The 112,640-nt window shown below is 44.8% G+C and overlaps 8 protein-coding genes, 2 non-coding genes and 1 pseudogene across 18 annotated transcripts in view; 5 read left to right on the top strand and 6 right to left on the bottom strand.

Annotated features, from left to right (window-relative positions):
• The first annotated feature begins 8,464 nt into the window (after positions 1-8,464).
• Positions 8,465-38,557, top strand: LOC109890545 (28S ribosomal protein S9, mitochondrial-like). Of its 4 annotated transcripts, none has more exons than XM_031824202.1 (7): positions 8,465-8,591; positions 9,185-9,326; positions 20,993-21,078; positions 22,699-22,860; positions 23,092-23,200; positions 24,344-24,456; positions 38,119-38,557. In XM_031824202.1, exons 3-7 carry the CDS (start codon positions 21,066-21,068, stop codon positions 38,208-38,210), a joined length of 489 nt encoding a protein of 162 aa, XP_031680062.1. In that variant the 5' UTR covers positions 8,465-8,591; positions 9,185-9,326; positions 20,993-21,065; the 3' UTR covers positions 38,211-38,557. The 4 variants fall into 4 exon arrangements, with proteins under 4 accessions (XP_031680062.1, XP_031680059.1, XP_031680061.1 ...); XM_031824199.1 differs by having other exon boundaries at positions 8,475-8,591; positions 20,993-21,216; XM_031824201.1 differs by lacking the exons at positions 8,465-8,591; positions 9,185-9,326 and adding an exon at positions 13,963-14,052.
• A 772-nt stretch (positions 38,558-39,329) lies between these two features.
• LOC109890538 (SLAIN motif-containing protein 1) lies at positions 39,330-47,964 on the top strand. 3 transcript variants are annotated; one of them, XM_020482463.2, is made up of 9 exons: positions 39,330-39,953; positions 40,805-40,938; positions 43,094-43,225; positions 43,634-43,741; positions 44,508-44,657; positions 45,105-45,467; positions 46,321-46,473; positions 46,684-46,972; positions 47,084-47,964. In XM_020482463.2, exons 1-9 carry the CDS (start codon positions 39,538-39,540, stop codon positions 47,157-47,159), a joined length of 1,821 nt encoding a protein of 606 aa, XP_020338052.1. In that variant the 5' UTR covers positions 39,330-39,537; the 3' UTR covers positions 47,160-47,964. The 3 variants fall into 3 exon arrangements, with proteins under 3 accessions (XP_020338052.1, XP_031680063.1, XP_031680064.1); XM_031824203.1 differs by lacking the exon at positions 43,634-43,741 and having other exon boundaries at positions 39,339-39,953; XM_031824204.1 differs by lacking the exons at positions 43,094-43,225; positions 43,634-43,741 and having other exon boundaries at positions 39,339-39,953.
• Positions 47,965-48,652: 688 nt separating this feature from the next.
• On the bottom strand, positions 48,653-48,724 carry trnae-uuc (transfer RNA glutamic acid (anticodon UUC)). Its single transcript has one exon. It is a non-coding gene; the product is annotated as a tRNA-Glu (tRNA).
• Positions 48,725-50,525: 1,801 nt separating this feature from the next.
• On the bottom strand, positions 50,526-50,597 carry trnae-uuc (transfer RNA glutamic acid (anticodon UUC)). The gene has a single exon. It is a non-coding gene; the product is annotated as a tRNA-Glu (tRNA).
• Positions 50,598-50,796: 199 nt separating this feature from the next.
• On the top strand, positions 50,797-57,170 carry LOC109890370 (WW domain-binding protein 4-like). Its single transcript, XM_031824207.1, has 10 exons — positions 50,797-50,948; positions 52,417-52,489; positions 52,766-52,828; positions 53,204-53,330; positions 53,653-53,832; positions 55,029-55,099; positions 55,250-55,325; positions 55,413-55,606; positions 55,756-55,946; positions 56,150-57,170. Coding segments are annotated over exons 1-10 (1,194 nt in total). The 5' UTR covers positions 50,797-50,946; the 3' UTR covers positions 56,367-57,170.
• Positions 57,096-60,277, bottom strand: mtrf1 (mitochondrial translational release factor 1). 2 transcript variants are annotated; one of them, XM_020482464.2, is made up of 9 exons: positions 59,780-60,277; positions 59,477-59,574; positions 59,304-59,385; positions 59,075-59,182; positions 58,798-58,970; positions 58,611-58,728; positions 58,313-58,449; positions 57,944-58,042; positions 57,096-57,829 (listed from the first exon to the last, which is right to left on the bottom strand). In XM_020482464.2, exons 1-9 carry the CDS (start codon positions 60,117-60,119, stop codon positions 57,719-57,721), a joined length of 1,266 nt encoding a protein of 421 aa, XP_020338053.1. In that variant the 5' UTR covers positions 60,120-60,277; the 3' UTR covers positions 57,096-57,718. The 2 variants fall into 2 exon arrangements, with proteins under 2 accessions (XP_020338053.1, XP_031680066.1); XM_031824206.1 differs by lacking the exons at positions 57,096-57,829; positions 57,944-58,042 and adding an exon at positions 58,071-58,215 and having other exon boundaries at positions 59,780-60,233.
• Positions 59,848-63,085, top strand: LOC109890540 (tumor necrosis factor ligand superfamily member 11). Its single transcript, XM_020482466.2, has 2 exons — positions 59,848-60,663; positions 61,788-63,085. The coding sequence occupies exons 1-2, from the start codon at positions 60,514-60,516 to the stop codon at positions 62,415-62,417; spliced, it is 780 nt and encodes a 259-aa protein (XP_020338055.1). The 5' UTR covers positions 59,848-60,513; the 3' UTR covers positions 62,418-63,085.
• A 2,500-nt stretch (positions 63,086-65,585) lies between these two features.
• Positions 65,586-67,404, top strand: LOC116374154 (coiled-coil domain-containing protein 122-like). The gene is made up of 4 exons (XM_031824209.1): positions 65,586-65,941; positions 66,108-66,506; positions 66,671-66,787; positions 67,051-67,404. The coding sequence occupies exons 2-4, from the start codon at positions 66,198-66,200 to the stop codon at positions 67,195-67,197; spliced, it is 573 nt and encodes a 190-aa protein (XP_031680069.1). The 5' UTR covers positions 65,586-65,941; positions 66,108-66,197; the 3' UTR covers positions 67,198-67,404.
• A 168-nt stretch (positions 67,405-67,572) lies between these two features.
• On the bottom strand, positions 67,573-92,570 carry LOC116374153 (ephrin-A2-like). The gene is made up of 4 exons (XM_031824208.1): positions 90,961-92,570; positions 72,628-72,920; positions 71,654-71,719; positions 67,573-68,749 (listed from the first exon to the last, which is right to left on the bottom strand). The coding sequence occupies exons 1-4, from the start codon at positions 91,149-91,151 to the stop codon at positions 68,616-68,618; spliced, it is 684 nt and encodes a 227-aa protein (XP_031680068.1). The 5' UTR covers positions 91,152-92,570; the 3' UTR covers positions 67,573-68,615.
• A 4,998-nt stretch (positions 92,571-97,568) lies between these two features.
• On the bottom strand, positions 97,569-108,911 carry LOC109890368 (polypyrimidine tract-binding protein 1-like). Of its 2 annotated transcripts, none has more exons than XM_031824210.1 (17): positions 108,809-108,911; positions 108,096-108,152; positions 107,928-107,946; positions 107,382-107,424; positions 104,368-104,540; positions 103,697-103,843; positions 103,323-103,532; positions 103,101-103,211; positions 102,767-102,956; positions 102,560-102,634; positions 101,615-101,751; positions 100,966-100,999; positions 100,398-100,490; positions 100,213-100,302; positions 99,694-99,820; positions 99,538-99,615; positions 97,569-99,055 (listed from the first exon to the last, which is right to left on the bottom strand). In XM_031824210.1, the coding sequence occupies exons 1-17, from the start codon at positions 108,814-108,816 to the stop codon at positions 98,923-98,925; spliced, it is 1,725 nt and encodes a 574-aa protein (XP_031680070.1). In that variant the 5' UTR covers positions 108,817-108,911; the 3' UTR covers positions 97,569-98,922. The 2 variants fall into 2 exon arrangements, with proteins under 2 accessions (XP_031680070.1, XP_031680071.1); XM_031824211.1 differs by lacking the exon at positions 108,809-108,911 and adding an exon at positions 108,358-108,467.
• A 1,006-nt stretch (positions 108,912-109,917) lies between these two features.
• Positions 109,918-112,640, bottom strand: part of LOC116374072 (paralemmin-1-like) — an 11,660-nt pseudogene continuing 8,937 nt past the window's right edge. Inside the window, exon 4 of the transcript XR_004209899.1 lies at positions 109,918-112,451. The product of XR_004209899.1 is annotated as a paralemmin-1-like (transcript). The remainder of the gene's footprint in view (positions 112,452-112,640) is intronic.

Genomic DNA, 112,640 nt, shown 5'->3' on the forward strand with positions numbered 1-112,640 from the left:
CCCCCCACTGTGAATTAGAGACCATGGGTCGAACACTATTTTTCTTTGTGAGCAGGGGCATGCTCGCGGCTAAAACCAGGGCAAACACCGTTCATCATTAGCTTAATGACAGCATTCCTTAGGCGAATTAACCACGCCACCATATCGACTGGCACGGGCCGGGAGTCTGCGCCCCTTCACTTTGATTCATCTCCCAGAATTCCCATTCCAACTCTATCAAAGTAATCTCAGTGAAGACACAGCATTGATCTCTAAACACCACACACACACACACACACACGCACACACACACACACACACACACACACACACACACACACACACACACACACACACACACACACACACACACACACACACACACACACACCAGGTCTGCAGTGTACTTCTTACCTCCTCTTCTAGATGCAGAAATGATCTGAACGTGCATACTAACAGGCCTATGAAGTGATGTTTACCCTTGCCCATTCATGTACTGTAATGCTTGCACCTTACAGTCCGTTCACAAACCTATTGCTGCTCACTGCCTTGTGCCTCAGTCTCTCAATAATATCAAATAAGTCTATGTACCAGAGGAGGCTGTTGAGGGGAGGACGGCTGATAATAATGTCTGGAATGGAGTAAACGGAATGGCATTAAGTTATTTGATACCATTCTACTGATTCCTCTCCAGTCATTACCACAAGCCCGTCCTCCCCAGTTTAGGTGCACCAGCCTCCTGTGGTATGTACTATGTATCCTACTTTAGTAAAATATTGAAAGACGCCAACAGCACCTATGCTTACTGTATCTAAAAGTAGAACGTAATAAAAAATAACATTCTAGAAACATTTTATTACAAACAATATGGAAAAGCAGTAACAACTAGAGATTTTAAATGGGAGGTTTTTACAGCAGTGATTCTAGTTACAAGGTCAGTCAACTTTAGAGATGTACGGTATATTCATGTTTACTTACTCAGTCAGGTCATGATTAGAGTGAAACATATCCCATCAGGTCACCCAGATGTGATTGAACAGGAGTATGACTTCTCTGAAGACTCAGGTGTTCCTCCAGGACACAGGAGGTTATTCTACCTGACACAGGGTCACAGTCCCTGTGTCACCCCTTACATAAAACCCTGGGTAGACGGGCTCAGTGAATGTAGAGTGGAATGTGTGCAGGTGGGTCAGTGTGTCAGAGGAGACGCTGTAGAAGGACAGCGTGCCGGCCGGCCAGTCCAGATACACTCCCACTCTGTTGGAGCGGGGGGAGGGGACAGGTATGTCAGTTCTCGTATAATTGTGCCTAGCAGAGTAACTGTCATAAAAGCTGTTCAGATTCCAGGACTTGTCATTGGCTCCAAGCCGACTGTCAGGACCCTTTCCTCTCCTGCTGATTCCTTTATATGTTACCGCGATACAAGCCCTCCCACTCAACTCTACCTCCCAGTAGCAGCACCCAGTCAGACCCTCTCTACACAGCACCTGTTCATAGTCCTCAAAACTCTCTGTGTGATCAGAATACGGCTGCACCTTCCAGATCCATTCCACCTTCCTGTTCTCCTCAGACAGAGAGAGGGTTCTGTGTGCTGTGTTTGGCTCCAGTGTCAGATCACAGGCATCTAAATGGGGGAGACCAGGATTGAAATATACTGTATTTGGGGGGGGAAAAACACTTGGAAAGCATGTATTTGAACATACACAGTATTTACACAAACATTTAAATACACCCATGCATTTGACCCAGGTCTGTTTGATATTTGAAATAATGTATTGTGGAATATTTAAAAAATACTTCAAAGTACTTCCAAAAGAAGTAGTTGATTAGGGCCACATTATTTGTGAAAATACACAGAAAATAACCATTTAAATAACACATAATTGAACTCATGTATTAAACCCAGGTCCAACACACACAGCCTATGTCCATGCATTAAACCCAGGTCCACCACACACAGCCTATGTCCATGCATTAAACCCAGGTCCAACACACACAGCCTATGTCCATGCATTAAACCCATGTCCACCACACACAGCCTATGTCCATGCATTAAACCCAGGTCCAACACACACAGCCTATGTCCATGCATTAAACCCAGGTCCAACACACGCAGCCTATGTCCATGCATTAAACCCAGGTCCACCACACACAGCCTATGTCCATGCATTAAACCCAGGTCCAACACACACAGCCTATGTCCATGCATTAAACCCAGGTCCACCACACACAGCCTATATCCATGCATTAAACCCAGGTCCACCACACACAGCCTATGTCCATGCATTAAACCCAGGTCCAACACACACAGCCTATGTCCATGCATTAAACCCAGGTCCAACACACACAGCCTATATCCATGCATTAAACCCAGGTCCACCACACACAGCCTATATCCATGCATTAAACCCAGGTCCACCACAAACAGCCTATGTCCATGCATTAAACCCAGGTCCAACACACACAGCCTATGTCCATGCATTAAACCCAGGTCCACCACAAACAGCCTATGTCCATGCATTAAATCCAGGTCCACCACACACAGCCTATGTCCATGCATTAAACCCAGGTCCAAAAGGGATCTGGTTCTCTCACCAGATAACAACCAAAATATGACGTATTTCACATGATGTCTCGATATCGTCATGAAAGAAGACGTCTTTACCTGGTTATCTAAGGCACTGCATCTCAGTGCTAGAGGCGTCACTACAGACAACTTGGTTTGAATCCAGGCTGTATCACAACCGGCCGTGATTGGGAGGCCCATAGGGCGGCACAAAATTGGCCCAGCGTCGTCCGAGTTTGGCCGGTGCAGGTCGTCATAGTAAATAAGAATTTGTTCTTAACTCACTTGCCTAGTTAAATAAAGGTTCCATTTAAAGAATAATCTGGAACAGTATACACTGCATTCAGAAAGTATTCAGACCCCTTCCCTTTTTCCACATGTTGTTACCTTACAGCCTTATTTTAAAATGTATTAAATTAAACAATTTCCTCAATCTACACACAATAGCTCATACTGACAAAGCGAAAACAGTTTAGAAATGTTTGCAAATGTATTCAAAATTAAAAACAAAAACCTTACTTAGATAAGTATTCAGCCCCTTTGCTATGAGACTGGAAATGGGGCACATGTTCATCCTGTTTCCATTGATCATCCTTGATATGTTTCTACAACTTAATTGGAGTCCACATGTGGTCAATTCAATTGATTGGACATGATTTGGAAAGGCACACACATGTCTATATAAGGTCCCACAGTTAACAGTGCATGTCAGAGAAAAAACCAAGCCATGAGGTCGAAGGAATTGTCTGTAGAGATCCGAGACAGGATTGTGTAGAGGCACAGATCTGTAGAAGGGCACTGAAACATCTGCAGCATTGAAGGTCCCCAAGAACACAGCGGCCTACATCATTCTTAAATGGAAGAAGTTTGGAACCACCAATAATCTTCCTAGAGCTGGCCGCCCAGCCAAATTGAGCAATCGGGGGAGAAGAGCCTTGGTCAGGGAGGTGAACAAGAACCCGATGGTCACTCTGACAGAGTTCCAGAGTTCCTCTGTAGAGATGGGAGAACCTTCCAGCAGGACAACCATCTCTGCAGCACTCTACCAATCAGGCCTCTATGGTAGAGTGGCCAGATGGAAGCCACTCTTCAGTAAAAGGCACATGACAGCCCGCTTGCAGTTTGACAAAAGGCACCAATAGGACTCTGACGATGAGAAACAAGATTTTCTGGTCTGATGAAACCAAGATTGAACTCTTTGACCTGAATGCAAAGTGTCACGTCTGGAGGAAACCTGGCACCATCCCTATGGTGAAGCATAGCGGTGGCAGAATCATGCTGTGGGAATGTTTTTCAGAAGCAGGGACTGGGACAATAGTCAGGATTGAGGGAAAGATGAAAGGAGAGACGTACAGAGATGAAAACCTGCTCCAGAGCACTCAGGACCTCAGACTGGTGCAAAGGTTTACCTTCCAACAGGACAACAAACCTAAGCACACCGCCAAAACAAAGCAGAAGTGGCATCGGGACAAGTATCTGAATATCCTTGAGTGGCCCATCCAGAGCACAGACTTGAACCCGATCAAACATCTCTGGAGATAGCTGATAATAGCTGTGCAGCGACGCTCCCCACCTAACCTGGCAGAGCTTGAGAGGATCTGCAGAGAACTGCCCAAATACAGGTGTGCCAAGCTTGTAGCGTCATACCCAAGAAGACTCAAGGCTGTAATCGCTGCCAAAGGTGCTTCAACAAAGTACTGAGTAAAGGGTTTAAATACTGACTTTATTTATTTGTATACATTTGCTAAAATTTCTAAAAACCTGTTTTTTCATTGTTATTATGGGGTATTGTGTGTAGATTGATGAGGGGAAAACACAATTGAATCAATTTTAGGATAAGGCTGTAACCTAACAAAATGTTGAAAAAGTCAAGGGGTCTGAATACTTTCCAAATGCACTATCACTAGCATATTACACACAACCCAACAACTTACAGTAGTGATAATTAATTTATGTCTCCCCTTTGTGTGAAGCTCTGCTCTTCATTCTGCTGTCTGGTGAACTGAAGGGAGAGTCAAGGTACAAAGCGTTTCACTGATCCACCTCCTCCCTGTAGGAACCAGTTGGTCCCCAACATTGTCTCACCACTGTAAGCCTAAATATGTTGTAACAGAGAGAAGAATGTTGGTGAATATGTTTGTACCTCAAACAAATAAAATAAAATGAAATGTATTTATATAGCCCTTCTTACATCAGCTGATATCTCAAAGTGCTGTACAGAAACCCAGCCTAAAACCCCAAACAGCAAGCAATGCAGGTGTAGAAGCACAGTGGCTAGGAAAAACTCCCTAGAAAGGCCAAAACCTAGGAAGAAACCTAGAGAGGAACCAGGCTATGTGGGGTGGCCAGTCCTCTTCTGGGTGTGCCGGGAGGAGATTATAACAGAACATGGCCAAGATGTTCAAATGTTCATAAATGACCAGCATGGTCAAATAATAATAATCGCAGTGGTTGTAGAGGGTGCAACAGGTCAGCACCTCAGGAGTAAATGTCAGTGGGCTTTTCATAGCCGATCATTGAGAGTATCTCTACCGCTCCTGCTGTCTCTAGAGAGTTGAAAACAGCAGCAGAATTCAAGTGTACACACCCAAAAATACTCACAGTCAGTGGTGGAAAGTACTTAAGTAAAAATACTTTAAAGTACTACTTAAGTCGTTTTGGGGGGAATCTGTACTTTACTACTTATATTGTTGACAACTTTTACTTCACTTAATTCCTAAAGAAAAGAATGTACTTTTTACTCCATACATTTTCCCTGACACCCAAAAGTACTAGTTACATTTTGAATGCTTAGCAGGACAGGAAACTGGTCCAATTCACACACTTATCAAGAGAACATCCCTGGTCATCCCTAATGCCTCCAATTTAGCAGACTCACTAAACACAAATGCTTAGTTTAAATTATGTCTGAGTGTTGAAGTGTGCCCCTAGCTATCCGTAAAACAAGAAAGTCATGCTGTATGTTTTGATTAATATAAGGAATTTTTAATTATTTATACTTGTACTTTTAATTGTGATACTTAAGTATATGTGGATTCATTTCTGAAATACTTTCTTTATGTCATCTCCGTTTTGAAGATGATATTCTACTCGGTCGTCATATAATAGATCCTGTGCAACAAATATTTTTTAAGAGTTTCTTAAAAGAAAAGTTCAGTATTTTAACATTTGAAAACTAGCAATGGTGGAAACTCCCTCCGGCCAATGCCTACAACAACCCTATATGGTTTTAAATCCATAAAGGGGGAGTGCAAGTATCCAACACTTATGTTACAGCTGAAGCATAGTGAATAGTTTGTATGGCTGTTTGTTATTTACCCCCCCACCCCCACCCACACGAAACATTGACCAAAATTAGGAATTCTACCCTCATATCGTATAATAATGAATAATAATAAAATCACATTTGTTATAACATTTGTTATAAGCTTTTCAGGGAAGCTAGAAACCATTATACACAGGCAGTTAGAAAAGCCAAGGCTAGCTTTTTCAAGCAGAAATTTGCTTCCTGCAACACTAACTCAAAAAAGTTCTGGGACACTGTAAAGTCCATGGAGAATAAGAACAAATCCTCCCAGCTGCCCACTGCACTGAAGATAGGAAACACTGTCACCACTGATAAATCCACTATAATTGAGAATTTCAATAAGCATTTTTCTACGGCTGGCCATGCTTTCCACCTGGCTACCCCTACCCCAGTCAACAGCACTGCACCCCCCACAGCAACTCGCCCAAGCCTTCCCCATTTCTCCTTCTCCCAAATCCAGTCAGCTGATGTTCTGAAGAGCTGCAAAATCTGGACCCCTACAAATCAGCTAGGCTAGACAATCTGGGCCCTTTCTTTCTAAAATTATCTGCCGAAATTGTTGCCACCCCTATTACTAGCCTGTTCAACCTCTCTTACGTGTCGTCTGAGATTCCCAAAGATTGGAAAGCAGCTGCGATCCCCCTCTTCAAAGGGGGGACACTCTTGACCCAAACTGCTACAGATCTATATCTATCCTACCCTGCCTTTCTAAGGTCTTCGAAAGCCAAGTCAACAAACAGATTACCGACCATTTTGAATCTCACCATACCCTCTCTGCTATGCAATCTGGTTTCAGAGCTGGTCATGGGTGCACCTCAGCCACGCTCAAGGTCCTAAACGATATCTTAACCGCCATCGATAAGAAACATTACTGTGCAGCCGTATTCATTGATCTGGCCAAGGCTTTCGACTCTGTCAATCACCACATCGTCATCAGCAGACTCGATAGCCTTGGTTTCTCAAATGATTGCCTCGCCTGGTTCACCAACTACTTATCTGACAGAGTTCAGTGTGTCAAATCGGAGGGTCTGCTGTCCGGACCTCTGGCAGTCTCTATGGGGGTGCCACAGGGTTAAATTCTTGGACCGACTCTCTTCTCTGTATACATCAATGATATCGCTCTTGCTGCTGGTGAGTCTCTGATCCACCTCTACACAGACGACACCATTCTGTATACTTCTGGCCCTTCTTTGGACACTGTGTTAACAACCCTCCAGGCAAGCTTCAATGCCATACAACTCTCCTTCCATGGCCTCCAATTGCTCTGAAATACAAGTAAAACCAAATGCATGCTCTTCAACCGATCGCTGCCTGCACCTGCCCGCCTGTCCAACATCACTACTCTGGAAGGCTCTGACTTAGAATACGTGGACAACTACAAATACCTAGGTGTCTGGTTAGACTGTAAACTCTCCTTCCAGAACCACATCAAACATCTCCAATCCAAAGTTAAATCTAGAATTGGCTTCCTATTTCGCAACAAAGCATCCTTCACTCATGCTGCCAAACATACCCTTGTAAAAGTGACCATCCTACCAATACTCGACTTCGGCGATGTCATTTACAAAATAGCCTTCAATATCCTATTCAACAAATTGGATGCAGTCTATCACAGTGCCATCCGTTTTGTCACTAAAGCCCCATATACTACCCACCATTGCGACCTGTACGCTCTCGTTGGCTGGCCCTCGCTTCATACTCATCGCCAAACCCACTGGCTCCATGTCATCTACAAGACCCTGCTAGGTAAAGTCCCCCCTTATCTCAGCTCGCTGGTCACCATAGTATCGCCCACCTGTAGCATGCGCTCCAGCAGGTATATCTCTCTGGTCACCCCCAAAACCAATTCTTTCTTTGGCCGCCTCTCCTTCCAGTTCTCTGCTGCCAATGACTGGAACGAACTACAAAAATCTCTGAAACTGGAAATACTTATCTCCCTCACTAGCTTTAAGCACCAGCTGTCAGAGCAGCTCACAGATTACTGCACCTGTACATAGCCCACCTATAATTTAGCCCAAACAACTACCTCTTTCCCTACTGTATTTATTTATTTATTTATTTAGCTCCTTTGCACCCCATTATTTTTATTTCTACTTTGCACATTCTTCCACTGCAAATCTACCATCCCATTGTATTTACTTTGCCACCATGGCCTTTTTTTCGCCTTTACCTCCCTTATCTCACCTCATTTGCTCACATCTTATATAGAGTTGTTTCTACTGTATTATTGACTGTATGTTTGTTTTACTCCATGTGTAACTCTGTGTCTGTCGTTGTATGTGTCGAACTGCTTTGCTTTATCTTGGCCAGGTAGCAATTGTAAATGAGAACTTGTTCTCAACTTGCCTACCTGGTTAAATAAAGGTGAAATAGATCAAATTAATTAATTAATAATTCCTATCTGTTCAACTAATTGTAGGATGCAACAAAGGGACTGAACAACCTATACATTTATTCTAGTTATTCTATGGATTTATCAAATACGGTTATTGTTTTGTTGAATCAAATACGTTGTATCCGAATTTTGCCAGATTTACTGTGAGAAATGTAATGGAGTAACATTGTAACAGTTACATTGTAACACAAATGCATTTGCTATCGACGTACTTCCTGTTTTCACGAGAGCGTCGTACAGCAAACATGGCGGCCTCCTGTGGAAAAACCGTTGGATATTTTCTTTGGAAATTCGGAAATTGCTGCTTCAATTTTAACACAGTCTCGTCAAATTGAACTGGCCAGGTAATGCCAAGAGTTTAATTCGCCATGTTTTCACGGTAATGTCAACGGGGTTGAGCTGCAGAGAAGGGCTGAGTCGTCCCTGAAATAGCTCAGCGCTAGTGGCAACGCGCTGCCTTGTCAACTAGCTCACATGTAAACTGTCATTGAAGTAAGACAGACAGCTAGCTAAGTAGCTAGTTGACTCTCTAGATATTGTTCTTCTTGTCTCAACATGCATGCCATAGTGAACATAGCTAGCTACATGAACATAATGGACATACAATTCGCAATACTTTGGTTAAATAGAACCGAAGTTAGCTAAGCCTCACAGAGCTTGTTTACATAGCTAGCTAACGTTTTACTACGTTCAATGTTAGTCCCATTTACTAGTGGTTACCTTGCTGTCAAATGCACATCAGTTGGTCTATTTGTCAATGCCAAATCTCACCGTTTCAGACTAATTTAATGCACCTAAAAGACCAGAGACTGTCTATTAGCCCAGATAACTGACATTCATTCATCCCTGTGATACCAAGGCCCTGGGTTATTAAAGCACCAGTTCTATACTAAAGTATGTATCCTAACATAAGAACCTCCTCTCTCCCACACCTCAGGTGCTGTCCAGACAGCTATGTGTGAGTGCTGTTCTCCACAGGAAGAACCTGGCTGCAGCGGGCCCAGAGAAGTTCTCAGAGGAGTTCGGGAAGAGACATCTAGCCAACATGATGGGAGACCTTCACTCAGGGGGACATTAATGTAAGAAAGACTGCAGTTATGTCTAACGAGGGGTGTACAACTCCTGTCTTTCATAGAGGGATGCAGTGTAAACCCTAGATGGATGTAGTGTAATGCAGTTTTTTGTCCTTACCCTACAATCAGAGACGGATTCATACCTCAATAAGTCTATGTGTCCACCATCAACTCAATTCAGATATGCATTTGGCTAGGCAATGTTTAGAAAGGTGGCACCTTATTTGGAGTAGATACATTATGCTTTCTTTCTCAGAGGAGATGTCACATGTCTTTAAGGTGGTTTTCCAGCCATATTAGTTTAATTCCCCAACAGTAGTTGAGAATCGTCTCTGGTCTGTCTCGTGTCTGTCTCCGCATGCCATCAGCAGCATCTGGTGGAGCCGATCACACAGACACACTCTAACAGTCACCAGCAGGGGCCAGCACTGTGTAATGTGCTGTGTCCACTGTATTAGCAACGCCTGATACACACACATCCCATGTTTTATTCATTACGAAGGAAGAATGCATTAGCTTCGTTTGCCCCACTCATTTAGTTTGATTTCCCATGATTCTTCACTTCCCGGCGGTCTCTAACCATCGTTCTATTTAATGAACAGAACTGTTAGCACTTACCAGTGGGCTGTGTAAAACAGTTTGTGGTCATACGCATGTCCTTAAAACACCGAGGTGATGGGGTAAGGAAGTTTAATTGAAAATAACAGAAAGGCCCGCACACTGAATTTGCCCCCAATTACCACCTTTAATGACAACATTTCGATCCAACACGGATCTTCATCAGGTCAAGCAGACCGCGTTATCCCATCTCCTAATATATCCACATTTTACCTCACATAGCCATTACACATACGACGCATAGTGGGTGTAGATGCTATACAAAATATGGCCATTCAAAAAACAACACTTTATGCATATTCAAATATTCAGAGAGGTACATGTTGGCATCAATAATTAAATTCATATGTACAATCAGGCCGGGTTGGAAGCTAGACAGCAGTAAGGGAATATTATGTTCAAAAGTGTAAAACACCCACCTACATTACCATGACATGTGGGATGCACGGTGGTCGTGCAAATCATTGCAGAGTGACCTACTTCAAAACAACTTGTGTTCCTCTACTATTCTGGTGTCCAGAAGATGTGCACACATATAGTCATTATGAAAATAAACAATAAGACCTGGATCTGATCACACAGACAGACTCAGCAGGGGCCAGCACTGTGTAATGTGCTGTGTCCACTGTATTAGCAACGCCTGATACACACACATCCCATGTTTTATTCATTATGAAGGAAGAATGCATTAGCTTCGTTTGCCCCACTCATTTAGTTTGATTTCCCATGATTCTTCACTTCCTGGCAGTCTCTAACCTTCATCCTATCTAATGAATAGAGCTGTTAGCAGTGGGCTGTGTAACAGGAAGTGACATGGAGCGTCCCGTCCTCAGATGAGTGGAGGAGGGAGAGATGTGGAAAATGGGGGAATAGGGAGACTGGACAGAGGTTGAGGGAAATTAGGGAGACGGGTGAGGGAAATTAGGGAGACGGGTGAGGGAAATGAGGGAGACTGGACAGCGAATGGGGTACCACTGGAGGGGGAATTAGGGGAAAAGGAGGGGTAATGGGGACCACTACAGGGGTAATTAGGGGAGACTTGCGCATGTGTGTTATTGTTGACTCTGGTTCAGTTGATGTGACATTCCTAGTAGCGCAAGTGTTAGCAGGTGAGATCATTAAAATGAAACTTAGTTTCTAAATTAGGCACTGGGCAGAAACTATTGTGTAGCAGTACTCTCTTTAAGTTGTTTTATTGACATCGATGGAGTTCAGACCGAGTGGAGGAATCTAGAGTGCTGTGAACAACACAGTGAAATCTGTGGCAGGGAGAAGGTCTCTCCCTTTCCCCTCTCTCTGTCTCTCCCTAGGGGACTCTGCCATATTGCAGCCTAGGGTATGAAATGAACAGGTGCTGCCTTCATCTGGCACAGTGTTCCACTCTCCTCCTCCCATCTTCTTCTTTTTACCTCCCCCTCACCTGCCTCTCTCTCTTCTACCTCTCCTTCCCTCTCTCTCTCTCTCTCTCTCTCTCTCTCTCTCTCTCTCTCTCTCTCTCTTTGATTCCCCTCGTCTTGACAGCCCAAAAGGCTGCAGCATGCTCTCTCCTTCTAGCACCTGTTCCCTCTCTTAATTGAGCAGACAGAGTGAAGGAGGAAAATAAGTTAAAGATGAGGGAGAGGAGGGATGAGCAGACTGGTTGGAGAAGAGTGGCAGGGTGGACACTACCTGTCTGTCCCCCTCTCCTCCCACACACACAAATGCACACCTTCAGAGACGCACACACACACACACCTTCAGACTCTCCCCCACACACACAAACCTTCAGACCCCCCCCAACACACACACACCTTCAGCCTACCCCCCCCCCCCCCCCCCACACACCCTGTCAAGAGTAGTGCCATCTGTAGCAGCACTAATGACCTGGCTCCACTCTGCTGCCTTCACAAGGAGACTGGCTGTGTGTGTGTGAACTTAGGGTGAACTGGTGACTCTAGTCTGTCCTCTGGTTCCTGTCACCTAGCTGTTTGTTTGTTCTCTCTCCCCTCTAACTTTCACTGCTGTTCTCTAGGAACTTCCCTCTAGACTTTATCTGAACTCTTAAAAGACTTGAGTGTCTCCTCTCTAACCTGTTAACTAGCCTGGCTGCTACTATCATTTATCCCTGTTCAGAGCTGGCTGTTTAAACTAAATGTTTCTCCCTGTTCAGAGCTGGCTGTTTAAAAAAGGCTTTAGACTCTGTCAATCACCACATCGTCATCGGCAGACTCGATAGCCTTGGTTTCTCAAATGATTGCCTCACCTGGTTCACCAACTACTTCTCTGATAGAGTTCAGTGTGTCAAATCGGAGGGCCTTTTGTCCGGGCCTCTGGCAGTCTCTATGGGGGTGCCTGAGGGTTCAATTCTTGGACCGACTCTCTTCTCTGTATACATCAATGATGTCGCTCTTGCTGCTGGTGAGTCTCTGATCCACCTCTACGCAGACTGTGTTAACAACCATCTAGACGAGCTTCGATGCCATACAACCCTCCTTCCGTGGCCTCCAATTGCTCTTAAATACAAGTAAAACTAAATGCATGCTCTTCAACCGATCGCTGCCTGCACCTGCCCGCCCGTCCAACATCACTACTCTGGACGGCTCTGACTTAGAATATGTGGACAACTACAAATACTTAGGGCTCTGGTTAGACTGTAAACTCTCCTTCCAGAACCACATCAAACATCTCCAATCCAAAGTTAAATCTAGAATTGGCTTCCTATTTCGCAACAAAGCATCCTTCACTCATGCTGCCAAACATACCCTTGTAAAAGTGACCATCCTACCAATCCTCAACTTCGGCGATGTCATTTACAAAATAGCCTCCAATACCCTACTCAATAAATTGGATGCAGTCTATCACAGTGCCATCCGTTTTGTCACCAAAGCCTACCCACCATTGCGACCTGTACGCTCTCGTTGGCTGGCCCTCGCTTCATACTCGTCGCCAAACCCACTGGCTCCATGTCATCTACAAGACTCTGCTAGGTAAAGTCCCCCCGTATCTCACCTCGCTGGTCACCATAGCAGCACCCACCTGTAGCACGCAGGTATATCTCTCTGGTTACCCCCAAAACCAATTCTTCCTTTGGCCGCCTCTCCTTCCAGTTCTCTACTGCCAATGACTGGAAAGAACTACAAAAATCGCTGAAACTAGAAATACTTATCTACCTCACTAGCTTTAAGCACCAGCTGTCAGCAGCTCACAGATTACTGCACCTGTACATAGCCCACCTATAATTTAGCCCAAACAACTACCTCTTTCCCTACTGTATTTATTTATTTATTTTGCTCCTTTGCACCCCATTATTTCTATTTCTACTTTGCACATTCTTACACTGCAAATCTACCATTCCAGTGTTTTAATTGCTATATTGTATTTACTTCCCCACCATGGCCTTTTTTTGCCTTTACCTCCCTTATCTCACCTCATTTGCTCACATTGTATATAGACTTATTTTTCTACAATTTATTATTGACTGTATGTTTGTTTTACTCCATGTGTAACTCTGTGTCTGTCGTTGTATGTGTCGAACTGCTTTGCTTTATCTTGGCCAGGTCGCAATTGTAAATGAGAACTTGTTCTCAACTTGCCTACCTGGTTAAATAAAGGTTAAATAAATACGATTAAAATTAAAAACTAAAGGTTTCTCCCTGTCCAGAGCTGGCTGTTTAAACTAAAGGTTTCTCCTTGTTTAGAGCTGGCTGTTTAAACTAAAGGTTTCTCCTTGTTTAGAGCTGGCTGTTTAAACTAAAGGTTTCTCCTTGTTTAGAGCTGGCTGTTTAAACTAAACGTTTCTCCCTCCATCTTTATGATATGTTAATGATTTTTGAGATTGTTCTACTCCTATGATAATTTTCACTGTGTGAGAGCTGCACTTTCACAACATCACCAGCAGGGGGAGCTCTTGGGTTTTTTGCTCAATCTCTAACTAATTGGGCTAGACAAAGTAGTGGTTTACACCAATGGCCTAACTCTCTCTCTCTCTCTCATATATATATATATGAGAGAGAGTTAGGCCATTGGTGTAAACCAATATATATATATATATATAGCTGTCCAATGGGGCGCAGATAGACGGCCATTCCACTTTCTGTTCTACACAGGAAAGCAGTCCTACTACTCTCTAATGCACGTGAGTACTGGGTGTATGAGTGAGAGAGTCCGGGAGGAGAAAGACTGATGGGGGATGTTTTTCTGGAGGTAGAAAGCCCCCAGTCTTCGCCTCCAGGGCCCTATTTATGGGAGAGAGAGGCTTCTGATCCCCAGGGAAAGGTGCTCCTGTCACATCCCATTTCACACACACAGCCAGAGCTACAGCTGAATACAGCAGGAAGGCCGGGTGAGGAGGGAGGGAGGGGTGGTATGGAGAGCGATGTGGATGGAGGTGGGATGGTGAGAGTAGGAGCAGTGTGAGAGGAATGGGGGGGGGGGTGTTTGGGAGAGGTGGGTTGTGGAAGGTAGGGAGGGGTGAGGACAGGCAGGGGGCGTGACTGTGTCTGTGACGGGCCCCTCTGTCCCCGTCCTAAATCGTGTTTCAGGCCTGGCTTGGTGACTACCATGGCTGATAGTCAGGCTTTGTGCCTGGATGAGAGCTGCTCTGCCCTGGGGATTTCACCAGAGAGGTAGAGGGTCCCTGGAGTCCGGTGCTGTAGATTAGCTACCCACCTCTACCCACTCAGCTTTCCCTCCATCGTCTGTATTTTTCCATCACACCCGCTCGTTCTCCCTCTTTACCTCCCTCTTGTTTATATGGTTGATTTGACCTAGGACAGAGGTGTGTTTCTCTGGCAGATAAGAAGTGTGTGTAACCTGGCAATATTTTTGTCTTCTTGTCATCCCCCCACCCCTTCCCATGCCCTGCAGCAACTCCTGGCTCCCTGCTGTTACTTTAAATAGGGATGTCAGACCAGACGTGTCTGAGGGGGAGGGAGGGCTGTCTGTCTCTCTGAGGGAAAAGGACTCTCTTTCTCTCAATTCGATAATAAACAAAAGTCAAATAACCAATAAAAAATACCAGTAAACAGTAACTCTACTGCTCTCTCTCTTCCCTTCTCTGTGACGGGGAACTCACCCCCTCCACTCTTTGGGCTTTTCTCTCTTCCCCCCCCTCCCCTTCCCCCTCTCAGCCCGGACCCCTGTAGTGCAACTCGACCATGTACAACAAACACCCCAGTGTGCCTTGCAGGGGAGAACTGAGTCTGAGATTAAAAGGGGGACGGGTCACTACACCCTCTGTTTCCCCCTCTTTCTATGCGTCTCTCTCACTACACAACATATTGATTGATACCTCTGGAAGAATCACAATCCCAACATTTGAGTGTTAATTAACTCTACTTACATGTGCACAGTACTGTATTTACAGCCACAACACCTCCCCCCGCCCCCATAATACATCACACACACAGCTATGCCAAGTCATTGGGGTGTACAGCTGGCTGTGTGTATGAGGAAGAGGCTTCCAGGTTGAGTGCTCTGTGGTTCTGTTGGGTTTATCCCACTCACTGACTAACCCTACCCTCTGCTGAGGGGAACCAGTGGTACCTGACTGCCCCCTACCCTACCCTCTGCTGAGGGGAACCAGGGGTACCTGACTACCCCCCACCCTCTGCTGAGTGGAACCAGGGGTACCTGACTACCCCCACCCTCTGCTGAGTGGAACCAGGGGTACCTGACTACCCCCTACCCTACCCACTGCTGAGGGGAACCAGGGATACCTGACTCCCCCCTACCCACTGCTGAGGGGAACCAGGGGTACCTGACTACCCCCTACCCACTGCTGAGGGGAACCAGGGGTACCTGACTACCCCCTACCTACTGCTGAGGGGAACCAGGGGTACCTGACTACCCCATACCTCTGCTGAGGGGAACCAGGGGTACCTGAATACCCCCTACCCTACCCACTGCTGAGGGGAACCAGGGGTACCTGACTACCCCCTACCCTACCCACTGCTGATGGGAACCAGAGGTACCTGAATAACCCCTACCCTACCCACTGCTGAGGGGAACCAGGGGTACCTGACTACCCCCTACCCACTGCTGAGGGGAACCAGGGGTACCTGACTACCCCCTACCCACTGCCAAGGGGAACCAGGGGTACCTGACTACCCCCTACCCTACCCACTGCTGAGGGGAACCAGGGGTACCTGACTACCCCCTACCTACTGCTGAGGGGAACCAGGGGTACCTGAATACCCCCTACCCTACCCACTGCTGAGGGGAACCAGGGGTACCTGACTACCCCCTACCCTACCCACTGCTGATTGGAACCAGAGGTACCTGAATACCCACTACCCTACCCACTGCTGAGGGGAACCAGGGGTACCTGACTACCCCCTACCCTACCCACTGCTGAGGGGAACCAGGGGTACCTGACTACCCCCTACCCACTGCCAAGGGGAACCAGGGGTACTTGACTACCCCCTTCCCTACCCACTGCTGATGGGAACCAGAGGTACCTGAATACCCCCTACCCTACCCACTGCCGAGGGGAACCAGGGGTACCTGACTACCCCCTACCCACTGCCAAGGGGAACCAGGGGTACTTGACTACCCCCTTCCCTACCCACTGCTGATGGGAACCAGAGGTACCTGAATACCCCCTACCCTACCCACTGCTGAGGGGAACCAGGGGTACCTGACTACCCCCTACCCACTGCTGAGGGGAACCAGGGGTACCTGACTACCCCCTACCCTAGCCACTGCTGATGGGAACCAGAGGTACCTGAATAACCCCTACCCTACCCACTGCTGAGGGGAACCAGGGGTACCTGACTACCCCCTACCCACTGCTGAGGGGAACCAGGGGTACCTGACTACCCCCTACCCTACCCACTGCTGATGGGAACCAGAGGTACCTGAATACCCCCTACCCTACCCACTGCTGAGGGGAACCAGGGGTACCTGACTACCCCCTACCCTACCCACTGCTGATGGGAACCAGAGGTACCTGAATAACCCCTACCCTACCCACTGCTGAGGGGAACCAGGGGTACCTGACTACCCCCTACCCACTGCTGAGGGGAACCAGGGGTACCTGACTACCCCCTACCCACTGCTGAGGGGAACCAGGGGTACCTGACTACCCCCTACCCTACCTACTGCTGAGGGGAACCAGGGGTACCTGACTACCCCATACCTCTGCTGAGGGGAACCAGGGGTACCTGACTACCCCCTACCTTACCCACTGCCGATGGGAACCAGAGGTACCTGACTACCCCCTATCCTACCCATTGCTGAGGAGAACCAGGGGTACCTGACTCCCCCCTACCCTACCCACTGTTGAAGGTAACTAGGGGTACCTGACTACCCCCTACCCTACCCACTGCTGGGGGGAACCAGGGGTACCTGACTACCCCCTACCCTACCCACTGCTGGGGGGAACCAGGGGTACCTGACTACCCCCTACCCACTGCTGAGGGGAACCAGGGGTACCTGACTACCCCCTACCCTACCCACTGCTGAGGGGAACCAGGGGTACCTGACTACCCCCTACCCACTGCTGAGGGGAACCAGTGGTTTCTGACTACCCCCTACCCTACCCACTGCTGAGGGGAACCAGGGGTACCTGACTACCCCCTACCATACCCACTGCTGAGGGGAACCAGTGGTTTCTGACTACCCCCTACCCTACCCACTGCTGAGGGGAACCAGGGGTACCTGACTACCCTACCCACCACTGAGGGGAACCAGGGGTACCTGACTACCCTACCCACTGCCAAGGGGAACCAGGGGTACCTGACTACCCCCTACCCTACCTACTGCTGAGGGGAACCAGGGGTACCTGACTACCCCCTACCCACTGCTGATGGGAACCAGGGGTAACTGAATACCCCCTACCCTACCCACTGCTGAGGGGAACCAGGGGTACCTGACTACCCCCTACCCTACCCACTGCTGATGGGAACCAGAGGTACCTGAATACCCCCTACCCTACCCACTGCCGAGGGGAACCAGGGGTACCTGACTACCCCCTACCCACTGCCAAGGGGAACCAGGGGTACCTGACTACCCCCTACCCTACCCACTGCTGATGGGAACCAGGGGTACCTGACTACCCCCTACCCACTGCTGAGGGGAACCAGGGGTACCTGACTACCCACTGCTGAGGGGAACCAGGGGTACCTGACTACCCCCTACCTACTGCTGAGGGGAACCAGGGGTACCTGACTACCCCATACCTCTGCTGAGGGGAACCAGGGGTACCTGAATACCCCCTACCCTACCCACTGCTGAGGGGAACCAGGGGTACCTGACTACCCCCTACCCTACCCACTGCTGATGGGAACCAGAGGTACCTGAATACCCCCTACCCTACCCACTGCTGAGGGGAACCAGGGGTACCTGACTACCCCCTACCCATAGCTGAGGGGAACCAGGGGTACCTGACCACCCCCTACCCTACCCACTGCTGAGGGGAACCAGGGGTACCTGACTACCCCCTACCCACTGCTAAGGGGAACCAGGGGTAGCTGACTACCCCCTACCCTCCCCACTGCTGAGGGGAACCAGGGGTATCTGACTACCCCTTACCCACTGCTGAGGGGAACCAGGGGTATCTGACTACCCCTTACCCACTGCTGAGGGGAACCAGGGGTATCTGACTACCCCTTACCCACTGCTGAGGGGAACCAGGGGTACCTGACCCTCCCCTACCCTACCCTCTGCTGAGGGTAACCAGGTTTACCTGACTACCCCCTATCCTACCCACTGCTGAGGGAAACCAGTGGTTTCTGACTACCCCCTACGCTGCCCACTGCTGAGGAGAACCAGTGGTTTCTGACTACCCCCTACCCACTGCTGAGGGGAACCAGGGGTTTCTGACTACCCCCTACGCTACCCACTGCTGAGGGGAACCAGTGGTTTCTGACTACCCCCTACCCTACCCACTGCTGAGGGGAACCAGGGGGTATCTGACTACCCCTTACCCACTGCTGAGGGGAACCAGGGATATCTGACTACCCCTTACCCACTGCTGAGGGGAACCAGGGGTTTCTGACTACCCCCTACGCTACCCACTGCTGAGGGGAACCAGTGGTTTCTGACTACCCCCTACCCTACCCACTGCTGAGGGGAACCAGGGGTACCTGACTACCCCCTACCCTACCCACTGCTGATGGGAACCAGAGGTACCTGAATACCCCCTACCCTACCCACTGCCAAGGGGAACCAGGGGTACCTGACTACCCCCTACCCTACCCACTGCTGATGGGAACCAGGGGTACCGGACTACCCCCTACCCACTGCTGAGGGGAACCAGGGGTACCTGACTACCCCCTACCCACTGCTGAGGGGAACCAGGGGTACCTGACTACCCCCTACCTACTGCTGAGGGGAACCAGGGGTACCTGACTACCCCATACCTCTGCTGAGGGGAACCAGGGGTACCTGAATACCCCCTACCCTACCCACTGCTGAGGGGAACCAGGGGTACCTGACTACCCCCTACCCGACCCACTGCTGATGGGAACCAGAGGTACCTGAATACCCACTACCCTACCCACTGCTGAGGGGAACCAGGGGTACCTGACTACCCCCTACCCTACCCACTGCTGATGGGAACCAGGGGTACCGGACTACCCCCTACCCACTGCTGAGGGGAACCAGGGGTACCTGACTACCCCCTACCCACTGCTGAGGGGAACCAGGGGTACCTGACTACCCCCTACCTACTGCTGAGGGGAACCAGGGGTACCTGACTACCCCATACCTCTGCTGAGGGGAACCAGGGGTACCTGAATACCCCCTACCCTACCCACTGCTGAGGGGAACCAGGGGTACCTGACTACCCCCTACCCGACCCACTGCTGATGGGAACCAGAGGTACCTGAATACCCACTACCCTACCCACTGCTGAGGGGAACCAGGGGTACCTGACTACCCCCTACCCTACCCACTGCTGATGGGAACCAGAGGTACCTGAATACCCCCTACCCTACCCACTGCTGAGGGGAACCAGGGGTACCTGACTACCCCCTACCCATAGCTGAGGGGAACCAGGGGTACCTGACCACCCCCTACCCTACCCACTGCTGAGGGGAACCAGGGGTACCTGACTACCCCCTACCCACTGCTAAGGGGAACCAGGGGTACCTGACTACCCCCTACCCTCCCCACTGCTGAGGGGAACCAGGGGTACCTGACTACCCCCTACCCTCCACACTGCTGAGGGGAACCAGGGGTACCTGACTACTCCCTACCCTACCCACTGCTGAGGGGAACCAGGGGTATCTGACTACCCCTTACCCACTGCTGAGGGGAACCAGGGGTATCTGACTACCCCTTACCCACTGCTGAGGGGAACCAGGGGTACCTGACCCTCCCCTACCCACTGCTGAGGGTAACCAGGTGTACCTGACTACCCCCTACCCTACCCACTGCTGAGGGGAACCAGGGGTCCGTGACTACCCTACCCACTACTGAGGGGAACCAGGGTTAACTGACTACCCACTGCTGAGGGGATCCAGGGGTACCAGACTACCCCCTAACCTACCCACTACTGAGGGGAGGGGGGGGGGGGGGGGAGGAGTTGAGGCTGCTTTGGGACGTGACCAGAATGCTAGGCTGCTGGCCCGGGTCAGGTCTGGGCCCTCTACCACCAGCCTTAACGTACTGTACCACGCTTGATGGGCTAATGCCAAGCTCGTGGGCTCCATGCCTATTTAGATAAGCGTGCCCGCAGACAGCGGGTAGCTAGCCCTCTCGCTCATCATGTCGGCTTCTTGGGGAGAAAGGTGGAGTAAGCTTTAGCCCAAGTGCTCCCCAATTCAATTTTCCCACCCAATTAAATCCAGCCAAGGATGGGGACAGATATGGGATCTGCTTTCATAATGGAGAATCCTCTGTCTTTCTTTATCTCTAGTGTGTGTGTGTGTGTGTGTGTGTGTGTGTGTGTGTGTGTGTGTGTGTGTGTGCACACGCACACGCACATGCTCCAGAATATACAGTGCATTCCATACTGGTCTTTTCTTGATACAACACAAATACACATTGTTAATACTGAGTGAAAGGTTCATAGACCATAGGGTGTTCCATGTTGTTTAATCTGGTCGTCTGTGTCCTCCTGTCCCATTCAGGACACCTTCACTAAAGCCCTGGCAGTAGAGAAGCACCAGGACCGTCTGAGAGGAAAGGATCTCTTCACTCAGGATGCCAAGCAGATGTGAGGATAGTTGTTTTCACAGAGCAGTGAAATAAGTTCACCAGTGAATGTTGATACGCATGTGTGTGTGTGTGTGTGTTCAGTTCTCTGAAAGAATAGCTGGAGGAGTTGTTGGTGGAGACCATCTCAGAACACGATGTAAGAAGGAACTCTTTTAATACAGTCCAGATATCTGGTCCCTCTCCCTGGTCCCTCTCCCTGGTCCTTCTCCCTGGTCCTTCTCCCTGGTCCTTCTCCCTGGTCCCTCTCCCTGGTCCCTCTCCCTGGTCCCTCTCCCTGGTCCCTCTCCCTGGTCCCTCTCCCTGGTCCTTCTCCCTGGTCCTTCTCCCTGGTCCCTCTCCCTGGTCTCTCTCCCTGGTCTCTCTCCCTGGTCTCTCTCCCTGGTCCCTCTCCCTGGTCCCTCTCCCTGGTCCCTCTCCCTGGTCCCTCTCCCTGGTCCCTCTCCCTGGTCCCTCTCCCTGGTCCCTCTCCCTGGTCCCTCTCCCTGGTCTCTCTCCCTGGTCCCTCTCTCTGGTCCCTCTCTCTGGTCCCTCTTTCTGGTCTCTCCTTCACACTTCAACAGTTCTGCTGTGATAATATTTACAGAGGAAAAAGACCTTAGATATCACTAGCTAGGTTTCCATCCAATTGACACCAGATTTTCATGTGAATATTCAAAAATCTGCATAAATGAAATATGTGCATTTTCCCACCAGAGAATAATCAATTTCATCAACTTGAATTGTTGCGGATTAAAGTGTGTGATTAGGTAGTCCACATAAAAAATAAAGTTTGCGGTTAAATTCCCATATACTAAATTTAAAAATATAAAAAAATTAACTGGATTTCTCACATTTTCAACAATACTGATGGTTTTATCACAAATGCTGCATTATATAGCGACTGTGCACCCTGGTGTTGGCACGTGCGCTCTAGCTAACAGGTAGCAGATACATTGCGGGTACAGCCTACATGATGAGATTATTATGGACTAAAAAGCGAGATTAGTTTAATTTGTCAAGACACCCAAGCATCAATCATCATGTCACCAGATTAAGACCCTCAATATTTATTGGAAAGTAGCATCAAGGTCATCACCTTGGACTTTCACCACCCTGTGAAGTTCATCATCATTTATTTCATCTGTAGTCTAATCAACTGGATGGTTTCCTGGGTCGTAGTGGGAGTACCACACAACGTCATCACATGACTCCAAGTTTACTTCCATATGATGGTTATTATATCAATATTTGCAACATTTGGAAAGCTTACCGACAACTTTGCTGTTTCCATCATGCCTTCCAGTATTTGTATCTGACTTGTTCTTTACTCACATAGAAGGTTGACTGGAAACCTGGTTGTTGGCATGCTAGATACTGTATTACTGGTAGGATGCAGGTCACCTGGTCACCACAAGAGGCTGCTGTTTAGAAACTGAACAGAGCCCTCAACGCCAATAGATGGTAGGCGTGTGTGCTTATGTTCTTACGCTCCGGGGTGACGTTTCCCCTACAGATCCAGGATCAGCTTCCCCTCCCCCAATCCTAACCTTTGCCATTAGTCGGGGAAATGATCAACTGACCCAAAATCAGCGTGTAGGGGCTACTCCTATTCTTCCATGTTGTGTGTGTCTCTCGTCAGTATGCACGGTTCATCCAGCTGATGGAGAGGTTGCTGTCTCTGCCCAACTGCTCTGTGGAGGAGGATTTTGTCCAGCGCTACCGCTAGAGATCCAGTCCTCCAAGCAGCAGGTCCAGCCCCTACAATACGACCAGCACGGAGTGGCTTACAGCACCGGAGATGGTAAACAGCAATCAAGTAATACGACTGGGCTTTTAACAATCATTGGATCAAATTGTTACGAGTAGCATTTATTTACATTTGTCTTAAAGCAGTTGACAGAAACAGGGTCTAAATTTCATGACAGTTTCTGTGATCTTTCCCTTTCAAAGAATGACCTACAGTCATTGGTTGACCAGGGCTTCATGGTAGAAGAGGGAGATCTAGGATAATAAGTTGTGTGTGTCTCCCCAGGCAGAAGAAAGACCGCTACGGGTACTGTCCTACTGAGAGACACCGGTTCAGGATCCATCAGCATCAACGGGACAAACTATGTCCACTACTTCCCTGTCCTGCAAGACCGGTCCGTATTCCTTCCCAGTAGACATCCAGCGTAATGTTTTCAAATAGCATGTGCTTCCAGACCCGTACTGATGAAGTAGGAGACAAATCAGAGAGGAAGCTTTAGAGGATTGACATGGCTCGTTAGTGCTTCCTCCCCCACTGAAGAAATCACAAGTCCCTGCTCCTTTCCACACTCCTCTCCCCGTCCTTCCTTAGCGTGCACGCCGTGCCACGTGCACTCTCAAAACGTGCACGCCGTGCCACGTGCACTATCAAAACGCTGTTGAAAAGTATCTTTATGTTGCACCTCACTGCGTTTATAGCCTCTTTTATTTATCTGGGATATAGCAGCGTTAATTACACAACTGAGTGGGTTGGGTGTGTGTGTGTGTTATCTCCTGGGCTGAGGACAGACTGAGACAGGACTAATAGGACCTGAAGGGTGACGGTGGTTTGACTGTGTCAGCAATAAGCCTTTCATTTAGTCTGCTGGGATGTGGGCCAGAACATACACATTCAGACACACACCCCTCATCTGTCTTTTTCATACTGAGACAGAAGAGTGACTGCTGTAGTGTCTAAATATGACCGTGTGGCTCTAACAGAGGTTAACAGGACTCTATACACACACCACTGCTCTTTACAATCCTCTAGACAACCACTGCTTTTGATAACTGGTGTTCTCTCTCTCTCTCTCTCCATCTCATCCCTCTCTGCTCTTCTCCATCCCTCCCCTCCCTTCTCTCCTCTCCATCCCTCTTTTCTCCTCTCCTCCCTTCTCACCATCTCATCCCTCTCCTCCCTCCTCTCCTCCTCATCCCTTTCCTCCCTCCTCTCCTCATCCCTTTCCTCCCTCCTCTCCTCATCCCTCACCTCCCTCCTCTCCTCCCTCCCCTCCATCTCCATCCCTCTCCTCCCTCCTCTCCATCTCCATCCCTCTCCTCCCTTCTCTCCATCCCTCTCCTCCCTTATCTCCATCCCTCTCCTCCCTTATCTCCATCCCTCTCCTCCCTTCTCTCCATCCCTATCCTCCCTTCTCTCATCCCTCTCTGCTCTTCTCCATCTCCATCCCTCCCCTCCCTTCTCTCCTCTCCATCCCTCTTTTCTCCTCTCCTCCCTTCTCACCATCTCATCCCTCTCCTCCCTCCTCTCCTCCTGGCAGGGGCCATTCTCATGGCGGAGGCCATTCCAGCCAGGCGGGGGCGCTACGCCTTGCCATCTCCCGCGCCATGCTGAGCTTTCTGTCTGAGGGACAGGTGGAGACCATGAGACAAGGTTGGTAGTGGTTCTACACACACACACACGACTAACGAGACACACACATTCAGAAAGCTTCATTATCTATTGTTGTATTTTTTATTTTTTTATTTAACTAGGCAAGTCAGTTAAGAACAAATTGTTATTTACAATGATACCCTACCAAGAGGCAAAAGGCCTCATGCTGGGATGGGGGCTGCGATAAAAGTAAAAATAAACACACATCACTACATAAAGAGAGACTTAAGACATCAACATAGCATGGCAGCAGCACAACATGACAACAGCATGGCAGCAGCACAACATGACAACAGCATGGCAGCAGCACAACATGACAACAGCATGGCAGCAGCACAACATGACAACAGCAGGGCAGCAGCACAACATGACAACAGCATGGCAGCAGCACAACATGACAACAGCATGGCAGCAGCACAACATGACAACAGCATGGCAGCAGCACAACATGACAACAGCATGGCAGCAGCACAACATGACAACAGCATGGCAGCAGCACAAATGACAACAGCATGGCAGCAGCACAAATGACAACTGCATGGCAGCAACACAACATGACAACAGCATGGCAGCAACACAACATGACAACAGCATGGCAGCAGCACAACATGACAACAGCATGGCAGCAGCACAAATGACAACAGCATGTCAGCAGCACAAATGACAACAGCATGGCAGCAACACAACATGACAACAGCATGGCAGCAACACAACATGACAACAGCATGGCAGCAACACAACATGACAACAGCATGGCAGCAGCACAACATGACAACAGCATGGCAGCAGCACAACATGACAACAGCATGGCAGCAACACAACATGACAACAGCATGGCAGCAGCACAAATGACAACAGCATGGCAGCAGCACAAATGACAACAGCATGGCAGCAACACAACATGACAACAGCATGGCAGCAGCACAAATGACAACAGCATGGCAGCAACACAACAACAGCATGGCAGCAGCACAACATGACAACAGCATGGCAGCAACACATGACAACAGCATGGCAGCAGCACAACATGACAACAGCATGGCAGCAGCACAACATGACAACAGCATGGCAGCAGCACAACATGACAACAGCATGGCAGCAGCACAACATGACAACAGCATGGCAGCAGCACAAATGACAACAGCATGGCAGCAACACAACATGACAACAGCATGGCAGCAACACAACATGACAACAGCATGGCAGCAGCACAAATGACAACAGCATGGCAGCCACACAACATGACAACAGCATGTCAGCAGCACAAATGACAACAGCATGGCAGCAGCACAACATGACAACAGCATGGCAGCAGCACAACATGACAACAGCATGGCAGCAGCACAACATGACAACAGCATAGCAGCAGCACAACATGACAACAGCATGGCAGCAGCACAAATGACAACAGCATGGCAGCAACACAACATGACAACAGCATGGCAGCAACACAACATGACAACAGCATGGCAGCAACACAACATGACAACAGCATGGCAGCAACACAACATGACAACAGCATGGCAGCAGCACAACATGACAACAGCATGGCAGCAACACAACATGACAACAGCATGGCAGCAGCACAAATGACAACAGCATGGCAGCAGCACAAATGACAACAGCATGGCAGCAACACAACATGACAACAGCATGGCAGCAGCACAAATGACAACAGCATGGCAGCAACACAACATGACAACAGCATGGCAGCAGCACAACATGACAACAGCATGGCAGCAGCACAACATGACAACAGCATGGCAGCAGCACAACATGACAACAGCATGGCAGCAACACAACATGACAACAGCATGGCAGCAGCACAAATGACAACAGCACAAATGACAACAGCATGGCAGCAACACAACATGACAACAGCATGGCAGCAGCACAAATGACAACAGCATGGCAGCAGCACAACATGACAACAGCATGGCAGCAGCACAACATGACAACAGCATGGCAGCAGCACAAATGACAACAGCATGGCAGCAACACAACATGACAACAGCATGGCAGCAACACAACATGACAACAGCATGGCAGCAGCACAAATGACAACAGCATGGCAGCCACACAACATGACAACAGCATGTCAGCAGCACAAATGACAACAGCATGGCAGCAGCACAACATGACAACAGCATGGCAGCAGCACAACATGACAACAGCATGGCAGCAGCACAACATGACAACAGCATGGCAGCAGCACAACATGACAACAGCATGGCAGCAGCACAAATGACAACAGCATGGCAGCAGCACAAATGACAACAGCATGGCAGCAACACAACATGACAACAGCATGGCAGCAACACAACATGACAACAGCATGGCAGCAACACAACATGACAACAGCATGGCAGCAGCACAACATGACAACAGCATGGCAGCAGCACAACATGACAACAGCATGGCAGCAGCACAACATGACAACAGCATGGCAGCAGCACAACATGACAACAGCATGGCAGCAGCACAACATGACAACAGCATGGCAGCAGCACAACATGACAACAGCATGGCAGCAGCACAAATGACAACAGCATGGCAGCAGCACAAATGACAACTGCATGGCAGCAACACAACATGACAACAGCATGGCAGCAACACAACATGACAACAGCATGGCAGCAGCACAACATGACAACAGCATGGCAGCAGCACAAATGACAACAGCATGTCAGCAGCACAAATGACAACAGCATGGCAGCAACACAACATGACAACAGCATGGCAGCAACACAACATGACAACAGCATGGCAGCAACACAACATGACAACAGCATGGCAGCAGCACAACATGACAACAGCATGGCAGCAGCACAACATGACAACAGCATGGCAGCAACACAACATGACAACAGCATGGCAGCAGCACAAATGACAACAGCATGGCAGCAGCACAAATGACAACAGCATGGCAGCAGCACAAATGACAACAGCATGGCAGCAACACAACAACAGCATGGCAGCAGCACAACATGACAACAGCATGGCAGCAACACATGACAACAGCATGGCAGCAGCACAACATGACAACAGCATGGCAGCAGCACAACATGACAACAGCATGGCAGCAGCACAACATGACAACAGCATGGCAGCAGCACAACATGACAACAGCATGGCAGCAGCACAAATGACAACAGCATGGCAGCAACACAACATGACAACAGCATGGCAGCAACACAACATGACAACAGCATGGCAGCAGCACAAATGACAACAGCATGGCAGCCACACAACATGACAACAGCATGTCAGCAGCACAAATGACAACAGCATGGCAGCAGCACAACATGACAACAGCATGGCAGCAGCACAACATGACAACAGCATGGCAGCAGCACAACATGACAACAGCATAGCAGCAGCACAACATGACAACAGCATGGCAGCAGCACAAATGACAACAGCATGGCAGCAACACAACATGACAACAGCATGGCAGCAACACAACATGACAACAGCATGGCAGCAACACAACATGACAACAGCATGGCAGCAACACAACATGACAACAGCATGGCAGCAGCACAACATGACAACAGCATGGCAGCAACACAACATGACAACAGCATGGCAGCAGCACAAATGACAACAGCATGGCAGCAGCACAAATGACAACAGCATGGCAGCAACACAACATGACAACAGCATGGCAGCAGCACAAATGACAACAGCATGGCAGCAACACAACATGACAACAGCATGGCAGCAGCACAACATGACAACAGCATGGCAGCAGCACAACATGACAACAGCATGGCAGCAGCACAACATGACAACAGCATGGCAGCAACACAACATGACAACAGCATGGCAGCAGCACAAATGACAACAGCACAAATGACAACAGCATGGCAGCAACACAACATGACAACAGCATGGCAGCAGCACAAATGACAACAGCATGGCAGCAGCACAACATGACAACAGCATGGCAGCAGCACAAATGACAACAGCATGGCAGCAACACAACATGACAACAGCATGGCAGCAACACAACATGACAACAGCATGGCAGCAGCACAAATGACAACAGCATGGCAGCCACACAACATGACAACAGCATGTCAGCAGCACAAATGACAACAGCATGGCAGCAGCACAACATGACAACAGCATGGCAGCAGCACAACATGACAACAGCATGGCAGCAGCACAAATGACAACAGCATGGCAGCAGCACAAATGACAACAGCATGGCAGCAACACAACATGACAACAGCATGGCAGCAACACAACATGACAACAGCATGGCAGCAACACAACATGACAACAGCATGGCAGCAACACAACATGACAACAGCATGGCAGCAGCACAACATGACAACAGCATGGCAGCAGCACAACATGACAACAGCATGGCAGCAACACAACATGACAACAGCATGGCAGCAGCACAAATGACAACAGCATGGCAGCAACACAACATGACAACAGCATGGCAGCAACACAACATGACAACAGCATGGCAGCAACACAACATGACAACAGCATGGCAGCAAAACAACATGACAACAGCATGGCAGCAGCACAACATGACAACAGCATGGCAGCAACACATGACAACAGCATGGCAGCAGCACAACATGACAACAGCATGGCAGCAGCACAACATGACAACAGCATGGCAGCAGCACAAATGACAACAGCATGGCAGCAACACAACATGACAACAGCATGGCAGCAGCACAAATGACAACAGCATGGCAGCAGCACAAATGACAACAGCATGGCAGCAACACAACATGACAACAGCATGGCAGCAGCACAAATGACAACAGCATGGCAGCCACACAACATGACAACAGCATGTCAGCAGCACAAATGACAACAGCATGGCAGCAGCACAACATGACAACAGCATGGCAGCAGCACAACATGACAACAGCATGGCAGCAGCACAACATGACAACAGCATGGCAGCAGCACAAATGACAACAGCATGGCAGCAGCACAAATGACAACACAACATGACAACAGCATGGCAGCAACACAACATGACAACAGCATGGCAGCAGCACAAATGACAACAGCATGGCAGCAACACAACATGACAACAGCATGGCAGCAACACAACATGACAACAGCATGGCAGCAACACAACATGACAACAGCATGGCAGCAGCACAACATGACAACAGCATGGCAGCAACACAACATGACAACAGCATGGCAGCAACACAACATGACAACAGCATGGCAGCAGCACAAATGACAACAGCACAAATGACAACAGCATGGCAGCAACACAACATGACAACAGCATGGCAGCAGCACAAATGACAACAGCATGGCAGCAGCACAACATGACAACAGCATGGCAGCAGCACAAATGACAACAGCATGGCAGCAGCACAAATGACAACAGCATGGCAGCAACACAACATGACAACAGCATGGCAGCAACACAACATGACAACAGCATGGCAGCAGCACAAATGACAACAGCATGGCAGCCACACAACATGACAACAGCATGTCAGCAGCACAAATGACAACAGCATGGCAGCAGCACAACATGACAACAGCATGGCAGCAGCACAACATGACAACAGCATGGCAGCAGCACAAATGACAACAGCATGGCAGCCACACAACATGACAACAGCATGTCAGCAGCACAAATGACAACAGCATGGCAGCAGCACAACATGACAACAGCATGGCAGCAGCACAACATGACAACAGCATGGCAGCAGCACAACATGACAACAGCATGGCAGCAGCACAAATGACAACAGCATGGCAGCAGCACAAATGACAACAGCATGGCAGCAACACAACATGACAACAGCATGGCAGCAACACAACATGACAACAGCATGGCAGCAACACAACATGACAACAGCATGGCAGCAGCACAACATGACAACAGCATGGCAGCAGCACAACATGACAACAGCATGGCAGCAACACATGACAACAGCATGGCAGCAGCACAACATGACAACAGCATGGCAGCAGCACAACATGACAACAGCATGGCAGCAGCACAAATGACAACAGCATGGCAGCAACACAACATGACAACAGCATGGCAGCAGCACAAATGACAACAGCATGGCAGCAGCACAAATGACAACAGCATGGCAGCAACACAACATGACAACAGCATGGCAGCAACACAACATGACAACAGCATGGCAGCAGCACAAATGACAACAGCATGGCAGCCACACAACATGACAACAGCATGTCAGCAGCACAAATGACAACAGCATGGCAGCAGCACAACATGACAACAGCATGGCAGCAGCACAACATGACAACAGCATGGCAGCAGCACAACATGACAACAGCATGGCAGCAGCACAAATGACAACAGCATGGCAGCAGCACAAATGACAACAGCATGGCAGCAACACAACATGACAACAGCATGGCAGCAACACAACATGACAACAGCATGGCAGCAGCACAAATGACAACAGCATGGCAGCAACACAACATGACAACAGCATGGCAGCAACACAACATGACAACAGCATGGCAGCAACACAACATGACAACAGCATGGCAGCAACACAACATGACAACAGCATGGCAGCAGCACAACATGACAACAGCATGGCAGCAGCACAACATGACAACAGCATGGCAGCAACACAACATGACAACAGCATGGCAGCAGCACAAATGACAACAGCATGGCAGCAGCACAAATGACAACAGCATGGCAGCAACACAACATGACAACAGCATGGCAGCAGCACAAATGACAACAGCATGGCAGCAACACAACATGACAACAGCATGGCAGCAACACAACATGACAACAGCATGGCAGCAAAACAACATGACAACAGCATGGCAGCAGCACAACATGACAACAGCATGGCAGCAACACATGACAACAGCATGGCAGCAGCACAACATGACAACAGCATGGCAGCAGCACAACATGACAACAGCATGGCAGCAGCACAAATGACAACAGCATGGCAGCAACACAACATGACAACAGCATGGCAGCAGCACAAATGACAACAGCATGGCAGCAGCACAAATGACAACAGCATGGCAGCAACACAACATGACAACAGCATGGCAGCAACACAACATGACAACAGCATGGCAGCAGCACAAATGACAACAGCATGGCAGCCACACAACATGACAACAGCATGTCAGCAGCACAAATGACAACAGCATGGCAGCAGCACAACATGACAACAGCATGGCAGCAGCACAACATGACAACAGCATGGCAGCAGCACAACATGACAACAGCATGGCAGCAGCACAAATGACAACAGCATGGCAGCAACACAACATGACAACAGCATGGCAGCAACACAACATGACAACAGCATGGCAGCAACACAACATGACAACAGCATGGCAGCAGCACAACATGACAACAGCATGGCAGCAGCACAACATGACAACAGCATGGCAGCAACACAACATGACAACAGCATGGCAGCAGCACAAATGACAACAGCACAAATGACAACAGCATGGCAGCAACACAACATGACAACAGCATGGCAGCAGCACAAATGACAACAGCATGGCAGCAGCACAACATGACAACAGCATGGCAGCAGCACAAATGACAACAGCATGGCAGCAACACAACATGACAACAGCATGGCAGCAACACAACATGACAACAGCATGGCAGCAGCACAAATGACAACAGCATGGCAGCCACACAACATGACAACAGCATGTCAGCAGCACAAATGACAACAGCATGGCAGCAGCACAACATGACAACAGCATGGCAGCAGCACAACATGACAACAGCATGGCAGCAGCACAAATGACAACAGCATGGCAGCAACACAACATGACAACAGCATGGCAGCAACACAACATGACAACAGCATGGCAGCAGCACAAATGACAACAGCATGGCAGCCACACAACATGACAACAGCATGTCAGCAGCACAAATGACAACAGCATGGCAGCAGCACAACATGACAACAGCATGGCAGCAGCACAACATGACAACAGCATGGCAGCAGCACAACATGACAACAGCATGGCAGCAGCACAAATGACAACAGCATGGCAGCAGCACAAATGACAACAGCATGGCAGCAACACAACATGACAACAGCATGGCAGCAACACAACATGACAACAGCATGGCAGCAACACAACATGACAACAGCATGGCAGCAGCACAACATGACAACAGCATGGCAGCAGCACAACATGACAACAGCATGGCAGCAACACAACATGACAACAGCATGGCAGCAGCACAAATGACAACAGCATGGCAGCAACACAACATGACAACAGCATGGCAGCAACACAACATGACAACAGCATGGCAGCAACACAACATGACAACAGCATGGCAGCAAAACAACATGACAACAGCATGGCAGCAGCACAACATGACAACAGCATGGCAGCAACACATGACAACAGCATGGCAGCAGCACAACATGACAACAGCATGGCAGCAGCACAACATGACAACAGCATGGCAGCAGCACAAATGACAACAGCATGGCAGCAACACAACATGACAACAGCATGGCAGCAGCACAAATGACAACAGCATGGCAGCAGCACAAATGACAACAGCATGGCAGCAACACAACATGACAACAGCATGGCAGCAACACAACATGACAACAGCATGGCAGCAGCACAAATGACAACAGCATGGCAGCCACACAACATGTCAACAGCATGTCAGCAGCACAAATGACAACAGCATGGCAGCAGCACAACATGACAACAGCATGGCAGCAGCACAACATGACAACAGCATGGCAGCAGCACAACATGACAACAGCATGGCAGCAGCACAAATGACAACAGCATGGCAGCAGCACAAATGACAACAGCATGGCAGCAACACAACATGACAACAGCATGGCAGCAACACAACATGACAACAGCATGGCAGCAGCACAAATGACAACAGCATGGCAGCAACACAACATGACAACAGCATGGCAGCAACACAACATGACAACAGCATGGCAGCAAACACAACATGACAACAGCATGGCAGCAGCACAACATGACAACAGCATGGCAGCAGCACAACATGACAACAGCATGGCAGCAACACAACATGACAACAGCATGGCAGCAGCACAAATGACAACAGCATGTCAGCAGCACAAATGACAACAGCATGGCAGCAACACAACATGACAACAGCATGGCAGCAGCACAAATGACAACAGCATGGCAGCAACACAACATGACAACAGCATGGCAGCAGCACAACATGACAACAGCATGGCAGCAACACAACATGACAACAGCATGGCAGCAGCACAACATGACAACAGCATGGCAGCAGCACAACATGACAACAGCATGGCAGCAGCACAAATGACAACAGCATGGCAGCAGCACAAATGACAACAGCATGGCAGCAACACATGACAACAGCATGGCAGCAACACATGACAACAGCATGGCAGCAACACAACATGACAACAGCATGGCAGCAGCACAAATGACAACAGCATGGCAGCAGCACAAATGACAACAGCATGGCAGCAGCACAAATGACAACAGCATGGCAGCAACACAACATGACAACAGCATGGCAGCAGCACAACATGACAACAGCATGGCAGCAGCACAAATGGCAGCAACACAACATGACAACAGCATTGCAGCAGCACAAATGGCAGCAACACAACATGACAACAGCATGGCAGCAACACAACATGACAACAGCATGGCAGCAGCACAAATGGCAGCAACACAACATGACAACAGCATGGCAGCAGCACAACATGACAACAGCATGGCAGCAGCACAAATGGCAGCAACACAACATGACAACAGCATGGCAGCAGCACAAATGGCAGCAACACAACATGACAACAGCATGGCAGCAGCACAACATGACAACAGCATGGCAGCAACACAACATGACAACAGCATGGCAGCAACACAGCATGACAACAGCATGGCAGCAGCACAACATGACAACAGCATGGCAGCAGCACAAATGGCAGCAACACAACATGACAACAGCATGGCAGCAACACAACATGACAACAGCATGGCAGCAACACAACATGACAACAGCATGGCAGCAACACAACATGACAACAGCATGGCAGCAGCACAACATGACAGCAGCATGGCAGCAACACAACATGACAACAGCATGGCAGCAACACAACATGACAACAGCATGGCAGCAGCACAAATGGCAGCAACACAACATGACAACAGCATGGCAGCAACACAACATGACAACAGCATGGCAGCAGCACAACATGACAACAGCATGGCAGCAGCACAACATGACAACAGCATGGCAGCAACACAACATGACAACAGCATGGCAGCGACACAAATGACAACAGCATGACAGCAGCACAAATGACAACAGCATGGCAGCAACACAACATGACAACAGCATGGCAGCAGCACAACATGACAACAGCATGGCAGCAACACATGACAACAGCATGGCAGCAACACATGACAACAGCATGGCAGCAGCACAACATGACAACAGCATGGCAGCAACACAACATGACAACAGCATGGCAGCAGCACAAATGACAACAGCATGGCAGCAGCACAAATGACAACAGCATGGCAGCAACACAAATGACAACAGCATGGCAGCAGCACAACATGACAACAGCATGGCAGCAGCACAAATGACAACAGCATGGCAGCAACACAACATGACAACAGCATGGCAGCAACACAACATGACAACAGCATGGCAGCAGCACAAATGACAACAGCATGGCAGCAACACAACATGACAACAGCATGTCAGCAGCACAAATGACAACAGCATGGCAGCAGCACAACATGACAACAGCATGGCAGCAGCACAACATGACAACAGCATGGCAGCAGCACAACATGACAACAGCATGGCAGCAGCACAAATGACAACAGCATGGCAGCAGCACAAATGACAACAGCATGGCAGCAACACAACATGACAACAGCATGGCAGCAACACAACATGACAACAGCATGTCAGCAGCACAATGACAACAGCATGGCAGCAACACAACATGACAACAGCATGGCAGCAACACAACATGACAACAGCATGGCAGCAGCACAACATGACAACAGCATGGCAGCAGCACAACATGACAACAGCATGGCAGCAACACAACATGACAACAGCATTGCAGCAGCACAAATGACAACAGCATGGCAGCAGCACAAATGACAACAGCATGGCAGCAACACAACATGACAACAGCATGGCAGCAGCACAAATGACAACAGCATGGCAGCAACACAACATGACAACAGCATGGCAGCAGCACAACATGACAACAGCATGGCAGCAACACAACATGACAACAGCATGGCAGCAGCACAACATGACAACAGCATGGCAGCAACACAACATGACAACAGCATGGCAGCAGCACAAATGACAACAGCATGGCAGCAGCACAAATGACAACAGCATGGCAGCAACACAACATGACAACAGCATGGCAGCAACACAACATGACAACAGCATGGCAGCAGCACAAATGACAACAGCATGGCAGCAGCAGAAATGACAACAGCATGGCAGCAGCACAAATGACAACAGCATGGCAGCAACACAACATGACAACAGCATGGCAGCAGCACAACATGACAACAGCATGGCAGCAGCACAAATGGCAGCAACACAACATGACAACAGCATGGCAGCAACACAACATGACAACAGCATGGCATCAGCACAAATGGCAGCAACACAACATGACAACAGCATGGCAGCAGCACAAATGGCAGCAACACAACATGACAACAGCATGGCAGAAGCACAACATGACAACAGCATGGCAGCAACACAACATGACAACAGCATGGCAGCAACACAACATGACAACAGCATGGCAGCAGCACAACATGACAACAGCATGGCAGCAGCACAAATGGCAGCAACACAACATGACAACAGCATGGCAGCAACACAACATGACAACAGCATGGCAGCAACACAACATGACAACAGCATGGCAGCAACACAACATGACAACAGCATGGCAGCAGCACAACATGACAACAGCATGGCAGCAACACAACATGACAACAGCATGGTAGCAACACAACATGACAACAGCATGGCAGCAACACAACATGACAACAGCATGGTAGCAACACAACATGACAACAGCATGGCAGCAACACAACATGACAACAGCATGGCAGCAGCACAAATGGCAGCAACACAACATGACAACAGCATGGCAGCAGCACAAATGGCAGCAACACAACATGACAACAGCATGGCAGCAGCACAACATGACAACAGCATGGCAGCAACACAACATGACAACAGCATGGCAGCAACACAACATGACAACAGCATGGCAGCAGCACAACCTGACAACAGCATGGCAGCAGCACAAATGGCAGCAACACAACATGACAACAGCATGGCAGCAACACAACATGACAACAGCATGGCAGCAACACAACATGACAACAGCATGGCAGCAACACAACATGACAACAGCATGGCAGCAACACAACATGACAACAGCATGGCAGCAGCACAACATGACAGCAGCATGGCAGCAACACAACATGACAACAGCATGGCAGCAACACAACATGACAACAGCATGGCAGCAACACAACATGACAACAGCATGGTAGCAACACAACATGACAACAGCATGGCAGCAACACAACATGACAACAGCATGGCAGCAACACAACATGACAACAGCATGGTATCAACACAACATGACAACAGCATGGTATCAACACAACATGACAACAGCATGGTATCAACACAACATGACAACAGCATGGCAGCAACACAACATGACAACAGCATGGCAGCAACACAACATGACAACAGCATGGCAGCAACACAACATGACAACAGCATGGCAGCAACACAACATAACAGCATGGCAGCAACACATGGTAGCAGCACAAAACATGGTACAAACATTATTGAGCACAGACAACAGCACAAAGGGCAAGAAGGTAAAGCCAACAATACATCACGCAAAGCAGCCACAATTGTCAGTAAGAGTGTCCATGATTGAGTCTTTGAATGAAGAGATTGAGATGAAAGTGTCCAGTTTGAGTGTTTGTTGCAGCTTGTTCCAGTCACTAGCTGCAGCGAACTGAAAAGAGGAGCGACCCAGGGATGTGTGTGCTTTGGGGACCTTTAACAGAATGTGACTGGCAGAACGGGTGTTGTATGTGGAGGATGAGGGCTGCAGTAGATATCTCAGATAGGGGGGAGTGAGGCCGAAGAGTGTTTTATAAATAAGCATCAACCAGTGGGTCTTGCGACAGGTATACATAGATGACCAGTTTACAGAGGAGTAATTGAGTGCAGTGATGTGTCCTATAAGGAGCATTGGTGACAAATCTGATGGCCGAATGGTAAAGAACATCTAGCCTCTCGAGGGCACCCTTACCTAACAATCTACAAATTATGTCTCCGTAATTTAACATGCGTAGGATAGTCATCTGAATCAGGGTTAGTCTGGCAGCTGGGGTGAAAGAGGAGCGATTACGATAGAGGAAACCAAGTGTAGATTGAACTTTAGCCTGCACATTTGATATGTGTTGAGAGAAGGACCGTTTTAATTTACATCAAATGAACAACATTGGCCGCTGTTCCTCTGTTGCTTTGTTGTTGATGTATTGTACCATTTTTGGTTTGACCTTTGACCTGCATCTCTGCCTCCTTCTCAGCTGGGCTGCTGACCCCTGGCCCCAGAATTAAGGAGAGGAAGAAGCCAGGCCAGGAGGGAGCGAGGAGGAAGTTCACCTGGAAGAAACGCTGAGGTGGAGGACAGAATAGAACTGGACACAGGGAAATCACAGCAACATCTTCATCATTATCTTCCTCTGAGATCAGAACTGTTATTAGTAAGTGGACATATTGTTCATCCAACCCCTGTTGTAGCTTTTTATATGTCCCCTAAAGGTTATTTAGATCTGGAAATAGCCACCAAGTACATGACTCAAATGCATGTACAAATTCAAAGGGGTTCTGTCCATGTGAGGGCAGGATACCCAACTCCATATAGGCTGTAATGTTTTTTTTCTGCCACCAGAGGGCCATCTCTGGCAACATACCTGTCCATTGTCTTTGTCTGTATATTGAAAATAAAAATGTGTTTTTCATATACCTTGCTATAATATGCTGTTTTTATTCCATATAAAAAAATAAATGGCCGGTAACGTTAGAGCTGCACTTTAACCAGGCGCTGTCCACTGTCAGGGGGTGCTGAAAGTCCACGTTAGGGATTCTGCCTTAGTCGCTGTCCATGGTGCTGAAACCTGCGGTGCAGATTCTGTATTTATATTTCGTGCCTTCAGAACTTTCACTCCTGCGTTAAATTGGACAAAGTCACCACAGTACCATAATTTGCCGTCTCAATTTACACCACAGGAGGGCGATAAATGCGCATAAAATGCCCTGGTTTAACCAGGGGAGTGTTCAAGATGCATGGGCGCTCTGAGCATGCGGTTGTAGAATATGTAGTGGCTGGTGAAATTATTATTCAATTCAATAGATCTTTATGTGTATATCAATGAAGTCAACTGTGTATGCTTGTAGATAAAATATGAATGGTTTAGCCAATATCTTGTGTTATCAAAAGGTAGGCAAATAATCAAATAATATATTTTCACTTCGGACGTAATCTCTCATTCTCTGTTTTATTAATAAACATATTTGAAACAAAAATGTTGCATCTTCTTTAGGCACATTTTCACAGAGCACAGTGGCCGTCTGCTCCTTCTTTACGGACAAAGACAATGTGTTGGGCATTGTCTTTGTGGTAAAACAAATAATTGTCACTTATCAATGTGACAACTGTGAAGTTTGAGGAGAGAACGCTTGCACGCACCTGCCCTGAAATCACTAATTAGGCAACAGTTCCCGCGGTGGATTCAGCACTTTGGGGGTGGAGACAGTCTGTAGCACGCCACCATCCCTTATTGGGTGACATCTGAAAGCTCTAGTCCTGATGGGCACTAGAGCAAGCGAGATACAACCCATACCCAAATCACAGTGTGGGCAACGGGTGAGCTGAGACTTGAGTGTAGCTTACCCCGTCCACCATTTAATAAAAAATATATCGGGTATTTGTACTTTTCCATCCAATGGATGCAGCAGTGATGAACCCCCAGATAATGACGGATGTCAACGGCAACAGCAATGCCGCGAACGCCGAACTGGAGGTGAAAAAGCTCCAAGAGCTGGTTCGGAAATTGGAGCGGCAAAATGAGCAATTGAGGACGCGGGCGAACGGTTGTACTGGCAACCCCCACATTCTACCTCCCTCCCCGGCCTACATGGCCGGGAGCTACTGCATACCTAGCCCGTTACCGACGCTACTGTGCCAGTCTTCCTTGGAGTCATTTTTCCCGTTGGACGAACCGTTCGAATATTTACATTCGCATTATGTTGATACTGCTCTCGACACGGAGGCTGATTATATGGAACGTACGGTTCTGGATGAGGTGGACATTCTGGACCTAGATGCTCTATTCTCTATTGAAGACTCTGAAGCTACCTGGTAACTATTTCACAATATCCAATGGTTTGTATAATGTAGTTGACAGGAGGCAAATTTTATCTGACAGATTTCTTTTAAACTTGCAGTCCTTATTTGCATATGACAATTGATCTGTCATATACGATGGTGATGCAGTGTTCTGTTTATTTTATAGGATATGTGACTGTTACTCTGGTATGGAATATAATGATGTACCTGCAAATGAGACTCATCCTAGTAGGAATGATATACGACAACAAAGCCACACCTTCGGGGCAAATTGGACAGAAATATGGAGCTGACACTTGTTCCAATATCATTCGATTTTTCTTTAGCAAACAAAAAACATCGATGTGTTGCAGTTATCATAGTCAACGATTATGATTGAGCAGACGGCCACTGTGCGCTGTGAAAATGTGCCTGTTGAAATGGAGGCTAGACCGCATCAGTCTGAGACATGTCGACTTGGGGGTGGACGACTGGACACAGGAAGTGCTATAATTTTAGTGGTAAAACGTATGCATAAGAATACCCGCTGATAAAAGGTGACATTATACTTGTGACTCAATCTTTATTATGTCAAATCTATTATAGTGCCCAAAACCAATTTTGGACTGCAGTCAGAATTTGCTGCTCCACACTATGCGCCACGGTTTGCACTTGTTGGCTACAATCAATATGATTCTATTCTCAGGTTTTAAGTGAGGTTGTGGCTTGATGTACATTTTTGGGATCATAGTAAAACTGGAAAACGTATCCCTGATCTGAAACCAGGCTTCCCTGTAGGCCCATAAGGGTTGATATGGGACTATAGGGCAGTAAAATCCTCTTCATTCCTTCTCTTCTGGCTCTCATCATGTCTTCCCCCGCAGGCTGTATGTGTCAGCCAAGGCCCGGCTGTGGGGGGAGAGCCCTGTTACCCCCCTCCAGTGGAGCAGACAGGTCCTGGACAGCCCCAGAACAGAGGTGGAGTCGGCCCGCTCACTGTGCCTCAGGTTGGACCAAGGTATGAGGAGGGGTGGAAACTAGGGACCGAAAAGGGTGGATAGATAGATGGATGGCTATATAATAGACCATAGGTTTCTATCAACCTGACAAAATGTTTAGTTTTCGAAGACTTCCTTTCAACAGATGGTTATGATTCTACTTTACTGTGTGTGTGGGTACATGGAGGTGAGGGGGAGGCTAGCACTGTGATGCCTTGAGCTCAGTGTGAAACAGGTCCTCAAGTCTCAGGATTATGTAACTAGCCAACTCCAGACTATTTTGGACTCTGAGATAAAAGTACAGCACCTTGCCAGACAGTCACTAGTCACACAGCACCAGCTACATTAAACTACACACAGTGATGGTATCACTAAACTACGCATAACACGACCGGCGCCATTAAACTACGCACGGTGGTCACGCACAAGCGGAGTCACTCCTGAAAAGACAGCCGTATACCAACCTACAGACCCACACATTCGCACCATGGTTATGACAGTGAGCACATTCATTTCACCTGGTTAGGTGATGGAGATCACCTTCTAATTCACAGCATCTACCTGAAGAAGGGTTGCAGTGGAGAGGTGATGAGGTTGAATGAGAATGAATGAGAGGCCCTGAAGTGAAGGTGTGAGTGGCCAACTCTGGGAATTTAGCGGTAACGTCAGGGTTAATGCCTCTACTCCTGAGACATTTTATGGTGTCTAATGACCACTGAGAGTGGACCTTGGGTTCATGTCTGAGAGGAAGCTGTGGTGTGAAACAGTGAATAGATGTGACGTCTCCCACGGTCTGCGCTGAAGGTAATGTATTAATACTGCTCTAGTCCTCTAAGCTCTTAATGAGAGCTGAAGCACTGGCCGCAACTGTCTGTGTGTGTCACTTTCAACAACTTAGAGTAAACACACACGTCAGCTTAATTGCATTTCTTTTTACTATTATATATTTGAAATGTATCAAATGTTTTGATATGGTTTTGCATATTAGATCCTATTTAACTTGGCCTTCAAATTATATACTTGTCATGCAACAGCTTATCGTTGCATCAGTGAAACTGCCATTTTTTATTTTTTTATTTTATTTAACCAGGCAAGTCAGTTACGAACAATTGTTATTTACAATGACTGCCGAGGAACAGTGGGTTAACTGCCTTGTTCAGGGGCAGACCGACAGATTTTTATCTTTTCATCTTAGGGATTCAATCTAGCAACCTTTCGGTTACTAGTCCAACGCTCTAAACACTAGGCTACCTGCCGCCATTTCATCAGTGAACTACAGGTAACCACCAAAATAAAGGGAACAACAACATAAAGTGTACTACTTATAAAATATACTTTTATCCCTCATACTAGTGTTTCCTTTATTTTGGCAGTTACCTGTATTTTACTACAATATATTGCTGTAAGGATCTATACTAGAAGCCTGTATATTAATTCCACAGTAGCTGTAACTGCAGGAAAAGCCTTCCACTGCTTTCACACTTGACCTACTATCTGCCTGTTGCTACGTTCACAGGGCCTCCCTCAGCAACCAGAGGGGTAACCATGGTTACCGTGTTTACATGAAAGGCACCTCGCCTCGATGCTGCTAAGTGGTTTATATTCTCAGTGACAGGTATAACATAACCCCACTCTATCTGGTGCAGGGATATATGCAGCGCTGTGTTTAGCAGCTCACAGTCGAACCACCACAGAGAGAGAGAGATGATTTGCTTTCTCAGCTCTGCAACATTTATTAATCATTCTCCTCTCTCTTTGTTCTTTGGATCCACCACATCTCCTCTAGATAGATTGCTGGGATATTTGCTTAGCGGGTGTTCATTCCTGTAGGTCTCCTCTATGAATATATTTCAGAAGGTGTGTGTGGTCGCTGCTCCGTCCCTGGTTCTGGCCCGTGCTGAATGGGTGTGTTGAGCAGTGTGTGTGTGAGGTTGTGAATGCAGCTTTGTCTCCTGGGCATTGGACAGCAGATGTGTTCCCTGGCTGCTACTGAATAGTGGTTCTGTGACTGTCACAGCAATGTGACGCGCTGGGTGTGAGGTAAACAACCGCTTCACACTGCTGACCTCTGTTCCTTGTGAGGGGCCCGGAAAGCACTGACAGCTGTGTGTGTTTTGGGGGTGGTCCGATAGAGTATGATATTGCCTTTTCCCCTCCCTCCTCCTACCTCTGTAGTCCATAGGTGGCGGGGGGTCTTCTCCAGCCACTCTTCCCCTGCCCTCCCCCTGAGACGTGTAGCTGGAGTGTCCCCTCTCAGTGCCTCGTTCTCCAGGTCCTGCCCCACCCCTCCGCCCGCTGACAGACCTGGTAAATACACACACAGATTACTATGTGACATGGGTACATATTGCCATAATATTACCATATGACATTAGTTGAACTAGAGGTTTTTCAACCTTGCAACCTGATCAGGAGAAACTTGTCCCTATTGAGCAGAATCAGGGCCATATTGAGCAGAAAAATCCTGGGCCGTGTTGAGCAGAAACTCAACACTCCTGATCAGTTCACCAGGCGAGGAAAACCCCTGGTTCTTAGACATGAGGGTTACTCCATCCATGATTACTTCTTAAACATGGTATTTCACAATTGAAAAAAATACCAGTCTCTTCATTGGAATAGTTTAATTTTTTTCTCCATTAAAACAACTCTCCATGATTCTCTCTCTCTCCCTTTTATCCTGTCTCTGTCCCCTCCCTTTATTTCTCCCTCCATCAGCCTCATTCTCCTCACCCCTCCATCCTCTCCTCCACCTGTCCCTGACTCCTGTAGGGAAGGCTGAGAGAATTCCCACATTCCTCCCAGCCAATCACTCAGCCAATCGCAGTAAGCCTCGCTCGCTCCCCCGCTGGCTCACGTTGTCTCAGTCTCTATGTCATGTCAAGGTTTGCGTCTCAATAGTCTGTTTGAAAGAGCTTCCTCTCCTTGTCTCCTCTCCTTCGTTCCTGCTGATGTTAGACATATGGACTTGTGAAATACCTTAAGTTTCACCTACTGGCTGTCTTGTCAGATCAGAATAGTGGTGGACACAAGAAGAGAGGAGAGGAAGCCGTTATAGACTATTGAGAAGCCCCCAAGGTCATCATTCATCATTTGTCACGGCAAGAGAAGGAGTGTTTCAGTGTGTGTTCAGTTTCTGCTACTTCAGGTGTTTCCCATGTGAAGTTGAACATAGTGCGATGGTGAGGGGACAGACTTGAGTGGAATAGTCCCTTTGGTGAAGGAAGCGCCACATGTCATACAGCTAGCTCGAGCCTGTGGGATCTGGTTGGCAGCCATAATGGAAAATGGCCATGGGGGCTTGGAGTGGCCATAAACACAATATGGCCTTTTCTTGCTTTGTCTGTGATTTGTGGTGCTTCTGGTGCTTCTATCACCAAAGGCACAATTCCATGACGTGGCCTTCCTACTAACAGTGACTCGGCAATGTTTCTTAAAGGGAGAGTGATGTTTTTTTGCTGCCAGTGTGCCTCTATCTAAACTAATCTTGCTTTTCATCTGGTCAGTTTTCTTTGTGTTCATTGTTAATGTAAAATCTCTGCAATGTAATTTGTCTGTGATCTGACCTGAACTGTGTTGTTGTATGCTGAAGGCCGCAGCCTCCGGCGGTTCCTCCTCAGCCCCCAGTCTTCCATGGACAGTGAGCTCAGTGCCTCCGAGCTGGAGGATGACTCCATCACGCAGGGATACAAGCTGCAGGACCTTGTTGACGTCCAGGTCATGGCTCGTCTGCAGGAGGACAGTGAGTCCCTCACCCTTTATTAAAAACTCTTATCGTCACATAGTTATGACTATATATTGTTTTACATAGTAAGAGGTGAGTTTTCCCCCATTTCTATGTAAAAGTGTGGAAAATGCTTTATAAATCAGAACTATTATTATTAACTATTGAATAGGTGACCTGAAAGGGATTAACTCTGGGCCCCAAGATTAAAAATATGGCCCAGAGTTGTTACTTGTCAGTTCAAGTGGTCTTGGATTCCTGGCCATATTCTTGCCCTTTATTGTTCCTCTCTGTCCTTCTCTTCCTCTGTCCTTCTCTCCCTTCTAACACTGTAACATGTGATACAAGACCTCAGGCTTCATCCAGGCTTTATTAACCTTAACCTCAGGCGCAGAAGGTGACGACTGATTGTGTGCGCGTGCGTGTTTGTGTGTTTGCGCTTGTCTGTATTTCCCCCTCCTTCAGGTCTTCGTCAGGACTACGCCACCACCTCCGTCAACCGCCGCAGCGCCAGCTTCTCCTTCCTCTCCCTTCAGCACAACGGCGAGGCTGACCTGGAGGAGGAAGAGGATGAGGAAGAGTACGGGCAGCTACCTCCTCCCCAGCCCCGTCTGACCCGTGTGGGACCCACCCTGCAGCGCGGCCTCTCCCACTCCCACACCTTCTCCAGCATACGGGACTGGAGGAGGAGCACAACCAGCCTCTCCAGCCCCTCCAGCCCTCAGTACCCCTCTGGAGGATTCTCCTATCAGCCCCCACCCCAGGCCCTGGCCAGCCCCACACTCAGCACCTACACACCCGAACAACAGGGCTTCAGGCCTGGATCAGGTGAGCAGGCCTGGCCCATGCAGGTACTTGGGTTGCGTTCATTAGAGAAAATGGGAGATTTTTTGGGGGGAGGGGGTTAGTTGCACTGGACTCCTCCATTTTGTGTGTGTGTGTGTGTTCTTCTGTTCGGTGTCTATTGGACTCAACCCTGGCCCTCTGTTTAAATTGATGAAATCTCACACTTTCTAATAAGAATTCTTGCTCTGCAAGACTCTCTTCTAATAATGTTTGTGTTTTCTGTGTATTTATGTTCGCTATATATTTTGGGGATCACATTTGGAATGCAGATATGAGTACATTTTTCAAACAAGCCTTGTTTTCTTGATGGAACATTTGCATAACAAAGTACAATATTAGTAGGGCTACAAAATAATTGACACACGACATGATGGCCCTCTTATGAAAGTTATACTAATCTATTTCTAGGTTTGTTTTCAACTTGTCATTGTTTATGTTAATGGAGGAAGAGGTCATTTTAAGGTCACGCACTTGTTAGTTACTACCGTAGGTACTTCCCTAGCCTGTTGACTGTACTGGCAGATTACCAGGGATGTGCTCACTGTAAGCCTCTTGAGACACTGACTGTTCCGTAAGCTCTTGGAGGCTATTCTGTTTCTGTTCTGGGAGCTGAACCGGAGAGGGACACTGAATAGAGGGTGGTGAGATTACAGGAGATGTTTCTCTTTGGGGCCTCAACACTGGTGTTCTTCAAGAGAGACTAGTGAGTGGCACGTAATTCCTCTTGACGAGGGCTCTATGTGGAATCTGAAATTATAAAGACTTAGTCATCTAGATCTGTGGCCTTGAATTCATACAGGAATATTGTGTGTGTGTGTGTGTACATTCTATTTAGATAAGCTGCGGAGGAGCATGCCCAACCTGTTCAGGGCTCCCAGTATGCCGAGTCCACTGAGCCCAGCCAATCACATCGGCTCTCCTTCCACCCTTCGGAACAGTCTGAGCTTCGACTCGTCCAATGGGTTGGCCAGCAGGCTACAGTCCTCCAGTGAGATACCGTCTTCTTCTTTGTTTTAGCTCTCACCATACACATACTATTAAACTGCAGGGCTTGATTGACTTTCCAGAATTCATCAAATTGAAAATGATCATTCTAAGTAGGTAGTCCATACATTGTACAGTACATCTGAGGAAAACATGAATATTATATCAATCCATTAATCTGTATATGATCTATTGTCAACCCTCTCCCCACTAGTCCCTTCACCCGGTCAGTTGCAGAACAGAGTCCAGAGTGTGGGGAACTTCCAGTCGTTGTCACGGCAACCTCTCAAAGCCACAGCCTACGTCAGCCCCACTGTGAAAGGGCCAGTTACCATGCCGACCTCCACCAGTCTGCAGTCCCTGAGCGGCATCCCCCTCCCCAGTAAACCAGCCGTGGGGGTGGGGGGCACTCCTACGCCCCCCCGGAGCAGTCTGCCCCGCCCCGCCTCCTTTATTGGGACCAGCTCCACACCTCGAAGCAAGATCGCCCAACCCACACGCAGGTAGGCTACTGTAGGACACTAGGGGAGCGCCAACAAGCTCAAAACTAGGTTCTTGTTGTCTGGGATCATAATTTCCTATTTTTCATCTCAATCTGATCTTCTTTTCCCCAGTTTATTGACGCCTCCTAAGAGCTTGTCCAGCCTGAGTGCCCTACGAGACGGGAGCTGGAGGGATGGCTGCTACTGAGAGAGGGATGAATGGAGAGATGAGATTCAGAGAAGAAGAGCTGGCAATGTAGATAGACCCTGCTGGTTGGGGTCACTCACTGCCACACAAAGTGTTCTTGGGGAATTGAGAAGGCAGGTCAACCAAACTATAGGGAATAACAACCTTGTGTAGAACGCCCTCATGATTGGGTATGTGAGGTGTTGTCAGCACTCAAAGTCAAACATGCATTCTCCACCTGTCCAATTTGGTCTGTGCCAAGGGGAATCCCCCTGTTGATATGTTTATGCACTAACAGGTTTTAACCACGCTATGGTTACATTAACATACTAAAGAAAGAGCTGCCACTTTATGCTAATTAAGCCACATCATTTGTTTTTTTACTTTGGAATTCTGATGAATAAAAGGTGTATTTTCTCTTAATGGAGAGCACCAAATATGCTGCTAAAAAAAGTCTAAATCACTCCCTATTGTCTGGGTGGGTGTATTTGGTCTAATTTTTACATGGCAAGGTATATTTAAAATAAATCTTTTATGATTAGTGTAGAGACTAAAGTTAACTTTCAGTGTGCGTTGTTGGGATGCTGATCGTTGGGATGCAATATTCTTCATGATTTATTTTAAATGTTTATGTGAAGCATATTAACCAAATTTAAAGCTAATGTCTGAATCTGTTTACAAAATGTCTCACCAAGACAGGGAAATGACTTCAAGTTGTGTTTTGGACACTTTTTAAACTATAAAGATTCACTGGTATATCTATGAAATATTTGTAATTGTTGCACTGATTGTACAAGTGTGAATTAAAATATAATTGATTTTGTTCCTTTTATTTGTGATTTTGCACTTTTATGGTTAATTATAATGTTGTTGTTGAAGAGCACAGGGTAGATGTTTTGTTTTTTGGGGATGAAGGATTACTTTTTAAAGATCACTTACATTGCATTCTCTGTCTGTTTAATACTTTTTTCACTATTTCAAAAAAAGCAGGTTAGTCTTCATGGCACACCTCACCATCTCTTTCTCCAAAACATTTTTTTGACTGTATTTAATTGAATGAGTGTAGTTGTTTTAAAAACTAAAATTAAAGATTTTCAAATGATAAAAAAAAGTTATTTGGACCTGATATTCAATTCTGTCTCGAGTTAGTAGGCTACTGGTTATTTTCACAGGTGAAGTTCTTACAGTTTCTCTATATCAGATTGATTATAATTAAGTTTCCGTATCAAATGTTATGTAACGCTTTCTGTTTTAAGCCTATCCCAACCCTTACCTTAACATTTCACCATTAATGTCTAAGCACTTAGAAATGTGACGTTTGAGTTACGTGGATGAACGTGTAATTCTGATCTGGGACTGTGAGCGCTAGTTTCAGCATTACTAGAGTAGTCTACATCGGATAGAGTATTCTATTTTGTCAGTTCGCAATATTTTAACAGGCAAAGCCGCAGGCATATACCTGTATCTGTAGGTCTACTGTGCATAACATGTTTAAAGTTCTAATAAAAATGTCGTTCCCATACCGGGAGTCGAACCCGGGCCGCCTGGGTGAAAACCAGGAATCCTAACCGCTAGACCATATGGGAGGTTGGAAAACGTAGCACTAATTTAACAATCAAATCAATAGGTAAGTTTATTGGTACTGTAGAATGTTATTTCCGAACCCTTTTGAGGGTCCCAACAGTACACTTTTCATTATAGCCTTGGTAAACAGGGTTTGGTGATGAATCCGGGGTTACAATAAAAATATGTACTGTTGGGGGTATTCGAGAAGTGATGTAAAGTACTTGAGGAAAAATACTTTAAAGTACTACTTAAGTAGTTTTTTGGGGTAACTTACTTTTACTTCACTACATTCCTAAATAAAATAACGTACGTTCTACTCCATACATTTTCCCTGACACCCAAAAGTACTCGAACTCGTTACATTTTGAATGCTGAGCAGGACAGGACAATTGTCCAATTCACGCACTTAAAGAGAAAATCCCTGGTCATCCCTACTGCATCTGACCTGGCAGACTCACTCAACACAAATACTTTGTTTGTAGTGATGGGTCGTTCGCGAACGAGTCGGCTCTATGAGCCGGCTCTTGTAGGGGAACGTTGGGAGCCGGCTCGCATATCAGAAGAGCCGAATCTATTTATAAAAACTTTTTTTTTTTTTTGATATGAATCATCAAAATACTTAAATGAATATAATTAACTAATTCAAATAACGAAAAAGTAAATAAAATAATATAGCTCTAAATGCTCAAGCGCACACACATTCGTTCTGACTGTCTGCTCAGACCAATAGCCTCACCTGTTGTTCCTGTCAATCAGACACACAGTGTCAACCAATGAACCAATGCGTGAGGGAGGGCCGAACCAGCTCACTCACAGTCACACACTTAGCAGCTGAGGAGAGAGGAAGAGCTGTAAATTGAGTCGGAAGCATAGTAGCATTTGGATGCATTTTAATATTGTAGACAATGCCGGTTCTACGCACAACCTACGCCGGCATATGCGAACTGTGAAGCTAGCTGTAGCGGAGCTTCGAGAAACTAGCGGGCCTGCTAGTGATTGTGGTGGAGCCAGAACGCCCACACGTGGAGCTGTATCCACTCAGTCAAGTAGGCCTCTACTCCGCGACCCACAGCTACGCAGTCTTCTATGGACCAGTTTATCCCAAAGTAGCAAACAATGCCAACTATGTTGCAAAACAAGGCCACATTGATATTGCATTGGCTAAAATGATTGCCACAGATTTCCAGCCATTTTCGATCATGGAGGACAGAGGTTTTAGAAATTAGAGCTATAGTCTAAATCCAATGTACACAATTCCAAGCAGGAAAACCCTTTCAAAACCTATTAACTCACTTATTCCACAACTTTACGAGAGCACACAGGCTTCAGTGCGGGAAAGAGTCCAAAAGGTACTGAAGTTTGCCTTACCACTGTCAAAGGTAACCACTTCTTACATGTCGGTTACATGTCACTTCATTGAAGATACCCACGGCTTACTAAAGTAATGACAGGGAGACTGCATAGCGAGAGCATAGTGGATCCGTTCCATCTGAGAGGGTCTTCTTGAAAACGGGACAAATAATTACTGAGAGAAGAAACCGCATCAGGCCCTCGAAAGTGAGGCAACTTTGATACTTAAGTATATTTGAGCAATTAGACTTACTTGTTGATACATAAGTACATTTAAAACCAAATACTTTCAGACTTTTAATCAAGTAGTATTTTAGTGGGCGACTTTTACTTGAGCCATTTTCTATAAGGTATCTTTACTCAAGTATGACAATCGGGTACTTTTTCCACCAATGTGTTCGAGGAGCAGGGTTATTAAGAAACACTACTATAGAGAACATCACGTGCAATGATTTTTAAATAAAACAGTTGTTCCCATACCGGGAGTCGAACCCGGGCCGCCTGGGTGAAAACCAGGAATCCTAACCGCTAGACCATATGGGAGGTCTTGAAAAGTGAAAGGACTATAGACTATTTGTTCCGTCTACTCGGGACGGATGACATATTTATATTTAATTTTGTTATTCGATACATTCTTCTCATATTCTTTATAATAAACTGCGATTAAAACGACACTTTAAACGATTGTGTTGTCAAAATAATGCCAATAAAAGCGATAACAGTAGCGAGTACAAACAATTTTGACCCTCAAAGACATCCGTAAATACGTCATAAGAAACGGACGCGGTGCTGTTGATGGTTGAGAAATGTTCAACATTTTCTGCTTTTGTGTGTAGCTAGCCTAGTTGTTTAACCTTAATTATATTAACGTTATATTGGATCAGAAGACACAATGTGAGTATTTCGTTTAAGATTTACTAAAGCCATTTTCTTGCCTGCCGAAATAATAATTTCCTTAATTTTGTCACAAGAGTCAAATACTTTCTATAGAACAAACTTCACATCAGGATAGGCAACCGAAATTAATAATTAATGTATGTGTGTTATATTAAACAGAGGGAGTAAAATGCTACTAAGATCAGTGAAACGTAGGCTAAAATGACAACGGAGTGCCATTGGAACACAGCATCATTAAATAATACCCGCAAAACACCAGTCTCAACGTCAACAGTGAAGAGACGACTCCGGGATGATTGCCTTCTAGGCAGAGTTGCAAAGAAAAAGCCATATCTCAGATAGGCCAATAAAAATAAAAGATTAAGATGGGCAAAAGAACACAGACGCTGGACAGAGGAACTCTGCCTAGAAGGCCAGCATCCCGGAGTGCCCTCTTCACTGTTGACTGGTGTTTTGCCGGTACTGTTTAATGAAGCTGCCAGTTGAGGACTTGTGAGACGTCTGTTTCTCAAAATAGACACTCTAATGTACTTGTCCTCTTGCTCAGTTGTGCACCGGGGCCTCCCACTCCTCTTTCTATTCTGGTTAGGGCCAGTTTGCGCTGTTCAGTGAAGGGAGTATTACACAGTGTTGTACGAGATTTTCAGTTTCTTAGAAATTTCTCGCATGGAATAGCCTTAATTTTTCAGAACAAGAATAGACTGATGAGTTTCAGAAGAAAGTTCTTTGTTTCTGGCCATTTTGAGCCCGTAATCGAACCCACAAATGCTGATGCTCCAGATACTCACCTAGTCTAAAGGCCAGTTTTATTGCTTCTTTAATCAAAACAACAGTTTTCAGCTGTGCTAACACAATTGCAAAAGGGTTTTCTAATGATCAATTAGCCTTTTATAATTATGAACTTGGATTAGCTATCCCAACGTGTCATTGGAACACAGGAGTGATGGTTGCTGATAATGGGCCTCTGAAGCCTATGTAGATATTCCATTAAAAATCAGCCATTTCCAGCTACAATAGTAATTTACAACATTTACAATGTCTACACTGTATTTCTGATGTGATTTTAATGGACAACAAAATGTGCTTTTCTTTCAAAAACATATTTTATATATATATAAAGCAATTTTTTTGTCCATTAAAACATTTTTATTTATTTCACCTTTATTTAACCAGGTAGGCAAGTTGAGAACAAGTTCTCATTTACAATTGTGACCTGGCAATGTAGTGTAGACATATGTCTTACTTTTTAACTTTGCACTGTTGGGAATTGTCTCATAAATTAGCATTTCACTGTAAAGTCTACACCTGTTGTATAACATGACCAATAACATTTGATTTCATATTGTTGCATCTACTCATAAGCTAACATAAGCTAGCTAGTTCAGTTTGTACGACCATGGTTGCTATTCTGATCAGCTTTCAAACACATGTTTATGAAGTTGTTTATTTTGTTTGTATTACTGAGGTCGGAATATTGGAAGTCCCAGCCAAAGAAATTCTGCCAGTACTGCAAGTGCTGGATAGCCGACAATAAACCTGTGAGTGTTGAGTAAATTGTCATGTAATTTGTACTGGTATGTAAAGTTGGTGTAAATAGCCGACTAGCTACCCATTCAGGCATGATCATCATGCTAGCTATTCAGTCTCTTTGACTAGGCTCTTCTCATGTTGCTAACGTTGAATGAATGCTTACTTGTTCTTGGTGATGTGTGTCAAAGAGAGAGTAGTCGGTTATGTTATGACTGCAAGGGGTTGTGGCTGAGGACAAGATTTGATCATATATTCACCCCTGTGCTTGTTTGTTTCTCATGCAGAGTGTTGAGTTTCATGAACGAGGGAAGAATCACAAAGAAAATGTTGCTGCCAAAATTGCTGAGGTGAGTTGTCATCATTGTGTTTTGCCTTCAACTTGTGAAACAGAAAGATGGGTGCCTGTCAGTGCCAGGGTTGTAGCTACCATACTGCATAAGAAATACAGATGCCATCAATGTGTCAATCACCTGAGACTACACTGTTTTCTCTCTGGGCTCTATGTAGTCTGCTCATAACACGTTATTACACATAGGTATCAACAGGGGTCACTGTTGCGAGGGAAACTATTGATGCTTTGTAAACACAGCTTGGCATACATAGCCCTCCTGACTGGCCTAGTGGTGTATTTAAGCAGAGATAAGGTCCAGATATGCCACTCTCACACCATGCTGTCATCTCATTGGTGACTTGACTGATATTCCGGCCCCTCTTCTGTTCAGATGCAAAAGAAGAGCATTGACAAGGCGAAGAAGGAGGATCGTCAGTCTAAAGAGTTTGCAACGATGGAGGCGGCTGCACTGAAAGCTTATGAGGAGGATATGAAAAGGTTGGGGATAAAACCATCAGGTAATTTCTTAGTTAAATGTTTTATTGATTTACTAACTTAATAACCTGCCAGTCTGTTTTTATTTGTACCGTCTAATAAGTGTGTAACTAACTTATTACCATTATTTCTTAGAGTTTTTGTATTCTAATATTTTATTATCTCTTATTGTTGTTGCATTGTCGAGAAGGAACCTGTCAAGTAAGCATTTTGTCGGATGATGTATACTGTACATACGACTAATGAAACTTGACACTTTTAAAAAGTTGTTAGAACAGGTTGTTTTGGATAAGAGGGTCTGCTCAAATGGCTAATATATCAATGTGATTTTGTGTGTTTGCTTAGGTTCCCCATCTCAAACCAAAGCCCAAACTCCAAGCCCAGTTCCATCTCAATCTCCACCTCGAAAACAAGAAAAGAAGCGAAAGCCTGGAAAGGAGAGGATGCCCAGAAACGAATCCGAGAACTGGGTGGAGGGAAAGACAGGCGAAGGACTCACATACTACTACAACTCTATGACAGGAGGTAGGCAAGGTTCACACAAGGTGCTTGTAAGTACTTAAAGTAATTGATTTGTCACTCTGAAATTCAATTACTTGAATACCTTGAAAATCTGAAGTTGGTACTTGAAAAGTACTTGAATTAAAATGAGAGGAGAACAGAAAACGATAAAATATGTTAATTTGAAAAATATTAGAAAAATATATTGGTCTTACGAATTCATTTACAGGAACACTACCAAGTTTTATTTCATGTGTTTCCACTCTGGTTGCCAGGCGAGCTCTCTCATTCTACCCACACTGTCACTCAGCCAGGCAGCTACAGAACCGACTGATTAGGCACTGCCAAACGTCACATCGATAGCTAAAATCCTGGGCAACATGGTGTAATCGGCCCAGGAGGGGAAAGGCACAACACTACATCCTGCGCTGGCGCCAGTTCTACATTAAGAGATTTTTTTTTTCCCTCATTCAAGGGGCGCCTGCGATATTCCACTTTATCAAGCGGCAGCCGTGCTCCTGCTGTACTGGTTGCCGTTCATGTGCCGTTTTCCTCACACAGCCCACCCGCCCTTCTCCCGACCAGCGACTCTAAAGCTGCTAGTCGGAAGCAAGACGCTGTCGTAGCTATTGAGAGGTAGATTCCCAAATGCCCAATAAAACTACAATACTGTCATAAAGCTGGAGTTGTGTAGTAATGCGAATAAGAAATGTGTGTTCACAAGTAGGCATGTCCCAAAACTCTGCTCATCACTACTCAAATTACATCAACTGATTTACCTCATGTATGTAGTACATGTAGTAAATAAGTAGTGAAACATGTATTATTGAGTAGAGCCTTTAAGGTAGTAATGAATAAGTATGTTTTTTTTCTTCATGAGGTTTTGGCGAATATACCGCCATCTGGTGGCGAATAGAAACAATTGCATAATAGGAGCTATCACAAATTGCTGGTCCTTGGAAATAAATATTAGTGCTTAAAAAGTACTTGAAAGCCCTTGAATTTGGTTTGCAACTCTCCGTACGAACCCTAGGTAGGCTGAAGACCACAACACCTCCGTACGAACCCGGGGTAGGCTGAAGACCACAACACCTCCGCAGATATCAGAGATGACGGGTTAAAAGTCAGACTGTGACTTTAATAAATCAGTTTTGAACATACACCTAGGACCATTCACCTTTCTCCTGAAGCATTGGGTTTTATATTTTATATCTTTTCAGAATCTCTGTGGGACAAACCATATGGGTTGCAGGGAAAGAGCACACCCTCTCCACAGCCGGGTCAAACCGAGGTACACCCAACTTTTTAATGTATTTTTCTTAATACCTTTCATTTCACCAGGAAGTCTCTTGTATGTTACCCATTTGATATGTTTAGAGTCAGTGCAATGTACCGAGGTAATGCATTCAAGTCCTGGTGTGAACACACTTTTTTTCTGTAGATCTCCTTAGGTAGTGCCTGGATGGAGGCCGTCAGTTCTGATGGATTTACATACTACTACAACACAGAGACTGGAGGTCAGTCTATGAAGACAGGTGATGACAAGAATGATGTATGTTTGACATAATTATGTTTGACATAGTTTTGATGTTTCCCCCACTCAGAGTCCAGCTGGGAAAGACCTGCAGATCTCCCTGCCGGTGGTGAGTCTGGGTCTGGGCCCGGGCCCGGGCCCAGTGGAGAGACAGTGGGCCCCCCAGGGTTAGATGACCCATCTGCCCTGCAGCCAGAACCCCTCTCTGGGGAGGACAGCTCCAACAGTACCAAAGGAGCCGGGGAGAGAGAGGATTCCAAACAGGTACCAAGATTCAGTTCAGGGTGAGACTCAGTTCTCAATACAACCCCATTGGTAGTGAATGGGCACAAACAATAGTAGGCATTCGTTTAGGATTTGAGTCATGGTGACTGACAATCATTTCAATAATCATTTGCTCTCCCCACAAAAAGAATACACCGCCTTCAGACAAGGAGGGAGAGGATAAAGATGGTGAGGATGATGGGGGGAAGAGAGACGAAGGGGCCAAAGACACACTGGCAGCTGTGCCTGAGGAGAAAGAGGAGAGGCCTGCTGTTAAGAAGCCCAGGAAGACCAACCCTTACGGAGCCTGGGAGCAGATACAGGAAGAAGAAGAGCCTTAGTAAGAGCCTGTTATACTGTCAATGTCTTCATTTGGATTTAACTATGAGATTTTGTTACAGTTTGTCTTAATGAACAGGACCCTGGTGCTAGTCTGTCTCTACTTTAGCCAACTTGTTATTGTGTGCCTTATTAAATGCTAAACTAATAACTCACCTACCTGCTCTATACCCCACCCACCACCACCCATGTTCTCTCCTCCAGTGAGGAAGTGGACCTGCAGCTACCACAGGTGGAAGGAGCAGCTAGCGCCCCCGCGGACCTGCCGCCTGAGCCCAAACCCAAGTTTAGGGAGCGTATCATCACCTCTCTGGGCGACGAGGGAGGCCCCGCGTCGGGAGCCGGGGCCACGTTCAGGAAGAGGAAAGCAGAGAACGGAAAATCCTCCAGGAGCCTGAGGCAACGGGGAGATGATGACTAATACTCAGGCTAACTCAGATATGAACTCTTTTTAAACAGAAACAAGCCTTGACAAACTGGGGGATGTTGTTGGAGACTGTTGTTATTATGTAAGGGGACAATTCGAGCAACATCATATAATACCTGGATACGCAGGTCAGGTCCCTGTGGGCTACAGAGAACTCGAGTTAGCTACTCACCAAGATGCCATCATTTCAGAATTGTTCAGGTTGAATTTTACCCATCCAACCACCCCATACAGTATATCAGCAGCTTTTGGGGTTGAATAGGACAAGCAGACGTCTGAAACAAGCTGGATCAGTGGCTTTAGCTGTCCTAACTTGAAGTGTTACTCTTGACAATTTCCTTTTTCAATGCCTGATGCCCACCTGCTTGTTTTTGAGTTGAATAGCGTACAGCCGTGACGGACAGACTATCATTCCCAGAGGTATTTATTTATGCGTGTGTGATGTATTTTTAACTGGATCATTTGTGGATGGCTTGTGAAGGACCCCTGTGATGTCCTTACTGTGGTGGTGGTGGTGGTGGTTATTTTCCACATCACCACCAGTACATGCTCATGCCTGGGTTTCCCAAAACCATCGTAGCACTACGGTCATCTTTTGTCCATTTATTTTCAATGGTATTAACATCCTAGTGCTACGATGCTTTGGGGAATCCCAGCCGTGAACTGTACTCCAGCATGGTTGGAGTATGCGAGAAAGAATGCAAAGCAAGTTTTCATCAGTATGATTGATTAAAGATTGTACTTTATCTTTATTTTTTTATTGCGAGCACTGTTGAATATATATTCTGCTGGTGTGGACATTCTCTGTGCTTCTTCCTTTAGTAATCAATCATCTTCCATGGATTTATTTTGCAGACTTCCGTCAGAGCAACTCAAACATTTCACAGGGGCTCGAGTAGCCTCGAAGGTAATTCAACCCTTCACTGGTGCCAATACATGCTCATTGCTAAGGCTGTGTAGGAGAGATACTGATGCCATGGCTGGCCAGCTGCCAGACAGCCTGGGTGCTTGAGATTAGAGCGTGTGTGTTGGGCTGAAACATAGCTCTGACACACCCAATAGGAGCAGGGCTCGTCGCCAACTATTTTCAGTCAAGTTTTAGGACTTTATTAAAATGCTAGGGTGTAATTGGGTATATGTCTGAGACTGGTTAAAGAGCTGGGTTGTCTATAGCCAGGCTCTCTCTGCTCTCTTTTCTCCACCCACACGCCATTCTTTTCACAAACTGAATCAGTGTTCGAGCGACTGCTTCCATATCTGGTCTGACTGTTCTCCTGTCAGTGCTGCTGCAGTGGGTCATGTCAGCTAGCTCCCAAAACTGTCAGCTAGCGTCACACTGTCTTGAGTCAGTATCTCTGACTGCAGGTCACCACCAGCTCCAGCAGAGCTTCCTTGTCTCCGTGTTCCAACAGCTCTGAGATCAGATCATCCAGGGGCTCCCCGCCCTTCATGAACTCCTGCCAAGGGAATGCAGAAGACACATTAACCAACTATTACCACTACATGTAAAAACATTACACAACAAATCAACTTCCATTATAGACTGCTTGTTTGCATAGTTAGAAGCCCACCTTGATATCTCTGGTCACATAGCCAGTCCGGTGATCTGTCACGCGATCCTGGCTGAAGTTGTAGGTGCGAATCCTCTCCGACTGGGAGCGAGTGCCCACCTGGAGAAGGAGTAACATGAATGGCTCTGAGGTGAGTTAAGGGGGACAGTAAAGCGTTAGGATGGGACTGTGTGTCGGTGATCACCTGGAGAAGGAGTAACATGAATGGCTCTGAGGTGAGTTGGGGAGGGGGACAGTAAAGCGTTAGGATGGGACTGGGTGTCGGTGATCACCTGGAGAAGGAGTAACATGAATGGCTCTGAGGTGAGTTGGGGGGAGGGAGGAGGGGGACAGTAAAGTGTTAGGATGGGACTGTGTGTCGGGGATCACCTGCTGTTTGCGTGCCGTAAGTCTCTGCTCCGTCTCTCTGCCCATCATGCTCTGGTAGAGGCGGGCCTTCAGCACGCGCAGGGCCGTGTCACGATTCTGCAGCTGAGAGCGGGACGTCTGACACTCTGCCACCGTACCTAGGGTCAGAGAACGGGTCAGTCAGTAATTCCATTTCAATTCAGTCAATATCAGGAGATCAATTCAAAATCAAGAATTGAGAAGTGGCATTGATTTTTTAAAACTTCTTAAAGTTGATTTTCAATAAATATTCTGTTTCCCCCGAACGGTAAGCGCTTACCTGTTGGCAGGTGTACTATTCGGACAGCACTGTCTGTTGTGTTGACACTTTGACCTCCCGCCCCTCTCGATCTGAACGTATCAACCCGCAGGTCCTTAGGGTCAATGCTGATGTCCAGCTACAAAACAGAATCCCAATGTATTATCGTTCAGACAGGCAGACCGACAGACAGGACAGACAGGTGTACCTCGTTGGGTTGTGGCAGGACGATGACGGTCATGGTTCCTGTGTGAATGCGTTGCATCCTGGAGGACAGGCCCACCTCGGGGATCCTCTGGACCCGGTGTGTCCCTCCCTCATGCTTCAGACGCCGGTACACACTCTCCCCCGCTATCCTTACTGCCGCATGGTGCAGTCCACCTGAGTGAATCAAATCAGACCATAAAACACACCAATCAATCATACATAAACGCAGACACTTTCATCCAGTGACCCATAAAACACAGACAGAAGAGAAGCATTACCATATTCAGCAGGTGTGTAGTTGAAGATCTCAAAGTCCCAGTTCTTGTGGCTGGCAAGGCCTTGGTACATGTCAAACATCTCTCTGGTGAACTGTTGACAGATGTCACCTGGATCCAAACATGTGCACCAGAGAGGGGACATACATTATCATCAGGACCAGGAGTGTAATGGAGAGCCGTTGTCCATGGCCTATGCTGTTCATTGAGTAATTACAGTTCACCGACTCACCTCCTGTTGTCCGCCCTGTTACCACCTCCAGAAGGACATTACTGGTGTCGTGTGGGTCACTGGGTACTAGTGTCTGGATCAACTGGGGGAATATGAATTCAGATTTTCTCATCAAGTTCCAGACTGACCAAGGCAGACATTTAAAATGTTCTGTGTCTAATGTCTGTTCGTACATCTTTTCTCAATGACTCGATTCTTTGGGTGATCTGTGCTTGTTCCTCTTTCAGTAGCTGGACCATTTGTCGGTCTTCCTCTTTGGAACCGACTGTCTCTGTAAAAGGAGAATATGGATGACTGTACAATATTTTCAGATACATGACACATTTCACAGTTAGCACATTGTTATTGAAGCATTGGCGACCTCTGGTTATTAAGGCACGTAGGCGTTACAGACACTTATGAAAGGAAGATACAGAAAGACCACTAGCTAGGTAGCAATTTAACAAAATACACAAAACAGAACACAGCTTACTTACTCTGAAGCAGAGTTTCAACCTCCTCTAGGTCTTTCACGGCGTGTTCAGCGCTCTGAAACGCAGTGGCCACTGGTGAAAGTCCCACCTGTCTCTTGTTCAACTCTTTCCTGGCGGGGTCGTTGAGAAACCCATGTTGTAATGTTTTGGTGACATCTCTGTACTCTTCCACAAGCTGCCGAAGATATCTTTGTACGGACTCATTCCGGTATAAATCTCCCAAATGATTGTTACAACAGCGTCTTGATGGTACGAGTGATCGATTTGCTAGTTCCTTCCATATTCTCTTACGCATGTGGAGGGCGCACCAGCCATACAGTCGAATACATTTCTGCGTAAGCATCTGGCTACAGTGTATACGAAATAAGTGTAAACTGGTTACATGAGTTTATCATCTCATATTTAGTAACATTGTAAAGAATATAATCACGCTTCCAACAAGGTCAAAGAGTGGTGTTGAATGCTGGGATATGTAGTCATAAATGATGTTTTTCGCACAGTATTTTACAACAGCACCCCTGGTGGTGTTAAAAAGCTATTTCAATTAATCTGTAATCTGATTGGTCCTCAAAGAGGGGGGTACTAAACTGAGAAAACCACCTCTTAAAAACTTCTATTGGTAATGAGAATACGCTGAAATACAAACATATCTCGGGGAAAGCATAGACTAACATTGAGTCTGTATTTATGAAACACAGTGGATATTTAACGTTCAGTATTAAACGGATCTTTATGAAATGGAAAGCAGTCTGCCAAGACTTCAGCAGCTCAGGAGAACAGAAGCAACTTCAAACAGAACTCTTATTGGTACTGTCGTTTTCATGGGATTACTTCAAGTGGTATCAAGTGTTGCTGTTGTACTTCACTTGACAGGTCATCTTCAACAGGTAAGGTAATCATAATAATACAAGTCCTAATGCATAGGTCTCTTAGATTGGATTATACCAAGAGTCTCCTCTAAAAATGGTCATCAAATCTATGTAATTCTATAGCACCAAGTTGTATTTTGTAAGAAAAAAGTTATTGTCATAACAGTTTGCAGGTGCTGCAAGAAAACATTGGACAAGAACATTATTATATACAATGATTGCCTCAAATACACATTTGTAATCCATTTCAAGTGGTTGCTCTCTCACCACAACCTCTATAACACATTAAACTTCAAATAGAGGCAAAGTGTTTCATATTGTATGGACGGTTTTACTGGCTATTGCATCTTATGGCTTACAATGTAGCCTTATGTTTTACAAGAGAGCAACAAGTCAAAATTAAAGTTTATTGGTTTACGCAGATTTGCAGATGTTATCGCAGGTGCAGTGAAATGCTTGTGTTTCTAGCTCCAACAGTACAGTAATACCTAACAATACAAAACAATATACACAGAATCCAAAAAGTAAAAAGAAAGAAATTAAGAAATATCAGAATGAACAATGTCAGAGTCCAGAATATAAATATGTATATTGGTGTGTAGGGACAGTATATTAATAGAAAAGGTGTGTACAGCACTAGTTATATAGGATGGGCCTTGACTAGAATAGAGTATATACTGTACATATAAAGTGACCTAGTGGCCTCATGGGTGGAATGTTATTCATATTTTTCATAAATAATAAACATTGTTTCAAAAAACCTGCAGAAAATCCGATGTTTCTATGTCAAACAGTTTTGTTATATTTCAGTCTTCTGTGATGTATATAAAGGGTAACATTGAAATGCAAACTCAAAATGTAATACATTTCAACTCTATATCTGACATGGTGCAGGTGTCTTCTTTTTAAGCCCACAACCATGTGTGTGAAGGTGTATACTTGTTTCAAAGTAGATTTGTTTAAGACTACCAAGAAATACACTGTGTGACCCTGATTTAGCCTACTGCAGTAAAAAAGTTTAAGTCACAAGTGGTCAATAACTCTATAAATTCGTCTAACAGCAGTGTAGCGATGCCCAATGAGGGATTTGGGCTGCTGTGACCTCTAACCTCTCTTGCCGCTGTCTCTGTTGGCAACTTCAGGTCACCCAGACCGGACCAGCCCTAGTTGAGACTTCGGACGACCTCCAGAGAGGGGAGTCACAGAGGTGCCCAAGAAAACCCAGGGAGGTCATACCATCAGCCCACCTGCCCATTCAGCCTCCCAGTGGGCACATCCAGAGAGATATCCAGAATACCATGATCCACTGGGACCACACCCATGGACACCTGTCCAAGATCGGGTACCATGACGGCAGGATCCTGGTCCGCGAGGGAGGCCTGTACTACATCTATGCCAAAACCTGCTTCAGGTACTACGACCAGGTAGAGGAGTCACTGTTGGAGTCTGGGTCTCATGCTCCAGGGAGAAAAGGGGCTTCAGCAGAGCCTAGCATTCACAGAGAAGATGGGGCCGGGGCTGGTGCCCTTCTTATACAATACGTGTTCCACGAGCGTCACAGTCACAGTGCCCCCCTCAGGCCATCTGTGCTGATGAAAAGCGGCAGCACCAAGCACTGGCAGATGGGCCACTACCACATGTGTTGTCAGCAGCAGGGAGGGGCTTTCCCCCTGGGGCCCGGGGACAGTATCTACGTCAGCGTGTCCAACTCCTGGCTGCTGGACCCGGAAGCTGAGGGAAGCTACTTCGGGGCCTTCAGAATCAGCAGATGATGAATGAGGAAGCAGACCCAGGGCAATTAATTGATGAATTAGTAACTGATATCTCTTTAATCCCATTCCCAGCTCAGGGCTGTAGATGAGGTGGAATTCATATCTGTTAGGTAGCTGGACTGTCTGCATATGGAATAGATTTTTGTATTTTTATACTGCGAAAACAAACTGAATTTGGCTCACTTTGAACTTAGTTTTATGAAGTTTTCAATATTTATGTATTTTCTGATGTCTCTCGTATTCAATTCTGTGTTCAGATTTTTGTGTGTTTATAGAACATTCCAATAAAGCCATATACAATTGTAAAAATACAGGAGAGAGATTATAAATGCTCTGTTGTTATCACCAATATTGCCATGCTTCAACCCATGTCATAGGAAAACAGGGATACCATTATGTTTCACCCTGAGACTGTTTACCTCAGCAGATCTCTGAAAACTTGACACTGCCTCAGGCGTATGAGCGCAGGGCGCCACGATTTTATGTGCTTTCTGTGGTTAGAAGGGAACAACTCCAGTTAGTGATGCATGCTGGGAGTGCTGTGTCATGCACATTTAGAGGCCCCCTACTCTCCTTACTCATTCCCTGATTTCACTGACCCCTATAGTCCTGCCCCTCCCCCACCTCGCCTCATGTCTCTGATTTAAAATGAAATGAGATACTCTTTTGTTGACGTGTAATGTCATTACTATGCTCAGTTTGCCTTCTTCACATGAAAATCCATTTGCGAAGTGAGGAATCGATCTGTCCATGCTTGGATTAGAACAATTCAACACACACACCATGTTTCCCTTGAAAGCTTTCTTCACTCGTATGTCATTTCCATGTCAAAGCATGCATTAACCCCACCTAACTACACCATCTCAGCTCTACAGTTGCACTGCTAAGAGAGCATTAAAGTCATCCACTGAAACAAAGATTGTTTCATTTGTTTTCAGTCTGGCATATAGCTGGCACTGTTCTTTAACCTATCGGAAAATGGGCAACAATAGCACACGAATCAGCTCGGCTTTCAAAAAAAGGTTTCATTTGTAAAGCTGCTGATGCAAGCACTCAAATTACTATACTTCAAATCAGTGGAGGCTGCTGAGGGGAGGACAGCTCATAATGTCTGGAACGGCGCGAATGGAATGGCATCAAACACCTGGAAACCTCAGTATTCACCCCAAAACACAGGTAGCCCAAATATCAGCAGATGAGATGAATAAAAGGGTATTCATGTAGTTGACCACCCACAGCCAACAACCCCTGTTCTAGGGCTATTAATGGTATTTAAAAGATCAACATTGTATGAAATTAAAAATTAACATAGCTATGTTCTACTGTATCGCCATCCATCCCCTCTTCACTGTCTCTCTTCCTATTTTGAGGAAGGATGGAGTGGACAAAATAATAGCAACAGATACTTCTAGTTAATGTTTAGTTGTGTTGACACAATGCAGACTAGGGTAAAAACAGGAACACCTGTGACCTAGTAAAAACCGTCTCTTTGGCACACATGTTGTAGTGCTGATGAAACACAGGGAATGAGAGACAATGTCAGGGAACCAGACAGGAAATAGTTGTGGTTATATTGAGTCACAGATAGAGGGAGGGATTGGAAGGAGGGAGGGATTGGAGGAACGGAGGGACAGTAGGAGGGAGGGAAGGAGGCAGGGAGGGGGAGCACCCTGTTGAGTCATACATACAGTTTATCCTGTTGTGTCTATGGGACTGAGACTGAGATTGAGTGAGGAGGGCTCTATTTAATCAAACACACATGAGAAATTCAAACGCAGAAAAAGTGCATAGGATGTAATGACGCAATAGTCTATAAGATCATGATGTTCACTGCAGCACCTCTGTTTTGTTTTCATAACTGGTTACCGGGCACCGGCACACACCTGCACCTATTATGTACACCCTAAACTTGTCTCAATAAAGCCACAAGACTCAGAAACCACAGCAGCTAATTACTCAGAACTTCAGCATCTGGAGGCAAACATGTTAACAATAATAGCCCAGTGTTTTCCCTATACCTAAGCATTCAACCACAAATGGGGAACTCCAACTGTCATCACGTTCAAACAATTTGCTCTTTTTAGTGCGCAAAACAAACCCAAACAACAAATAAAATACTTATATCCACCAGCACAAATAACAGTCAGGTCCTGTGCTAGTAAATCAAGTCTATCGGCTATTGTTTAGCAAATGGTGTGTCCCTCACCCGCCTTCACAGCCAAATCCTACTGGGTCATGGCTTTATGGGCTGCATGGGCCTGGGAAAGAAACCTTGTTTTGTTCATCTGGATGGTCGCAATACATTTCCAGTAGGCTGCACAAAAACTGAAAGGACTTGATCCCATCACACACGCGCACGTGGAAGCGTAATGGGAATGTTTCAGTACTAGCTTCCTTATATCCTTCCTATATTCATGTTTTAGTAAGGAAACAAAATGAGTGACTTGAGTACATATCCTGGAGGTCTGCTGTGTGCAATCAAATAGCCTACAGACACATTTTCTCCATAACTGCTGTCTTCTCATATCATAAATTATGTTTATAAAGGTATAGAGAGAGCGAGAGAGAGAATGGTCTCTACATTATTCGTTAACCCTAAAACACCACTTGTGGACCTAACCAGTAGGCTATGGCCTCACACTGAGAACAAAGAAACATGTAAAGACACATAACTGACATCTATACTGTCTCATACCACCAGAAACCATAGGGACAAGTCCCTGTCATTTATCACATACAAATTATGTATAGAATCAAATCCGGACATCTGTCAATCCATTGTAAAATACATTTATACAAAAACTAGGGCTACATTTCCTTTAGTTTACTTCACTGACTAATGGATTTGAATAACAATCACTATTTATTTCCCCTACATTTTGTGTGGGAAGGGCACAAATGAACATTTCTCCAATATCTGAAGATGAGCCACTCAATTCAACGGAACTCTTTGGGTGTGTCCGAACTTGTGGTTTCTTTAATTATTTAATTCTTAACACAAGTATATTGTTTTACTCGGCAAAGGTGCAGTCATTCAATATGGGGCGTATTAGGGGAATCACACCGGAAACCCCCCACCGGAAACGTCCGCACGTGCTGAGCTGAGCGCGAAAACCAACTCTGTTTCGCGCTCAACATGGCCAACTCTGCTGGGATGACGGTGGAAAATGGCAAGAAAACATTTAGCAAAATCCTTATAAAATGTTGGACTATCTGTATTATCTTGGGAAGCTTTGCTAAAACAGCAGCAAAGTAGGCCTACGGTTGTTGGGGGTGGAGATACTAAAGAGTTAACGTTTGTAGGACTACAACAAGCTTATTTAGGAAGCGAACGTTAGCTAGCTTAGCTAATAACAAACCACCTTCTTTCTTCAGAGGTGACAGTGTCCCTTCCATGTATTGCTGTAGAGACACATGGAGGGCCTGACTTCTCTCTAACACAAGCTTTAGAAGATGTCTCTCAACAAGGATATGCCCAGATTGTGGCCCTCCGGGAGAAACAACAAGTGCTCAGCTCTCTCCAGGTGAATCTCTCCTTACCTGCTAACACACTGACCAGTAACATTTTAAAACTCCAGGAACACTGTAATTATTGCTGCTTAAATTAAATATATTTTCCTTGCAACATTAATATCAGAACATTTGTTTTAACACTCCGTGTAAAGCAATGTTGTTTTAATCTGCTACCAGGCCATATTATCAGACATTGAGAAGAAAGGCAAAGAAGCTGAAGTGGAGTTAAAATCCAACGTGAGGCAGATTCTCATCCTGGAGGGTGAGATGGAACAACTGCAGCGACACATGCAAGACCTGGGCTTGCGTTCCGTCACCGTCTACAACGAAAACACAGAGCTCCGACTGCTGATCGAAGAAGAGGAGGACAACTTTAGCCGTGTGCTGGCCGGTTACAACACCTACCGGAACAAGATGGAGGGCCACCGGACAGCCGTCTTGCAAGCGGAGAGCCAGACGAGGGCTCACAGGGAGCTAGTGGAGAAGAGGGCTCTGGTCAGAATCCTCACAGAGAGGAGAGAGGAGCTGAGGGCCGACCTGGAGAACCCAGAGGGGAATGCTGTGAAGCAGGCACAGGTCAGAGCAGCTGAGGAACCAGTGTAGATGTTGACAGATTACAGTCATATGGGATATGTTAAAAAATATATAAAAAAATTGGTCCTGTGATCCCTGTCTTCTCCAATTCGTCTGGTCGCAAGTTGTTATCGTGAACCAATAATAAAACTGCAATCTCTTGACAGAAAGAGTTGGATGACATGAGGGGGCAGATCTCAGACCGGAGGAAGATGGTGACTGAGAGAAGAGAGCTCATCCTGAAGGAGTTTGAGAGTCACACACTGATCAAGAAGCATATCGAGGTACGGTAGTGAATCCCTATTGTCTGATGCTCACTTACCCCCCTTTTCCTCTAATCCAACAGAAAAGAACTCACTCCAGACAGTTAATGTCAGATAAAGACCCAGCATGTACAGTATTCATAATAAGAATAACTATTTACCTGGTACCTTTCGAACATGCAGCTCAAAGTGTTGTACCTACAAAAAGGAAAGAAATGCAGGACAATATCAACAAAAATCAAAAACTACCATATCTGTTTAAAACCCTCGTGTGTTGTTCTCAGATCCAGAACAGACGGTACGATGCCATCGTGAAGCGTCTCCACTGCCAACTAATGAAGGCCCAGTCCGGCCACAGGCAGTTGTCTGATGATATCTACCACATGGAGAGAGAGATCCAGGACCTCAAGAGACACCTCGAGGTGCCATAAGTTAGCATTCTGGTTCATAAAACTGTATGTTTTGTAGTATGACCTAAGGCTAGGAGTTTTCCCTAACCAAGACATACTTCAGGCACTAGTGTAGGTCTGTGCATAACTGTTTTGTTGCTCTTCATTTTCTTTTTTACACTTTTCTCTCTCATAGTTTTTTCAGTGAAAGTAATGAATTGGAAAGCCATTAAACAAAAACATGTCTTTACAGAAAACTCCCTTTCCCTCCCCATTATAATTAACTTGGGTTTCCCCCTGAATTTAGAGGTAAAACTGTGACACTCACTGACCAGCAGAGGGCAATGGTGTCAACCAATTAAGAAATAGCAACTATTCCTGTGTTACTGTATAGAAGACAATAATCACTGTCAGTCACTTTGTAGACAAAACAATATTTATTGGTGTGTTTCTCTCCTGTCTCTCATCATCTTGACAAAAACAACAGATCAGAACAGGAGACAAACTGATGAGATGGAGACGTGAAGGAAACCTTTTATACATTAAACCATGGCAGGGATCGCCTTAGCGTAAATGCTGTACATGATAGAACCAACTACCGGCGGATTACACACACTAAGACACGCAACATCAGAGGAACAGAATACTGAGTCATCATCAACACTTTTAGGGTTAGAGAATAAAGTAGGGACCAAAATTTCCTTTCTCTCTCTTTCTCTCTCCCCCTCTCTCTCTCACACATATTAATAATTGATGGTGCTTTTAAACGGAACAAAAATAAGATGAAACAGGGTAGAAACGTGTCAGTGTTCTTGTTTGTTTGTGTGTGAACACAGTGCCTCCTCATTATGTTCCCTTCCTGACATTAAAGAAGTCTCGGTCCCCAGAGACTCTCTTTCTTTCTCTCTCCTTTGTTTATTTCCCTCTCCCCTTCCTTCTCCTCTTTGCTCTGTGGGCTGGGGGTTGCAGCAGTAAATATAGTTGAGTCGTTTCTCTGTCCATCAGAAGGCTTCTGAGTGTCAGATCAGAATCTGCACTTTGGAAGTCTAATTAACTGTCCATTTCAAATATAACCAAGACATCATCTGTAGGACCAACTTCAATTAAATTATATGTGATCATGTAAACATAACAGAAACACCATTAGTTTAGTCAGTTCAGTCCAGATTCACAGTGGTCAGGCATGCGTGTGTCCAGCCAAGTACCACCACCCCCCCATCCATGTCCCTTCAGACACCCAAGGGGGGTTAGGGTTAAGTTTAGACTAGGGGCTCTTCATCCATTTATTAGCCCAGGGACTGTAAATGCTTGTCCTGGGGACCCACAGTGGTTTTTATTCTAGGACTGAAAGAGAGTTTCTCCCTGAGCGTGTGGGAGTTTGAGGGACAGCCAGCCAGGCAGTCCTACAGGCAGTCTTCCAGCAAAGACTCTGGTCTAGGTCTTGCTCCAGTGGAGGGGGGTCACAGCGATGAGAGGAAGCCCAGTAGCAGTGAGGCCAGGCAGGGTATTAGGGCTGGGGCTAGCAGGGACTCTGGGATCCAGTCTGCAGCTCCATCAGTCAGAAAGGGCTCTGGAGAGTCAAACCCTGAACTGCCTGGAACAGACAGAGAGAATGACAGCATGACTCAACAGAGAGCGAAAACACTGAAGTCTGAACAGACAGAAAGAAAACAGAACAGAGAGGATAGAAAACATCTGAAAGGAGAGATAGGACAGAATAGAACAGAGAGAAAGAGAAGGCCAGAACAATCTGAAAGGAGAGATGGGACAGAATCGAACAGAGAGAAAGAGAAGGCCAGAACCATCTGAAAGCAGAGAGAAAATGATAGAAGCATTTGAAAGTAGAGTGAAAGAAATCTAAACAACCAACTGATTGGAGAGAGAGAACAACAGTGGAGAGAAAATTACTAAAATATACAGAAAATAAGAAGAAGAAAGTGTTGGAGTTCCAGATACAGCAAGAGAGAAAGAGAGAGAGGAGACTAATGTCGCCAAGACCTCAGCAGGGGGTTTAAGCAACCTAATTACAGTTTAATACAGTTACACACACACACACACACACACACACACACACACACACACACACACACACACACACACACACACACACACACACACACACACACACACACACACACACACACACACACACACACACACACACAGTGATAATTGTAGAATGTCTTTAGAAGAAGATGAGGTTTCTATGTCAGAGTCAGAAAAAACTTGTAATTACAGAGGAGAGGAGTCATGTCTCTATTAGGAACTACATTGAAAGGAGAGGAGTCATGTCTCTATTAGGAACTACATTGGAAGGAGAGGAGTCATGTCTCTATTAGGAACTACATTGAAAGGAGAGGAGTCATGTCTCTATTAGGAACTACATTGAAAGGAGAGGAGTCATGTCTCTATTAGGAACTACATTTAAAGGAGCGGAATCATGTCTCTATTAGGAACTACATTTAAAGGAGAGGAGTCATGTCTCTATTAGAAACAACATTTAAAGGAGAGGAGTCATGTCTCTATTAGGAACTACATTGAAAGGAGAGGAGTCATGTCTCTATTAGAAACAACATTTAAAGGAGAGGAGTCATGTCTCTATTAGGAACTACATTTAAAGGAGAGGAGTCATGTCTCTATTAGGAACTACATTGAAAGGAGAGGAGTCATGTCTCTATTAGAAACAACATTTAAAGGAGAGGAGTCATGTCTCTATTAGGAACTACATTTAAAGGAGAGGAGTCATGTCTCTATTAGGAACTACATTGAAAGGAGAGGAGTCATGTCTCTATTCTGAACTCAATTTAAAGGAGAGGAGTCATGTCTCTATTAGGAACTACATTGAAAGGAGAGGAGTCATGTCTCTATTCGGAACTAAATTTAAAGGAGAGGAGTCATGTCTCTATTAGGAACTACATTGAAAGGAGAGGAGTCACGTCTCTATTCGGAACTACATTGAAAGGAGTGGAGTCATGTCTCCATTAGGAACTACATTGAAAAGAGCTGAGTCATGTCTCTATTAGGAACTACATTGAAAGGAGAGGAGTCGTCTCCATTCGGAATTAAATTTAAAGGAGAGGAGTCATGTCTCTATTAGGAACTACATTGAAAGGAGAGGAGTCGTCTCTATTCGGAACTACATTTAAAGGAGAGTCATGTCTCTATTAGGAACTACATTGGAAGGAGAGGAGTCATGTCTCTTTTCGGAACTACATTTAAAGGAGAGTCATGTCTCTATTAGGAACTACATTGAAAGGAGAGTCATGTCTATTAGGAACTACATTTAAAGGAGAGGAGTCATGTCTCTATTAGGAACTACATTGAAAGGAGAGTCATGTCTCTATTAGGAACTACATTGGAAGGAGAGGAGTCATGTCTCTATTAGGAACTACATTGGAAGGAGAGGAGTCATGTCTCTTTTCGGAACTACATTTAAAGGAGAGTCATGTCTCTATTAGGAACTACATTGGAAGGAGAGGAGTCATGTCTCTTTTCGGAACTACATTTAAAGGAGAGTCATGTCTCTATTAGGAACTACATTGAAAGGAGAGTCATGTCTATTAGGAACTACATTTAAAGGAGAGGAGTCATGTCTCTATTAGGAACTACATTGAAAGGAGAGTCATGTCTCTATTAGGAACTACATTGGAAGGAGAGGAGTCATGTCTCTATTAGGAACTACATTGGAAGGAGAGGAGTCATGTCTCTTTTCGGAACTACATTTAAAGGAGAGTCATGTCTCTATTAGGAACTACATTTAAAGGAGAGTCATGTCTATTAGGAACTACATTTAAAGGAGAGTCATGTCTCTATTAGGAACTACATTTAAAGGAGAGTCATGTCTCTATTAGGAACTACATTTAAAGGAGAGGAGTCATGTCTATTAGGAACTACATTGGAAGGAGAGGAGTCATGTCTCTTTTCGGAACTACATTTAAAGGAGAGTCATGTCTCTATTAGGAACTACATTTAAAGGAGAGTCATGTCTCTATTAGGAACTACATTTAAAGGAGAGTCATGTCTATTAGGAACTACATTTAAAGGAGAGGAGTCATGTCTCTATTAGGAACTATATTGGAAGGAGAGGAGTCATGTCTCTTTTCGGAACTACATTGAAAGGAGAGTCATGTCTCTATTAGGAACTACATTGGAAGGAGAGGAGTCATGTCTCTATTAGGAACTACATTGGAAGGAGAGGAGTCATGTCTCTTTTCGGAACTACATTTAACGGAGAGTCATGTCTATTAGGAACTACATTTAAAGGAGAGTCATGTCTATTAGGAACTACATTTAAAGGAGAGTCATGTCTATTAGGAACTACATTTCAAGGAAAGGAGTCATGTCTCTATTAGGAACTACATTTCAAGGAAAGGAGTCATGCCTCTGTTAGGAACTAAATTAAATGGAGAGGAGTCATGTCTATTTTGGGAAGGAGAGGAGTCATGTCTCTCTGTGTGTGTTTGTGTGTGTGTATGTGTGTAGTTAGAGCGTGACTTACCTGGGGGTCTGACATACACCTTCAGCCTCAGACACGGCCTCCCTACATGGTTGGGATGAGGAGACGCTGACAGAGAGAAAGAGGGAGGGAAAGGAAATGAGATGGAGATAGTTTGTAGTTTGCTATGTCGGTTACGCCACTGTGAATGGGGTTCAGGTTAGACCTGGGTGATCCCACTACATCTGGTGTCCATGGGGTTGAAAGGGAGATATATATATATATATATATATATATACTCACACACACACACACACACACACACACACACACACACACACACACACACACACACACACACACACACACACACACACACACACACACACACACACACACACACACACACACACACACACAGTGAGAGGATAAGAAGAGCCAAGTTTGACCTCAGGGCAACATAAAAATCTGCTACTCAGAGGAAATAACCACGACCCTTCCTCTACCTTTCTCTCATTCCTCCTCTTCTCTCTCTCCTCATAGCAGTAGTAATACATATACTAGTAGTTGTACTGTAGCAGTAAGAGGAGTAAATCCTAACTTACATTGAAGTCAAGAATTGTACTTCGTCATGCATTCATGTCAAATTCGACTTAAATGGACGTTTCGACTCACCCCATAATATGTTGTTGTTGTACTGCAGTACTACGACATATTTCTCACATGTATAGTAGTAGTACTGTAGTAGTACAAGATATTACTCACATATATATAGTAGTAGTACTGTAGTAATACAAGATATTACTCACATGTATAGTGGTAGTAGTACAATATATTGCTCACATTTATAGTAGTAGTACAAGATATTACTCACATTTATAGTGGTAGTACTGTAGTAGTACAAGATATTACTCACATTTATAGTTGTAGTACTGCAGTAGTACTAGATATTGCTCACATATTAGTTATATTGTAGTAGTAGTACAAGATATTGCTCACATATTAGTTATATTGTAGTGGTACGATATATTACGCACAGATATAGTAGTATTCATGTCCTGGCCTGAACTCGAAGCCTAGGGAGAAAGGCGTAAACAGCTGGAACTTTTCTGAGAAGCGCAGGGGACCGTCAGGACCGGTAGGACGGTTGCACTCCCAACGTTTGAACCCCCTCATCCTGTGTTGACAGGAAGTGTACCCCTCGTGGTTGACCATGAACAGGATATAGCGTTCCATTCGACCATGAGCCGGAGGGCCGTTGGTGTAGAATGGACAGTAGATGTCGAGGTAGTCATTTATATTGACCGCAACCCTGTAGTCATGGTGGAACCTAGACCGCAACACAACAACATGGTTAAAAAACTGCCACAACACAACCTCAACAAAACCACAGGGTTAGGATGGATTTACACTGCTTTCTCTTTCCATCTAGCTGTCTCTCTCTGTCTCTCTCTGTCTCTCTCCTGGCTTCTGGTTCTCTCTCTCCCACTCCTCATATCTCTCTCCAGCTCCCTGTCCTCCACCATCTATATCCTCTATCCCCTCATATCTCCCCTCTCCCCCATCTGTTGTCTCTCTGTAAGCATTAATCAGAGTGCTCAACCACCGTGACCAAGCAGACACACACACACACACACACACACACATTACACAAAGATACAAACACATTGCGCACAACTCTACTTTCTGCTGAAAATGTATGTGGGTCTTTCTATAAATAATGAGGCCAGTGTGACATTGGGCAAACATTTCTAAATGGTTTGAAACAAGATCAAAAGGATTTTCATGCAGTTCCACATCTATACTTAGAGGAATAAAAGGGAATACATGCAAATTATCCCATTACTCCACCTATACAACAACACAGGACTAGGACTATACATCCTGTAAGTAGCCCATTACTCCACCTATACAACAACACAGGACTAGGACTATACATCCTGTAAGTAGCCCATTACTCCACCTATACAACAACACAGGACTAGGACTATACATCCTGTAAGTAGCCCATTACTCCACCTATACAACAACACAGGACTAGGTCTATACATCCTGTAAGTAGCCCATTACTCCACCTATACAACAACACAGGACTAGGACTATATATCCTTTAAGTAGACCATTACTCCACCTATACAACAACACAGGACTAGGACTATACATCCTGTAAGTAGCCCATTACTCCACCTATACAACAACACAGGACTAGGACTATACATCCTTTAAGTAGCCCATTACTCCACCTATACAACAACACAGGACTAGGACTATACATCCTGTAAGTAGCCCATTACTCCACCTATACAACAACACAGGACTAGGACTATACATCATTTAAGTAGCCCATTACTCCACCCATACAACAACACAGGACAAGGACTATACATACTGTAAGTAGCCCATTACTCCACCTATACAACAACACAGGACTAGGACTATACATCCTGTAAGTAGCCCATTACTCCACCTATACAACATCACAGGACTAGGACTATACATCCTGTAAGTAGCCCATTACTCCACCTATACAACAACACAGGACTAGGACTATACATCCTGTAAGTAGCCCATTACTCCACCTATACAACAACACAGGACTAGGACTATACATCCTGTAAGTAGCCCATTACTCCACCTATACAACAACACAGGACTAGGACTATACATCCTGTAAGTAGCCCATTACTCCACCTATACAACAACACAGGACTAGGACTATACATCCTTTAAGTAGCCCATTACTCCACCTATACAACAACACAGGACTGGGACTATACATCCTGTAAGTAGCCCATTACTCCACCTATACAACAACACAGGACTAGGACTATACATCCTGTAAGTAGCCCATTACTCCACCTATACAACAACACAGGACTAGGACTATACATCCTGTAAGTAGCCCATTACTCCACCTATACAACAACACAGGACTAGGACTATACATCCTGTAAGTAGCCCATTACTCCACCTATACAACAACACAGGACTATACATAGGACTATACATCCTTTAAGTAGCCCATTACTCCACCTATACAACAACACAGGACTAGGACTATACATCCTGTAAGTAGCCCATTACTCCACCTATACAACAACACAGGACTAGGACTATACATCCTGTAAGTAGCCCATTACTCCACCTATACAACAACACAGGACTATACATAGGACTATACATCCTTTAAATCGGGTTCATACAGACACTGGCAAGTCTAATTCAAGGATGTTCAGGGACGCTTTCATTCAAGTGTCCTTTTCGAGGATGTCAACAATGTTAAACAATTGTATAATTTATATAATTGTACATGTAGGGCCTAATACAGTCCACCCAAAAAAGTGCAAAAGAAAAAGTATATAAAAAAAAATATTGATATTCTAATTATTATTATTACATTATAAAATATGAGAATAATTTGGACATTACCCGACTAAATAGATTGGATGGATGCATGCATGGCGATTTTTCAGTAGATGTTGTCTTCCTCATAACAACTGCACGTGATTTTATGGCAACAAAAGAAAGTGGCAAAAACAGATAAAAAAATGAAATCACAGATAATTATATGGGAGCAGGAGAATTTATAAATTGGCTGCAATAATTAGAAGGAATTTTCAAGCACCAAATTGAGGAAATGTTCAACTCATGATAGGTGTCACGCCCTGACCGTAGATTGCATTGTATGTTTCTATTGTTGTTTGGTCAGGGTGTGATTTGGGTGGGTATTCTATGTTTGTATGTCTAGGTTTTTGTATTTCTATGTTTCGGGCCGGGTATGTTTCTCAATCAGGGACAGTAGTCTATCGTTGTCTCTGATTGGGAATCATACTTAGGTAGCCTGTTTTTCCACTTTTAGTTGTGGGTAGTTGTATTTCTGTTTAGTGTTTGTTTCACCTTGCTGGACTGTTTCGGGTTTTGTTATTATTATTCCTTTTGTTATTTTTGTATTCAGTGTTCAGTTCCTTAAAATAAAGATGAACACGTATCAAATCAAATTTCAAATCAAATGTATTTATATAGCCCTTCGTACATCAGCTGATATCTCAAAGTGCTGTACAGAAACCCAGCCTAAAACCCCAAACATCAAGCAATGCAGGTGTATCCCACTGCATTTTGGTCTGACGATTCCTCTTCTTCCGATGAAAGCCGTTACAGTAGCCATATTCTAGTACTTGAATTTCTGAGCTCCGAATTCATGTTCAAGTGGTCTACTTCAAGCCCCTTGTCGTTTAAAATGGCAGGTGTAACATGGGAAATAAAATGGATTTGTCATGTTATTTCATTACCAGATCATGATGTGAATAAGCCCACTAGGCAATGTAATTTGTCGTCATTATGTGCAGAATAATTAATAGGAAGAGTGTTGGGTGTTGCGCAATAGTCTTATCTTACACAATTGCGCACAGCTAGACTCAGGAATGAGACACCAAAATATTCTGGACCTACAGTACCAGTCAAAGGTTTGGACACCTACTCATTCAAGGGTTTTTCTTTATTTTTACTATTTTCTACATTGTAGAATAATAGTGAAGACATGAAAACTATGAAATAACACACATGTAGCAACCCAAAAAGTGTTCTTTGAAGTAGTCAACCTTTGCCTTGATGACAGCTTTGCAAACACTTGGCCTTGTAGTGTATGATCCCCCCTTATACTGTATCTTAATGTAATGACATGAAAATAAATTGTTATCAATGACTTATTAACAAGTTGTCCAGTATAAGAAATCCTCACTGGTACCCTAGTTTATAGAAAGACCCGTGTGTGTGTGCTTCATTGTGTGTGTGTGCTTCATTGTGTGGGCGTGTGTGTGAAGGGTTTAGGTTGTGAGGATTTCTTCTCTAAAACAGAAACACAGCTTTTCTCCTCCAGTGGCCAAACCTTGCCCCCCACCGATCTAGAAATAGGCATCCGCTCAGGGGGAAACACACACAGACATCAAGCGACGCCCATAGTGTAGCAGCTCTGTTCCACTCTTTCCGTTTTCAACCCTAAGAATGAAAACCAATAGTAAAATGGGAAGATCTACACACATAGCTGGCCGGTCAAATAAATGCAACTCTCTAGCCTCATTGGGTTTCAAATAATCATATTTTTATTTTGTTAATTTACTACCATTTATGCTCTTGACATTGCGAGCTATTCACTGGTGGAGATGTAAAAGTAATCTGAATAAGGGCTGGATTCAATCCAATCGCGCATTACACGCAATGTTCCCACATTGCTCAATCGGAAATTACCTTTAAATGCCTGTCACGTCCTGACCATAGAAAGCTTTTATTTTCTATGGTAGAGTAGGTCAGGGCGTGACTGGGGGGTTGTTCTAGTTTATATTTTCTATGTGGGGTTCTAGGTTTATTTTCTATGTTGGTGATTTGTATGATTCCCAATTAGAGGCAGCTGGTTATCGTTGTCTCTAATTGGGGATCATACTTAAGTAGCATTTTTTCCACCTGTGGGTTATGGGATATTGTTTATGTTTAGTTGCCTGTTAGCACTGCATTGTCGTCACAGTTAGTTTATTCTTTATTGTTTCGTTTTTTTTAAAGTTTCAATTTCTAATAAATCATGTGGAACTCTACGTACGCTGCTCCTTGGTCCGACATTCATTCCAACGAACGTGACAGAATATCCCATCAACAAAGGACCAAGCAGCGTGCCCGGGAGGAGATCAGGGAGAGAACATCCTGGACTTGGGATGAAATAATGGCAGGAGACAAGAGCCTGCCATGGAAGCAGGCGGAAGCAACGAAGGAGGGACAGCGACGAAGTCGGGGAGGAAAGCCACAGAAACCCCAATAAAAAATGTTTGGGGGGGTCACATGGAGCAGTCGGCGGTGCTGAGGAGTGAACCAGAGCCAGTCTGGGAAAAGAGGGAGAATTTGGAGGAGAGAGAAATGGGAGAGTTGTTGAGTTGGTGGAGGATGCACAGATTTTGCCCTAAGGAACGTGTTGTCAGTTTGGTGCCACCTGAGTCAGCTCTCCGTACTCGTCCTGAGAAGTGTGTTAAAGTTCCGGAACAATTGATGCCTGCTGTGCGCACCAGGTCTCCAGTGCACCTTCACAGCCCGGTACGTCCTGTGCCTGCTCCTCACACTTTCCCTGAAGTGCGCCTCCCCAGTCCAGTACGTCCTGTTCCTTCTCCCCGCACTCGCCCTGAAGTGCGTATCATCAGTCCGGTGCCACCTGTACCTGCCCCACGCATCAGGCTTCCAGTGCGCCTCCCCAGTCCAGTACGTCCTGGTCCTTCTCCCCGCAATCGCCCTGAAGTGCATATCATCAGTCCGGTGCCATCTGTACCGGCCCCACGTATCAGACGTCCAGTGCGCCTCCCCAGTCCAGTACATCCTGTGCCTGTGCTGTGCGCTCGCCCTGAGGTGCGTGTCACCAGCCCGGTACCACCAGTGCCAGCCCCACGCACCAGGCTTTCTGCGACGACACCCAGTCCAGAGCTTCCGGCGACAGTTCAAAGTCCAGAGCTTCCGGCGACAGTTCCCAGTCCAGAGCTTCCGGGGACAGTTCCCAGTCCAGAGCTTCCGGCCACAGTTCCCAGTTCAGAGCTTCCGGCGACGGTCCACGGTCCGGAACCTCCTGAGACGGTCCACGGTCCGGAACCTCCTGAGACGGTCCACGGTCCGGAACCTCCTGAGACGGTCCACGGTCCGGAACCTCCTGAGACGGTCCACGGTCCGGAACCTCCTGAGACGGTCCACGGTCCGGAACCTCCTGAGACGGTCCACGGTCCGGAACCTCCTGAGACGTCCACGGTCCGGAACCTCCTGAGACGGTCCACGGTCCGGAACCTCCTGAGACGGTCCACGGTCCGGAACCTCCTGCGACGGTCAACAGTCCGGAACCTCCAACTCCATGGCTGGAGCCTTCCCCTGCGCCGATGCCCAGTCCAGGCACAGCGTCCAGTCCAGCTCCATGGCAGCAGCCCTCCTCTGCGTCGATGCCCAGTCCAGACACGGAGTCCAGTCCCGCTCCAAGGCAGGAGCCTTCCTCGGCATCTAGGTCCAGTCCAGGCACAGTGTTCAGCCTGGGTCCATGGCTGGATCCGCGGGATGAGCTGGTACTTCGGCCCGCACCAGAGCCACCACCGGCACTAGACACACCCCTAACCCTCTCTGGTACTGTCACATCCTGACCATAGAAAGCTTTTATTTTCTATGGTAGAGTAGGTCAGGATGTGACTGGGGGGTTGTTCTAGTTTATATTTTCTATGTGAGGTTCTAGGTTTATTTTCTATGTTGGTGATTTGCATGATTTCCAATTAGAGGCAGCTGGTAATCGTTGTCTCTAATTGGTGATCATACTTAAGTAGCATTTTTTCCACCTGTGGGTTATGGGATATTGTTTATGTTTAGTTGCCTGTTAGCACTGCATTGTCGTCACAGTTAGTTTATTCTTTATTGTTTAGGTTTTTTTTCTAAGTTTCACTTTCTAATACATAATGTGTTACTCTACTTACGCTGCACCTTGGTCCGACATTCATTCCAACGAACGTGACAATGCCAAGCGTGTTTCAATGTGTGAACGGATTGAATCCCGGCCTAAGTATATTCTGTTACATACCCAATATTGGGGGTGAGTTAGAGAGAGTAGCCTAACAGGGATGATTGAGATAGTAACAGGACTGACTGACTATTGTAACTGGACTGATTGAGATAGTAACGACTGACTGAGCTATAACAGGGATGATTGGATGGGTTACATTATTGATAGAGATATTGACAGCACTAATCGAGATAGTAACATGATTGATAGAGATATTGAGAGCACTAATCGAGATAGTAACATGATTGATAGAGATATTGACAGCACTAATCAAGATAGTAACATGATTGATAGAGATATTGACAGCACTAATCGAGATAGTAACATGATTGATAGAGATATTGACAGCACTAATCGAAATAGTAACATGATTGAAAGAGATATTGACAGCACTAATCGAGATAGTAACATGATTGATAGAGATATTGACAGCACTAATCGAGATAGTAACATGATTGATAGAGATATTGACAGCACTAATTAAGATAGTAACATGATTGATAGAGATATTGACAGCACTAATCGAGATAGTAACATGATTGATAGAGATATTGACAGCACTAATCGAGATAGTAACATGATTGATAGAGATATTGACAGCACTAATTGAGATAGTAACATGATTGATAGAGATATTGACAGCACTAATCGAGATAGTAACATGATTGATAGAGATATTGACAGCACTAATCGATATAGTAACATGATTGATAGAGATATTGACAGCACTAATCGAGATAGTAACATGATTGATAGAGATATTGACAGCACTAATCGATATAGTAACATGATTGATAGAGATATTGACAGCACTAATCGAGATAGTAACATGATTGATAGAGATAGTAACAGCACTAATCGAGATAGTAACATGATTGATAGAGATAGTAACAGCACTAATCGAGATAGTAACATGATTGATAGAGATAGTAACAGCACTAATCGAGATAGTAACATGATTGATAGAGATATTGACAGCACTAATCGAGATAGTAACATGATTGATAGAGATATTGACAGCACTAATCGAGATAGTAACATGATTGATAGAGATATTGACAGCACTAATCGAGATAGTAACATGATTGATAGAGATATTGACAGCACTAATCGAGATAGTAACATGATTGATAGAGATATTGACAGCACTAATCGAGATAGTAACATGATTGATAGAGATATTGACAGCACTAATCGAGATAGTAACATGATTGATAGAGATATTGACAGCACTAATCGAGATAGTAACATGATTGATAGAGATATTGACAGCACTAATCGAGATAGTAACATGATTGATAGAGATATTGACAGCACTAATCGAGATAGTAACATGATTGATAGAGATATTGACAGCACTAATCGAGATAGTAACATGATTGATAGAGATAGTAACAGCACTAATTATAAATAATTATATAAAGCTAAAGAGACTTAAAGCGTATAAATAAATGTTTTTCTTGTTAACAAAATAGAGTGTTGGGCAGAAGGGTAAGCTATATTCTGAATAATTCACATTAAACACACACACACACACACACACACACACACACACACACACACACACACACACACACACACACACACACACACACACACACACACACACACACACACACACAGGGTAAGCTCTTGTGTGAATTATTCAGGTCAGCCAAACTGTTGCTGCTGTTGGCTGTTGGCTGTGCTGTGTAGCTGTTTCATATTTAATGGTCCTTTTGATGTGTATTAATTAACTACTGCTAGCTCTGCTGTTTCTCTTCCTTTAAACACACACACACACACACACACAAAGACACACCTCCTTAGCCTGTGGGCCTAATGGCGAGATGAAAGAGAGGAAAGAGGAGGAGGACGGGGGAGGAAGAGAGACTAACTAACCCTCAACTAACTGATACAGGAGTAGCTAGGAGAGGTTGTGTCGTTAAGAAGCGATGTGTGTGTGTTCCTCTGGCGCTCTCATTTTAATCCTTGTATAGGGGTTGTGGTGGGAATCTGCACACCATGCTAAATCGATACACACCCTTTCACTTTAAAGAGAGTGTGTGCCTGTGTGTGTCCACCTTAGTATGCAGCTCAGACTCAGACATAGCGGGGGAATATTTGGACTGGGGGGGGGGGTTACATAAGACAGACACTTAAGTGGTTTTGACCTTGGTTACAACCCCCTCATACACACACACACACACACAAGCACACATTCACTCACACACACACACACACAGTCACGCACAGTCACACACACACACAATCAGTCACACACACAGTCTCACACACACAGTTACACACATAGTCACACAGTCACACACACACACACTCGCACAGTACACACACACACACACTGAACTTGATTTTAAGCACTGAGTGCATACATGAAGGCAGTGTGTGTGTATTAATGTAGATTAAGAGCCTGAAAGAGGACACATTGAACTGAGGGAAACAGGGGACCATATCCTTTATTCCCCCCTTCTCTCTATTCTTGTCTTCCCCTCCTTTTCCTCTAGGTCTTATCATTCCCCTTCTCTTTCCATGACCCTCTCCACTTTCCCGCCATCTCCTTCTCTCCTCCATATCATTCTCTTTCCTCCATTTCCTTCTCTTTCTCCTTCTCTTTCCTCCTCTTCTCTTCCATCCATCTCCTTCTCTTTCCTCCTCTTCTCTTCCATCCATCTCCTTCTCTATCCTCCTCTTCTCTTCCATCCATCTCCTTCTCTTTTCTCCATATCCTTCTCTTTCCTCCATATCCTTCTCTTCTTTCCATATCCTTCTCTTTCCTCCTTCTCTTCTCTTCCCTCCTCTTTCCTCCTTCTCTTCTCTTTCCTCCATCTCCATCTCTTTTCTCCATATCCTTCTCTTCTCTTCCCTCCATCTCCTTATCTTCCCTCCATCTCCTTCTCTTTCCTCCATATCCTTCTCTTTCCTCCATATCCTTCTATTTCCTCCATCTCCTTCTCTTTCCTCCTTCTCTTCTATTCTCTTCCCTCCTCTTCTCTTTCCTCCTTCTCTTCCCTCCATCTCCTTCTCTACCCTCCATCTCCTTCTCATTCCTCCATCTTCTGTTTTCTTTTTCTTATCAGTTGTCCTTCCTCTTCTCTAAACAGTTCCTTTTCACCATATCTCACTCCATCCCTCAGTAAAAAAGATCAGACAGGCTGTTTGCTCTCTCTCTCCCTCTCACTCCCCCTCTCTCTTTCTCTCTCTCTCTCTCTCTTTCTGGCAGGATGACAGCTCTCACTCGTCCCAGGGCAGGCCCTTATGTAAACAGCCCCATCGCACTCAGGCTGTGTGTGTGTATGTGTGTGAGTGTGTAAACCCTCTCATTACCATATCAAAGCCTGTGATCGCTCCTCTCCTCCCAGTGTTAGAGTGGCATATTAATAGTTGTGTAGGTTAAACTTCCAGATAAAGCAGGCTGATGAAGGTTAGCTCCCTCTGTTTGAAAGAGTTCACTTACTTGCATTTCCCTGCGGTGTGTGTGTGTGTGTGTGTGTGTGTGTGTGTGTGTGTGTGTGTGTGTGTGTGTGTGTGTGTGTGTGTGTGTGTGTGTGTGTGTGTGTGTGTGTGTGTGTGTGTGTGTGTGTGTGTGTGTGTGTGTGTGTGTGTGTGTGTGTGTGTTTTTGTCGATTGAAGAATATGATACAGGACTGGGCTTTGATTGGCTGACAGATTTGATTGGCTGACAGATTCATCTTTTGATTGGTCCTACCCCGAGGCTCTCAGATGACCTTCAGCAACTTTCTCAACTTTTTTTCTCATCCAGCACTTCTCTCCTCTCATATCCCTCTACACTCTCCTCTCACATCCCTCTACACTCTCCTCTCACATCCCTCTACACTCTCCTCTCATATCCCTCATATCCCTCTACACTCTCCTCTCATATCCCTCTACACTCTCCTCTCATATCCCTCTACACTCTCCTCTCATATCCCTCTACACTCTCCTCTCATATCCCTCTACACTCTCCTCTCATATCCCTCTACACTCTCCTCTCATATCCCTCTACACTCTCCTCTCATATCCCTCTACACTCTCCTCTCACATCCCTCTACACTCTCCTCTTTTATCCCTCTCTCCTCTCGGGACTAGTTTTGTACGGTACTACCCCTCCCGGGTATGAGAGGGTTGGGGAAGCTTATTGAAATAAATTGACTTAAAGTATGTAACTGCTCCAGTGATTTTGATGAAATTGAATAATTGAATCTCACAGTAGATGCTTCACATTTGTCTGATTGACTGACGACTAACTAACTGATTAACCAACTGACATAAACATAAGAGTTTTCCCCTCATTCCTGCCCCACCTATCTCTCTCTCTCTCTCCCTCCATCCCTCTCTCCACCCACCCATCCTCATGTGAGTCTACTGTAGTAGCCTGACTTAATCACTCAAAGCTGGAAAACACTTAGAGGCTCTTCACTAAATCCATATCGAACACACATCCATATCAAAATGAGGTTATATTTACGGGCAGTTTGCCACATCTTTGATCAATAATATAATTTCTGTTTTATTAATACCTCCAAACACGGACATGCCCCGTAAGCACTTTACCAGAAAACAAGCAACCATAACCCCCTTCTGGCCCCAACCCTTTACCAGACAACCACCACCCCAACCCTTTACCAGACAACCACCAACCCAACCCTTTACCAGACAACCACCAACCCAACCCTTTACCAGACAACCACCACCCCAACCCTTTACCAGACAACCACCACCCCAACCCTTTACCAGACAACCACCACCCCAACCCTTTACCAGACAACCACCACCCCAACCCTTTACCAGACAACCAGCACCCCAACCCTTTACCAGACAACCAGCACCCCAACCCTTTACCAGACAACCACCACCCCAACCCTTTACCAGACAACCACCACCCCAACCCTTTACCAGACAACCAGCACCCCAACCCTTTACCAGACAACCAGCACCCCAACCCTTTACCAGACAACCACCACCCCAACCCTTTACCAGACAACCACCACCCCAACCCTTTACCAGACAACCACCACCCCAACTCTTTACCAGACAACCACCACCCCAACCCTTTACCAGACAACCACCACCCCAACCCTTTACCAGACAACCACCACCCCAACCCTTTACCAGACAACCACCACCCCAACCCTTTACCAGACAACCACCACCCCAACCCTTTACCAGACAACCACCACCCCAACCCTTTACCAGACAACCACCACCCCAACCCTTTACCAGACAACCACCACCCCAACCCTTTATCAGACAACCACCACCCCAACCCTTTATCAGACAACCACCACCCCAACCCTTTACCAGACAACCACCACCCCAACCCTTTACCAGACAACCACCACCCCAACCCTTTACCAGACAACCACCACCCCAACCCTTTACCAGACAACCACCACCCCAACCCTTTATCAGACAACCACCACCCCAACCCTTTATCAGACAACCACCAACCAAACCCTTTACCAGACAACCCCCAACCCAGCCCTTTACCAGACAACCACCACCCCAACCCTTTACCAGACAACCCCCAACCCTTTACCAGACAACCACCACCTATAGCGGATTCTCTAACCAGACAACCAGCATCTATAGAGGATTCTCTAACCAGACAACCAGCATCTATAGAGGATTCTCTAACCAGACAACCAGCATATATAGAGGAGTCTCTAACCAGACAACCACCATCTATAGAGGATTCTCTAACCAGACAACCAGCATCTATAGAGGATTCTCTAACCAGACAACCAGCATCTATAGAGGATTCTCTAACCAGACAACCAGCATCTATAGAGGATTCTCTAACCAGACAACCAGCATCTATAGAGGATTCTCTAACCAGACAACCAGCATCTATAGAGGATTCTCTAACCAGACAACCAGCATCTATAGAGGATTCTCTAACCAGACAACCAGCATATAAAGAGGAGTCTCTAACCAGACAACCAGCATCTATAGAGGATTCTCTAACCAGACAACCAGCATCTATAGAGGATTCTCTAACCAGACAACCAGCATCTATAGAGGATTCTCTAACCAGACAACCAGCATCTATAGAGGATTCTCTAACCAGACAACCAGCATCTATAGAGGATTCTCTAACCAGACAACCAGCATATAAAGAGGAGTCTCTAACCAGACAACCAGCATCTATAGAGATTCTCTAACCAGACAACCAGCATCTATAGAGGATTCTCTAACCAGACAACCAGCATATAAAGAGGAGTCTCTAACCAGACAACCAGCATCTATAGAGATTCTCTAACCAGACAACCAGCATCTATAGAGGATTCTCTAACTAGACAACCAGCATCTATAGCGGATTCTCTAACCAGACAACCAGCATCTATAGAGGATTCTCTAACCAGACAACCACCATCTATAGAGGATTCTCTAACCAGACAACCAGCATCTATAGAGGATTCTCTAACCAGACAACCAGCATCTATAGAGGATTCTCTAACCAGACAACCAGCATCTATAGAGGATTCTCTAACCAGACAACCAGCATCTATAGAGGATTCTCTAACCAGACAACCAGCATCTATAGAGGATTCTCTAACCAGACAACCAGCATCTATAGAGGATTCTCTAACCAGACAACCAGCACATAAAGAGGAGTCTCTAACCAGACAACCAGCATCTATAGAGGATTCTCTAACCAGACAACCAGCATCTATAGAGGATTCTCTAACCAGACAACCAGCATCTATAGAGGATTCTCTAACCAGACAACCAGCATCTATAGAGGATTCTCTAACCAGACAACCAGCATCTATAGAGGATTCTCTAACCAGACAACCAGCATATAAAGAGGAGTCTCTAACCAGACAACCAGCATCTATAGAGATTCTCTAACCAGACAACCAGCATCTATAGAGGATTCTCTAACTAGACAACCAGCATCTATAGCGGATTCTCTAACCAGACAACCAGCATCTATAGAGGATTCTCTAACCAGACAACCAGCATCTATAGAGGATTCTCTAACCAGACAACCAGCATCTATAGAGGATTCTCTAACCAGACAACCAGCATCCTTTCTAACCCATTTGTCTGTCTCCCTGTATAAACTTCCTCTTTTTCTCTTCAAATGATTTAACACATTTCTAATTTTAACCCTCTTATGTCTCTCAGCTTTCTCTACTGAAATGTCGTCTTGAGGATTAATAAAGTATGAACCTATCAGCCTATACATTTGAAAGTCTAAGTGATTTGATGGTAGTTTAGAGAAAGCATTTGGCTAATAACACTTTTATCAATGTCTATGTACAAAACATAGAACATTTCGAAATAATTTGACAGTGTAGATGGATCATTAATACATTCTTTATCCATCTGACTGTGTAGAGAAAAAAAAAGTATAAATGATTTGTAGAGTACAGGGTTACAGCCGAGGTTCGTGTGTGTGTGTGTGGTGGGGGGGAGTAGAGCTAGGCTTAGAGACGAATGTGGAAGCATTACAGGAGATGTTCTTCACAGCTGAAACATGTTAAAGCTGAACATTTGCGAAATAGCACAGTGCACGAATGCACCTGAATGAGGCTGGCAGAGAGAACATGAATTATACATCCAGGCAGTCTCTCCGAATTAGTGAGAAAGAAGGAGGGAGAGAGAGATTGTGCCTCATCACCTCAAAACTAATAAAGACAGCAGTTTGTGTCGAGGGGGGGAGGTTAATTCCCTCTCTCCACAACCAGAGAGAAAACAGTCTTTGAACTTTGAACCAATGAGGAGATGTTGCTGGGAGCATTTCCTCACCAGCTGTGGCTCGCTCGCGCGCACACACACGCACACACACACACAAACACACACACACACACACACACACACACACACACACACACACACACACACACACACACACACACACACACACACACACACACACACACACACACACACACACACACACACACACACACACACACACACACACACACACACACACACACACACACACACACACACACATGAAAACATCTCTCTCATACATACAAGTATTTTCACTCTAACTGTGTTTCTCTCACAGATGTAGACAGCAAGAAAAACTTCAGAATGATAAACTATCACAATCCCTTTCCATACACACACACACAATAATGCTTAAAGTTAGTGGTTGGTCACCATGAGTAAACACACCCAAAGCGTGGAATACAGTCTGTCCTTGTCCATAGGACCTCTTTCAGGGTAAGGAAACTAATAAGGCATTTAATCATTTGGGTGAACTATCCCTTTAAGAAGCCCAGCGTAAAGCTGTTAGTAATGTTAGAAGGTTGCTGCACCGCCACTTTCTCAGCAGTCTAGTTTTTAGGACCGACCCAGTTTAGAACAGTGCACCATCTCTAACACACACACACAAAGACACACATTTCTGGGATCTGGAAAGAAGACAAAAGTGTGCGTTTGAAGTGTATGTGATCAAACAGTGAGTATGCAGCTCCACAGCCATACGCCACAACTCATACCTCACACACTCCTCCTGTAACTCCTCCTGTAATCTCTTTATCTCCCCCGTCTTTGTCCCTGCCTTTCTTATAGTCTATTTCTCTACTTCTTTCCTTTCTCACTCCTGTCATTTCATTGTCGTGTGTGTGGGCGTGCGTCTGTGTCGAATACCTTCTTTCCATCTCTTATGTTTCTATGTAATATTGAATGTTTCCATCTAATATCTCTAGTATATTGTGTTTCTAATGCAGTACACCAGATATATGCTATCTTTGACATCTACTGTCAGGTATTGTATAGATCAATAAAAACAAAGAAGGCTATGAAGTTATATAATGTGTGTCCCTCAGTGTTATGTCATTGGTGTTACCGCCTTGAAAATCAATGATTAGAAAGATATACAAGGACCTTGAGCATTCTCTCCAGTGGCAAACTGTTATCGGGGATGGGTCTATATTAAATCAAATGATTAGCTAAACACACCCTTTTAGTACGTCATACATTTGAGGATTCAGTTGACCATGTGGTGTGTCTAAATCCAAAGTACCACTTGGTGTTAGTGAATTGAAATGAAGGGAAATAACATTGTGAGCAAAATTATAAATCATATCACTTCAGTACATTCTTTTTAAAGGATTGATGACCTTAGATTTCAGCATTTGTGGTCTCCATTTCAGAAAAACCTTAACATAAAATGTCTCATTGTGTAACGGTGTGCACTGAGTCGAGAAGCAAGTTCAGGGAGTGTTTTAATAAATAAACACAACTAAAAACAGGAAACACAAACAACGCATAGACATGACACAGGAACAGAAACAATGGCGCCTGGGGAAGGAACCAAAGGGAGTGACATATATAGGGAAGGTGATCAGGGAAGTGATTGAGTCCAGGTGAGTCTGATGAGGCGCTGGTGCGCGTAACGATGGTGACAGGTGTGCACCATAACGAGCAGCCTGATGACCTAGAGGTCGGAGACGGAGCACACGTGACACATTGGGGTTACCCTCATTGGTGTTACCTTCATTGGTGTTAATACTCCTACTGGTGACACAATGTTATCATAATGGTAAACGTTATTTAAAGTCATTAAGGTACCATGTTAATTGATTTAGAATGGTAAGATGTAACTAAATACATTGAAATAAATACACATCTAGAAGAATGAAGTACTTTTTTCCCCAAAGTGCCATGCCCAAATGTCACTGTAATTCAAGAAGGACCTGTCAGTGAAGCGAGATCAGATTAAGAATAAGGGGATATTTCAGACAAGTGCCTCCATCTTTTAAAACATATCATGAGTGGTGATGTGATTGCAATATCAAACACACACACACACCACTAAAAACAGATTTCCTGACAAAGTTGGTTGAGTGAAAGTTGTTCCGAGTCTTAAAATGTTTTATAGACGTTTAACATCACCTGTGAAGCTAAACCAAGTGGAAAACAGATCGTGTACACCAGCAAAACATCTCTTTCTGTCTCTCTCCACATAATTTCTCTCATCCACATCTCACTTCACAACTCTTCTCCTTCTCTCCTTACAACCTGTCTCCCTCCCTCCCTCTCTCTCTGTAAAAATGGTGTACTGAGAGCACACACACACACACACACACACACACACACACACACACACACACACACACACACACACACACACACACACACACACACACACACACACACACACACACACACACACACACACCAGAAGCTTTGATTACTGTATTGTAATCAAGTCAGAGACGTTAAAGGCTTTTGTTGTCTTGTCTCCTGTTTCTATTCTGTTGTTTAGAAGTGTTTGTCATAATTGATGTACATCAGTCATAGTGGGAATAAAAGGTAGACAGACACAGACAGAGAAAGAAACAGACAGACAGGAAGACAGGCAGACAGAGGCTGTTTCATGTCGAACAGAGAAAACAGTAAGATAGAGAGACAGGCAGACACACACACTAACACACAAGAGGTTTGCTGTTACATGTAAGTGTATAGTAAAGATGTGTGTGTCAGAACAAACTGAAAGATATATCTGTTTATGTCACAGGGGACAGAGAGAAAGTGTGTGTGTGTGTGTGTGTGTGTGTGTGTGTGTGTGTGTGTGTGTGTGTGTGTGTGTGTGTGTGTGTGTGTGTGTGTGTGTTGGGGGACAAGGTCAAGACAGATACATGGATGTGAATGTGCCACAGGGGACAGGAGAGACTGCGCATGGCTAACTCTGTGTGTCTGACACAGTTGCGTGGAGAGTAGGCCTTTCTGCGCACACAGACACACACACTTTTCAGTCTCTCTCTGAGGACATCCCATAGCATGAAACCCTCTGCAACCATCATTAGGGACCTCTGGAGGAGGATGGAGAGAACCACAAAGCATCCCAGAAGAGAGAGGAGAAAACGTGATGGGGAGAAAACAGGATGGGGAGAAAACAGGATGGGGAGAAAACAGGATGGGGAGAAAATGGGATGGGGAGAAAATGGGATGGGGAGAAAATGGGATGGGGAGAAAACAGGATGGGGAGGAAACAGGATGGGGAGAAAATGGGAGGGGGGAGAAAACAGGATGGGGAGAAAATGGGATGGGGAGGAAAAGAGAGGAGAAGAATATAATTACTTTGAAGGATCAACCCTGGGATTAGATTTGGCTATTCTCTGAGGCTAGAGAGACAGGATGCGTGTGTGTTTCGCAAAAACAAAGCTGTGTGTGTGTGGTTTGAAACTTATCTCCTGTTAATTTGTTTCTGTATAAACAAACTTTTCCATCAACCTCCCATCACACATTAATTCAGCGATACAACAATAGCATTGCACAAACAAAGCATGTTGTCTGATGTAGCACATTGACAGATGGAGGAAGGGAAGAGCAGAGTGAGAGGGAAAAAAGAAGGAAAGAGAGGAGAGTCTTCCTCCTTGCCTGTTACATATTTGAGCACTTGTGGAGAGACAGAACTGTTAGCTGAACTAAATCAGCAGCGTCGGTGTGTGTGTGTTGCAGGGGGAGACAGGGCTGTTAGCCGGTTAGTGGTAATTCAACCGTGATAGAGTGGGAGCACTTTCACTGTTTATATATGTACCTGAGAGAGAGAGAAGGGATGGAGGGAGGGAGAGGGAGGCTGTCCAGTCTGTCAGAATTCATTAGACTGACAGAGCGAGGCTGCTCTGCACCATGTCAATGAGACCCAGCTAACCACAGCAGTGTGCGTGTGTGTGTGTGTGTGTGTTTGCGTGTGTCTATCCCCTATACTCAATAACTAGAGAGGGAGGCAGAATGAAAGGGGGAGGCATGATGCCCTCATTGTCTATCAGAGGCAAAAGGAGCTTTCAGCTCAATTATAGCATCCACACACACACACACACACACTGTATCATCCTACCTGGGGTTCGTGCTGTTCCAGTAGACAGCATGGTGGTCAAAGATGATCTGGTCTTCAGCCCAGACGGACAGACAGGAAGACAGGACGGTCAGACACATCAGAACCACCTGCGTCACACACGTACACACGCTCCTCTGACCAGGCCGAGCCGTCCACCTCACACTCCTCCAACCAGTTACACACAACATCATAGTGTCCACTTGAAGTCTGCTTGTTAGATCCACCTCCACAGTAGTGTTTGCTGGTTATGTTAGCTTACAGTTGAGTTGGAATATCCAGTGCATGGACCGTCTCAATCAGTGTCTGGGCATTCAAAGATCCCAGTCCATTCTGATTGTTCCAGCCTGTTAGTGGAAACAGGGTGGCAGAGGTCGTAGTGGGCAGGACTTTGAATCCAGGACTTTGTAATGCGGTTTGGATCCAGGTGTGTTGTTTTGGCGTGTTTTTGTTTATCCTGAACCTTGAACACTTTGCTAGCATGCCTAAAGCTAACCTTACCCTAACCAATCGCTAGCATGCCCAAACCTAACCTGTTGCGCTTGCATGTTGCGCAAATCACTCAATCTCAATCAATACAGGAAGAGTGTCTATGTTCTTGCCAGGGTCTGAGACTTGTCCTCCCATTGTACAACATGTGCTCCCCTGAATATGACATCCAAACTAGTGACTTTCATTCTCCTGAATCCACACGTTTATCTCAAGTCCACTGTCTGTTCATTGATGATTGATTACGGTGATTGTTATTATTTGACATATTTCTGTATTTCTATAAATGCTGGCGTTGATGCATTATCAGCCATCTCACGATGTCGTCCTCTCTCTTTCGATCACACACCATCAGTACAAATAGAAACCTCTTCTCTCCACTCCTCTCCTCCACTCCACAAAGAGACGCGAAGCCAAATCCAATCTGGGTTTAATGTCGTCTGGGGACCGAACATCCTGACTCCCCTCAGCTCGCTGGAACTGAACTGTCTTCCGTAAGAGATATATTGGTTCGGTGAGAAATTATGTTTTGGTGCTGAAGGTTCCTCTGTAAGATGTTTCAGTACTGACCAGTTACTCCAGTAACAGATTCTGTTTTGGTGCTGAAGGTTCCTCTGTAAGATGTTTCGGTACTGACCAGTTTCCCTACTAACAGATTCTGTTTTGGTGCTGAAGGAAAGATGTTTCGGTACTTCTATCTGTCCTGAACACCTCCCTTTATTAAGGGAGGTCCATTTGAATATTCTTCAGATGTCCGTTCGGGTCAATAAACCACAACAGGTTAATCGTTTCCTCAGTGAGAGTGGCTGGTTGGGTCCTGTTATTGCTGCTCGTTTTCATCAGAGATCACCAGCTATCACGCTCCTCCCGTCCCAAGTTCCTCTTCTGTCTGTTTCTGCTGATTTGGATGTAAAATTCAATTCGGCTTCATGGTCCACACTCCACAATGTTCTTTACGGATCAACACACAGAGACTGGCAGAGACACACACACAGACTGGCAGAGACACACACAGACTGGCAGAGAGACAGACCGACAGAGTGAATAACGTGGCGATCCTTCCAACAGTCTCTCACGGTGACAACACTCCTCGTGGTGAATCTGATTCTCAGCTCCCGCTGCTGCCAGAATCTCCTCACTGCTCGTTTTCACCTCCTTCTCTCCCTCCCCCCTCCCTTTCCCCATCCTCCCTCCCTTTCCCCATCCTCCCTCTCCCCTCCCTCCCTCCCTCACTCAGAGCTGGCGGAGTCTCTCAGTCTCTTACCTCTGGGGACAGTGTCTGACTCACTGCTCTCGCGGCTCTGAAGCCGCTTAGTTCAGCTGTATTAAACTGTATGTATCCACATGTACATAACATGGGTTAGGATAATACTGACAGTGTTAGGTTAGATTATCACTGTCAGTCCAGTTACTACATCTGTACAAATCAAGTTGTGTAATCAAGTCATTACTACACCTTTATTGTACAATTAAGGTATTCCTACATTTGTACTGTTCCATAATAATGTAGTTATCATTGTAGCGCATCTGTGCTGCAAGAATGTATATAATCGAAGTATTAAGAGCATTGCAATAATAAATACTTATCTGTATGAACAGACCTATATATATATACCCCCATCATAACCAATATAACCCAAATACAGCTGTAAAATAATACATCTACTGGCATACTGGGTCTGCTCTGTGTAATAAACCATTCTAACCATCATAACCAATATAACCCAAATACAGCTGTAAAATAATACATCTACTGGCATACTGGGTCTGCTCTGTGTAATAAACCATTCTAACCATCATAACCAATATAACCCAAATACAGCTGTAAAATAATACATCTACTGGCATACTGGGTCTGCTCTGTGTAATAAACCATTCTAACCATCATAACCTAAATAAATTAATAATAAACTAACCATTCTAACCATCATAACCTAAATAAATTAATAATAAACTATCCATTCTAACCATCATAACCAAAATAAATTAATAATAAACTAACCATTCTAACCATCATAACCTAAATAAATTAATAATAAACTAACCATTCTAACCATCATAACCTAAATAAATTAATAATAAACTAACCATTCTAACCATCATAACCAAAATAAATTAATAATAAACTAACCATTCTAACCATCATAACCTAAATAAATTAATAATAAACTAACCATTCTAACCATCATAACCTAAATAAATTAATAATAAACTAACCATTCTAACCATCATAACCAAAATAAATTAATAATAAACTAACCATTCTAACCATCATAACCTAAATAAATTAATAATAAACTAACCATTCTAACCATCATAACCAAAATAAATTAATAATAAACTAACCATTCTAACCATCATAACCTAAATAAATTAATAATAAACTAACCATTCTAACCATCATAACCTAAATAAATTAATAATAAACTAACCATTCTAACCATCATAACCTAAATAAATTAATAATAAACTAACCATTCTAACCATCATAACCAAAATAAATTAATAATAAACTAACCATTCTAACCATCATAACCTAAATAAATTAATAATAAACTAACCATTCTAACCATCATAACCAAAATAAATTAATAATAAACTAACCATTCTAACCATCATAACCTAAATAAATTAATAATAAACTAACCATTCTAACCATCATAACCAAAATAAATTAATAATAAACTAACCATTCTAACCATCATAACCAAAATAAATTAATAATAAACTAACCATTCTAACCATCATAACCAAAATAAATTAATAATAAACTAACCATTCTAACCATCATAAATTAATAATAAACTATCCATCATAACCTAAATAAATGACATCTGCTAAATGTGTATGTGACCAATAAAAATGTGATTTCAATAAACTAACCATCATAACCTAAAAATGTTTTTATAAACTAACCATTCTAACCATCATAACCCACATTTTTTTAAATAAACTAACCATTCTAACCATCATAACCTAAATAAATTAATAAACTAACCATTCTAACCATCATAACCTAAATAAATTAATAATAAACTAACCATTCTAACCCAAACAACCCAGACCCAGCTGCATGTTGTCTGACTGAATTATTCATAAGGTGGCTGTCTGGAGCACGCATGTTTAAACACACACCTCTCGTCCCTCCTCTACCCCTCCCTCCTAGTCTCCTGTCTCGCTCCTCTCCATCTCTCTGCCGGTCTGCAGCGTGCATGTTTAAACACACATGCAGGAGGAAGTAGCTTGTAGATGCTCTACCCAACCTTACACACGAGCAGAACAGGGTTGAGCAAACCTGGAGCTGTGTGAGCTTAAGTGCCTTGCTCAAGGGCGCAAAGGCAGTATGTAGGACATGAGATAGAGGCCACTGCCAGCAGCCCTCCGGCTGTCTGTTCACTCCCGGCAGATAATCCCCATGAGCCCTGGGATCTGAATTGGCAACCCTCCGGTTACTGGCCCGCTTCATATGCAGGATAATGACAGATATTTGTTTTTTACAAGGGCAGTTATAATATATATATATATAGTACCAGACAAAAGTTAGGACGCACCTACTCTTTACAGGGTTTTTCTTTATTTGTACTATTTTCTACATTGTAGAATAATAGTGGAGACAAACTATGAAATAACACATATGGAATCATGTAGTAAGCAAAAAAGTGTTAAACAAATCAAAATATATTTTACATTTGAGATTCTTCAAAGTAGCCACCCTTTGCTTTGATTGACAGCTTTGCACACTCTTGGCATTCTCTCAACCAGCTTCATGAGGTATGCCTTGTTAAAAGTTAATTTGTGGAATTTCTTTCCTTCTTAATGCATTTGGGGCAATCACTTGTGTCGGGGGGCATACAGAAGATAGCCCTATTTGGTAAATGACCAAGTACATTTTATGGCAAGAACAGCTCAAATAAGCAAAAAGAAACAACAGTCCATCATTATTTTAAGACATGAAGGTCAGTCAAATGTCAAGAACTTTAAAAGTTTCTTCAAGCGCAGTCGCAAAAGCTATCAAGCGCTATGAAGAAACTGGCTCTCATGAGGACCACCATAGGAAAGGAAAACCCAGAGTTAACTCTGCTGCAGAGGATAAGTTCATTAAAGTTACAAGCCTCAGAAATTGCAGCCCAAATAAATGCTTCAGAGTTCAAGTAACACACATCTCAACATCAACTGTTCAGAGGAGACTGTGAATCAGGCCTTCATGGTCAAATTTCAAAGAAACCCCTACTAAAGGACACCAATAAGAATAAGAGACTTGTTTTGGCCAAGAAACACGAGCAATGGACATCTGTCCTTTTGGTCCGATGAGTCCAAACGTGAGAGTTTTGGTTCCAACCGCTGTGTCTTTGTCAGACGCAGAGTAGGTGAACAGATTATCTCTGCATGTGTGGTTCCCACCGTGAAGCATGGAGGAGGAGGTGTGATGGTGCATTGCTGGTGACACTGTCAGTGATTTATTTAGAATTCAAGGCACACTTAACCAGCATGGCTACCATTGCATTCTTCAGCGATATGCCATCCCATCTGGTTTGCGCTTAGTGGGACTATCATTTGTTTTTCAATAGGACAATGACCAAACACACCTCCAAGCTGTGTAAGGGCTATTTGACCAAGAAGGAGAGTGATGGAGTGCTGCATAAGATGACCTGGCCTCCACAGGGTAGCCTAGTGGTTAGTGTTGGACTAGTAACCGGAAGGTTGCAAGTTCAAACCCCCGTGCTGACAAGGTACAAATCTGTCGTTTTGCCCCTGAACAGGCAGTTAACCCACTGTTCCTAGGCCGTCATTGAAAATAAGAATTTGTTCTTAACTGACTTGCCTAGTTAAATAAAGGTAAAAAAAATAAAAACTCAACCCAATTGGGATGAGTTTGTAGCACAGAGTGACGGAAAAGCAGCCAACAAGTGCTCAGCAGAAGTGGGAACTGACAAGACTGTTGGAAAAACATTCCAGGTGAAGCTGGTTGAGGGAATGCAAAGGGTGGCTACTTTGAAGAATCTCAAATATAAAATATATTTTGATTTGTTTAACACTTTTTTGGTTACTACATGACTCCATGTGTTATTTAATAGTTGTGATGTCTTCACTACTATTCTACAATGTAGATAATAAAAATAAAAACCCTTGAATGAGTAGGTGTGTCCAAACTTTTGACTGGTACTGTATATGGAAGAAAATCCAACAGTGTGTGGGTGGGAAATTACTGCTATTTCATCACCACCACCAGACCCCTACGGTTATAAGGGGGACATGAGGTCTGAACAGAAGGCACCAAAGCAATGTCCTAGGAGTAAACGTACAAGAAAATGTCACAAAGGTAATGTCACAGAGATAATCACCAGGGCCCAGTTTTTCTAAAGTTAACTATCTGGATTTCTGTAATCGGATTAGATTAAATGCATAGAAATAAAATGAATAGAACAGGCAAATCATTGACCTGAACTACTGTTCTATTTCTATGCATTTAATCCTATCTAATTGGCAAAAAAGTCACCTCTGTAGCAGTGGGGACAGAGTCAGGGAGATGATCACCAGGTTGTCATCTTCGTAGCAGTGGGGACAGTCAGAGAAATAATCACAAGGTAAAGTCACCTCTGTATCAGTGGGGACAAAGTCAGTAATAGATGGCTCCACCTAGTGCCATATTATCTTCCTGGATAGTGATGTATACTGTATACATGGCTCTAGCTCCACCAAGTGGCCATACAGGGATTGACCAGTGAGAGGGTAATTCCCAAGCCTATCAGAAGGCAAAGAAGCTTGCTTAAACCTCTCAAATCTTTTCAGATCTACAAGTGTGCCTATAGGGAGTAGGGGCCGGGGGTAGTGCCTTGAGACTAGGGGGCCATTTGGAAATCAGCAAACATCAAAAACACAAGGCTGTGTTCCATTAAGTTTAATTTTTTGTGATACAAAACTCATCTTTACAGCCCTCCAGAGAAAGCTGGCATTACCTTTATATCAAAATATACATGTTGGAATCAACGTTTGTTAACTATATATCAAAATATACATGTTGGAATGAAATGGAATCTGTGGTACAATCCAAATCACTGTGGTACAAAAACACTAAATATAGACAGACAAAAACCCTCCCCCTGCTTCATGACATCACATCCTGTTGACCCCTGACCCCAATAAAACCCACAATGGAAAATAAAAGCGACAACCGTTACCAGGAGAGGAACACAGAACTACCTCACAGCTATCCACTGTGATATCACCAACTAGATCAACATACAGTATATATTCATGCTTAAAGTACTTGCTTAAAGGAATTTAACTGTAATGAATCAGAAATGGGCCAAGAAACCAAATATCACAAATTCAAGGTATAACTCACTCAAAATTATGATTTTTAAATCTAGTGGCCGACTGATTAGGTATAAAATGAAAACAAAATCAAATCCCTAAAGGCGATTTGGACCATAGAATCAAACCAATGGGAGAAAAGAGAGTTTAGAACGTTGTCTTTTAAACTGACATGGATCGTTGAAGTAGCAGGGGTGGTAGGTACTTTGGTCCTCAATAACATCAACCATCAATAGCTACATGAAACAATTTATGCTACAGAAGAATCTATAGCAAAAGCCATATATAGACAGTCGGTGCCAGAACAAAGGTAATAAATACGTTTGTGTTGTAGGCACTAAATACCTAAGCCTGTGTGAAATAAAATTGGAGAATTGCATGTGTGTATCTGCAAAATATTAGGGGTGAAGTAGGCACTAAAGACTAAATGCTGCATGATTTTAAGTGGCACCTCTGAAGCAAGAATTAAGACTTGAGGCACAGTGACCTGTAGATATCAAACAGTACACGGTATAGAAAATGATAAGAGTATAGAACTACCAATGTTACAAAAATACAATGGAATGCATAGTGTACATCTAGAAATCAAAAAGGGAAGACGACAGCCATATATTTCAAATCAAAATATTGATGTTCAAAGACATATATATATATATCCAATCGTATAAAATCAATGTAATAGCATGGAAAGGCTAGCCGGCTGGTCTGGTTAAGGCACTAGACTGTTGCGGAAAGGCATTTTGTTAGAGCAATATGACTAGTGGTGAAGATCCCAAGGACAGACAGTAGAAACAGAAAACATTAATCAATGGAATATTTTTTTTAAAGTATATCAAATGAATAAACAACATTAATCTAGAAACAGAAAGACTAGATGTGCATTCTGCAGAGTGTAGAAACAGAAATACTAGATGTGCATCTTGGAGAGTTCTGTGAGTTTCCTTCCATAGAAGTCGAACTACTAAAATAAAATATGAACCGATTATATCCATAGCAAATGTAAATAATTGTGTAAAAATAATGATAAAACTTAAACAAGTATAAAGGAATGATTAAGTGTCTCGTGTAGAACAAGACTTGACATACAAACGACGTGGAAGGCATTCTGATGAACAGGTTTGGTCTATACTCTGTAGTTACAGCTGTGTGTGAGTGATTGTGTTAGATGGTAGATTTGGAGAAAGACACCCTGAGGTGGTGGTTATCTCCCAGGTCATGGTTGTGGAACTCGATGAGACTCTCAACAGCTTCCTCCACTGAGCTCATCTGGATCAGAGCCATCTTACGGTCCTTCCTATACACACCAGGAAAAAGGATTCCCCATTACATCAGGTAGTGCTGCCATAAAGACTAGAACATCGTCAGGTAGTGATGCCATAAAGACTAGAACATCGTCAGGTAGTGATGCCATAAAGACCATTCCACCATTGGGTAGTGACATCGTAAAGACCTTTACATTGTCGGGTAGTGATGCCAAAGACTATTACATCATTAGGTAAAGATGTCATAAAGACAAGCACATCAATTACCTCAACTAACCCCCGCACACTGACTCGGTACTGGTGCCCCCTGTATATAACCTTGTTATTGTGTTTTAGTCTACTTGGTAAATATTTTCTTAACTCTTCTTGAACTGCACTGTTGGGTTAAGGGCTTGTAAGTAAGCATTTCACGGTAAAGTCTACACATGTTGTATTCGGCGCATGTGACAAATAAAGTTTGATTTGATGATTAGGTAGTGATGTCATAAAAGTGTAGTTGGGTGTTGAGACTTACTGGAAGAACTTGAAGGCCGTGACTGAAGCACCTGAACTGCTGAACAGTGCCTTCAGATCCTCCTCCCCTACTGCAGGACTAGAGAGAAAGAAAGCATTAGGAGAAAGCAATAGGACACTCAAAGATAAAGGGGATGTTGTGTGTGTGTGTACGTACGGTATGTTGGAGAGGTGCAGTGTGCCAGAGGGAGGGTAGATGTTGTTGTAGTTTTTGGAGCCAGGCTTCTTAAAACGGTGGAGAGGAGAGGTGGCATAGTCCTTAGTCAACCCCTGGTCCTCATGGCCTTGAATAGGATAGAGCAGAACATGTCATGACACAACAGTAGGGGATGTTAGACGGCCCATACCTTCCCTGGGCAGCTGTGTGTTTAGACATGGTAGTGTGTGTACATACCTTCCCTGGGCAGCTGTGTGTTTAGACATGGTAGTGTGTGTACATACCTTCCCTGGGCAGCTGTGTGTTTAGACATGGTAGTGTGTGTACATACCTTCCCTGGGCAGCTGTGTGTTTAGACATGGTAGTGTGTGTACATACCTTCCCTGGGCAGCTGTGTGTTTAGACATGGTAGTGTGTGTACATACCTTCCCTGGGCAGCTGTGTGTTTAGACATGGTAGTGTGTGTACATACCGTCTCTGGGCAGCTGTGTGTTTAGACATGGTAGTGTGTGTACATACCTTCTCTGGGCAGCTGTACGGTGGTGTGTTTAGACATGGAGACACGTAGAGACCGACCATGGAGACGCACCCCGTTCAGGTGGCTCATTGCTGAGGAGAAGACAAGCCCGTCAAACACCAGAGCACACACACCAACTACTGCAATGCACACAACACACAGACGCACAGTCACATACACACAGTACCTAGCTGAGCCTGTGTGCCATCAGCCATCTGGACCAGAGCGTTGTCCTTCTTATTGAACAGAATCTTCACTCTCATCACGTCGCCATACACACCTGGAGAACACACACAGGTTAAAACACAGCACACTCCAAACCAGATGCATTTTTCATGAAGAAAGAGACTTAGTTGTAATGTCAGTGTTGTAATGTGATTGTCTTGATCGACAGCAGACAGACTAGACTACTGCAATGCCCAGACAACAGGTTCTATACACCACACTAGTTTCTGGCCATTGAAATGAAACGACTGATTCATGTAAAGGAGAGCTTGGATTTCTGATTCAGAGACAGACCACAACATGAAAACCAGCTCAGGTAACAGTTAGATTCAGTACCAGTTGGTGATTAAATAAATATATTAAGTGAAACAGATTAGAATGATAAAATAATAAAAAGTATATATTTAGGTCAATATAAGGGTAAATGAAGACTGAATGAGGTAGGTACAGTGATGATATAATATTATTGGTAACAGTAGGTAAATGTAAAATCTAAAGTCATAAACGGAAACGAAAGGCTGATAACATACCAAAGAGAATAAAGAGGCAGTTTGGTGTAACGCTCTTTATAAACAGCAGGGGGAGGTAGAGGAACCAGGGAGGGGGAGAGAGAAAGAGGGAGGGGACAGGGGTAAAGTGGAGGAGGAGAGTGGAGTCAGGGATGGAGTCCAGCAGTCAGCAGCCAAGAGGTCCACGGGAGGATCACATGGAGGAGGGAGAGATAGAGGGAGAGAGATAGAGGGAGAATGATGAGAAGAAAAAGATGGCATAGGAGTGAGTTTTTATAAAGGGCAAAGAGCAGGATGAGATGGGGAAGGAGAGAATAAAAGAAAGAAAAGGAGGTAAAGAAGAAAAAAACAAGGTCAGTAAACACAGAATAGTGTCTAAATTAAAACTGTCACTATGGCAACATTAGGAGGAGAAAAGAGGGATTAACAATGCAACAGTACAGGTCAGATAATACAGTACAATAACATCTCTAGCAACTTAAGAATAGACAAAAAGGAAGCCATGAAATGGAAGATAACAGAAGACTGTTAGTTCTAAACTGTGGAGATACACCCATTTAAAGGGCTTAGAGGAAAAGTTTACTCTGGTGTGCTTGTACGATAGAGAAAGGATATATACTGGTCTGCTTGTGGGTGAGAGAAAGAGTGTGTGGGTAGTAACAGTCCTGACCTCTGGGTTGAGGTTGCTGACCAATAGCACGCCAGCTTGTCCTCCTCCACCGCCGAGGGCTTGCAGACCGAGACGACTAGCGGCCATGCCCCCTGGACCCATACCGAATGACGCCAAGGCACCAGGCATAGACAAACCTAGGCAAACACAAAGAAACACACACATTATCTCAAGCACCGGGGCCAACCTGTGCAACTGGAGTAGACCGGCCGATGATTTGACAATGTAGCAAAAGCTATGTAATAAATGGAGTAAGAACAGGGTTGTAGTAGGCTACAGGTAGAGTGAACCAGCTGACTAGAATTTTGGATGAAAAGCGTGCCCAATTTCAAATGCCTGCTTCTCATTCCCAGAAGATAAGAAATGCCTGTATTGAACACAGATCATCCAGTCTTCAACTTTATCGATTTACTTTAAAAAATACTTAAAGTTGTGTAATACAAGTAGTTTGAAATGTTTTGGCAAAGTTTACAGGCAACTTTTGAGATATTTAGTAGTTACGTTGTGCAGGACGGAACCGGTGTTGTTCTGGATCAAACGCGCCAAATAAATGGACATTTTGGATATATATGAATGGAATTAAATCGAACAAAAGGACCATTTAGGCAAATGGGAAATATTGGAGTGCCAACAGAAGAAGCTCGTCAAAGGTAGGGCATGATTTACATTTTTATTTCTGCGTTTTGTGTCGAGCCTGCAGGGTTGAAATGTTCTCTCTTTTGTTTACTATGGTGCAATCCTCTCCGAAAAGCATTTTTGAAATCTGACATGTTGGATGGATTCACAACACGTGTAGCTTTAATTTAATTTGGTATCTTACGTTTCATAAAAGTTCGATTTTTATTAGAATTTATTTGAATTTGGCGCTCTGCATTTTCTCTGGCTTTTAGCAAAGTGGGAGGCTACCGTCCCACATATCCCAGAGAGGTTAATGTGAGGATGTACCTGCTGCCTGCTGTAGAGTGAAGGCCTGGGGGAAACCGTGTCCATATGGAGACGCTGAGATCAGACCTGGAGACCCTGGAAAGAGATAGGTGGGAGAGGGAAGGGAAAAAGACATGAATCTAATTTCAGTGTCAGTTTGACAGTCTCCAGAAGAGCACCCTGGTAGCTACGTGCTAGCTCCTGGTACAAAAAACGTGAGTGTGTTACCGAAGGCGGCAGCAGCCATCGCGTGCTGGTCCATTCCAGGCTGAGGGTTGTGTTGCTCTCCAGTAGAAAGGTCAGGTCTGGTGTAGTCACGGCTCTTATCGTTGTTAAACTTCACGTTGAGGCTGGTCAGCTTGGAGAAACTCACCCTCAGAGTACAGCAACCGTTATAGATGTTCTGACCGTCTAGAGACTGCAGAGACACAGAGGGATTAGGGGTGTGGAAGTTCAGGCAAGTCCATTTACAGCATCTATTATTGATGTTCTGACCATCTGGAGATGGCAGAGAGAGAGAGATAGAGGTTTATTCGAGGGGGGGGGGGGGGGGTGTACGTACCATTTTGGTGTGCTGTGCCGTCATGGGGTCAGCGTATTGGACCAGAGCCTGGAACTGGTTGTTCTTAGTGAAGGTGATGATCTTCAGAACAGACCCATACTTGGAGAAGATCTACAGGGGAGAACACACACAGGTTACATCCCTTCTGCAGGCATTTTGACAACAAGCAAAAGAACACCATTTGAACACACTCATGACTAAGAAACACTGGAGTGTGCGTACCTGGTGCAGGACTTCCAGTGTGACGGGGTAGAAGAGGTTTTCCACTATGACTCTAAGGACAGGGCTCTGGGTGGCCATGCCTCTGGCTCCCATCTCTCCCCCTCCAACTGACATGGTAGCACCCATTACACCCCCCATACCGGACATGGTAGAGCCCAACATGGTGCCACCCTGGACAGCATTCACTGCCTGCAGTGCTGCCTGGACTCTCTAGGGAGGGGACACACAAACATACACTGTTATTACATTGTACTGTGGGCACTATGCTGTAACCTCTGCATATGACAAAGAAACTGATTTGACAAATGTGCTACAGACATACAAGTTAGTGAGTCTCATATTGGTATGGGTTAATGGTGGAAGTGTCCTCTTACTACTTGGTTAGGCGAGTTGTCAGTCTTGAGTTCCTTGTGGTTGCTGTACTGCATGAATACAGGCTGCTGTCTGATGAGGGGGGTGACCGTAGCGTAGTAGTTCACCATGGTCTGAGCCTGGTCCACAGTGTTCATCTCCAGGAACGCCTACACACACACACAAGATCAGCCGGGTGTGTGAACCCCTTTAGGGTAAAGGATCTGTAATGTGTGTGTGAACATCTGTAGGGTAGAGGATCTGTAGTGTGTGTGAGAACACCTTTAGGGTAAAGGATCTGTAGTGTGTGTGTGAACACCTTTAGTGGTAGAGGATCTGTAGTGTGTGTGAGAACACCTTTAGGGTAGAGGATCTGTAGTGTGTGTGAGAACACCTTTAGGGTAGAGGATCTGTAGTGTGTGTGTGTGAACACCTTTAGGGTAGAGGATCTGTAGTGTGTGTGAGAACACCTTTAGGGTAGAGGATCTGTAGTGTGTGTGAGAACACCTTTAGGGTGGAGGATCTGTAGTGTGTGTGTGTGTGAACACCTTTAGGGTAGAGGATCTGTAGTGTGTGTGAGAACACCTTTAGGGTAGAGGATCTGTAGTGTGTGTGAGAACACCTTTAGGGTAGAGGATCTGTAGTGTGTGTGAGAACACCTTTAGGGTAAAGGATCTGTAGTGTGCTCGCGTACCTGGTTCTTTCCCTTCATCATCAGAAGGTTGGTGACCTTCCCAAAGGGCATTCCCATGCTGATGACCTCAGAATCCTGGATGTCCCCGGGCAGCTGGCGCAGGTGGATGACACGCGATGGAGCGCTGGGGCTCCGCAGCTCACCTTTGAACTTCTTACTGTCATTACCGTTGGCTACAAACAGACAACTTTTAAATTTAACTTCTTACTCTTAGCACCATGAACTACTAGAGAACAACAGAACATTCTGATTAGTAGCTAATGGTAATGTGTCTGTTAATCAGAATGTTCTGTGCTGTTCTCTAGTAACTAATGGTAATGTGTCTGTTAACTTCTTTGGGGTAGGGGGCAATATTGGGAAGCTTGGATGAAAACATGCCCAAATTAAGCTGCCTGCTACTCAGCCGTAAAAGCTAGAATATGCATATAATTAGTAAATTTGGATAGAAAACACTGAAGTTTCTAAAACTGTTTGAATGATGTCTGTGAGTATAACAGAACTCATATGGCAGGCAAAAACCTGAGAAAAAAATCCAACCAGGAAGTGGGAAATCGGAGGTCTGTGGTTTTTCAACTCAGCCCCCATTGAAGATACAGGGTGATATTGGTTATGTTTCACTTCCCACGGCTTCCACTATATGTCAACAGTATTTAGAACCTGTTTTGGGGATTCTATTCTAAAGGAGGGGCTCATCAGGGCTCTTTGAGTGAGTGGTCTGGCAGAGTGCCACAGCCTCGGTCTGGGCGCTCACGTGAAAGGTAGCTAGCTACGTTCCACTTCATTTGTACAGACAAAGGAATTGTCCGGTTGGAACATTAAGTTGTATGTTAAAAACATTCTAAAGATTGATTCCATACTTAGTTTGGCATGTTTCTATGGGCTGTAATGGAACTTTTTTAACTTTTCGTCCGACACGACCCGAACACACTTTTGGATTTGTTTATCAAACGCCATAACAAAAGAAGATATATTTGGACATAACTAATTGGACATTATCAAACAAATCAAACATTTATGGTGGAACTGGGATTCCGGGGAGTGCATTCTGATGAAGATCATCAAAGGTAAGTGAATATTTAAAATGCTATTTCTGACTACCCAATATACCCAGTATCTTTTTGGCTGCTTTGTTGTCTAAAGGCTGTACTCAGGCTGTATTGCATGGTTTGCTTTCTTAAAAAATCTGACACAGAGGTGAGAAGTTTATCTAAAGTTCCATGTATAATAGTCGCATCTTTATTATGAGTGTTTCTGTAAATTTATGTGGCTCTCTGCAATATCACCGCATGTTTTAGAACTACTGAATGTAACGCGCCAATGTAAACTCAGATTAAAAAATATATATATAAATATGCACTTTATCAAACAAAACATACACGTATTGTGTAACATGAAGTCCCATGAGTGTCATCTGATGAAGATCAAAGGTGAGTGATTAATTTTATCTCTATTTCTGCTTTTTGTGACTTCTCTCCTTGGCTGGAAAACATGGCCGTGTTTTTCTGTGGCTTGGTGGTGACCTAACATAATCGTTTGTGGTGCTTTCGCTGTAAATCCTTTTTGAAATCAGACACTGTGGCTGGATTAACGAGAATTGTATCTTTAAAATGGTTTAAAATACTTGTATGCTTGAGGAATTTTAATTATAAGATTTTTGTTGTTGAATTTGGTACCCTACACTTTCACTGGCTGTTGCGGGGTCCTAGACAGGTTAATCAGAATGATCTGCGCTGTTCTCTAGTATACATACAACACTCCTTCCGTGGCCTCCAACTGCTCTTAAACGCTAGTAAAACCAAATGCATGCTTTTCAACCGATCGCTGCCTGCACCCGCATGCCCGACTAGCATCACCACCCTGGATGGTTCCGACCTTGAATATGTGGACCTCTATAAGTACCTAGGTGTCTGGCTAGACTGTAAACTCTCCTTCCAGACTCATATCAAACATCTCCAATCGAAAATCAAATCAAGAGTCGGCTTTCTATTCCGCAACAAAGCCTCCTTCACTCACGCCGCCAAACTTACCCTAGTAAAACTGACTATCCTACCGATCCTCGACTTCGGCGATGTCATCTACAAAATTGCTTCCAACACTCTACTCAGCAAACTGGATGCAGTTTATCACAGTGCCACCCGTTTTGTCACTAAAGCACCTTATACCACCCACCACTGCGACTTGTATGCTCTAGTCGGCTGGCCCTCGCTACATATTCGTCGCCAGACCCACTGGCTCCAGGTCATCTACAAGTCCATGCTAGGTAAAGCTCCGCCTTATATCAGTTCACTGGTCACGATGGCAACACCCATCCGTAGCACGCGCTCCAGCAGGTGTATCTCACTGATCATCCCTAAAGCCAACACCTCATTTGGCCGCCTTTCGTTCCAGTACTCTGCTGCCTGTGACTGGAACGAATTGCAAAAAAAAGAATTGCTGAAGTTGGAGACTTTTACCTCCCCCACCAACTTCAAACATCTGCTATCTGAGCAGCTAACCGATCGCTGCAGCTGTACATAGTCTATTGGTAAATAGACACCCATTTTCACCTACCTCATCCCCATACTGTTTTTATTTACCTTTCTGCTCTTTTGCACACCAATATCTCTACCCAGTGTACCCAGTGTTAATCTGCAAAATTTTAATTATTCGCCTACCTCCTCATGCCTTTTGCACACAATGTATATAGACTCCCCTTTTTTTCTACTGTGTTATTGACTTGTTAATTGTTTACTCCATGTGTAACTCTGTTGTCTGTTCACACTGCTATGCTTTATCTTGGCCAGGTCGCAGTTGCAAATGAGAACTTGTTCTCAACTAGCCTACATGGTTAAATAAAGGTGAAATAAAAAAATATAAAGCTAATGTGTCTGTTAATTAGAATGTTCTATGCTGTTCTCTAGTAGCTAATGGTAATGTGTCTCTTAGAGAACAACATTCTGATTAACAGACACAGTACCATTAGCTACTAGAGAACAACAGAGAACATTATGATTAACCATCAGCTACACACACACCTGGGGTCATGATGTAGGAGGAGAAGAGTTCATCAGATCCCCTCTGGAAGAGAAAGGAACATTCACAATGATCATAACCACATACATCATGGAGACAGAGACAGGCCTAGCTGGGTTGTATTCACTAAGCACTAACTGGAAGAAAACATGAACATGCTCAATAACAAACTTGTTTCCATGTTCTGTTCCAAAACGTTTTGCTACATAGACCAACAAATACGACCTGGGTAAATGTATTAACAGAGTTATGGCTGGAGAGGAGCAGTCTGTCAGACAGATGGTCTTGCTCGGCCAGACTACAGTTAATGAAGCCGCTCTGTGTCAGTCAGTCAATGGTGCTCATGTCTGGAGTGGCCCAGCAGCCTCGCTCCATCTCGCTACAATACAGCTACTGTTCCAGCCAGAGACACAAAGACACTCATGCTAACAGCACTCAAGAGACACAGACAGAGAGGAGAGACTTTAACCAACGTTTTAGCACAGAAGACAGGGGTAAAGACAGAGAGAAAAAACAAGGAATTAAATTGTGAATGAAAAGATGCCTACCTTGGTACCCACTGAGACACTGGGGAGAGAGAGAAAAGGTGGGTTACTCATTTGAGTTACTCCAAAGACAGCAGGATGCATTTTCCTAAAAGATCAACCAATCAGTAAATCACAAAATCAACATTTTACATTGATTGTAAAATGCAAAAATCTTATCAGGAGACTTACTCTATGTCTGTGACGTAGCCAGGTCCCATAGGATACAGATCAGCATCTAATTTGTGTCTGTTGAGACAAGGAGAGGGGGGGGGGGGGGGGGGGGGGGGGGAAAGACAAGGAAATGGAGGATAGAGGAAGTTTAGTTACTAACTTTATGGAAGTTCATAGCTAGCTAGAAACTGCATTGACTCAAGAAAAGTTGCGTTAGTTAACTTCGTTGAATTGAAATGTCCCCTGAGCAGCTAATAGCCATAGAATTGGAAGAATTTACCCTAATCCCGAACACACAACATTCGCCTTCCACAAACACGAGCGCACATATGGGAATGCGGAAACTAGCTAACGTTACAAAGACACGTTGATTCAAGATGGGCGTTTTTTTCAAACTACATTTGGCAATACGTTAAAGGTGGTTACTTTTGTCTACATGGAAAAAAACTGCAACTAGCGTTTTTTTCTGTTATTAGCAATATAATAAGTTTTTTTTAAAACAACCCTTATTAAAAGTCTTAACTTCAACTAGTTCGCATCTCTTCCGGACACGCTCACGCGCAGACAATGCTAACTAGCTAGCCTTGTTGAAAGTCTCAAACATCATCTCGTTTCAAACTAAACGTTAAACTACTCCTAAACATATTGCATAACTGTATATAAAAATTGTCAAACTACGGTTAGACTATTTCCGTTTCTTTTCGATATGAAACTACATCTTTTTCACTCACCCTTCCATCGTTCGATATAATCCACAGGTCTCTGGAACGGCGGCAGATTTCCTTGATTTTCATACAAAATGGCTGAATACACCGAAGCGTTCGTTGATTGGTCCAGGTACTTGGAAAATCCCGAAATGGGCGGGCACTTACACCTAGCATCGCAATTTGATTGGTTCGTAAAAGGGTGGTTATAACGTTCTCTTAAAGTTCTCGACCGAAATTTGACCAAAATAACTGTCAAACCATACCCTTGTTTTGTTGACACACATTGATTTATTATGTTCTAGTATCGGATGGCTGACTCGCAAACCTTTGCAATTAAACAATGAATGCTGCTTCTTTCCTGTTTCACAATCAGTTCATGTAGTTCAGAAAATACAAATTCCATAGAGTTGTAGTTCATGCACTGGCCAACAGATGGCATAATTTGTCTATTACAGGGCTGAGCAGCTGTGTGATTTGGTTTACTATGAGACTCTAAGCAAGACCTGCTGGGTCAAAAATATCAACGTTCATTATACTTCAGCAGCAGATTACTGGATACAATGGAATAGTCATTTAGGTACAAACTCCATGCTTGGTAAAACAAAATCAACCTCACATGAATTAATCAAAAGTATTTCACAGAATTAACCCAGGTGTTTTTTTGTTGTTCTAAAATGGTTTGAAACAGTTGTTACTATTTCCAATGCATAAAAAAGCAGAGGTAATCTATGGTGTGTGGATATGACCCACACTCCATGTGTAACTCTGTGTTGTCTGTTCACACTGCTATGCTTTATCTTGGCCAGGTCGCAGTTGCAAATGAGAACTTGTTCTCAACTAGCCTACCTGGTTAAATAAAGGTGAAATAAAAAAATAAAAAAATATATAAACAACCCCCAGCTAACCCAAGACCATCACACTCCCTGGTTCCAGCGAGAGATCTGTAATCTCTCTCCCCCTAACCTCACCTTCTCTCTCCACCTCCCTCTCCCCTCTCTATTTCCCTTCATTCAACCTATCCTCTCCAGTCTCCCTTCTCTCCCTCCTCCCTCTCTCATCCCAGACCCCACCCTTTCTCTTTCCCCTAGTGTACACTGTAGAACAGGGTAATGGAACACACAGACACCAGAGAGTCTCTGGGAATGGAAGGTTTATTCTGTTGACGACAGGTTTCACCTTCCCTTCGATCCCAATAGAACCCATTATTACATTCATGTTAAGCAATATGCCGAAGGGATGGATATAGTTTTCAATGATACTGATCCGACCTGATGAGGAGTATTACGATCAATAACAACACTAATCAGAGTTAGAGTTAATGCTACATCAGAATATTCAACATCACTGACTCAACAAAATTCATAAGCATCAGCATTAAAACAATGGCTGGGCTTGACTCAAACAGTGAAACAGCCATCTTTTAATTAAAAATAATAATAAAATAGTGAAATGTGTTTATGAGTTGCACAGTGTCATAGTGAGTCTAATGAGGAGATTAGTGGAGATCAATAGATTACTAGATGTAAGTAGAGTATAAATGACTTGAGATGATGAGATAGAGATGACGACATGGGATGGACAGTTTAAAACAGAGATAATAATGTTATCTGAGATGTACCAGATGACATGGTGTGGCTGATTGATGAATTGATTGATTGGTTTACCTATTGATTTGTGGTGATGGTACAAGCTTGCATGCAGAGTGTGGCTGGCTATGATTTGGCAGAAACCAAACCAATGAATACATTGTATAAAACTTGATATCAACATATTTGAATACTGTTCACACTGTGAAACTATATTACAGAGACAATATAATATGAAACTGACTGATAAATGCTCGATACACAGGGAAATATACAAAATGTACGTCTTCTTCATATTCTGGACTAAAAAAAACAATGATAGACATTTTCCAGATGGCTCCGATAGCAGACACATTACAATACAAAGACCTGCTACATTTTCTTTTCAACAATAACGGGACGGCACATCCAGTTCAATAATAAACATCCTATTCATAGAAGAGCATACAGAAGTACACACAGAATACACTAGAAATGTCAAGACAGAAAAATATAAAAATAGCAATCACAATAAAAGAATAATCCATATCAGAAGAAATACATTGTAGTAAATAGTAGTACGATAGCAGTACACAGTGAGGGAGGTTTTGTTTGATCAGTCTGGAGGTACTAGCTGTATCTGAAACAGCAGCTAGCACCTTTTCCTATACTAGTGCACTGTGGGAGTGTTTTGGCCCAAAGTACTATAGGGAATAGGGTTCCATTTCAGATTTCCCCATTGTTATTGTAGTACTAGAGTAGTACATAGTCTAGTGTATATTGTCCTGGCTCTAGGTTGTTATTGTAGTACTAGAGTAGTACATAGTCTAGTGTGTATTGTCCTGGCTGTAGGTTGTTATTGTAGTACTAGAGTAGTACATAGTCTAGTGTATATTGTCCTGGCTGTAGGTTGTTATTGTAGTACTAGAGTAGTACATAGTCTAGTGTATATTGTCCTGGCTCTAGGTTGTTATTGTCCTGGCTCTAGGTTGTTATTGTAGTGCTAGAGTAGTACATAGTCTAGTGTATATTGTCCTGGCTGTAGGTTGTTATTGTAGTACTAGAGTAGTACATAGTCTAGTGTATATTGTCCTGGCTGTAGGTTGTTATTGTAGTACTAGAGTAGTACATAGTCTAGTGTATATTGTCCTGGCTGTAGGTTGTTATTGTAGTACTAGAGTAATACATAGTCTAGTGTATATTGTCCTGGCTCTAGGTTGTTATTGTAGTACTTGAGTAGTACATAGTCTAGTGTATATTGTCCTGGCTCTAGGTTGTTATTGTAGTATTAGAGTAGTACATAGTCTAGTGTATATTGTCCTGGCTGTAGGTTGTTATTGTAGTACTAGAGTAGTACATAGTCTAGTGTATATTGTCCTGGCTCTAGGTTGTTATTGTAGTACTAGAGTAGTACATAGTCTAGTGTATATTGTCCTGGCTGTAGGTTGTTATTGTAGTACTAGAGTAAGACATAGTCTAGTGTATATTGTCCTGGCTGTAGGTTGTTGTTGTAGTACTACTACAGTAATACAGTAGTATTGATTCTCCAGTGTCTGTTGGCTGTATATGGTTGGTGTTGGCTGTAGTTTTTGCTGCTTGGCAGGAGGAGTCGGACTGTTTGGTTTTGTAGTCCTGTGAAGTGTGTGATCAGACACACATACACGTACGCACTCGAGTCTTTCTTGCTCTGACACACTCACACACACACACACAAGCATCTTTCTTTGACACACACACACACACACACACACTCACATGACTGTGCAACACTTGCAACTCGGTTTCTTTTCCTTCTCCCCCTCCTCCCCTCCTCCCCCATTTGCCTCCCCCTTCTCACCCGTACTCCCATTGGCTGCTGCCTGTGTCTCCGTCTCCCCCTCTCCTACCCCCTTCCCCTCCCCGTCTGGTAGCATCACAAACTCCGCCTTGACTGAGCCGTCTCCACCCTCTGTCCCCCCTGCCTCCCCCACCTCCCCTGCTGTCTCACCCTCCAGAGCTGTATAGCCCATGAAGACCAGGGTAACAGGGTTCTCAGCACTGGCCTGGTCTGGACTGGGACCCAACAGCTTGGCTTCTACTCCTGTTAGTTCTCTTCTAGGACTCTGGTTTCTTGTATACTCCATTTACAGCTGGGGAGAGAAGGGAGAGGAGAGAGGGGGGAAATAGAGAGGGGGAGAGAAAGGAGAGGAGAGAGGGGGAGAGAAGGGAGAGGAGAGAGGGGGGGAAATAGAGAGGGGGAGAGAAAGGAGAGGAGAGAGGGGGGAGAGAAGGGAGAGGAGAGAGGGGGGGAA

This window comes from Oncorhynchus kisutch, linkage group LG5, assembly GCF_002021735.2.
Source record: "Oncorhynchus kisutch isolate 150728-3 linkage group LG5, Okis_V2, whole genome shotgun sequence".
Lineage (NCBI taxonomy): Eukaryota > Metazoa > Chordata > Actinopteri > Salmoniformes > Salmonidae > Oncorhynchus > Oncorhynchus kisutch.

Bases quoted from the DNA above. Each gene is read 5' to 3' on its own strand.
- LOC116374153 (XM_031824208.1), bottom strand. From the start codon at position 91,151: ATGATGTTGTGTGTAACTGGTTGGAGGAGTGTGAGGTGGACGGCTCGG. The intron at 71,720-72,627 runs GTGCGTAATATA...TCTCTCTGTCAG, and splicing joins ACATGAATACTACTATATCT to CGTCTCCTCATCCCAACCAT. The intron at 68,750-71,653 runs GTAAGTCACGCT...TGTCTGTTCCAG, and splicing joins GGTGTATGTCAGACCCCCAG to GCAGTTCAGGGTTTGACTCT.
- LOC116374154 (XM_031824209.1), top strand. From the start codon at position 66,198: ATGGAACAACTGCAGCGACACATGCAAGACCTGGGCTTGCGTTCCGTC. The intron at 66,507-66,670 runs GTCAGAGCAGCT...ATCTCTTGACAG, and splicing joins ATGCTGTGAAGCAGGCACAG to AAAGAGTTGGATGACATGAG. The intron at 66,788-67,050 runs GTACGGTAGTGA...TGTTGTTCTCAG, and splicing joins TGATCAAGAAGCATATCGAG to ATCCAGAACAGACGGTACGA.
- LOC109890538 (XM_020482463.2), top strand. From the start codon at position 39,538: ATGGATGCAGCAGTGATGAACCCCCAGATAATGACGGATGTCAACGGC. The intron at 40,939-43,093 runs GTATGAGGAGGG...CTACCTCTGTAG, and splicing joins GTGCCTCAGGTTGGACCAAG to TCCATAGGTGGCGGGGGGTC. The intron at 46,973-47,083 runs GTAGGCTACTGT...TCTTTTCCCCAG, and splicing joins ATCGCCCAACCCACACGCAG to TTTATTGACGCCTCCTAAGA.
- LOC109890370 (XM_031824207.1), top strand. The intron at 52,490-52,765 runs GTGAGTGTTGAG...TTTCTCATGCAG, and splicing joins GGATAGCCGACAATAAACCT to AGTGTTGAGTTTCATGAACG. The intron at 55,326-55,412 runs GTCAGTCTATGA...TCCCCCACTCAG, and splicing joins CTACAACACAGAGACTGGAG to AGTCCAGCTGGGAAAGACCT.
- mtrf1 (XM_020482464.2), bottom strand. From the start codon at position 60,119: ATGCTTACGCAGAAATGTATTCGACTGTATGGCTGGTGCGCCCTCCAC. The intron at 58,450-58,610 runs GTAAGCGCTTAC...CTCTGACCCTAG, and splicing joins AATAGTACACCTGCCAACAG to GTACGGTGGCAGAGTGTCAG. The intron at 57,830-57,943 runs GTGGGCTTCTAA...TTCCCTTGGCAG, and splicing joins ATGTGACCAGAGATATCAAG to GAGTTCATGAAGGGCGGGGA.
- LOC109890540 (XM_020482466.2), top strand. From the start codon at position 60,514: ATGGAAAGCAGTCTGCCAAGACTTCAGCAGCTCAGGAGAACAGAAGCA. The intron at 60,664-61,787 runs GTAAGGTAATCA...TGGCAACTTCAG, and splicing joins TGACAGGTCATCTTCAACAG to GTCACCCAGACCGGACCAGC.
- LOC109890545 (XM_031824199.1), top strand. From the start codon at position 21,126: ATGTTGATACGCATGTGTGTGTGTGTGTGTGTTCAGTTCTCTGAAAGA. The intron at 21,217-22,698 runs GTAAGAAGGAAC...GTCTCTCGTCAG, and splicing joins AGACCATCTCAGAACACGAT to TATGCACGGTTCATCCAGCT. The intron at 22,861-23,091 runs GTAAACAGCAAT...GTGTCTCCCCAG, and splicing joins GGCTTACAGCACCGGAGATG to GCAGAAGAAAGACCGCTACG.
- LOC109890368 (XM_031824210.1), bottom strand. The intron at 103,533-103,696 runs GTAAGAGGACAC...TCCCCTCCCTAG, and splicing joins ACAACTCGCCTAACCAAGTA to AGAGTCCAGGCAGCACTGCA. The intron at 99,821-100,212 runs GTATGTACACAC...ATCCTATTCAAG, and splicing joins CGTACAGCTGCCCAGAGAAG to GCCATGAGGACCAGGGGTTG.